We start from the raw sequence: 144,179 nt of genomic DNA, 5'->3' as shown, positions 1-144,179 counted from the left end.
GAGAATACATGTAACTCCATGGCTGATTCATGTCAATGTATGTCAAAACCCACTACAATATTGTAAAGTAATTAGCCTCCAAGTAATAAAAATAAAGGGAAAAAAAAAGATTGTGATGATAACCCTATATGCAAAACAGAAAAAGAGACACAGATGTACAGAACAGACTTTGGGACTCTTTGGGAGAAGGCGAGGGTGGGATGTCATGAGAGAAGAGCATTGAAACAAATATGCTATCAAGGGTGAAACAGATCACCAGCCCAGGTTGGATGCATGAGACAAGTGCTCAGGGCTGGTGCACTGGGAAGACCCAAAGGGATGGGATGGGGAGGGAGGTGGGAGGAGGGTTCGGGATGGGGAACACATGTAAATCCATGGCTGATTCATGTCAATGTATGGCAAAAACCACTACAATATTGTAAAGTAATTAGCCTCCAACTAATAAAAATAAAATAAAAAAAAAAAAAGAAATAACCTCTTGTCTATGTCTTTCAGAAGTTACTGGTAGAGAGAGAAAAACATTAAAATAAGGATAACTAGAGTTGCATTTCCTGATGCCTGTAAAAATCCACAACCCAGAGATAAAGAATTGACATTTTATTGTAAAAAGACAGTTGGCTAAAAGGTAGACACAAGTACTTCAGTTAGAAGCAGGGGTTAGAGAGGGAAAAGGGGAACCAGAACCATCACTGTCTCCTGCTGGCTCTGCAGCTCCTGCGTGCTTCATTAGCCATGGGAGAGAGAGTTCTTTGAATTAAGAAATCATTGAAAGTAATTTGCAGAGAGCAGGGATATGTCAAGTGCGAGAAGTTCTTCATAGAGGAGCACTTCAGGGCTAAAGATGAGGAGGCTGACAGCAGTCTGGGATCTCAGGATCTTATTCTGGCAGCTTGAAAGAGCACCCAATTAGCACCAATGGTTATGTTAAAAATAAAATGAGGGAATCAAGATACTGTATGGTCTTGGACCAGGACATTGTCAGTGGCAAGAAACCTTTATGTACTCAAGGAATTTGGCCAGTCCTGTTTGTTTTCTTTGGGGAGCGGGCTAACAGCATCACAGGTTTTTTCCTCCCAGTTTTACTGAGAATTTTTCTCCTCGTGATGAGAACCCTTAGGATTTCCTCTCAACAATTTTCTTATATAGCAAATGGCTGTGTTAACTATAGTCTTCATGTTGTACCTTACATCCCTGAAAGTGAAAGTGCTAGTTGCTCTGTAGTGTCTGACTCCTTGCAACACAATGGACTGTAGATTGCCAGCCTCCTCTGCCCATGGAATTCTCCAGGCCAGAAAACTGGAGTTTTTTCTTTCTGCCTTTTCCTTCTCCAGGGAATCTTCCCGACCCAGGGATCAAACCTGGGTCTCCTGCATTGCAGTCAGATTCTTTACTGACTGAGCCACCAGGGAAGCCCCCATTACATCCCTAATGCTTGTTTATCTTAAAACTTTGTACTTTTTGACCACCTTCTTCCAATTCCTTCTCCCATAAATCTGATCTCTTTTTCTATGAGGTGTTGTAGGACATGACTTCAAGGTCCATTATGTTGTCATAAATGGTAGAATTTCCTTGTTTTTTTAAATACTATATTGTATTCCATTGTATGTATGTGTGTGTGTGTGTGTGTGTGTGTGTGTGTGTGTCTGTCTGTCTGTAAATGGATTAGTGGATAAAAAAGTTGTGGTATATACAATATATATATTTCAGTAAACATTATTTATATATATATGTATACACATACACACACACACACAAACACAGTGGAATACAATATATGGGGATACCTATATCTTTTTAAGTTAATGTTTTCATTATCTTTGGATACATTCCCTGAAGTGGAATTTCTGGTAAGGTAGCTCTAATTTCAGTTTTTTTTTGAGGAACTTCAATACTGTTTTGCATAGTGGCTGCACCAATTTGCAATTTCTCCACCAGTGGACAAGGGTTCCCTTTTCTTCACATCCATGCCAGCATTTGTTTTCTCTTGTCTCTTATTGATGGCCATTTAAATAGGTGTGAGGTGATATCTCTTTTTAATTTGCATTCCCCTAAAGACTAGTGATGTTGACGTTTGTGTATCTTCTTTGAAGAAATGTCTATTCAGGTCCTCCTATTTTTCAGTTGAGTTATTTGGTTTTTGCTATTGAGTTGTATGAATTCTTTATACATTTTGGATATTAAGCTTTTATTAGATACGTGATTTGAAAACATTCTTCCCTTTCCATAGATGTTCTTTTCACTGTGCTGATGGTTAGAATATACAATTTTTAGGTATATATATATTTTGACCATAATTATGTGAAATAGTGTTTAGCAAAAAATGATAGAAATAATGCAGAGGGGGAGATGTCAGCAGTGGCAAAGTGTTTCAATCTTTCTGAATCCACAGCCTGGTGGTCCAATCATTTAGACTCTGTGTTCCCAATGCAGGGGGCATTCGGTCGATCCCCAGTGGTGGGGGGGCTAAGATCCCATAATGTGGTGTAGCCCAAAAAACTCCACCCCCAAACAAACGAAAAACAGAACTAAAAACAAACAAAAGACCAGACAGAGAACACAAGAGCTTTCTGAGCCTCACTTGGGTTTTGCCAGGTGCTCCTGGGACCTGGGTTCGATCCCTGGGTTGGGAAGATCCTCTGGAGAAGGAAATGGCAAACCACTCCAGTATTCTTGCCTGGAAAATCCCATGGATGGAGGAGCGTGGCAGGCTACAGTCCATGGGGTCGCAAAGAGTCGGACACAACTGAGCGACTTCACTTCACTTCACCTCCTGAGTTTGCAATATATGATTTAAAAATGACATGACATGGAACAAACAAATCAGTGTTTTGATTTGGTAACACTTTACCGTGAGAATCTACACAGATGGTCCAGGGATGTTGCCACTGTTCTAACTGTTCTGGATTCCTCTTCTGAGTCTCTGGCATATCCTTTGGAGATCTTCAGATGATAAAAGACCATCGTTTGTGGACAGGCATAATTTTTAGAGCAAAAGTTACCTTGATCCCAGGATGGTACATGAAGTTGGTTATCAAGTGGGTCACATGCACAACTGAGATAGAAACAATCAAATGAGACATTTTATGGGATGTGCACCAAACTGACCTTAGTCTGGGTAAGAGGAGCCCAGATATTGGGCCCATGATTGAGAGCGCCCTGTACTATGTACTAACAAATGTACTAAAAATGTACTATGTACTAACAAATGTACTAAAAATGTACTACAAATGTAGTAAAAATCCATATTGGACCCATGATTGAGAGCGTCCTGTACTATGTACTAACAAATGTACTAAAAATGTACTATGTACTAACAAATGTACTAAAAATGTACTACAAATGTAGTAAAAATCCATGGGGCCTCTATTCTCAGGGTCTAGTGCTGGTCCAGTAAAACTCATATCCTTAAGACATCTGCCCTCTATGAACACTGTTGAGACCCCAGGAGCTGCTTCTTAACCTCTGCTGAGATTCTTAAAACAAAAGGTAAGTGAATGTTGTGAATTGAGACTTGGAAAGTTATTGAGGCTTTGGAAATTGAGGCTTTGGAAAGCCCAGCAGTTTCAAGCAGTAGACATTAAGATAAATTAATAAACTAGTTAAACACATGTTCTCAGAGAGTTGAAGGCAATGGATTTTTAAAAATATTGAAGTATGTTGATTTACAATGTTGTGTTAGTTTCCAGTATCAGTTCAATTCAGTTCTGCTCAGTCGCTCAGTCGTGTCCAACTCTTTGCGACCCCATGAATCGCAGCAGCACGCCAGGCCTCCCTGTCCATCACAAACTCCCAGAGTTTACTCAAACTCATGCCCATTGAGTCGGTGATGCCATCCAGCCATCTCATCCTCTGTCGTCCCCTTCTCCTCCTGCCCCCAATTCTTCCCAGCATCAGGGTCTTTTCCAATGAGTCAACTCTTCGCATGAGGTGGCCAAAGTATTGGAGTTTCAGCTTCAGCATCAGTCCTTCCAATGAACACCCAGGACTTATACCACCCTGCAAAACCTAGATGAGGCTCAGAACACTCCTGTGTTTCCTGGGTTTTGTTTGTTTTTGGTTCTGTTTTTTTGTTTATTTGTTTTTGGCTGCACAGCACAGCATGTGGACTTTTTCAGATTCTTTTCCATTATAGATTATCATGGGGTATTGAATATAGTTCCCTGTGCTATATAGTGGGTCCTTCTTGGTTATTTATTTTTTGCATAGTACTGTTTGTAGGTTAACCCCAACCTCCTTTTCCGCCTTTCCCTCTTGGTAACCCTTAGTTTGTTTTCTATGTCTGTAGGTCTATTTCTGTTTTGTGTATGTTGGTTTGCATAATTTTTTTTAGACTGCACATATAAGTGATGTCATATATTTGTCTTTGTCTGTCTGACTTACTTCACATAGTATGATAATCTCTAGGTCTACTCATGTTGTTGGAAATGGCATTATTTCATTCTTTTTCATGGCCGAGTAATACTCCATTGCTTATATACCACATCTTCTGTCTTCATTCATCCTTCACTCATCTGTCCATGAATATCTAGGTTGCTTCCATGTTTTGGCTCTTGTAAATAGTGCTGCTATGAACAGAGGGGTGCATGTGTGTTTTCAATTTATGGTTTTTCTCTCTTTAGCAATAGCTCCTATCACTGCCCACATGTTTCAGCATGAACATTACATATATGTGTTCCTAAAAGGTAACATGTAAATTAGATTTCCTAAGTGATTTAAAGGGCTCACTTCTTGAAATATTGCTTATGATTAATTTAGTATTGTAAGCAAAGATTTTTAATAAAGCAAGTTATCATTTTTGCAATTTGCATATTTTTGGAAATCCATACTTGCCTAAAGCAGTGGTTCAACCCTGAATGCACCTTAGAATAATCTGGAGAGAGTTTAAAAAGTATTAATGGTCTGTCTTACCCCAGGAAATTTTCACCTAATTTGTCTGGAATAGGGCCCAAACATCAGCATTTTATTAATGTATTTTTTTGGCTTAAAAGTTTTACTTTGAAATAATTTAAATTCACAGGAAATTGGAAGAAATGTACAGGGAGATTCTTTGTGCTCTTCATCCCGTTCCCCCCAGTGATAAGTATATATTGCATTAAGTATAGTGAAATGTCAACTCCAGGAAAACAACATTGGTACAGTCTTCAAGAGTTTATTCAGATGTCACCAGTGTTAATATGTTTGTGTGAATGAATGTGTTTCTATGCAATTTTAGCACATGTGTAGAATTGTGTAACCACCACCACAACCAACAAAGAGAACTGTGCCATCACTGCAAGGCTCCCTCATGCTGCTCTCCCACCTCTCACCCCTGGCAACTTATCTGATCTCCATCCTGACAATTTAATTTAGTATTTCAAGAATGCTATGTTGATGGGATCATGTGGCATGTGATGTTTTGGGTTGGGCTTTTTTTTCACTCAGCATAATTCCCTTGAGATCCTTCTAAGTTGTTGATGTATCAACAGTTGGTTGCCTTTTATTGTTGTGTAGTATCCACGGAGGGCTTGCCTGGAGGCTTAGATGGTAAAGAATCTGCCTGCAATGCAGGAGACCCAGGTTCAATCCCTGGGTTGGGAAGATCCCCTAGAGAAGGAAGAATACCCACTCCAGTATTCTTGCCTGGAGAATTCCACAGACAGGGCTACAGTCCATGGGCTCGCAAAGAGTTGGACATGAGTGAGTGACTAACACTTCATCCATGGAATGGGTGTTTCAGTCTGTTTTACTATTCACCCACTGAAGGATGTTTGAGTTGTTTTCAGTTTGGGACTGTTATAAATAAAGCTGCTATAAACAATCATGTAGAGGTTTTTGTGTGAACCTAAGTTTTTATTTCTCTGAATAAACGACCAAGTGTGGAACTGCAGGGTCATATGGTCTGCGTATTCAAAGCTATGGTTTTTCTAGTAGTCATGTATGGAGGTGAGAGTTGGACCATAAAGATGGCTGAGTACCAAAGAACTGATGCTTTTGAATTGTGGTGCTGGAGAAGACTCTTGAGTCCCTTGGACTGCAAGGAGATCAAACCAGTCAATCCTAAAGGAAATCAACCCTGAATATTTATTGGAAGGACTGATGCTGAAGCTCCAATACTTTGGTCACCTGATGCGAAAAGCTGATTCATTAGAAAAGACCCTGATGCTGGGAAAGACTGAAGGCAGGAGGAGAAGGGGATGACAGAGGATGAGAAGTTTGGATAGAGTCACTAACTCAATGGACATGAGTTTGAACAAGCTCTGAGAGACAGTGAAGGACAGGGAAGGCTGGCGTGCTGCAGGTCATGGGGTTGCAAAGAGTCAGACATAACTTAGCAACTGAACAACAATGGAACTACAAGCTTAGTTTTATAAGAAACTGTCAAACTATTTTCCAGAGTAGCTGTACCATTTTGCATACCTACCACCAATGTATGAGTGGTCCAGTTTCTCTCCATTCTTAGCAGCATTTGATGGTGATACTTTTTTTTTTTTTAAAGTAGCCATTCTAGTAAGGATATAGTGATATTTCATGATTTTAATTTACTGTTCCCCAATTGTTAATGACGTTGAACATCTTTTCATGTGTTCTGTTCACTGTCTGTATATCCTCTTAGGTGAAATGCCCCTTCATGACTTTTGCCCATTTAAAAATTGGATTGTTGGCTTTTAACCATGAGTCTTGAGTTCTTTATATTTTTCTAGAAACAACTCTTTTGTAGGATATAGGGTTTCTATGTATATTCTCTCACTCTGTAGTGTCTTCTGATTTTCTTAGACGCGTCTTTCACAAAGTAAAGAAATTTAATTTCATTGAGATCCATTTTCTTCAGTTCTTTTAATGGATCATGCTAAGATTTCTTCATCTAACCCTTGGTCCTGAAGATTTTCTCTTATGTCTTTTCTAAAAGGCTTGTAGTTTTATAGCTTACATTTAAGTCTGCGACCCATTTTGAGTTAATTTTTGTGTAAGACATGAAGTTTACTCTGAAATTCATTTTTTTTTGCCTATGTATATATCCAATTGTTTCAGCATGATCTCTCGAAAAGGTTATTCTTCCCCACTAGAATTACTCTTCCATCTTTGTCCAAAAGTAAGCTGGGCATATTTATGTGGATCTATTCATAGGTCTTCTTTTCTGTTCCATTGATCTAGGTATCAATATCTATCTTTCCATTGTACCACACTATGCTGATCACTGTGGTTATATAAGCCTTAATAAATGTAGTGATTCCTTCCATTTTATACCTCTTTTTCAAAATTGCCTTAGTTATTCTAAGTCCTTTGCCTTTCCATATCAATTTTAGAACACGTTTGTCTATGTCTGACTGGGAATCACCTCACCTTAATTGTCCTGGAATAGAGCCCTGGCATCAGTAATTTATACTCCCACCCCCAGGGGATTCTGATGTATAGCCAAGGTTGTGAACTTTGGTTTAAAGCTAAACACACCTAAACAAAAATTGCCCGTAGAGAGTAGATGACTCAAATCTTGGCTTGAAAGTTTAAAGAACAGGTGGGATCTTCTAAGAAGGAGACTATGAAATGAAATTTAAAGAAGTGAAAGAAATAGAAATTTCTTTACAGCCCTCCAGATCACCTCCATTATATGCCCATCTAAATAGGAGGAAGCCTAGGTTTGAAAAAGTAGCTCAACTAATCTTGACAAAGTTCCAAAAATGGAAATGGTTGGCCTCCAGCCACAGTATTCTCACTTGGCTTGAACACAAAAAGACTGGCCAAGACCATACCTGTTATAGGCAAAATACTCGATAGGTGTGGTACAAGTTAGTAATGTGAAAGCATTTTTCCTCTATGTGGATGGTGCTACCAAGAAGTGTTGAAACTTTAAAGGATTCAGAAGACCTTCTGAATCCTGCTCATGCACGTGCTCAGTCGCTAAGTTGTATCTGACTCTGTGACCCCATGTAGCCCACGAGACTCCTCTGTCCATGCAATTTCCCAGGCAAGAATACTGGAGTGGATTGCCATTTCCTTCTCCAGGGGATCTTCCCAACCCAGGGATAGAACCTGTGTCTCCTGCATTGCATTCGGATTCCTGGGCCACATTCAAAAGCTCATCTGGACTGAAATAACAAATGGCAGACATAGTCTTACATTTGTTGTCCTTTTTGTTTTCTTTTAACTGAAAGCCTTTTTAGTTGTATCCAGTGAGCATCGATGTTATTACTTTTCTGACAATGTGCCTGTGATTTATAGTTGCTGTTGGTGAATAAATGACAATATGCTTGAGGGGATCTCTCTCCTTTTAAATACCGTTGACAGATAGTCTTCCCCTAACTGCAATTAATACAGATTTCCCCCATAGTTATAGAAGAGACAGAATGATTGAAGCAAAATACAGTTCTTTTTCTACTTTTACAATTACCAAGTAGTTGGCACCACAGAAATTTGGGTCTGAGAAGAGATACCTAAGGAGGTTGAATGTCTCTTAGTGATGCCATTTATGTTTCTCAAGGCTGCTTTCTGCAGCGACCACAGTACCAGGAAACAGAAAGTTTTTCTCTCCATCTTCTTCCTGTTGGCTCAGTTCATTGACCTTCACCTGGGGGTGAGGTGTTAATCTGCTTTCAATGATCTCACTCACAGGGAAGGAGTTGGGTCACCTGCCTCCCTGGCTTTCAACGCCATCTCCTTGGGGAATTTTGTTCAAAAGGAAGATTCCTGATTCCTGGTCCCCCAGCACTAGCCACTCTGCTCTGCAAGGTCTGCCACGAAGCTCTCAAGTCGGCACTTTTGACAAGTACCTTTGAAGGTGCTGATACTGGCAGGGTCTGAGCCTGCTTCGGGGTTTGGAGTAGCAGAGGGCTGGTTGGGATAAAGATGCTTTTCAAGCACATCTGCCTGGGGATGAAGGTGGTGGCCATGGCTGGAGGAGCCCTCTGGGAGAGGCTCTCCTGAGTGCCCACCTGCCTCTCCAGACCCTTTTCTCTGAAGTTGCTTCTGCCCTGAACTGCTCCGTCTCAGCGGCCACAGGAACAATCCTCTGTTTCAGTTCTCACCACTTCACCAAGAATTTGACTATTTCGGTCCCCATGGCTCTCCCCCGTCTCTAGACTTGCTGTCATCACAATGAATGAAGTGGAGGCATTCTGAGGGGGCACTTCTTGTGCAAAAGCTCATGAGGAAGCATCCAGGCTCTGGCCAGCTCATGAGACTCCTGTCCTTACAGCGGTTTCTCCCTGACCCAACCCTTCTTGCTGACTCCTGCACTCCGTCCACAGGGCCTCTCCTTCAACCTGCCCTCCCTGGGTCTTCACTGCTATTGTGACTTCACCCCAGCACATGCCGCTGCTTCCTTTGCTTTTGGGGACATCATTTTTTCCATGGTGTCCAACACCCCAAACAGTTCCATGCCCACCCCACTTGTGTGCAGGAAATTAGGAAGTTATTCTCATGACTAAACGTTAGCAGTAGGTTTCCACAGCCAGAGACTTCATAAGCTGAAGTATAACCATAGTGTCTATTATGGGCTTTGCTATTTGCCAACCCAAATTGAGTGCAATAGTTGACATTTCTTCTTCCACCCCAACTCCCCTGGAAGCTCCTTAACCACAGGGTACATGTCTTCTTTGTCCCCCACATTTTCCATAAGCTTCATTGAGAACTGGAAAGGATGTTGGAGAGAAAGAGAGAAGGGAGTATGATGTAAGAAAAGAGAATGGGCTTTGGAATCTGTGTGGGTAGAATCACGATCCCCCAATGACACAACCTGTAAAATTGGTAAAAATAATTGTCTTAATTGTATAGCTAAAGCAACTGAAGTTCCAATTGTTTAATACATGCCAAAGATCACATTTACAAAGAACACAAAGCTGACAAAGGTCCATCTAGTCAAAGCTATGGCTTTTCCAGTGGTTGTATACGGATCTGAGACTTGGACCATAAAGAAAGTTGAGTGCTGAAGAATTGATGTTTTTGAACTACGGTGTTGGAGAAGACTCTTGAGATTTCCTTGGACTGCAAGGAGGTCAAACCAGTCCATCCTAAAGGAAATCAGTCCTGAATATTCTTTGAAAGGACTGATGCTGAAGCTGAAGCTCCAATACTTTGGCCACCTGATGTGAAGAACTGACTCATTGGAAAAGACCCTGATGCTGGGAAAGACTGAAGGCAGGAGGAGAAGGGGATGACAGAGGATGAGATGGTTGGATGGCATCGCCGACTTGATGGATGTGAGTTTGAGCAGGCTCTGGGGGTTGGTGATGGACAGGGAAGCCTGGCGTGTTGCAGTCCATGGGGTTGCAAAGAGTCAGACATGACTGAGCAACTGAACTGACTAACTGAAAGATCACATAGCAAGTTAGCGTGAAATCTTTTTGAATCTCGACTTTCATTTAATATAATTCCTGTGTTTCCTGGGTGGCACTAGTGGTAAAGAACCCGCCTGCGGTGCAGGAGATGTATGAGACGTGGGTTGGATTCCTGGCTCAGGAAGATCCCCTGGAAGAGGACACAGCAACCCAGTCCAGTATTCTTGACTGGAGAATCCCATGGACGAAAGATCCTGGTGGGCTACAGTCCACAGGGTCGCAAAGAGTTGGACACGACTGAAGAGCATGTTTTGAATGACTCCTTGGGACTGAAATTTACCTGCATAATCTCATTTTCCTGAGCTCCGTTGCTTCTGTCATGTCCAACTCTTTGCATCCCCACAGTCTGTAGCCCGTCAGGCTCCTCTGTCCATGGGATTTTCCCGGCAAGAATACTGGAATGAGTTGCCATGCCCTCCTCCAGAGGATCTTCCCTACCCAAGGATTCTCTTGAGGAAAAGTCATTATATCCATTTTACAGATAAGGGACTAGATGGGATAGTTAAGTTGCTCAAATTCCCAAAGGCAGTAAATAGTAAGTACGGAAGTGGCCTTTATCCCCAGTTCTGTCTGAGTTCAAGGTCCCTGGTGCCTTTCCTTAAACCAGGCCACATCTCAGAAGGCAAGCCTCAGATGGTTCTGGATTTTGCACTTCCTGTTATTTCTTACAGGTCAATATCATATTTTGCTTGTGCTTGGTCATCTCCCTCTGACCACCCTTCCCAAATATCATTTTAAAAATCTGACTTAAATAGAGCCTGCAACTGTAACTATTTTTAAAGATACCCAACTCCCCTACCCACTTTGGTGAACATTTGCAATTACGAAATCAGAATCCCTCTCTTGAATACTTCCCAAGAGTCTTTTTCCATTTAGAGGAGTACTTGCTGATTAATTGATGGTAGGCACTCAATGAAGGTTTTTAGAATTTAATTTAAGGATTCCCATGGAGCTTGCATACTTGATAAACCTTACAGCCACAGGAATTTTAATTTTATCATTGCTTACATTTGAGAGGATATTTTTTAATTTTTAATTTTAGTTTTTGTCTTTTTTTATTGAGGTATACTTGACTTACAATATTATTATATATTCATTTTAGATGTACAGCATAGTGATTCAGTATTTTTATAGATTATACTATGTTAAAAGTTATTACAAGATAATGGCTATAATTCCTTGTGCTGTAAATGGTAGCCCTGCTGCTTATCTGTTTTATACATAGTTTGTATCTCTTAATCCCATACCCCTAATTTGCCCCACCCCCTTCCCTCTCCCCATTGGTAACCACTAATTTTTCTTTTATATCTGTGAGTCTCTTTCTGTTTTGCTATATGCATTCATTTGTATTATTTTTTAGGTTCTACATATAAGTGATAATGTATAGTATTCGTTTTTCTCTGTCTGACTTTTTTCACTGAGCATTAATATTCTCTAGGCCCATCTACATTGCTGCAGATAGCAGACTTTCACATTTGAGAATACTTTTTAAAGTCCTGTTTCCTGCACTCAACACACATATCATGGAATGAGGGAATTAAAAGCGGAAATAGCTTTAGTGATTATTTCACCACCTTTTCTTTTTCATTTTACAATGAGTACTCCAAGGGATTAACTGATTAAACCAAAACAGTGCAGCTAGTTACTAAAGGCATCCACATCAGAATATAGAAATATAGGTTCAGTTTAATAGGGATAAATATATCTGAGCTTTAGAGCTAAAACGGATGATTGGTTTTTTTGAAAACCTAAAATCCATGTCTCCTTGTTTTGATAACAGAACTCTATTTTTTTTTTCTTAGAAAATTACTCCTCCTCCACTTTCAGTTAAAAGGTTGTATTGTGCAAATTCAGCCTCCATTTCTATAGATGGGCATATGATAATGATCTGGCCAATCAGAGTGGTACATTCTTTATTTGGTTCAGAGATGGGCGCGTGACACATTTAGGGCCAATGAGATTCAGTCCTGGGATTCCTGCCGGGAGGACTGCATCCTCTGGTTACTGAGAGGACAGGAAACTAGCCTGGAGCTGCAGGCGTTCATCTTGCCGTCCTAAGGGGAGTGTAGCAGAGAACGGAACATCATAGAGGAAAACAAAAACCAGAGATAGTAAAAGACCAATCCTGAAAACCTTGAGATCCTGGATCTAGATGTATCTGAAGTGCAAATACTCTGGACTTTTCAATTATTTGACTAATTAATGTTGATAGCCAATAAATCACCACCTTGTTTTATTTTTTAATTGCCTAAGGATGCTTAAAATGACATGTCTGTCATTTGCAACTAAAAACAAAACAAAACAATGAAAATATGATCAAAAAGTTAATTGACAAGGATAGGATTGGGGAGACATGGCCTAACAATTATTTGTGTGAAAGAGGCTCTTTGGAGAATTTTTTTTAGTTGAAGTATAGTTGATTTGCAATGTTGTGTTAGTTTTAGGTATACAGCAAAGTGATTCAGTTTTACATACATATATATTTTTCAGATTCTTTTCCCTTATAGGTTATTACAGACTACTGAGTATAGTTCCTTGTTGGTTATCTAAAGAAATTCTTATTCATATTAGTTTGAAATCTGATTTCTTGAAATGTATGACAATAAGTCTGGGTACTATACTGAAAAATGAAAAGAAAGAATGTACATTTACTTAAGTGTGGCAGAGATTTTTTTTTTTGCTTGGCTTCACTGGGTTTTTGTTTCTATATGTGTCCTTTCTTGAACTGCAGAGTAGGGACCATCCTCTAGTTGTGGTGTGTGGGCTTCTCATTGCAGTGGCTTCTCCTGTTTCAGAGCACAGGCTCTAGAGTGGCTTCAGGGCTTGTGGCTCATGGGCTCCAGAGTGCAGGCTCAGTAATTGTGGCGAACGGGCTTAGTTGCACCATGGCATGTGGGGTCTTCCTGGACTAAGGATCAAACCGGTGTCCCTTGCATTGCAAGGTAGATTCTCAACCACTGAACCACTGGGGAAGCCATGGGCAGGGATATTTTTAACTTCTAGAAACAGCGGATAATAGTCTCCATCTATACTGCATTTGTCATCTCTTGCTTGGAAGCCTGTTTTCAGCTTTCTGTAATGGTTTTTAAGACAGACAGGGACAAACTGCAGAATCTCAGGAACAGGGTAATCAGAATAGTATGAGATCTTAAGATTACACCATTATTGAAGGAATAGTTTAGCTATGGAAATGGAGGCTTATAAGAGGGGGGAAGAGAGACTCTATCAGTCTTTAACTGCTCTCAAGTGCAAGAAAATATTTTTTTATTTTATTTGGCAGAACTAGAAAGAGTGGTTAAGAGTTTCAGGACAGCAGGTTTTAATGCAATATGATCGAAATTTTTAACCAATATGCTGTTTCCACAATGTCTGTCATGGGTTACATATAAACCCCATATGTTTGTTATTTTCTTGGAAGAACCAATTGACACAGAAATGTTTCACTGTTTAAACAGAGTCCCTCCCCTTATCCCAGTTAATAACTAAGAGCAGACTGTGTTTGTCTGTACATCAGTATGCTGTAGGGTCTGGGACAATGTTGAGTAAAAGTGTTATAAATATATATTCAACATATGTATGAACAAAATTATTATTTTTAAAAATATATCTTCTCACGTCAAAAACAATGTTCTACCTGTCTGAAGTCTTTGTGAATGATTATATATTTGATTTCAGTTAGCAAAACATTAATGTATATATTTAAGCTACAGTGATTAGTGTAGGATTGGTCTCTGTCTTCTACAACGGAATTAAATGTAGCTTACTCAATTTCCATATACTCTATACAGCCTATTCCTATGTCCTGTCATGATGTAACATACTGATTACTTCCCTGAATAAAGCACTTCAAGGAGAAGGACTGTGTCCTATCAAATTCCGTATGAAAGTCCTGGAGATTTAAGCCAGCTCAATAGAATAAGAAAAAGAAATAGAAATACAAGGATTAGAGAGGAGGGAATAAACTGTAACTTTGTAAAGAAGATGATATGATTTTCTACTTAGAAAATTTGAATCTATATACAAATAAGTAAAATTCATAAATATTTTAAAGGGTGCTACATACATATAAGATGATAGATCAATTTCAAAAGTAAATTGCAACAAACAGAATATGTAATGTATAAAACAAAAGAGAGAACGTTTACTAGTGCAAAAGAAAATATTAAGTACCTGAAATAAATCTAATCAAAATGATCAAGGCATTTATATAGATAGTAATAAAAACTTAATCAGAAACTTCAAGGTCTGAGTAAGCAGAGAGAAATACTATACTCATGGGACGAAAACTCTACATATCATAAAGATTTCGGTTCTCTGCAGACTGAAATTTTCTCTACAAATTGAGAAAGTGACTCAACACAATTCTAATCAAAACTCAGTGGGGTTTTTCATGAAACTAACAAACTGGTTCTAAAATTTACATGGAAGAAGAAGGTCCCAGATTGTCCAGATGCTCCTGAAGAACAATATGATGGAACATCTCATTCCAGGTTCCAAGACTTTAACACATCGATTGTAATTATGACATTGTGGTATTGGTCCACAGTAGACACATAGAGCAGTGGAATGAAATAGTGAGCTTAAAACAGATCAACACAAAAATGATAACTTGATATATGACAGAGCTTGATCAGCAGGAAAAAGGGGAACAGGTTGATAAAAGGTTCTGAAACATCTACTAATCCATATGGGAAAAAAAATGAAACCTGAATTCTATCTCATATCATACCCAGGAATTAATTCTAGATGAGACAGACTTAAATATAAAGCAAAATTAAAAAAAAAATCAACCAAGATATTCTTTAGTAGTTGAATAAACAATGTGAGGGTGGCTTCCCTGGTCGCTCAGTGGTAAACTCTTTGAGAAATATTTCTATTCTACTCCCTCTACAAGTTTTCGTCCTAACATGATTGAAAGTCTTCTATTAATTATCCTATCATACTTATTCAAAACAAAATATGCATATAAATGTAATCTTAACATTTATCTCATTTTCTGGTCATAAGGCTCTAAGACTAAAATTAATTCTTCTAAAAAAATAATTCTTCTAGATTGAGTTATCTTTGTAATTATTATTGTGCTAGGTTGCTTCAGTCCTGTCCAACTCTCTGTGATCCATGGAACGTAGCCAGTCAGGCTCCTCCGTCCATGGGATTTTCCTGGCAAGAACACTGGAGTGGGTTGCCATTTCCTTCTCCAGGGGATCTTCCCAACCTAGGGACTGAATCCCCCTCTCCTGCATTGCAAGCGGATTCTTTACCACTGAGTCACCGGGGAAGCCCTTCTTAAATATATTTATAAATGTTGATATTGTTAAATATAAAAAGTAAAATTTATTGGAAAGAAATCCTTTTTTGCTTTTTATTTAAATTTGAAGTATAGAAGATTTTAGAAATAAATCATTTTATAAGAAGAATCATGCTCTTTTTCTATGCTTTTAGTAAAGAGAACAGTTTATACTGGTAAGAACTGTTGGGACTAGCAGTTATTTTCTATATTGTTTTTATTGAAAGGAGATAGAAAATAATAAACACTTCAAAGGATAAAATAATAGGAATCACTGTAATTACAAAAAAATGTATAGTATAATTGATAAAATAGGTTTTAATTATCACACTGAGTACTACATACAAAAACGGGGAAAAAAAGTTTTATTTTTGGATCTCACCCAAAGTTATCCTGAAAATTTTGGCAGACCCAGGAAACATTCCAGTAACATTGAAAAGAATCACAGTCATTCTGCTTCTTCAGCCGATCAACATGTTTTTATTTCCAGCAAATGACACACCCTAGGAAAGAGTATCGAAAATAGCTGAAAAGAAATTCTTGTCTTTAAATATATGAAAAAACCCCTCAGGTTTTCACTGTTGAGTCTTTCTTTTTCTCTCTCTCCCTCCTTTCTTTCCTTCTTTATTTGGGCACCCCATGCACCATGTGGGATCTTAGTTCTCCAACAAGGAATCAAATCCATGCGCCACACAGTGGAAGCACAGAGTCTTAACCACTGGGTCTGCAGGGAAGCCCTGGTGTTGAGTATTTCTTACCCATCCTTTCTTTGTTTTTCTCTCCCAGGACTCTTCCTCACTCTTTGAAAATAAGCTGGGGAAGAAAGAGGTGGAAAATTATCATTGCCACCTTCAATTCTCATTACTACCATAGATCTGATGTGAGTACATCTTGACATAGTTAACTCTAAAATTCATGCTCTGCCATTAACAGAAATATGCATAAAATGGGAACAAAGAAAGCCCTGTGGGTTTATGGAGCCTTACTTAATCCTCAGGAGACCTGGCCCATTTGGTGATAAGGGTTCACACCCAGGACCCTGGTACACTGTGAAATTTACAGTGGATGCTTTGATCAAGTGGGAGAAGGACTGTTGTGAACTTGAGACTTCTCAGGCAAATTTGGTTTAGCAAGAGTATATATGAAATTTGGGTATCTAGAAGTAATTTACATTAACTGGTAGATGGTTAGGTACTCACAAAAGTCCTTATGTACCTGAGTAGGGGTGGGAAGGTGAGAGGCATGCAAGCCTTGGTTTGGAGAGCCCTGCTGATGATGTTTCTGATGTTCTATTTCTTTTTTTTGTTGTTTTTTTTTGTTTTTTTTTTGTTCTATTTCTTATAAGAGTTGTGATAACACACATTTATCTTTTATTGGTCTGTTTTTAGTGAAAATATAATTGTATAGATATATATTGGGTTGGCCAAAAAGTTCATTCCGTGCTTCCTATAAGATCTTATGCAAAACCCCAAACTTTTTGGCCAGCTCAATATATCTACATACATACACATAATAATAGCAATATATTATTATACTTACATATATGATGTATCTTTCAATAAATACAATTTAAAAAAATCTATAATGTTTGCAGGGCAGTTTTATTCCTCAAACGCATACATGGAAACTGTAGCCAAGGAAGACTGGGTTTGTAGGTGTGACAGTTGAGGGAAAATCTAAAATTTTTACAACTGGTAGAAGAATCTCTTTCAGGGGGAAAAATGTCTTCATGTAGGAAAATAATAAGCCCTTTTATAGGCTGGATTTTAATGAGGATGGTAAGCAAAGAAATAGTTCCATTGTTTTACATTAAAAATGAGGGAACTCAGATGAACTCTCACAGATATGATCAAATGATCTTTGACATGGGTGTTAAGACCACTCAGTGGGAAAAGGACAATCTAAGACTGTTGACAAGCTGGAAATCCATATGCCAAAAAACTGAAGTTAGACTTTTATCTTATATTATATCCAAAAAGTAACTCAAAATGAGTAAAAACATAAACAGAAGACCTAAAACTATTAGTAGAGAACTAGAGGAAAACATAGGGGAAAAACTTTATGACATTGGATGTGGCAATGATTTTTTAGAAACAACAAAAAAGTGCGAGCAACAAAATTAAAAAGAGAAAAATGGGACTACATCAGGCTTCAAAACTTTCGTGCATCAGAGGACACAATCAACAGAATGAAAAGACAACTGATTGGATAGGAGAAAATATTTGCAAGTCATATATCTGATAAGAGGGTTAATATCCAGAATAAATAAAGAAGTCTTACGTCTCAACAATGAAAAAATCAAATAACCTCACCAAAAAATGGGTAAAGGACTTGAACAGACATCTCTCTAAAGATGATGTAAAATGGTTAACAAGCATATGAAAAGATGCTCAACGTTACTATCAGAGAAATGTGAGTCCAAACCACAATGAGATTATTTCACATCCATTTGGATGACTACTATTGAATAAAAATGAAATAGAATAAAAAGAGTTGGCAAGAATGGAGAAAAATTGGAAGCCTTGTGCAGTATGCATAGGGTTGTAAAGTGGCAGAGCTGCTATGGAAAATAGTATGATGGTTTCTCAAAAAATTAAAAATAGAATTGCCATATGATCCATCAACCCTGGAGAAGGCAATGGCAACCCATTCCAGTATTCTTGCCTAGTGAATCCCATGGACAGAGGAACATGGTAGGCTGCATTGCATGGAATGGCAAAGAGTCAGGCATGACTGAGTGACTAACCCACACACACATACATGATCCAGCAATCCCATTTCTGAGTACATATCTAAAAGACTGAAAGTAGGGTCTCGAATGTTTTTGTTATGTCTTCACCTTTTAGAGTATAAGCTCCAGTCAGTTCAGTTCAGTTGCTCAGTCATGTCCGACTCTTTACAACCCCATGAATCGCAGCACGCCAGGCCTCGCTGTCCATCACAAACTCTCGGAGTTTACTCAAACTCATGTCCATCAAGTCGGTGATGCCATCCAGCCATCTCATCCTCTGTTGTCCCCTTCTCCTTCTGCCCCCGATCCTTCCCAGCATTAGGGTTTTTTCCAATGAGTCAACTCTTCTCATGAGGTGGCCAAAGTATTGGAGTTTCAGCTTCAATATCAGTCCTTCCAATGAACACTCAGGACTGATCTTTAGGATGGACTGGTTGGATCTCCTTGCAGTCCAAGGGAGTCTCAAGAGTCTTCTCCAACACCACAGTTCAAAAGCATCAATTCTTCAGCACTCAGCTTTCTTCACCGTCCAACTCTCACATCCATACATGACCAATGGAAAAACCATAGCCTTGACTAGACGGACCTTTGTTGGCAAAATAATGTTTCTGCTTTTAAATATGCTATCTAGGTTAGGGGAGGGATTTTTGTCCGTTTATAGTTGATGTGTATCCCAAGCACCTAGAATGGTGCTTTATTAAATAATATTTATATTAAATAATAGTAGTTTATTATAAACAATAAACATGTGCTGAATGTCGACTCAGTCTTCGCAAGCAAAAGCGCTGTTTCCCCAAGTGAGTCTGGGGAAAGTTAGGTCTGAAGGATGCACTGGGAACATATAAAATGTCCTATGGTGAGTGGAGCCTGATGTTCCTTTCTTGGAGATCACCGACATGAGCACCTGTTAGTATGTGGTTGAGATAGACTATCTGAAGTAATTGACCAGTAGTGATGGAAATTGTTTTGAAGAGAATGGAAGCTGCAGAAATGGCACAATCGGAGTATAGGGAAGGCTTAGGGAATAGAGACAAATACCTACTTTAGTTCTATAAAGAAGAGATTACACTGCACAGTCAGCATTTAGGGCTGGCCAACACATCAGATGTGCTGACACTGATGGCCACATAGGCTCTGAACAAGCTGGATCATGGGGATTTAAGTGAGAAGTCATGGGTACCATTGGCTGCATGATGGCCGGGAAAGCAGCTATCTCTTCATTCAAAAGCACCGTTGTGCTTGGTATTGTCCCTGGGCCCAGGAATCAGGCAATAGAATGAGGAGAGAAGTGCTCAGTCACTCAGTTGTGCCCAACTCTTTGCGACCCCGTGGATTGCAGCCCACCAGGCTCCTCCATCCATAGGATTCTCCAGGCAAGAGTACTGGAGTGGGTTGCCCTTTCCTTCTCCAGGCCCTAACTCATAGTAGAACCAAAATCGCTGTCAAGGAAGCAACAGCTGAACTATTGAGAGGAAGTTGAAAAACTAGGAAGTAGACACAGTAACTGAAAAAGTTTATCTCTTTGGGTGTAATTTACTGCCTGGACAAACTCTTGACAAGTCAGTGGACTCTAAGATGTCATCACTGTATTGCAGGAGGGGGTTCTTGATTCATCAGTAAAAAATTCAGTTATGATCACTAACTCTATTTAAGTAAGCAGGGACACATGTGATCCATTTTAGAAACCTCTTCTTCCCAAAAGACTAGAGTTAAAACTAAAATGTTAGCTTGTAGAGGGTAAGCTTCCACTGAGCAGTTTTAGCTTTTTTTTTTTTTTAACCTGTTACTTGGTAGCAGTTTAGTTCACATACACTCTTTCCTTCAGTCCTTACACCAGTGAGAAGAGACCGTAGTTCTTATTTCCATGTTGTAGAGCAGGAAGCTGAGATATGATGATAACTAACCTGCTCAGTCACAAAACCAGTAAAAAGTAGTTCTGGTTTTCATGTCCAGTTTCGTTTTGCTCTAAAGGCTGGGTTCTTTAGACTTTCATTACCTATTCCTTTTCTGTGTTTTAGGCTCTAGTCCTGCCTACTCAGGAATTGTACAAAATCATATTTATTGCTCTGTGAACTTTTAGTTAATGGCATTTTGTAGCAGGTTTTATTTCTGCATTTGCTTATCAGTGACTAACTTCTGCTTTGTATTTCTCATAACTGGTTTCTCTCAGAGGCTGGCATATTATTTTGGATTCTTTTGTCTTTACAGCATCTCCCTGATGTAAGTACAGAGATTAGCAGGCTGGGAGGATTTGTGTTGATTTATTTTGAATGACTAAATGATACTACTATTCTCAGGGGAAAATGCTATGTTATGAAACAGTAAGAGAAAATTCTGGCATGTGTTCAGTTATATTAACTTCTTAATTTTCTGAACATGTACAAATATGAAAATAATGTTTAACTGTGATTGCAACTCAGAAAATAAGTTAGACAGGTAGGTAGCAATAGATGCTCCAAGCCAATGCAGAATGGTTGAGCTAAAAACGTGAAGTGAAGCACTGATTTCAAAATCTAAATTCCCTGCAATTTTCTGTGGATGATGCTTAAGGAAGCAGCTTAAAAAGCAAGAGCGGTACCCATCATGGGTCACTCTAGACCATTCTCCCGATCAGATCTCAAATATTAAGGCATGGAGTTTAATGCCCTTGGCAGGCAACAATTTCTGCTGTTTTCCTGAAGGTGGACTCCTAGTATAATAAAAAAGATTTCTGTGTGATAAAAAAGAACAATGGAATAGCTAAGTTTGAATCCTACTTTTGCAGGTTACTAGGTGGATAAGCTAGCTGCAAGTTACCAGAAACTTCATATTTTCAAGAACAAAAATGGAGATGATGATGACATAATAATAAAGGTGGTAACACCTTCCTTTTCAACCTCCTAGAGTTGGTGGGAGGATCAAAGGGGATGATATAAATGAATGTTCTCTGTGAATACAGAATGTCATTACACAAATATGTGGTATTATTAGCATGGTAATTTATTTTTATGTGGGTCATATCTTTTAGATGGCTCAATTAGTTTTTGTGATGATTATTTTTAATTGAATCATGAGAATCTATCTTCTTGAGGGGGTTATACCTTCATAAATTTTGAGAATGATTTTAATTTAATTTTGTTGTTTATAGTTGGCTGGGTCTGAGTTGGCATGAGACCGGTGTTGGATTTTCATCAGTCAATAGCATCAAGCTGCCTCCCTGAAACATGCCAGATTCTTTTTCAGGTCTTTTTTGTCTGGCCTTTAATTTTAGACCAGTCATCAGGATAAGCACTGGGTCTTCTGGATGACTTCACATTCTGAGCATAGCTTCCTAAAGGAGATTAAAAACTTGACCTTGATATCAAGCCTCATTTTACTGCAGAAAGAAAACAGGTGAGACAAAGTGCCTATAGCATCTCCCCAGCAACCTCATTTTTGAACAGTAAATGCAATGTTTTGCCCATAGGAATGACAGGCCTGTGGGTATGTGAGCAGGCCTCCTGATAGAGAAATGCTTTGTTTTAAAAGAGGCAAATGGCATAATGACTGAGAGCCCAGGCTCTGGAATCTGACAGGCATGTTTTATTCAACCTCCCTTAACACTCAAAATCCCCAAACTTCAGTTTTCTCATTTCTAAAATAGAGATTATAATAACTACCACATGTGATATTGTCACTGGTAAATGAGAGTGCTTTTGTAGAGGTATATCTAACGTATAATAATGACTATGATGAATGTATGATTCACAGAGGATGGAAACAAAGGGGAAGGAAAAAAGTGATAAGTCCATGGTGCATCTTAGAATCATAGCCCATCCTCCAGAACCCAATTGAATTAACCTGTAGTATAACTGGGGCTTCCCCGGTGCCTCAGACGGTAAAGAATCTGCCTGCAATGCAGGAGACGCGGGTTCAATCCCTGGGTCAGGAAGATCCCGTGGAGAAGGGCATGGCAACCCACTCCAGTGTTCTGGCCTGGAGAACCCCACGGACAGAGGAGCCTGGCTTGCTACAGTCCACGGGGTCGCAAAGAGCTGGACACAACTGAGCGACCAACAACAACAGTGTAACTGATCCCTTCTCTTGATGCTGCGTCTCATACGAGTTCTTTAAGCATTAATTGTACTACAGTTATCAGTAGGACAGGATTATTAAGATTTAAGTTCTGTGATGTTTTCTTTTCAAGATCTAAGCATAGTTCCTGCCTTTTTAAGGGTAAATTTTAGACTAGATGATGATCTGTGTTTTGTTGAGAAGAAAATCCAGGTAAGGCTAATCTTCTGTTTTTAAACCTATACCAATGTGAGGACTATTTTTTGAAGTCTGAAGAATATAGCTTTGTGGAGAACTATGAGTGGTCTGAGCGTTTTCTTCATAAACACCACCCAAATTGGCCTACTTTTTCTTTCTAGCAGTTCACAGTTAAGTGATTTTTTTTTTTTGGATTGAGGTTTCAAACTCTTTCTGCCCTCAGACACCTCATGTAAGCTGTCATCTTGCTGAAGATAAAAGGAACATTGTTTCAATTCTGGTCAGTTTCTAGAACTGTGTGATATTTAATAAGCCTGTCTAGCCTCATTGAGGCAGTAATGGTAAAGAACCCACCTGCAATGCAGGAGACTCAGGTTCAATCCCTGGGTGGGGAAGATTCCCTGGAGGAGGGCATGGCAACCCACTCCAGTATTCTTGCCTGGAGAATCCCATGGACAGAGGAGCCTGGTGGGCTACAGTCCATAGGGTCAGACACGACTGAAGCGACTTAGCACGCAGACACACTGCCTCATTGCTCCTCAAGCATATGCCTGTGTGTGTGAGTGTGTGAACCGTGTGAGTAAAGCAGAGTGGTGATAGCAGCCTCCTATAACATCTTCATGGGGACCAGGAGTGGTGGTTGGGGCATTTTTTTTGCTCCTCAATAGAGGACAAGAGTTGAGAAACCCTGGCCTGACCATCTAAAATTCTGTGCAGCTTTTGGGTGATGAAACTCTTCCAGAAGCCCAGGGTGAGGCTGAGCCTTGGAGGGAAAGGTGTTAGGAGTGTCTGACAGGCCTTCAGTTGGATTTGAAGCTGAAGGTCACATTGAGGACAGTTAGTTCTGCTCTAGAGGGACTGCCCCCCTGTTTGGTTGGTTTCTCCACCAACTAATCCTTGGCTGGGTGGCTCAGGGCCCGTTCCCAGGTAAACTGCTAATGCAAAGTACTGAGCTTGGGTACCTGGTGAAGCCTGGGGATTGACACCAACTCACTTTTTTTTCCCCTACCCATTTGATTTCAACACTGCTTTCCTGAAAGTCTTCTTCATCAGCAAGCATTACAGCAGTTCCTGGAAAGAGCAAGACTTCTATGATTCTCAAAACCTCTGTATCAACTGAAAAAGTTTCCTAAGGACCAGTGATACACTTTTGGGGACAAAGAAGTGAAGAGGCCAGGTACCCCCTTTTAGAACCGGTGCTGGCAAAAAAAGTGATCAGAAAGCACACACCATCACAGTAGCATCGTTCCTCGTTTCTTACAGGAGTGAAAAGAATTTACAGTTCACGGGGGCGAGGGGGCGGACATCCAAGGTCAGAAGCTAGCAGTCCTAGTGTCTGAGCTTCTGCTACACAAACCCAGGGTGTAGGAAACTATCCGTGCCCACAGGAATGTAAGGAGAGAGGGAGAGAAGTGGTGGGTGATGGGGCGCTGGCTGGGAGCATCGGGGTGTCCGGGGTGTCCTTGGGTTTCCAGCCCCGGGCAGATGAACTCTTGGCCGCAGGGAAAGCGCAGGAAACCTTCACCCGAGCGGGAACCGGGAGGGCGGGGGTGCTGAGACTGCGGCGGAACCAAAACAGGGTGTGGCCAGGGTGCTCCCGAGAGCTCGGCGCCCGCCTGGGTGACCCGGGAGGAGGTCGTTTTTGGGTGGCGGGGAGAGAGGACGAGGAGATCGGGAGAAGGAAGAGCATTGGCTCCTCCCCGCCCCGGGGGCTGCGCAACGCCGGGCGCGGGGCAAGGCGGCGGCGCCCGTGGCGGCGCTCTCCCGCCCCGCGCGGCCCGGGCAGGGCGGGCCGGGTGGCGCTCGGGGGGCCGGGCTCCGGTCCCCACTCAACCCTCCCTCCCTCCGCCTCCGGGGCCGTGGGGCGGCCGGGCCAATGAGCGGCGAGAGGAGGGGAGCGGGAAGCCGAGCGCGCTGGGCCGCGGCCCTCCTACCGCGCCCGAAGCCGCAGCGCCAAACACCAAGTTTTGCGCCCGGAGACTTTGCGCCGCGTCTTGTCCTCCGGCTCGCAGCTCGCTCCCCGGGAGCCCGGCGGCCGCGCGCGGCCCTCGGGACGGCCGCCCGCGCGCACTCGGGCGGGAGGACGCCGAGCCGGGGGCCGGGGTTGGGGGCGGCTCCTCCCGAAGATGCAGGATGGCAGCGGAGCCGCGGTCCAGCCTGTCCTACCGCACGACGGGCTCCACCTGTCTGCACCCGCTCAGTGAGCTCCTGGGCATCCCGCTGGACCAGGTAACTGCGGGCGGGCCGCCGGGCCGCGGCTGGGGCGTAGCGCAGGCACCCTCCCCGAGCCGGAGCGGGAGGGACGCGGGGAGGGGGATGTTGTCTACCTCCGTCCCCACCCCCATGCAGATCTCCCTGCTTCAGACTAGGCAGGTGGAGTTTTGTTTTGTTTGAGGTGATGTTTTTCTCCTGTAAGTATGGGGGCGGGCGGCGGGAAGGGTATACCCTGCGCAGCAGGTTCGAATAAACTTTTTTTTTTGTCTTGTTTGAAGTTTGGGGTTGCCTCCTTTCCTGTAAGTCTTCTGATAAATGAAATCGTGTTCCTTCCGTCGATGCACTCAAGTCTTCATTATTTTTAAGTTAGTTGAGCCTACTTAGAAAGTAAGCCTGAGTGATGTCTAAGCAGCAGCCTACCCTTTGGGGATGAGAGACCCGGGTTTTTCGGGCAGCGAGGCTTGGAAAATCGGCTTGACAGTTATTTTGTACCATGTGCGATCTCCACCCGCAAGGGAGGAGGGACTTTCCGAGGGCCCTGGTTTATTCAGTCCGTCCGTCCTGGAGGGTCCAGGCTCCCTAGTAGGACAGGTTATTGGGAGGAGAGAGAGGCTGCTGCAGGTGTTTGAACTGAGACTGAAAATGGCAACAGTCAGTCATTCCAGGTAAGAAATCTTCCTAAACGTTGAGGTTCTTAACCCATTTTTTTTTTTTTTTTTTTGGTCTCTCTAGATGCTACAGGCTAGATCTGCCCTGTGTTTAGTAGTGAGTCAGTGAATACACAGTTGACCCTTGAATAACACAAGTTTGAATTGCATGGATTCACTTATATGTGGATATTTTTCAATAGTAAGGACTACAGCGCTGTACCAGTACTGAAGCTGCTTAAATCTGCAGAGTCTAGGAACGGCCGATACAAGGGGCTGTCTGTAAATTATAGGCAGATGAACACCTGTGTGGCTGAAGGGTCAGCTATATGTTATTTAAATGGAATTGGGTGAGGCGTCCTGGAAGAGGGCCCACATACTCCTGTTTCACCCTGTTTTCTTCCTCTGCCTGTTCCCTAGTGAACTTTAAAAAAGAAATTCTTTCCTTCACACAAGAGCGTACCTGCTGCACTTTCCACTCCCATTCCTTCAGCAATGAGGAAGTGAGAGCTGGATGTTTGCCTTACTCAGACACTGTTTTCTGAGCCACCCTTACCTGGCCCCCTTTGAGGCTCTGATTCAGAACTCCGCCTGGTCGGACAGTTGCCTTCTCATCAGTTGTGAAATCCCGAAGGTCAAGAGAGGTTTTTTTCAGCTGCCAGTGCCTGTTCTTGTAGTGAGGATGTAGTGACTGCCAGGGGCCTGCAAAGGCAGCAATAATAGCAAATTCTCTAGCCCTGAAATGAAATCTAACTCAGAGCCGAATTTCCTTTCCTGGGAGTTTGTTTGATACTTAACCCCTCTACCCTTCATCACAATTTATTTTAATTGCACTTTCCATTTGCAGTGGTGCAGCACAACTAGAGAGAGGAGGAATCCAAGGAGAGTTTGTTTGGTTTTTTCTTTTTATGGAAAAAGATAGATTGTTAATAGATCCTGGAGATTGATGGCTAAGAGGTACCTAGGATGGATGTTATTAAGTGCCCTATAACTGCCTCCACCCTCATCCCCAGTGTCCTGGATTTCTGGCAAAGGAATCCTGGTTTTATTTTTTATTTTTTTGGAATCCTGGTTTTAATTTATAAGAAAGAACAAAAGACTGACAGGGGAGGGATTTGGGGGTACACTGAAGGAAATATGTGGGCTATAGACAAGGAAGGCGCACCTGTGATCTTTTAGATCTTAGGGAGCCCTACTGCCCTTCAGCTGGGTCCAATCACAGTGACTCTCGGTGGAAGATACACGTAAAGGGCAATACCCCAGCTGGCTTATTTAGGCCGAGGGGGAATCCCAAACCATAAACAATGTGGCTTGAGGCGAAACTGTGGCTTGAGGGTTTGGAAGCTTGATGTGTTTTTCTCCCTTACACTTTCAAGGGCCTTTTAGATATTAGACTGACTTGCGGATAGTTCCTGGTCTGCCAGAAAACTTCCTTTGTGACCGTCAGCTGGTATTCTACCAACCTGGAGCCTCAGGGTCCTCACATGTAACGTGGGAGATGGCAAAGGACCTTTGGGAGTCGAGACATTTTATGTAGATATAAAATGCCGTATGGTCCTTGTATCAGACTGGGGCCTGGCAGGATACAATTCAACTCAATGGCTCGTAAGGAAGAAACTTCCCTGAATTGCTCAAGAGTTGTGGGTGGCACTATAGGAACCAATAAAGAATATTCAGGTACCAAGACCGGGTGCTGAAGGGGAAAGGGGAGAAAGTCCTGTTGCCTGGATGCAGGGGCAAAGGAGAGAGAAAACTTGGCCCCTTTTGCTCCCCATTCCCTGACCTCTGCATCTCTTGCCGTGGCCCCTGGTGGGTGGCTGGCCTAGAGCGCCTGGGTGAAGTGGTCTGAGGGGCTTCTCCTGGGCCACAGAAGGGGGACGAGAAACGTGGAGCCAGCTCTGGAGGACAGTCCTAGGCTCAGAGCCCAGCCCTTGATATACATTTGCTCCTGGCCCATTAAAGAGTGCCTTTTTATTGGCCTGCAATTTGCCAAAAATGATAAAACATATCTCAAGTTGCCCAAGTAGTACCTCACATACCACTTAAAGACAACAGTGAATCCTCTCCTTAATGTTTTAGCATGTCACATGTGTGTTTGTAATTTCTGAATTGATTGTACTTGTGAGAATGTATTTGGCTTCTAGGTCTCCCTGGGCCAAGTCGTTTATTATTTGCGACACCTGAAATATCTGCTGAGCATTCTGCTATGTGAGTGAAGAACTCTGGTTTTCATCCAGTTCTTCCATTTATCTGTTCTGTTAGCCCCTCAGGGGAGCCCTATGCACTGTGACTATACTCAGGAAAAGTCTCTGGTTTTAGTTTCTGGGGACTTTGACTAGCCTGGACTCCTCTGAAGAGGTTAAATGCAAAGTCATCTTATTTAATTAGAGACTTGGAGCCCAGCAGTTCAGATCCAGAGTATAGGAAATGGAGGATGTAGGGGCCTTCACAGGTGCCGCACAGATGAGTTTGTTGAAAACTGTGTTTCTAGAATAAGCTCCTTTCTGTTGAGCAGATGTGGAGCTTGGGCAGGGAGTGGAGGATGACTGATTTGCTTTTCTGTTTAAATCATCTGTTCATGCCCTTTCCACTCTGTTTAGGTTGTGGGCTGTGGCATGATCTGTCTTTAAACTGTCCCAGCCTTCCTATGGACTAGGACTCAACTAGTCCTAAATGGACTCGGCTACCAGAATGCTGACATTCCTAACCTGTGTGTCACTTGATCATATCCGAGGAGCAGTGCAAGAGGAGGAATTCCTGGCTTTAAGAACTTTGCAGTTTGATGGTGGGGAACTCTTGAGTGCCAAGACGGTTTTTACCAACTGAAATCCCCCCAAATTTGTCTGTATTTGCATAAAGTATCAATTCAGTATTAAATTAGGATTCTTTGTCTGGATTTCAGTTTTTCCCCCTCATGTGGCATCAGCAGAAAAAAGGGGCAAAGGAAAAATAAATCAGGAGATAAGAAACTAGGAAGTGATTTCTGAGATTAAAGCAGTCAAGGCTTAGGCCTCTTCCTGTAGGCTTATATTGTTGTTTAAAAGGCTAGAGGAGTGAAGACCAGCTCTCAAGGCCTGGCCTTCTCAACTCATGGTGATACTAGCCCTGGGGTTTGATGATCCCACCCATGCCTCTGGTGGCTCAGATGGAAAAGAATCTGCCTACAGGGCAGGAGACCCAGGTTCGACCCCTGGGTTGGGAAGATCCCCTGGAGAAGGGAATGACTACCCACTCAGTTTTCTTGCCTGGGAAATACCACGGACAGAGGAGCCTGGCGGGTTACAATCCGTGGGGTCTCAAAGAGTCTGACATGACTGAAGCGACGAACACACAGCGGGGCCTCTGATCATCAAGTTTCTCTGCCTGCCTGGAGTTTTCAGTTCCCTGGTTCCCTTGCCTGTTTGTGGAAAGCCCAACCCTCAATTCTCATCTTATCTAAGCCTTGCCCTTGGTTAAAAGCTTAACTCACATTCCACAGTTATTATTAAATCAGTTAAATATTTATTTCACACTTGTAATGCCAGGGACTTGGTCAGGTCATAGAAATATAAGGATTAAAAAAAGAAATCAAGGTTTCTGTCCTAGAAGAGCTTATACACCTATAAAGGAGACAAAAGACCCACATAAATATTGATATACAAGTACTATGTCCTCATGAACCTGTGTTGGTGCCGATAGAGGTTTGCTGTTGTGCAACTGCTCAATCATGTCTGACTCTTTGCGGCCTCGTGAATTGCAGCACATCAGGCTTCTCTGTCCTTCACTATCTCCTGGAGTTTGCTCACATTCATCTCCATTGAGTCGGTATGGTATCTAACCATCTCATCCTCTGTCACCCCCTTCTCCTCCTGCCTTCAATCTTTCCCAGCATCAGGGTCTTTTCCAGAGTCAGCTCTTTGCATTGGGTGGCCAGTTGGAGCTTCAGCTTCAGCATCAGTCCTTCCAATGAATATTCAGGGTTGATTTCCTTTAGGATTGAGGTTTACATGTGGTACCTTAGTGGAATGGAGATGGGAAAGCCACAGGACACCTTGGACTCCTGTAGAATTTACTGTTTACCTTTGACACCATTTGTATTTGACACTTAGTAAATGTTACCTTATTTTGTTAGCTGTCCTACATTTATATGCTGAGTTTCAAGCTAAAGTTTTGTTGAGGCTGGTTTTATCTTCCTTTGTATTCTAAGCAGGTGGTAAGTGTTCAACAAATGTTTTATCGTTAGTAACAGTATTGGTTCAATCAGTTCAGTCACTCAGTTGTGTCCGACTCTTTGCGACCCCATGAATTGCAGCACGCCAGGCCTCCCTGTCCATCATGCCAAGAGTAACAGTATAGGCCCATGCTAATGATGTACATGATCAGATGTTGATATAGAGAATCTTGTTTTTCAAGTGACAGTGGATGGGCCTTTGTGGGGAAGGGGCCCGCCACTGAACATAGCTCCTGTTGGTGCTGCCTCCAGGCTGTACTCTTGGGTTTCTGACTTAAACTATCTGCTCTCCACTCTAGGGCTTTCCAGTTGATCCCAGCTCAGGATGCATTTGGCAGGCCAGAAAATGTTGGTCCTGCAGAGAGCCACTTCCATTTATTTCTTTGGCCTCACTGATTCCTGCAAGGCCAGATCACCTCTCCCCACTTAATTTCCCTTTCATTGTCCAAGAGTGACAGTCATTGACTTCCAGGAGGAAGCTCATTCGGTTAGACCACAGATAGCAAATCCTGAGTTTCTGCCGTATTCCAGGAATTCCTGGAACCAAGTGAGGCTGGGATGAATCAAACATGAATAAAATTGGGCCCTTCCTCAAAAAATTCACTGGCGATTGGGGCAGGGGACACAGAAGTCAACTGGTGTTGCTTCTGTGCGGTGCCTGGGCCAGCAGCATCGGCCTTGACACTTGTTAGAAATGTCCAGTCTCTCTGCCTGGCACCCTGTCCACCGCTCTGGGGGGCGGACCCAGCCAGAGGGTGATCTCATGAGCCCTCCTGGTGGTGGTGGGAGCAAGAAGTTTGAGAATCACTGCCGTATATAGATAATTGGGATACAGATGAGTTTAGTGCAGTGGGGGGTCAGGTGAGGTCTGGTTGTCAGAGGGCATCTCACGGGTGGGGAGGAGCATGAATTGGGTCTTGGAAGGGTGAAGAAGTGTTTGTGTGGCGAGGTGGGTGGAAAGAACAGCACATACAGAAGCGGGGAAGTGTGAAACTGTGTGCTTCACTTAAGGCAGTGACCCACTGAAGTGGCCGCTGGGGCTGCGCTTGTGAAGTCTGTGGGACTGTAGGTTGGGGATGCAGGTGGGGGTTACATCACAGAAGCTAGAAGGCTCTGGTGAGGTGTCGGCACGTCATCCTGCGGACCAGGGGGCGGCAAGCTTTTTCTGCAAAGGACCGGACAGCAAATATTTTCAGCTTTGCAGACTGTCTTTGTTGCATCCACGTCACTGTACCTTTGTGACTTCAGAGCAGCTGTAGACAGTATGTAAATCATTGGGCCTGGCTGTGTTCTCCTGAAGCTTTATTTATGGACACTGGAATTTGAATTTTATGTCATTTACATAGGTTGTGGCATTCCCTTCTTTTTTTTTTTTTTTTTTTTAAATTATTTTTGGCCGTGCTGGGTCTTCGTTCCTTCCTGTAGGCTTTTCTCTAGTTGGGGGGTACTCACTGCCGTGACTTCTCTTGTGGAGCCGGGCCCGAGGGCATTTGGCCTTCAGTAGTTGCAGCCCACAGGCTCAGTGGTCGTGGTTCTGGATTCCTGAGCACAGGTTCAGTAGTTGAATTGCACAGGCGTAGTTGTTCCGCGTGATGTGGAATCTTCCCTGACCAGGGAATCAAACCTGTGTCCCCTGCATTGACAGGAAGATTCTTACCTACTGTGCCACAAGGGAAAGTCCAAAATTCTCTTCTTTTGACTTTTTTTTTCCAACCCTTAAAAAAATATAGAAACACATAGTTAACACGCAGGCCACACAAAAACAGGCAGGGGTTGGATTTGGCCCGAGGGCTGGAGTTTGAGATCCATGTCCTAGACTGATTTTCTCCAATCTGATGGATGGGCACCAGAATCTACTGACATGTATGCTTCTGGGATTCGATTCAGGCCTAGTGAGTCCAAATACCTGTCTGAGTGAAGGGGCTGCCCAGGCGACTCTCCTGACAATAGAAGTTTAGAGGCAGTGCTCACATCAAAGGGAAAATGTTGAAGGGTTTAATGTGAATGGATTTTCATCTCGTGAAGTGGGGTGGGAGGTCATGGCTGAAGGATGAAGGGATGGAAGTGAAGCCGGGGTTTTGAGGATGAGAGGATGTTTCGGGTGGTCTTTATGGGGGAGCAGAGAAGGAGCTGCCTGGGGTCAGTTGAATGGGTTGCTGGGTATAATCAACCCGCTGAAAGTAAAAAATGTCAGGATTTGTGCCAGTCTGTGATTTTTCTCTTTCTTCAGCGCCTTCTCAGAGCAAAAGTGAAATAGACAGTTGGAAGGGAAAGTTGTTGAGACGTTAAGAAGTAAGGGTGTTGAGAGATGCTGACAAGTAGCTAGAGGTGGTGACAGTGAAAAGGGAAGCATTAGGAGATTGGAGAGACTTTGAGGAGCAGGTACTGGGGGATTGAGAGAGCCAGGCGCTGGGTATTGAAGATCCCTAGCAATGCTTCCCTGGGTGAGGATGCGAGTGAGGGCGTGGACCTGGGAGAAGGGATGGAAGTCGATTCAGTTTAGCAAGCCCAGGAACTAGGGGGGTTTGAGGGATTGTCCTCTTAAACACTGAAGCTCCCCAGGTGACTGGGGATGTGAGGTGTGGTGCCTAAGCTCTCCGGGAAGGTGGAGGTTGGTGAATGCTGACAACTAGGAGGGACCAGAGAGGGCATGACCGGCTCTGCTATCAGGCTCTCGGCCAGCTGCTCTGCAGGGTGCAGCCTATCCAGTGTTAGGAGGAGCCAGACCTGGGTCTGCAGGGGAGGTACTTTCTGGCTGGAAGGATGGTGCCTCTCTTGAAGGGTGTTAGGAGGTCTCCTAACCCCTTTATAGAAGGAGGCAGCTGTTGAGCCCGATGAGGGGAGCAGAACATGCCTGCTGTGTTCTTTTGGTGCGTGCCACCCCCGTTCCCTCCAACAGCCCCATCCTAGGGGCCCGGTTCATAATTGGTGCTAATTAATTTAAGAATTGATGCTTTCAAACTGTGGTGCTGGAGAACACTCTTGAGAGTCCCTTGGAAAGCCAGGAGATCAAACCAGTCAATCCTAAGAAAAATCAACCCTGGATACTCATTGCATGGACTGATGCTGTAGCTCTAATACTTTGGCCACCTGATGCGAAGAGTTGACTCATCAGAAAAGACCCTGACGCTGAGAAAGATTGAAGGCAAAAGGAGAAGAGGGTGGCAGAGGATGAGATGCTTGGATGGCATCACTGATTCAATGGAAATGAACTTGGGCAAATCCAGGAGATAGTGAGGGACAGGGACAGGGAAGTCTGGTGTGTTGCAGTCCATGGGGTCATGAAGAGTCAGACACGACTTAGCGACCGAACAACAACAAAATGCTTCATTGAATACAAGACCAAACAAAATGCATTCAAATGCTTTCTAAAAAAAGTCCATTTTAGAGGTCTCTCTATTCAGGCTAATAAATAAAGACAGAGATGCTTCTTTCACATGATTGGCTTATTTTACACAGCACTTAGAGCTTTTAGTCCACAAGTGTATTACTAAATGACAGAGGATGGTGGAAAAAAAATGGTCCAGAGCAGCACTGGGGGAGTCTGGACAAGCTGTGACTTTCTTCTCTCTCTTCGGCCATGTGGTGGTAAAATGGGAAAGCAGATGCTGGGGGCAGACAGCTCTCCCACCAGGCTGAGAGCTGAGGGAGGGAGCTGGGAAGACTCTGAGGTTTCCGGAGCAGAGCAGAGGTCAAAAGTGGGAGGGAGGTCAGTGGTGGGAATGTGAATCTTGGAAGCAGAGGAAGAAGTCCGTGGTTGCAAGCCTGCATGCCCGACAGGAGGCTGGGGATGAGAGGCAGGGGGCTCTGCAAGGCCGGGAGAGGTGCCCCTTGGGGGCCCAGGGGCCTGGTAAGGCCATGGCCAGCAACTGACCCTGAGCCTTGCGGTATTTCCTGGAGCTGCTCACAAAGAGAGTGGAAAGATCCTTTGTGCTTCTGAAGAGACTGCTTTTGGGAGATGGAAGGCAGCTTTTAAAATAGCCAGAGGCTCAGCGGCAAAGAATCTGCCTGCAATGCGGGAACCACAGGAGATGTAGGTTCAATCCCGGGGTGGAGAAGATCCCCTGGAGGAGGGCATGGCAACCCACTCCAGTACTGTTGCCTGGAGAATCCCATGGTCGGAGGAGCCTAGCGGGATACAGTCCGTGGGGTCGCAAAGAGTTGGACATGACTGAGTCGACTTAGCATGGGCATAATGAAACAGTGAGATGTATGAGACTGTTATTATTATATGTTATTATTATATTATAAACCTCAAATTCCATATAATAAAGAGGACAGGGTGGGTGGCGTTGGGCAGTGTCCCTTAGTCTAGCCCTGTGTGGGGGAAGGATGACAACTCCATCCTAAGGGACTCGGGTGGGTCCAGGGGGTGCTGGCTGGAATGGCCAGTGCTGGCTGGTGTCACAGTCCGGTGGCCGGATTTGACCACAGTTGAAGCGGGGTGTGGCTGTATGCTTTCTGGCATTTCAGGCAGAGGCCTGGTGGGTCCTGGAGCTTTTGCCTGCCTGTCATGCAACAAGACGTGTTTCTTCTCGACTTGGCCTCAGTTTACCTGTCTGCCCTAAAGACACCAGCAACTCCATATGCTGGATGCTTAAACAGGCTTACAGGTCTTCAGTGGGACTTCCCAGTGGCTCAGTGGAAAAGAATCCTCCTGCAATGCAGGAGACTCAGGCTCAATCCCGGGATCAGGAAGATCCCCTGGAGAGAGAAATGGCACCCCACTCCAGTATTCTTGCCTGGAGAATCCCATGGACAGAGGAGCCTGGCGGGCTACAGTCCATAGCATCTTAAAGAGACACCACTGACGCGACTATACACACACAAGACTTCAGTAACCTGCCTGCAGCCCTAGGGCTGGGTGAGAGCAGAGGCAGGACTTGAACCTGGGACTCTGCCGTCTTTGCTGTAGTCACTGCCTTGCATCCCAGCACGCTTTCCTGGGTTCTGTGTAGTCAGCGCAGCAGACAGTTCTTTCCTGTGGCTCAGATCCTCTGTGTCTTTTACACCTTCCAGCTTCTGTTCACACTTGCCCCTCTCCCAGGCATCAGCCCTCATCCTGATCCTCATTTCCTGTTTCACCCCCTGCTGTCTGCTTTCTGTGACCCTGGCCTTGCTCTCCCCTCTTCCCTTATAGACTCCCCCTCCCCCAGGGCCAAATGGACCCCCTTTTATTTTCTTTGTTTCCCCACAGCACTCTCTCATATCACATGTACCTCTTTTTTGGGGGGGGAAGGATTATGACAGTAATCCAAAGGGTTATGTTTATTGACTTTGTATATGCATATCTAAAGGAAACCAACCCTGAATGTTCATTTGGAGGACTGATGCTAAACTGAAACTCCAGTACTTTGGCCACCTGATGCTCAGAGCCAATTCATTAGGAAAGACCCTGATGCTGGGAAAGATTGAGGGCAGGAGAAGAAGGAGGCGACAGAGGATGAAATGGTTAGATGGCATCATCAACTCAATGGATGTGAGTTTGAGCAAACTCCGGGAGATAGTGAAGAACAGAGAAGCCTGGAGTGCTGCAGTCCATGGGGTTGCAAAGAGTGGGATGTGACTGAACGACTGAACAACAATATATGTATCTACTTGGTTCTGTGTGTGTGTTTCTGTCTTTTTTAAGTTGAAAATATGTAGTTGATTTACAATATTGTATTAGTTTCAGCTGTACAACAAAGTGACTCAGTTATATATATCTTTCAGATTCTATTCCATTATAGGTTATTACAAGATACTGAATATGTTCCCTGTATTGTATAGTACATCCTTATTTCTTATCTATTTTATGTATAGTTGTTTGTATCTGTTAATCTCATAATTTATCCCTCCCCACCCTTTCCCCTTTGGTAACCATAAATGTTTTCTATGTCTGTGAGTCTGTTCTATTTTTCGTATGTAAATTCATTGGTACTATTTTTTAGATTCCACATATAAATGATATTATGTAATATTTGTCTTTGACTTCATTTAGCAGGATATAGTGTAGGTCCATCCAAGTGGCTGCAAATGGCAATATTTCATTCTTTCTTTACCACATGGTGCCTCTTACCTTGTGTCTTCAGATGTTTATTGGTCTTTCTGCCCTGTCTCTTTCTGAGAGGCTTCTTTCTATAGTTGTTTATTGAACACCGGGTACAACATACTGGGCTGGAAGGGGGATACAGAGATGAACTAGGGTCTGTGCCTTCTAGCAGACAAACCTATAAGCAAGTGTAAACTCTAATAATGCAGTATGCTTAATGCTCCAGAAAATGTGTGCACCCAGGCCTCAGCACCCCTGGGCCTCTTCTGGGGAATTGTGTGTGGGGGGAGTGTTCTTCCTGGGAGTTCCTGCTTTAGAAGGAGGAGAGAAAGCGCAGGGATGGGGCCCCGGGGGGGAAAGGCAGAATATGCCAGGAAGAGGAAACTGTTTGAGCAAAGGTTCTGAGAAAAGATGAACTTTCTCTGTGGGCAGTGACTAAGGCTGAATTTACGTGGCTATCTTGGTATGGTTAGTAGTATGAAGTAAAAACTAAATAAACTCGGTTCCATTGTAGTGGAATTTTATTTACATATTTGCATTGGAATGGGTGACTAAGTGATGAGAAACTTAGGAGCCAGTTCTTTTTACCACTGGGTTAGGCCCACCTATTTCTTATTTGGACCCTGCATTTCCGATTGAATAGGCCTAATTTCTGATCGAAAGTTAATTAACAGCCAGTTGCTGATAGTGAAATGTGAATCTTGGATTGTTTAAGTATAAAATTCTCCAGTCCTGTTTTCATTGTGTGAAGTTGGAAGATCTGTTACTCGACATCATAAATGCAGATATCATCATCATCTTTTGGGGGGGTCAGAATGTCTCATGTTTGTGTGGACAATATGTAGAAATGCCTTTCCCAGTCTGAAATCAAGTCACTTATACGAAAAGTACAGTATACCCCAGTACTCTCAAGTATTTTTGAAGCATGGCCTCTGAATTACATTCATAAAGAAAAATTTCATGAAAAGATTATATCTAAGGAGATATACAATCTGGAAATATCTTTTTGTGGCAGCAACTTATTAAAAAAATTAAGAATTCGGTCTGTGTAATTTAATCGCAGTATTTGGTTGTGTGCTTTTCAGAAGCTTTCAGTTTTAAGTAAGTCAACTCTTTCAGTAAATAAGACAAAGGAAAAACCTGCTGCAGACTTATTAATGACAATTTTTAGTAGTTTTGCCAGAAGCGCAGAAGGAGAGAGAATAATCAGTGGGAAAAGTACCCTCACATAGTTTATACTGGTTAAAAATGGGCTTTATTAAAAGACCACTATCCCTTAGGGTTCAGTTACGTGACCATGTGCCACAAGATGAACTCATTAACCCATTTGTAATGGGTTTTTAGTTGGCCAAAAAATATGTACTTGTGAATCATTTACCAACTTCCTTATAATAGAAGGGCTCTGCTTATAACTGTTGTCAGTGGTTAATCTTCTTTGAAGCGTGTTTTTGAAAGTCCACATGGCATTAAAGCATCTCTAAGTGTTGAACTGGGATTTCTGGGGGGTGGGAAAGGGGGTTGGTGCTGAGGGTTTCCCAACCATCCTATTATTAAAAATATTCCATACCCCAGCTTATTTACCAAAACAACAACACAAAGCTTGGGTTCTTGTCTCATTTGAAAAAAAAAGAGCAGGGTTATACTGGAAAAGTTTTCTTCAGTTCTAAATTTGTATTTCAAACAAGTAATTAAAAAATCCTGTGGTTTGTCCCCCCTCACTTTTGTCTCATTCCTCATTCTGTGCTTCTTATCTGAAACAGAGTCAGCAGAGGTATATACAACATAAAGTTGCTAAGGCCTAGAGGAAGTTGCTAAATTCAAGTCATCTTGTGAAATGTCACGAAGTGGTTTAAGTGTGTGTCATTGGGTTGAGATGTCTTTCCTCCGAAGACCTCCCCCACCCACCCCACCCCTGCATTATTTGTTGCTCTGTCTTTCTAAAAATTTAATTTCACTTATTTTAAATATTTATCTGTTTTAATTAAACATGACTTGTGTTTGATTAGCTCATTTTTTGGGCTTTTACTTTGTGTAAATACAGATTTTAAGAAATGAGTTTTCTGACTAGGTAGCTTGTGTATTTAGTGTCAAAATCACAAGGCAGAAAATGGGGGTAGGATGAAAGGTCAGTCCCAGTGGTGTTCCCCCCCTTATCTCCCATCCCCCTAGTTTGAAACTGCTCAGATTCCCTCCCCACTGGCAGCCAGTGGCATCCTTTGAGAGGTAGGCGAGACATCCATGTACACGGAATCTTTTTTCTTTTCTGATAACAAATGAGAGTGTACGGTTCCTCCACTCTTCTCCTTAAAAAAAAAAAAAAAAAAAACAAAAACAGTGTCTCCCAGGAATTGATTCATATCTGTGTCTACAGAGCTCTTGCAATGCTGACTTCCTTTCTGCCTTTTCTGAGAGTTCTGTTTCTGTGCTTCCAGGAGTGACCTCATCCTTTAGCCAAAACTGAAAAATGCTGCTGGGGGTGGGTGATGGAATTGGGGCAGGGTCCTCCACATGGGCACGATCCCCAGGAATATGGAGAGTGTGGGGACCACCTACAGTGGGACAGGCTGGGGGGTTGAGCACTTAGCTCAAGAGAGGGGGCAGAAGATGGGGTTTGCCTCCAGTTTCCGCTGGGAGGGAGTGAGATCCGCTCTGGACTTAGGCTTGAGGACGTTGAAGATCCTCTGCCCCTCGTGGCCCAGGGATTCAAGTGGCTCTGCCTCTCACAGACCTGGTGTCCATGGCCCGTCTCCAGAATTTCTGATCTCTCTGTCTGCCAGAAACGATACCCTTGAAGTCCAGTGCAGCTCTAAAGTTCTGTGATTCTGAGATCTTCAACAGTCGAGGGAAGGCTTGGTTTCAGGTTGTAAAGAAAGTCTTCTTGAGGGTGAAGACCCCCTTTCCTTTTCCTTTCCAGTGGATGTAACTCAAAGGATTGCACCTGTATATGTTCCTTTCTTATTTCTCTCAATGAAATGTGCGCATTTCCATGCGTGTTGCCTGAAGCGAATAGAACTTCAGGGCTCTGGAAGTGCTTTGCTTCCACCTCCTTGTTAGAGTCTGGTCGGAATGCCTTAGAAATTTGTGTGCTTTGCTCTGGAAATAAGAGTAATTTATTTGAAAAGAGCTTCTATTTCTTGTTCACATGTTTGAGGAGAGAAATGTTTATCTTACTAAACAATTAATTGTTCAAGAAAATCACCTGATGTGGAGCCTGAGGATTCAGGATGAACCAAAGGTCCTTTGTATCTTTACTGAAAGTGACTTAGATGCATGCAATGATTTTAATAAATCTGACTTTAAAGTAAAAGTGAATCTAAAGCACAAACACATACTGGTGTAATTGTGTGTGAAAAAGAGCTTCTATTTCTTGTTTACTAGGGATGTTGAGCTGGTTTTTCTCCCTTCTCTATCCCAAAAGAAAATTGCCCATTCATCTCCAAACACTAAGTGTTAACTTGCCTGCAGATTACTGAGCCAAAAGGAAGCAAATCAAATTGGATTTGAAATTGTATTCAGAGGTCCACTTTCTCTACCCTTTTGGAGGGAAGAAAAAAATTTTTTTTATGTTTTTTTTTCTTAATGACTGGGGTCTGGAGGTGGAGTTTACAAAAAGGGTATAATGAAAGGCTGTTTTGTAATCTCAGCCTTATTGAGTTATCATTTACCTCAGTTTCATAGTGATCTTGACCTAGTTGCAAATCTTGAGTTACGTGTTTTATCTTTCCATAGAGGTATTTAGAGTGTCTTTATAGATACCTTTTCCAATACTTTGGCCACCTCATGCGAAGAGTTGACTCATTGGAAAAGACCCTGATGCTGGGAAGGATTGGGGGCAGGAGAAGGGGACGACAGAGGATGAGATGGCTAGATGGCATGCATCACCGCCTCGATGGGCATGAGTTTGAGTAAACTCCGGAGTTGGTGATGGACAGGGAGGCCTGGCGTGCTGCGATTCATGGGGTCGCAAAGAGTTGGACACAACTGAGTGACTGAACTGAACTGAATTGATAGATACCTTTATCTGATGGCTAGTTTGTTATCTTAATTTAAAAGAAGGCTGAAAGGAGGCTATAACCTAAAAGTAATCTTTTCATCAGAGTACAAGGTGGGGCCCAATTTCACTGTCTTGAGCAATGATGGATTATGACTGTGCACCTTAGCTATCTGAAACTTTGAGAGACTCTGAAGGACGATAGTAAGCTGTCAACGTGATTTAGAAATTGACCACTTTTTTTTTTTTTAATGAGAACCGGAACACCGTCTGTGTATGCTTGGCAACCCCCAAGTATTTATTAGAGTTATATGTATCAAGATTGGTCCTCTATTGCAAAGTTTCTAGAGGATATGGTGCAGTTAGAAAGGAGCAGGAAAAACTGTTATAAGGACAACTGAATTGAAGGTTCCTAAACGAAAGAAAGTGAACTTGAGTAGAGTTGACTAAAGGCCAAAGCCGCAGACTGTGGAATGGTGATCAAGGAGGACGTAAAATGCTGGTTTGGTAATCTTAGGCGGGGTGTGCCACTGATGCACATTATTTCCTGAAGAAGACCTTGAACTTGATGGCCTCAGAGAACTCCTTTGTCGTGTCATTTTATAGGTATCCTCTCTTTAGCTTGAGTGAAAATACTAAGGGTCTCACCAGTATTTCAAGAAGCAACTGGCATACCATCTAAGATTTGCTCTTTGCTTCATAATAATAGATCACGTTCTATGGTAATTTTTAAAAAAATCCCAAGTTTATTTTGGAATAATTTTAAATGTACAGAAAATTTGTAATGATAGTACAAAGAGTTTTTGTATATGCCTTCCCCAATTTTCCTCGTTAGGTACCCTTGTCAGAAGTAAAACATCAACACTGATAACTGTTAAATGCATTCCAGACTTTTTGAATTCCACCAGGTTTTCAACTAATGTCCTCTTTCTAATCTGAGATTCTGTACCTTACAATTCACCCATTTCAGGTGTTCGGTTCAATGTTTTTTAGTATCTTCACAAGGCTGTGTGACCATTTTAATAACCAGGATGAGTCTCAGGAGACAGAACAACTAATGTATGTTGTGTCCTGGGGCAGACAAAGAACATTAGGCAAGTCTAAGAAAATCTGAATAAAGAACAGGCTTCAGTTAATACTAATGTATGGATATTGGTTCATTACCTGTGACCTATGAAACCTTTGTATGTGAGATGCTAATAATAAAGGAAATAGGGTTAGGCCATATGAGAAATCTCTGTACTATCTTTGCGATTTTTCTTTAAATCTAAAGCTGTTCTGAAAAATAATTTTTACTTAAAACATAATGCTATTTAATTAAAAATTTTTTTAATTAAAAAGTATTTATTTTCAGCTATGCCAGGTCTTGGTGGGATCTTTAGTTGCAGCGTGTAGACTTCTTAGTTGGGGCATGCACGTGGGATCTAGTTCTGTGACCAGGGGTAGAACTCACACCTCTTGCATGAGGATAGTGGCGTCTTACCCACTCGACCACCAGGGAAGTCCCTGCCTTTTTGTTTTTAATCAAGGATCATTACTTGTGCCGTGTCTGTGGACACTGGGACCAGTGTGGTTTTAGAGTATTTTCTAGCCAGAAGAATGAAGAGGAAACACACGGTTACCCTGGTATGTGTGTGTTCTTTACATTCACTTTTGCTTTAAAGTCAGATTTATTAAAATCATCTCATGCATCTAAGTCACTTTCAGTAAAGACACAAAGAAATGTGGTTCATCCTGATCCTCCAGCTCCTCATCAGGTGATTTTCATGAACAAATAATTGTTTAGTAAGATAAGTATTTCTCTTCTTGTAACATAAAACAGCAGGACCCCCTTCCCCCCACCCCCCACCTCCACCTCCGAACGAAACTCTCCGGGCCTTAGCCTTTGCTCACTGGGGCTATTTCCTCATTAAGTTTTGACCTTGGACGTGCTATTCTGCATATCAGTTGTCCTTTCAGCAGGATCATTCTAAGTGTCTATTGCTTAAGCCAAAAGAATTCATGCAAAAAACTCTTCTCAAGTAATTATGGAGGGCAAGCTGTAAAAAGCCGACCACATTTTAGCCCCAGGCTGTGTAATTGATATTTGTGTTTCCTTCTGACTTCTGTCCGGGGAACTCACCTTGCTCAATTGTAGTAGGAACAATGGTGCAGTAGACTTCTGGGTTTTAGGCTTAGAGCGTCTTTTGTAGGTGTGTAACCTTTTGGGGCTTCCCAGGGGGCGCTAGTAGTAAAGAATCCACCTGCCAACGCGGCTTTGATCCCCTGGAGAAGAGACTGGCAAACCACTTAAGTACTCTTGCCTGGAAAATTCCGTGGAGAGAGGAGCCTGGCAGTTGCAAAGAGTCGGACTTGATGGAGCACAGGACCTTGGCCAACCTTTTTAAGCTTTCTGAGCTTGATCCCTTATTTGTAAAATGAGCTGTTATCGGTACATTAAGAGTGGTTTGAATTTCAAATGAGGCAGGTGATCCATGGGGAAGATTTTAGTAAACTGTTCATCAATTATGCCCATGTTGTTTGCTGTCACTTCCCCATCACCACTTCCATCACATTTTTGAAGCTCAGAGGGAACAATACACGCTCAGTGCTCACGTCACAGCACTGAGCTTAAGTGAGGTGGGTGTAGGTGGTGTTTGGAGGGGAAATTGAGTTTTCAGTTAGTATCTGGTGATGAGTAAGAAAAGACTCGATTTTGAGGATTCTAGGGGATGAAGAAATTTAGTACTTCAAGACAGAAAAATGGGGCAGAAGAAGGCAGCGAGTAAAGATAAGGATGACAGCTGGTTGTGGGGGGAAAGCAAACTTTTTTTTTTTGGACTGTAGTGAAATGGGAAAGGTTGGATCCAAGCTGAAATATAAGTAAATTTAGTGTACCCAGGAAGTGAGAAAGAGCCTCTCATAGGAACCATTCTTTATCAGATAAACATTACCTCTTATCAATGAAAAGGCAGGGTTAGTTAGTTAGTGTGGCTGTACCTGTGGGATATTAGGAAAAATCAACTGTCTTTGAAACTGACACCGAAGCTCAGGTATTTACTTATTTATTAGCCACTTGGATATACGAGACAAGACTTCTGTCTCTTCCAAAGAAGAGGAAAATACAGCTTAATTCCTCAGGAGGTATGGGCCACATGTATATTTATTCTGTCATATGGCAGTAATTCTACTTTCAACTTCTGGTCTCTGTGCTAGTCTAGCTATGAATGCATGCTAAGTTGCTTCAGTCTTTTCCGACTCTCTGTGACCCTATGGACTGCAGCCCGCCAGGCTCCTCTGTCCATGGAATTCTTAAGCTTTTTGCAATGATTGCTTCCTACTTACTGTGCTAAACATTCCGTATGAATTCTCTAAGTCACACAACCACCCTATGTGGACTTGTTTTAGGTCCCATGGCTGGCCTACAGTAGAGCCAGGATTGGGACTCAGCAACTTTGGATTCCAACCCTGGGTTCTTATCCACTCTTGTGTTTTATGCCTAAGGACATCAAATGCAGCCTCAAAGCAGGGCTGATTAGAGAATATTCAAAAGAGAGTATTTGGTAAATCTGGGAATGAGTTAGAATACACAGCAAGTTTTTCAGCTGTCCTTTTTGACTTTGGCCACCTGATGTGAAGAACTGACTCATTGGAAAAGACCCTGATGGCTGGGAAGGATTGAAGGTGGGAGGAGAAGGGGCAATAGAGAATAAGATGGTTGGGTGGCATCACCGACACGACAGACATGAGTTTGAGTAAGCTCCAGGAGTTGGTGATGGACAGGGAAGCTGGAGTGCTGTGGTCCATGGGGTTGCAGAGTCGGACACGACTGAGCGACTGAACTGAACTGAACTCTTTGGCTTGTGGCCTGTGGTAAAATGACCCAGAGGATGTGTTACACTCTCCTGTCCATAGCAGGTGATGCTGGGGAGGGATGGATGGTCACAGCAGTTCACTCTGTGCTGGTTGAGTCACAAGCCCCTCAGGTGTTTAGTGCCGTGTTAGCTTTTGAGAGCAACATTGGAGGGACTTCCCTGGTGGTCCAGTGGTTAAGACTTTGCCTTCCAGTGCAGGGGATGAAGATTTGATCCTTGGTTGGGGAGCAAAGATCCCACATGCCTTGTGATCAAAAAAGCAAAACATAAAACAGAAGCAACATTGTACCAAATGCAACAGAGACTCATAAAAGAGAGATGTTGCAAAACAGGAAGAGCTGAAGGAAGGTGAGAGGCCAGGTGAGAGCCCTGGAACCTAGTTCCTGGGAAGAGGATTATTGAAGGAAGAGGAGGTGTTTAATTTAGAGAAGAAAAGCCTTAGATAGGATCCCATAGTCATGTTCAGATATTTGATGAATGTAATTATGCTGTGTCCTCAGCAGAATTGAACTCAAGGGATGGAAACTTCAGGGAAGTAGACTTCGATTTGTCACAAAGTTTCCTATTGATGAGATTTGTGTCAATAAAAGAATTGGTCATCATTGAAGTTCATGAGTCCCCCATCCCTGGCAGTTTTTAAGTATTCAAGCAGAGGCTGTGTGGTGATGATACGCCTACCATCAGGATCTACTCCCTCCCTTCCTGAAAGCCCTCCCTGCTTGCCCTGAGTTCTTTGTTTATCCAGCTGTCAGTCCTCAGTGGTTCTAGTTTTAGTATCAGCTAAAAAATAAGCCAGTGGTTTAAGGAGCGTCTTTTCTCAGTGGATATTTAAAGATAGAAAGATCCCTAAATGATAAGTAATAGCGGAATAGTTAGATTGAATTATATAGTATACTTAAGCTATGAAATTAGATACACGTATTAGAGAAAATGAGGTCAGGTTGAAAGATAGTCGTCTATTGAGTGAAAAGAGCAAATTGCAGAAGGGTATGTGTATTATGATCTCATGTCCTGATTAAAAAATAAAAATGCCATCTCTTCCATCTATTCATCTGTCTGGTTTGGGAATGAGAGTCACCAACATGTGGCTAAGCCATCGCAGTGACCTCTGAAGATGTTCATGTCCCTGTGTGGGTGCCAAAGAAGAGGAGCAGGCGATCTGCATAGTCATTGTCCCAAAGAAGACATACAGATGGCCAACAGATACACGACAAGATGTTCAACATCACTAATCACCAGGGAAATGCAAATCAAAACCACAATGAGATGCCACCTCACACCTGCCAGAATGGCTATTTCAAAAGGATAACAAATACTGACAAGGATGTAGAGAAAAGGGAACCCTTACGTGTTGTTGACGGGAGTATAAACGGGTACAGCCACTGTGGGAAACAGTATGGAGATTCCTCAAACAATTGAAAAAATACAACTGTCATGTAATTCAGCAACTCCTCTCCTGGATATTTACTCAGGAAAACAAAAACACTGATTAGAAAAAAAGATACATGTACCTTGATGTTCTCTGAAGCATTGTTTACAGTAGCCAACATAGAGAAGCAGTCTAAGGTGCCCATCAATAGATGAATGGATAAAGAAGATATGGTATATAAATCCAGTAGAATACTTTTCAGCCATAAAAAGAATGAAATCTTGCTATTTCTGATGACATGGGTGGACCCAGAGGGTATTATGCTAAGTGAAATGAATCAGAGAAAGACAAATACTATTTGATGTCACTTATATGTGCAATCTAAAACAGAAGACAGAACAAGAGTTATAGATACAGAGAACAAACAGGTGGTTGCCAGTGGGGAGAGGGGAAAGTAATAGGTGAGGGAAATTAAGAAATACAAACTTCCAGTTCTAAAATGAGTGAGTACAGGTATAAAATGTACAGAGTGGGGAATATAGTCAATAGCTATGTCATATTGATGTATGGTGATGTATTGTAACTAGACTCATTGTGATCTTTTTGAAATGTATAGAAATATGGAATTATTATGGTGTAAATGAAACTTACATAGTGTTGTAGGTCAATTATGCTTCAAAAGCAAGCCAACAGTCTCATAGAAAAAGAGATCGAAATTGTTACCAGAGGTGGGGAGTGGGTGAAGCTAGTCAAAGGGTACACACTTGCAGTTGTAAGATAAATAAATACTAGGGATGAAATGTACACCATGCTAAATATAATCAACACTGCTGTATGTTATATATGAAAGTTGTTTGCTGAGTAAATCCTAAGGGTTTAGGATTCATCACAAGGAAAAAAAAATTTTTTTTTCTGCTTATTTCATTATGTATCTCTAAGAGGTGATGGATAGTCACCAAACGTACTGTGATAACTGTTTCTTGATGTATGTCCATCATATCATTATGCCGTACACCTGAAACTTACACAGTGCTATATATGTGTATATTGACATATATATATGTCAATAACATCTCAATAGAACTGGAAGGAGAAAAAATAAGGACTTAACATACCCCTCAGGAGCTGCCTGGGGTGCTGGGAGTCCTAAAGAGGAAGAATGCCTTTCTGGAGGAGAAAAATACTCTGTATTGTCTATAGGTTTGTCTGAGCATTTACTCCTTTGGGGACTTGTTCTAAATTTTGCTCACTTGGGGATGTCAGGTCTCCCATGGTGATCAGACACCTTGCTATTTCTAAGGCTGAGCATTTGTAGATGTGGATATCTGTGGTGGTGTTTCCTGTTCTTAGTCTGCCATGTCTGTTTTCACAGAGACTCAGGCCTCTCTGAGCACCCTGGCATCATTTTCTCTAGGTGCTCTTCCAGTTCACAGGGTTGCCTCTTAACGCCCCACACGGGCAGACCTTGGAGATATTGGGGCTCCAATTCCAGACCACTGCAATAAAGCAAGTATTGCATTTTGATTTCCCAGTGCATACAAAAGTTATGTTTACACTATATTCTAGTCTGTTAAATGTGCAATCGCATTGTGTCTAAAAAACCAATATGCACACCTTAATTAAAGAATGCCTTATTGCTAAAAATTGCCAACCATCATCTGACTACACAGGGTTGTCACAAACCTTCAGTTCATAAAAAACATTACCTGTGAAGCACAGAGACGTGAGTTGTAACCAAGAGGTATGCCTGTATAGTGCTCCCATTTCACTCTTAAACTTAGGTAGAAATCCAGTGTGCCAAGTTTCTTCGTTTCTTCACCTGACTTATGGAAATTCTTTTTTTTTTCTCTTTTATTCTTTCATATTAATTAATCCAGGAGCCTAACTCTTAGTGTCATGACTCTTTTTTATTCCTTCTCTCCTTTGCTGAAGATAGAGGTTGTTGACCCCTTCTGGCTTTGTAAATTGTTTTGAATTTGTAGAATAAGAAGTTGGAACTGTTCTTGTAGGGGAAGTAGGAAGAAGAAAGTGAGGCTCTATAGAACCACAGTAAAAATTTGCCCTGGAGAACACTCCCCATAAGTTGTGGGAGAGCCCTTTAGATGCTTGTACTAGATGTATCCATATATTTTGTTTTGGAAATTTCAGAATTACCCTAACAGTTATCTTTCCCGCTTCCTCATTTTACAGACAGGAAGGGCTAGGTTCCTCAAGATTACAGCAGTGTCCAAGGACACCCTAGGTAACTCATGGCAGAACTGGCTGTCAGACGCCAAAGTCCATGCTCTTTCCTATATGACATGTTTACTGTTTTGCTCGTATCTTCAGAATTAGTAAAACATGACCATGGTGGAAAGACTAGATCCCTGGATTACATGGTTATTGCACATGGAGTTGCCATTGTGGCTCTTAGTCACTATATGTGTCTGACTCTTTACGACCCCATGGACTGTAGCCCGCCAGGCTCCTCTGTCCATGGGATTCTCCAGGCACGAATACTGGAGTGGGTTGCCACTCCCTTCTCCACGGGATCTTCCTGATCCAGGGATGGAAGCCAGGTCTCCTACATTGCAGACGGATTCTCTACCACCTGAGCTACCAGGGAAGCCCAGAGTTGCCGTTGGTCGGTGTTTAAATATTCCAGGAATCTTGAGAATCCTCTCTTATGTTCTGGGAAGGACTTTATATTCACATCTGAGTGAGCAAGTTGTGATGTTCAAAGATGACTTAGCGGAATAAACATAGGAAGTTATTTTTATCCTGAAGATGTTTAAGTTTGAAATAAATGTTTCCTACCAACTTGGTAAATAGTTTTATAACCATATTTACAGGCTGCAGGTTTTGCTTAAAACTGAATGGCTTATGCTCTGCTTTCCATTTGTTAGAGTGTGGAACTTGTTTAATTACCTGGAAAGTAGTTAATTGGGAATTACTCAAGGCACTATGGTTTTTCTCCTGACTTTCTGGTTAGTTTATTTACTTTTGGAAATAGATGCTTGCTTTCTCTTGTGGCTTTCTTAAGTCCCCTACTCAGAGTTTAAACTCCTTTACATTGTTCAAAGTGTACTTTGATAGAATATTCTAATTTGTGCTACTTCTTCAAAGATTTCTCCAGGGCTCTACTTCAAAGTGATGATGTTTCAGGCTGACCTCATTGACCCTCCAGATTCAGATCCAGCAAACAACCAGGGAAGAACTTGCCCCGTAAACTTGCTTCCAAGAAGCAGGTGCTTACTTATCCATTCCCCACAGGGTCACAGTGTTGCTTCTCCTATTTCTCATTCTCTTACTCTGGGCTGCAGAAAGGGTGGTGACACTCAGGACACATGGATTTGTAGTTGCTTGGACCTGGAGAATGCAGGCAGCAGGAAGAGGTATGTTGGAAGCATCATTGGAGATGGAAGACTTACTGGTACAGCCACTATGGAAAACAGTGTGGCGATTCCTCAGAAAACTAAAAATAGAATTACTGTATAATTGACCAATCCCACTTCTCAGTATATTTACAAAGGAAATGAGATCACTGTTAAAGAAATATCTGCATCCACATCCCCCTGTTCAGCCCCTCCCCCCAACCCCCTCCACTAAGAAAAAGGAAGTCTTGCCATTTGTCAGGAGTGGATGAACCTTGAGGTCATTATGCGAAGTGGAATGAGTCAGTCAAACAACTGTATGATTAGACAGACAAACACTGTATGATCTCACTTACGTGTGGAATCTAGAAGAGCTGGCTTCATGTTGAAATACCCCTGATCATATTGAAAAGTCTTGTTCTTATTGAAGACTGTTGTTCCCTGGGGCAGTGAGCCTGGTGGGAGGGAGGAGCTAGATTACCTACAGATGAAGACAGAGCTGAAGCTTTCAGCAAACTCCAGGCCTCACACCTTCCCACCCCACCGTCTTCCTTCCCCTCAATCATTTATGGATGTGAAACAGTACAAAGACAGGGAGTCAGAACTGGTATTAACTCTCTGTGAGGACAAGTAGCCAACCCTCCCTGTTTTTTTCAGTTTTTATTTTTATTTTATTTATTTATTTATTTATTTTTATATATCACAAATTCTGTTATCACTTTTTTAAAAAAATATTTATTTGATTGTGTCAAGTCTTAGTTGCTGCATGTGGGATCTAGTTCCCTGACCAGGGCTCGAACTCAGGGCCTCTGCATTGGGAGTGTGGAGTCCTAGCCACTGGACCACCACGGACGTCCCTTTTTCAGTTTTTATAAGTGAAAGTGAAAAACTGAAAATTGCCCAGTCATGTCTGACTCTTTGCGACCCCGCGGACTATACAGTCCAAGGAATTCTCCAGGCCAGAATCCTGGAGTGGGTAGCCTTTCCCTCCTCCAGTGGATCTTCCCAGCCCAGGAATCGAACCGGGGTCTCCTGCATTGCAGGCGGATTCTTTACTTACTGAGCCCAGTTTTTATATTGGGGCATAGTTGATTAACAGTGTTGTGTTAGTTTCAGGTGTACAACAAACTGACTCAGTTATCCGTGTATCTATTATTTTTCAAATTCCTTTCCCATTTAGGTTATTACAGAATGCTGAGTAGAGTTCCTTGTGCTATACAGTAGGTCCTTGTCCTTGTTGGTTATCTGTTTTAAATATAGCAGTGCGCACATGTTAATCCCAAACTCCCAGCCTATCCTCCACCCTCTCCGTCCCACCTCCTGGTAACCGTAAATTCATTCTCTAAGTCTGGAGTCTATTTCTGTTTTGTAAAAAAGTTCATTTGTATCATTTTTTTTTTAAGATTCTGCATATAAGTGATACCATATGATATTTGCCTTTTTTGCTGACTTCATTTAGTTTGATAATCCTTAGGTCCATCCAGGTTGCAGCAAATGGCATTATTTCATTCTTTTTAATGACTGAGTAATAGTCCATTGTATATATATATACCACATCTTTATCCATTCGTCGATGTACATTTAGGTTGCTTCCCTATCTTGGCTATTGTAAATAGCACTGCGATGAAATTGGGGTGCATGTATCCTTTTGAACCGTGTTTTTCTCTGGATATATGCCCAGGAGTGGGATTGTGGGCTTATTTGGTAGCTCCACTTTTAGTTTTTAAAGGAACCTCCGTATTCTTCTCTACTATGTTTGTGCCAATTCATATTCCCATCAACAGTATAGAGGTGTTCCCTTTTCTCCACACCCTCTCCCGCATTTATTGTTTGTAGATTTTTTGATGATGGCCATTCTGACTGGTGCAAGGTGATATCTTATTGTAGTTTTGTATTCTAGTATTTCTCTAATAATTAGCCATGTTGAGCATCTTTTCATGTGCCTCTTGGCCATCTGTCTTCCCTGCCTTTTAAGACTTTTCATCTGTTGAATGGAAATAATAATGGACCTGCCTCATAGTTTTGTTAAGGGAATGAAATGAAAAAATAGGGAAAATGCTAAGACTCTGGAGAGTATAATTTTGATTATCATGTGTTGGGCTCTGACTTAGGTGCTGGGCTTACAGAGATGAGTAAAACTTGTCCCTTGCCTACAGAGAACTCAAACATAGCTAGAATATAGATTCACACACAAATTGCCATTATGTTAAAATATTAGATACCTAGAGTAGTACAGGGGCTTTCCTGGTGGCTCAGACAGTAAAGAATCTGCCTGCAATATGGGAAACACAGGTTCGACCCCTGGGTTGAGAAGATCCCCTGGAAAAGGGAATGGCTACCCGCTCCAGTATTCTTGCCTGGAGAATTCCTTGGACAGAGGAGCCTGGCGGGCTATAGTCCATGGGGTCACAGAGTCAGACACGACTGAGCATACACACACAATATAACTGGTACGCAGAACAGAAATACTGATATTGGGTAGTCATTCTCTTTATCTCCTACATAGGAGACTTTCTCTGCAAATTCAGAATCGAATCAGAAATAAATGGATAAAAAAAAAAAAAAAAAGAAATGAGTCCGTTGATGGACATCATGGTCATGGTGATTGAGCCAGGCTGACCAGATAGGCCCAGTTGCATCATTTGTCTGTATCTGGATGGGCTTGTTGTAGTACCTCTTTACCTATTTGGTGCTCATGTAGTCAACTCTTTTGTCTTTTATCCTTTGTTTAATAAAATCCTGGCAGACTTCTCCTTTCTGTAAACACATTGTCTAGATCACAGTACCGCGGACTACAGTGTAAGCTACTCAGTCGTGTCCAACTCTTGGTGACCACATGGACTATACAGTCCATGGAATTCTCCAGGTCAGGATACTTGAGTGGGTAGCCTTTTTCCTTCTCTAGGGACTCTTCCCAACCCAGGGATCGAACCCAGGTCTCCCGCATTGCAGGCAGATTTTTTACCAGCTGAACCACAAGGGAAGCCAAGCTGTGGACTAGATTACGGTTTATTTTAGTTACATTCCATCCTGGAGGACAGGACCGCCTGGCAGGCCCCTTGAGTGAGAGAGTGACAGAGGGGTCCAGAGGAAGGGATTTCTCTCTGGCTCAGTCATACCCTCGGCTCTTTGCAGAGGGGTGGGAGGTAAGGTCAGGGGGGTTTTCAGTGTCTGGAGAGCGCTGTGTGTCAACTTGATCTTTTTTGTAAATATAATACCAACTGTTTCCATTGTGTTATCTGAGTTTTTCTCCAGCAGTGAAAAATTCTCCATCATTTCCCATAATAAATATTGGGGTGTGAGCGTTCCATTTTAACCCCCTCCAGTGCATTGTGAATCAGTTGAGACATGTGCATAGGTATCAGCTAGGGTGCTTGATAGTGTCTTTGATAGTGAGAGAGCTCAAACAGAGCTGGGGACCGTAAATGTGAGAGCTCTTGCAGCCTGAATTGAGCTGATTTATCCTGATGGTAGATGTGTGTGTTGTTAATCCCGTCCTTACATTTGTGTAGGTGTGACATAGTCTCTCATGGTCTGAGGCACTGTAAACTGTGCCCTTGAGTCGTGCACTGTGTTGGAAGCACGGTCTTCACTTTGGATGGCCCCTCCTTCATCGCCTGGTCCCCATGGAGACGTGAGCTCTCTCCTCTGGATGCCCGTGGGCTTCCTGTCTCCTGTGTGTGAGGACCGGTGATGCCTTATGCTTTAGGGGCTTCCTGGGTAGTGCTGGTGGTAAAGAATCCACCTGCCAATGCAGGAGACATAAGAGACATGGATTAGATCCCTGGGTCTTGAAGATTCCTCTGGAGAAGGAAATGGCAACCCACTCCAGTATTCTTGCCTGGGAAATCCCATGGACTGAGGAGCCTGGTGGGTTACAGTCCAGGGGGTCTCAGAGAGTCAGACTTAGCATGCATGCACGCATATGTGCTTTTTGGTCTGATGTATTGATACTTGCTTTACCCCTTTCTCTAGAAGATGGGAACCAGAGCGCCTGTCCTTTTTCTACCATGGCATCATGTGGCACAATGCCTGAACTCTGGGACTAGTTATTTAATTGAATACATTTAAGTGACGACTTTTCATCCACTTTAGAGTTCAAGAGAGAAGAAAGTAAGATGGAGAGAAAAGGCCAGCAGCTGAAAATAGAATAAAATGGGAGCAGGGATTTCCCTGGTGGTCCAGTGGGTTAAGACTCCATGTGCTTCCAGTGCAGGGGTTATGGGTTCCATCCCTGGTCAGGGAACTAGGGTCCCACGTGCCTTGCAGTGTGGCCCTCTGCTAAAGAATAAAGTCGGAGCAGGAAGAAGGAAGACAGAGGGAACCTGATAATAAAGAGGTGAAAGGAAAGAAATGTTTAACAAAGAAGGAGGTGGCACAGGGCTGGGACCGTGTGCTTCCTCCTGCACTGAGCTGGTCCTGCCCCCTTTCAGTGGCTCTGATCACTCCTGTGTGGGGGCAGCGGGGTGCTTACCGCGGAGGGTCACCACAGCACTGACCAGAGTGTTACCCCCAATTCAAACCTCTCTGCTACAGCCACCAAATGGGAAACAGCCACAATGGGCTGGTCTTTGGCAGCTGTGAAGCAGACAAGATTAAATTATCTGGTTTCTATTTTCAGCCTGCCGTTAACACTGCCTAAAACTGATCACTTCAAGGCAATCATTTGCTACTATTTCTGTTTTCATTATAAGTCTCCTTAGGCTCACTGCTTCTCAGCTGGTGCTAGTGGTATGCAGGAGACATAAGAGACGAGGGTTCGATCCCTGGATTGGGAAGATTCCCTGAAGGAGGGCACAGCAACTCACTCCAGTATTCTTACCTGGAGAATCCCATGCATGGCCAGAGGAGCCTGGTGGGCTACAGTCTGTGGGGTTGCCAAGAGTCGGACATGACTGAATCAACTTAGCAGGCACAAGCACAGGCTCAGTTTGGGTGACATCAGACTGGTTTCTGATCATTTCAGTTTCTTTCATTCTTAAATTTTAAGTTCTGTTGATGAAGTCTTCCTAAGCCTCCAGTTGGAAAACACAAGTTTACATAAGCAATGCCATTTGTTAAATAGAAGTTTTCATTAAATTCACTTGTCTGTGGATACACTGTATGTTTTTAAGTTAGAAGATGAACAGTAACAAATAATTCGTATTTGTTGGATGGTAGAAAGAAGAGTCGGAGAAGGCAATGGCACCCCACTCCAGTACTCCTGCCTGGAAAATCCCATGGACGGAGGAGCCTGGTGGGCTGAAGTCCATGGGGTCGCTAAGAGTCGGACACGACTGAGCGACTTCACGTTCACTTTTCACTTTCATGCATTGGAGAAGGAAATGGCAACCCACTCCAGTGTTCTTGCCTGGAGAATCCCAGGGACGGGGGAGCCTGGTGGGCTGCCGTCTATGGGGTCGCACAGAGTTGGACACGACTGAAGCGACGCAGCAGCAGCAGCAGAAAGAAGAGTTGGTGTCCTATTTAAAGGCTAGAAATTTAAATAAAGTTTAGCATAGCTCAGAGTGGAACTTTGTGGGCAGATTCATCAAGTGCAGATGATTTTTGAGTTTAGTTAGCAAAATATCAGAGCAGCTGATTTTGTGTTGGGGGGAGCAGAATGTGGGGTGTAGGAGATCCAGGGCCACTGGTGGTTATTGGAACAAGCAAGGGGTTCGTTAGCTGCCCATGAGGCCTGAGAGTCCACACTGGGAGGCCCTGGAGAGATGACCAGAAGGGGGAAAAGGTGGAAAATGGCAGGACATTTTCATGGGGAAAGACAGGAGAGTCAGGGAACGTATGAAGATGGCCAGTAGTGAGAGCATGGAGGGATTGGAAGTGATTGGAAAAAGGAGTGAGGGGGAAATTAAAGCAGGTTCAGTGACTTTAAACTACATCAGAGTTTTATTGAAAGGAGTCTGAGAAGTGTCTTCTTTTTGAGCAGTGCCACGACTATCCAGATAAGGATCCACTCTTCAAGGAAGAAACAGTCTAGTAGTGGAGGTGGCATGAACACAGACTCTTAGGGGACCAGACAGGATGTGATGGGTGCAATGTGCTGGCGTGAGGCAACTGCAGAGGCTGCCAAAGGGAGGGAGAGAGATACAGCGCTTGGCTTCTCTGATTTGTTGAAGGAAGTTGTTGGTTTTTTCTTTTCTTTTTTTTTTTTTTTTAAATCCAACTCTTGGGGCTTTTCTGGCAGTCCAGTGGTTAGGAAGCTGTGCCCCAGGGGCCATGGGTTCAGCCCCTGGTTGGGGAGCTAGGATCCCACATGCTGTGCAGTGTGGCCAAGAAAAAAAAAAAAAGTAAAATCTAACTCTTAGCAAAATCCCTGGTAGAAACCAGGCACCCACTGTAGGTGGTGAGCTACACTTTTAAGAAGACTGGCCGTTCAATGGGATGACCTTGCTTCACTCATTGTCTTGCTGTCAGTACAATGAATTTATTTCCTGTGCTGTGGGTGTAGTCTGTACATGAAGTGGATCGGTTTACGTGAAGTGGATCAGTTCATCATCACCTGTCAGATGTCAGTCAGCCTTAGGCTGAGTCAGTCCCCTTATCCAACCAAAGCACAGAAAGCATTTATAAGTATTTTCAAGTTAGAAAGGATACTATGGATCATAAATATGATCTCCTGATTTTTCCAGTTGGAAAGCTTAGGACCTCAGGGGCTAATGATTAATGTTCTGTACATAGTCGTCAGCAGCCCACGATGAGCCTGTCTCAGACCTAGTCTGTGTCTGGTCCAAGATTAGGCAATGGGGATCTGCACTCTGACACCAGGTGTATTTGGCAGGGACATCACGTTTAGAACAGCAGCTGCTACTTTTTAAACATTTCGCAGAATCCTGTGGTCCTTTTCTAACATGTCCTTTTCCTGGCATGTTTTTGTGGCCGAGTATTGCAACCGTGGAATCTTCATGGTGTTAACAGTAGGTAGCCATGGCCGGCTCAGCTTTTGCTCTAAAGAAAAATGGTGTCCTGTGGGGGTGGCCTTAGAAGTCCATTCATTGTATACCCAGTAATGACTGGGTGTACATTACCTACATGCTGGAGGGACTTTCCTGGTCATTCTGTGCTGGTGCCTCTTGCCTGCCTCCTCCTCTTCCCCTTAGAATTTACATCCCTGGAAAACTGGTAACAGGAGGCAGGAACTTCTCCCTTGTACCCTGGAATGGTCCGACTTCAATGTAAAACAAATAGAAAAACCACAATAGGAGACAGGAAGTTGCATCTTGGCTTAATAGGCTTTTGAGGTGAGTAACTTCTTTATGTTTACACCACTGAAAAATTATAGACTCTAGAGCAGCGGTCCCCAACTTTTTGGCACCAGGGACCAGCTTCATGGAAGACGATTTTTCCACAGACCGAAAGTAAGGGGTGGGTGGGAATGGTTTCAAGATGGTTCAAGCACTTTACAATTATTGTGCATAGAAAAAGCAAGAGAGTTCCAGAAAAGCATCTACTTCTTCTTCGTTGACTATGCTAAAGCCTTTGACTTTGTGGATCACAATAAATTGTGGAAAATTCTTAAAGAGATGGGAATACCAGACTACCTTACTTGCCTCCTAAGAAATCTGTATGCAGGTCAAAAAGCAACAATTAGAACCATACATGGAACAACAGACTGGTTCCAAATTGAGAAAGGAGTATGTCAAGGCTGTATATTGTCACCCTGTGTATTAACTTGTATGCAGAGTACATCATGTGAAATGCCGGGCTGTATGAAACACAAGCTGGAATCAAGATTGCCAGGAGAAATATCAATAACCTGAAGTGACGGCATACAGAAACTTCAGAAAAGGAACTAAAGAGTCTCTTGATGAAGGTGAAAGAGGAGAGTGAAAAAGTTGGCTTAAAACTCAGCATTCAAAAAACTAAGATCATGGCATCTGATCCTGTCACTTCGCTTCATGGCAAATAAATGGGGAAACAATGGAAACAGTGAGGGCTTTTATTTTCTTGGACTCCAAAATCACTGCAGATGGTAACTGCAGCCACGAAATTAAAAGATGCTCCTTGGAAGAAAAACTATGACCAACTTAGACAGCATATTAAAATGCAGAGACATCACTTTGCTGACAAAGGTCTGTCTAGTCAAAGCTTTGGTTTTTCCAATAGTCATGTATGGGAAATGAGAGACCATAAAAAAAGCTGAGCACTGAAGAATTGATGCTATTGAACTGTGGTGCTGGAGAGGACTCTTGAGAGTCCCTTGGACTGCAAGGAGATCAAACCAGTCCATCCTAAAGGAGATCAGTCCTGGGTGTTCATTGGAAGGGCTGATGCTAAAGCTGAAACTCTAGTACTTTGGCCACCAATGTGAAGAACTGACTCATTGCAAAAGACCCTGATGCTGGGAAAGATTGAAGGCAGGAGAAGGGGACGACAGAGGATGAGATGCTTGGATGGCATCACTGACTGGATGGACATGAGTTTGAGCAAGTTCCAGGAGTTAGTGAAGCCTGGCGTGCTGCCGTCCATGGGGTCGAAGAGTCGGACAGGATTGAATTGAACTGACTGATACTTACTGTGCACTTTGTTTCTATTACATCAGCTCCACCTCAGATCATCCAGCATTGGATCCAGGAGATTGGGAACCCCTCCTCTAGAGGATGAATGGATTACATGTGAAATCCAAATGACTTTCCCCTCCACGCTGAGAGAAAGTAGCTTTAATGCTCAGCAGCACCTTTAGAATCTTTTAGACAACTGCATGACGTGAGTCTTGTGAGTGACACCTGATGCCCGCTAATCTGCTCTGTTGCCATTGAACCTGCTGCCAGGGACTTAAGAAGCTGGCATCAGAGTGACGGGAAGGAGGGAAGCAAGGTGGTAGAGGTGGCGACAGGTAGGCTGGAGCTTTGGGCAGAGGGGAACAAAGTGAGAAGATAAGCAGAAAGTTTTAGAGAAAGCTGACATTTTAGGATGATGTCTCAGAAACATTTGCCAAGTTTCATGAGAAATTCCAGTGTTGTGCTTTGCTGTATAGTCCATATCAACATATCTTGGGTTTTTTTTATAGGCATTTTTGTTATTATAATGTCCCCAAGGCAGGTCTGAACCCTTCTGTTTGCTGCTTAATAAGCTCATGAAGCAAGAGAGAAGGTGACTGCCTGAAGATCACAGGCCAACTCACGGGCAAAAGGTGGCTGAGCACCAGCCTATTGTCAACTGTCGAAATACCAACAGCTGGGTCTTTATTAGTATCTTCACCCAGGTAGTGACTAAGGACAGGTCATTCTTGATGACAGGCTAGACTGTCAAAATTTTCAGTGTTTCTAATATGTGTGAAAACTGAAAGTTTGTCGCACGGGCCTGTCCGACTCTGTGTAATCCCATGGGCTGTATACCCTGCCAGGCTCCTCTGTCCATGGAAGTCTCCAGGCAGGAGTACTGGAGTGGGTTGCCATTTCCTTCTCCAGGGGGTTTTCCCGACCCTGGGCTCAAACCCGGATCTCCTGCGTTGCAGGCAGATTCTTTACCAACTGAGCTACTAGCAGATAGCTTTATGAACTATCCGATTCTATGCATTTTTTATAGTTAACAATTACGAGGTTATAGGACTTCAGTGTCCAGTGGTAAAGGCTTTGCCTTCCAGGGCAGAGGGTGTAGGTTCCATCACTGGTTGGGGTGCTAAGACCCCACATGCTTGGGGCTCAAAACCAAAATGTAAAACAGAGACAATATTATAACAAATTCCATAAAGACTTTAAAAACGGTCCACATCCCCCCAAAAAAATCTTAAAAAAATTTATAACACTAGACTTTATCATATTTGAAATGGAAAAAATATTGATGGTAAATGCCAGTATCTCTTCTGCATCTTACTATGGGACTGCTTAAAGCTTCAACTTAAAAAAAAAAAGTTAGCTTTTAACCACACCACTGCATTGTATTAATCCTAAAACAAACAAAATATAAAATGCAAACACCCCCATAGTCAAGTTTCAAATAGCTCTTTGCCAACAGCGCTTATGAGGCTGTTGTCTACTCAGCATGTGTTGCAAATGCATGGATCATTTTCAACAGGTAACATTTTTTTTTTTTCTTGAATTTCAAGAAAAGATGAATTTCTCTTAAGAACCCTAAACTTAAAATTCTCCATTTGAGAGAAAGCAGTATCTCTGCTACAGATAATTTCTCTCCTATGGCCTTTCTGGCTGTGTTATTTTTGTTAATTAAAAGCCTGTTTTTGTGGGCTTTTAAAGGGGATCAACTTTTAGGGGAGGGACGGGTTTTTGGATATGTCTCTGTTTCCACTCCTGGCCCACAGACATCTTTACTCTGCATCCTGAACTTACCAAGGTGTGGCTTTGCTGGGAACTCTCTTTCTTGACTGTCTTATTAAATGATACATCCAGGATGAATTAAGTTGCTGCTTGTGATGTCACTGCCCTTCTTCTGGCATATCCCCATCATGTCAGACATGAAATAGAAATCAAAGGAATTTAAAAGGAGTAACTAACTTTTTGCTTTGAAGATTCCTCTTCATCATTGGCTTGTTGTTGTTGTCCAGTTGCTAAGTTGTGTCCAGCTCTTTTGTGACCCCGTGGACTGTAGTCCACCAGGCTCCTCTGCCTATGAGATTCTCCAGGCAAGAATACTGGAGTGGGTTGCCATTTCCTCCTCCAGGGGACCTTCCCAGATTAGGGCTGGAACCCACTTCTCCTGCACTGGCAGGCAAGTTCTTTGCCACTGAACCACCTGGAAAGCCCTCCATCACTGGCTGCTTGGTATTCTTTTTATTTAGCATGGATCCCATGACTGGAACTGTTTTCAAGTACTCTTGATTTCCTCAAGATACTCGGAAGAAGCATCTCTTTCTTCTTGAGCCCCGAGTCCCCCCCCGTGTTGCATACAGCAGGGCACTGGTGCTGTGAGTGGCGTCAGGAAGGCCACCTGGAGGTGATGGGTGAGGCCGTGCAGCCCACCCTTTATAGATGGGTGGCTTGGGTTCCTGGACTCCTGATGCTTTTTTCCCCATTTCTCTCTCAGATGTCTTAATTTTCCTCTCTCAAGCATACAAAACAGCACGAACCATATTCTGAGGCTCAGCCTTTAATCTTAAGAACAAGTGTGTCCTTACCGCCTGGAAGAGGTGGTCCACTGACATCTGTGTACAGTGTGTGTGCACACGTGCTCTGCTGCTGGTGCTCACTCGTGTCCGCTCTTTGTGACCCCACGGACTGTAGCCCACCGGGCTCCTCTGTCCATGGGATTTCCCACGTGAGAATACTGGAGTGGGTTGCCATTTCCTGCTCCAGAGGATCGTCCCCACCCAGGCATCAAACCCAGGTCTGTTAAGTCTGCTGCATTGGCAGGTGGATTCTTCACCACTGTGCCACCTGGAAGTGTGTGTGTATGTGTATATACATCTATAGAAATGACGTATATAAGAAATACATATGTGTGTATATATATGTGTATGTATATGTGTGTGTATATATATGTATTTAAATATATGTAGATGTGTGTGCATGTATGTCTGTATCTTTCTTGGACCATGATGGATCTGGAGGGCACCATACGTATTTCAGCTTGTATCATCACAGATTTGTTTAGTTAGCGTGCTATCATTTCTAAGATTCCTTCAATTGCTTCTCGGCCTTTTGGCTAAGATCAAGTGTAAGATTCTTTCAAACCCTTTTGCTTTTTGTAAAACATGCAAATCTCTGCAGAAGTCCTGACAGATATTTTTAATCCCATTTTTCATTTGAGTAAGAGAGTGGCCCCAGGTTATTGGGACCAACCAGGTAGCCTGTGGAGCTTGGCCCACAGGATGGAGAGAGAGCTACTCCCCACTCCCCCCAACTCAGTTCAGTTCAGTTGCTCAGTCGTGTCTGACTCTTTGCATCCCCATGGACTGCAGCATGCCAGGCCTCCCTGTCCATCACCAACTCCTGGAGCTTGCTCAAACTCACGTCCACTGAGTCTGTGATGCCATCCAACCATCTCATCCTCTGTCATCCCCTTCTCCTCCTGCCTTCAGTCTTGCCCAGCATCAGGGTCTTTTCCAGTGAGTCAGTTCTTTACATCAGGTGGCCAAAGTATTGGAGTTTCAGCTTTAGCATGCCCACTTTCTCCCCACTTGGTCTGGTGTATATCGATGTGTAGGACAGGTTCCTTGGGCATTGAGAAGAGGTGGGTGGAATGTGAGAACATCAGGGTAGATTGGCCTTTGATTTTCAACTCAAGAGAAAAAACAAATCAAGCAGTCTTCTAATTAACAAAGCCTGGATTTAATTTTCGTTTTACTCACATAGCTGTGATCTACTATAAAACCAAGAAGAGACACTAGAGTCGTTGTTTGGAACCACCAGTTGTGGGCACCACTGACTGATACCCTTTGCGGCCATCTTAGTGTTCCTCCTTTCTCTCCTAGATTTTCTTTAGCTTTCTTTTATGGGCCTTTTCTCATTTATTCATTTGTTCTACAGAGATTAAATACTTACCACGTGCCAGGGACTGTGCTAGGTGCCAGGGATCCAAAGAGTAATAAGTCATTAAGTTTCTGCCCATGAGACCCTCACATTCTACTGGGAAAGTAGACTTTATCTAGCATTTGAATTGTTTATTCTGCCAATTCTAGGACCTCATCTGAGTTTTAGAACTGTCTTGTAAGACAGCGGTCCCCAACATTTTTGGCACCAGGAACCCGTTTCATGGAAGACAAGTTTTCCATGGATGGGGATGGTGGTTTCGGGATGATTAAAGTTCATTACATTTATTATGCACTTTATTTCTGTTGTATTTCTTACTACATCAGCTACACCTCAGGTCATCAAGCATTAGATCCCAGAGGCTGGGGACCCGTGTTGTAAGAAGCAGCAGTTAAACCATGTTCTCTTTGTCGTTTATTTATTTCCCTACCTCAACATTTTTGTCTTTCTCCTTTCTCTGTGTTTTAAACCCTCTGTCCCTAAATATTTACTGGCATTGCCTAGTTCTTCATGTAATACTCAGATTTAAAGATTTGCCCAGTTTCTGGTCTATCTCTTCCTAAGTCAAACACAATTTTTAATCTCCTTTGTGTCCTCCTGTATATGAACAGCCAAATGTATTTTGACTCTATTTCAGGTATTTTCCAAAATAAATCATTAATCATTTTTGATTAAATGTTTCCACTCAATTGTGGTGTCTTTTAAAAACCAGTTTGACTCTCTACGATTATTTTATGGAATTTAAAGATTCAGATCCTGGATTAACTTTCAGAAGACATTTTTCTTGTACAGGAATGGAGATCTAGAAAAGACCAGCTTCTACTACTCAGAGACCACAAAATTCCAATTTTGTGTGACATGGAGAACTTACCTTTTCTTCATAGAGTCCATTTTGGAAACCAAAGCATATTTATACGTTGCTACACTTTTAGCCTTTTTTCCCATATGTTTTTGTGCATCCTATCATATTGAAGTGTTTATTAAGTATATGATTATAGATGTGCATCAAGATTTTATACATATGCACACACGTATCTTTCATTTATGTGTTTGCAGGACTTTGCAATTTAGTTCTCCTGGGAACTTACTTTTCTTGGAACAAGGAATCGAGGCATTTGCTAACTACAGATTTGGAAAGGCAAAAGAGCCAAATTCACCTCCTTTTTGGTTTTAAGAGCAAGAGTTGAAAAAGCAAGGCAGCAGATCCTCCTTTGATTCTACAGGTATAGTGTCAGAAAATTGAGGCATCCCTAGGAATCAATTTTTCGTAGCAGTTTATACCACAGCATCTTTATTACCTTCTGTTTTGTTTTCCTTCTGTAAGAATGTAGAATTCCCTGCTGCCAGCAGTGCCCCTGGGGATTGTGTTGATGGAGTTAGTTGTTGTTCAGTCACTGAGTCATGTCCAACTCTTAACAACTCCATGGACTGCAGCATGCCAGGCTTCCCAGTCCTTTACTATCTCCCGGAGTGTGCTCAAACTTATGTCCGTTGAATTGGTGATGCCATCCAACCATCTCATCCTCTGTCGTCCCCTTCTCCTCCCGCCTGTCCCCTTCTCCTCCCGCCTTCAATCTTTCCCAGCATCAGGGCTTTTCCGGTGAGTCAGCTCTTCCCATCAGGTGGCCAAAGTATTGGAGTTTCAGCTTCAACATCAGTCCTTCCAATGAATATTCAGAATTGATTTCCTTTAGGATTGACTGGTTTAATCTCCTTGCTCTCCAAGGGTCTCTCAAGAGTCTTCTCCAACACCACAGTTTTAAAGTATCAGTTCTTTAATGCTCAGCCTTCTTTATGGTCCAGCTCTCACATCTGTACATGACTATTGGAGAAACCATCGCTTTGAATAGATGGACCTTTGTCAGCAAAGTAATGTTTCTGCTTTTTAATATGCTGTTTAGGTTGATCATAGCTTTTCTTCCAAGGAGCAAGCGTCTTTTAATTTCATGGCTGCAGCCACCATCTACAGTGATTTTGGAGCCCAAGAAAATAAAGTCTGTTACTGTTTCCATTGTTTCCCCATCCATTTGTCATGAAGTGATGGGACCGGATGCCATGAACTTTGTGGATTTTTTTTTTTTTTTTGAGTTTTAAGCCAACTTTTTCACTGTCCTCTTTCACTTTCATCAAGAGGCCCTTTAGTTCCTCTTCACTTTCTGCCATAAGGGTGGTGTCATCTGCATATCTGAGGGTTTTGATATTTCTCCCAGCAATCTTGATTCCAGCTTGAGCTTTGTCCAGCCCAGCATTTAGCATGATGCACTCTGCATGTAAGTTGAACAAGCAAGGTGACAACATACAGCCTTGACGTACTCCTTTCCCAATTTGGAACCATTCCATTGTTCCATGTCTGGTCCTAACTGTTGCTTCTTGACCTGCATACAGGTTTCTCAAGAGGCAGGTAAGATGGTCTGATATTCCCATCTCTTTAAGAATTTTCCACAGTTTGTTATTGATGGGGTTAACTGTAATGTTTTCTGTTGAAGTTGAGAGGAAGGATTAGATTGGAAAGAGATTATCAGGTTTGTTTTGTGTTAACTACATATAAATAGCTGAATAAGAAATAACATTGGTCATTTAAAAAAGTGACACCTGTAACTCAAAAGATACTTCTGGCAAAGTCACCCATGGCCCCAAAACAGTTCATTCTTGTATATCAGCCTTTTAGCAAACTGTTTATGAATACCTGGTAGAAGCCTGGAACTGTATTCTTTACAGAATAAAGAGGGAGCATGATCTCCAGATTCTTTTATTACTTGTTTTCTGCTTTCCTTTTCCTTTATCTGTCTTTTCTTATCCCCTTAACATGCTGGCTAACCTCCCTTGCTCCTGAGCCTACCATTCATTCATTCCAATATTGAGAACCCAATATAGACCAGGCACCATGGATGCATTGAATATTCATTGGAAGGACTGATGCTGAAGCTAAAGCTGCAATACTTTGGTCACCTGATGCGAAGAGCTGACTCATTGGAAAAGATCCTGATGCTGGGAAAGATTGAAGGCAGGAGGAGAAGGGGACGACAGAGGTTTAGATGGTTGGATTGCATCAGTGACTCAATGGACATAAGTTTGAGCACACTCCGGGAGACAGTGAAGGTCAGGGAACCTGGCATGTTGCTGTCTGTGGGGTCACAAAGAGTTGGACATGACTGAACGACTGAATAACAACAAAATGGATACTTTGATCAAAAGTAAAGACACGACCTTTGCCTTCTTGAAGCTGTTTGCCCAGGTAATGAGGTCAACACAGTTCAAGAAGTGCTGTGACTACAGAAGCTTAGAATACTACGGGAATGTCAAAAGAGAAGCCTTCCTGGAGGAAGTGACTTCTAAGCCGTGATTAAAAGGTTGGAGGAAGAGGGGAGAAGGAAGTGGGCATGGTCTGAGGCAATAGATGAGTTCAATGGCTGTTGAAATTGTCCAGGTGAAATGAAGTGTGACCTGAATTAAGGTAGAAGTAGTGAGGGAAGCAGATGGCTTTAAGAGACTGAGGTAGAATGAACAGAGTCAGGAGGTTGATTCAATTTATGGGATTTAAGGGTGAAGGACACGTTCTCTGGTTTCTGGCCTAACCAGCTGGGTGGTTGAAGTGCCCACCCTAAGAGAGGAGGCTGAGGTGAAGGGGAAAGTGATAAGCTCTTATGGACCTCATGAAATTGAGGTGTCTGTGGTTTATCCAAGTGAGGATTCCAGTAGGCACCAGGGTGTATGCCTGGGGATTCAGGAGGGACAATTGGGCTGAAGAAAGGAGATCTGGAAATCGTCTGCTGGTCATCAGAGGCATGGGAGTAGAAGAGATCCTGCGATGTATATCTCGGCCTGGGAAGTGAAGCTGGCTTGGGATGGCCCCCCAGAGGGCACCGTCTCAGGCGGAGCGGCAGGAGAACAGCTCTCCAAGGTGAAGACCACCACGGAATGTCAGGGAGTCAAGCAGAAAGAGAAGAGAATAGTGCTCTGCGTCAAATGTTCCTGAAAGCTCATGGCAGCTCCTGGGTCCCATTTGCCGGCTTTGGCCGACGGGATGGTTGGTGACTTGGTCACAGTAGTTATTTTAGAGAAGGTGATTTACCTAATAGGAATTGTAAATAGCTTAGGACTTAGTGACCAGGCAGAATCACAGGTATTCCCATTTTGATGTTCCCTGGTTGCATAGTGACCACTAGGGCTTGGGTCTCTCCACTCTTGGAATTGTGACATTTATGTTACATCCCACCTGTCCCCACAAGAGCTCTATTTTATGAAAGCTAAATGGTGCTATGTTTTATTTTCAACTGGAAGTGAAAATTAATTCTGTTTTGAGACATTTGAGAATTTCGTAACTGTGTGAGATAATTGGTCACACCCTAGGGAAGTTGCGTAAGAAAATATAGCTCCGAGTTCTGCATTTTCGTTTTCTCTAAAGATCTTACTCACAGTAATGTCTTAAATAGTAAATAGTATTATGGGTGATGGGAAAGTGGATCTACCTGTAGAGGGCACTTTCTTTGGCATGGTGAAGGGTTTACAGCCCACCACAAAAGAAATTGTTTCAGTCAGGCTTTTTGTTCAGGAGGCAGCAATAGGTTATTGGGGATAGAGGTGACTTGGGAGTCTGTTTTCCTCTCTCTCGTTAAATACACCTTATTTAACCTCTCCATTTTACCCACTGGGAAACCACTGACAATATTTGTACTTACTGCCTCCCTAGTGACATGAAGCAGCCAAACACAGTGTGTGGATGTGTGTGTGTGTGTGTGTTTGGGTAGTTACTTTTTTTTTAAATAAAATGACAAAGTAGGGTCACAGTATAATTGATTCATGCTCAATGCTGATTGGATTCATATTTCTTGATTGATTGTACTATTTCAAATGTGTAATGTCTCAGAATTTTAAATAATGAGATGTTTTAAAAATGTTAGGATAATGAATGTGGCCTCTTTAAAGCACCATCGTCAACTCAATTGAATCTCATTTGGGTGAAGATGGGCTAATTTCATTTTACATCTAGGACAGGTGCCAAATATGCCTACGGGCTTCCCTGGTAGCTCCGTGGGTAAAGAATCTGCCTGCAGTGCCGGAGACCTATGTTTGATTACTGGATCCAGAAGATCTTCTGAAGAAGGAAATGGCAACCCACTCCAGTATTCTTGCCTGGAAAATCCCATGGATGGAGGAGCCTGGCATTTTGCAGTCCATGGGGTCGCAAAGAGTCGGGTACAACTGAATGACTAACACACTTGCCAACTATGTAGGAACTTATTATGCATTTGGTAGACCATCAGCGTGCTAAGTCACTTCAATCGTGTCTGCCTCTGTGATCCTATCGACCATAGCCCGCCAGGCTCCTCTGTCCATGGGATTCTCCAGGCAAGAATATGGGAGTGGGTTACCATGCCCTTCTTCAGGGGATCTTCCCAACCCAGGGATCCAACCTGTCTCTTACATCTCCTGCACTGGCAGGAGGATTCTTTACCAAGAGCGCCACCTGGAAAGTCCTCAGAGATGGAGTGGGGAGTGGTCATCATTTATATGTTTTTTTTACTGAAGGATGTACAGAGGAATTGATCAACTCTAACGAATATATTTGTGCTTTTCTCCTTGTTGCTGTATTGCGTAGACAGCCTGATGGAAAATAAAAGAGGTGCCATTTAGCACACACTCAGTATTTCATGCCGGACAGGCACCATGCTAATCACTTTACAAGTATTAGGTCATTAAATCTATGGCTCAGTTAATATTAAGTATTAATTCTCTGAGGGTAGCTATATTATTATCCCCATTTTACAGAAGAATTGGGGGTAGAGGTTAGATAACTAGCCAAAGTTGTACAGCTATGGGGTGAGTTAGGGTGGGATTCAAGTCTCAGCAGTCTGGCTCCAGAGCCTGTGGTCTTAACTCTTTACACCACTAGCTTTCATTACAGTCTGCTGCATTGTCTACAGATCTGCAGTTTGTTGAATCCACGGACAGAAACTGAGAATAAGGAGGACTGGCAGTACTTGGCTATTTTCTATAAGAGACTTGAGCATCCACAGATTTTGGTATCTGTTGGGGTCCTAGAACCAGTCCCCACAGATTCCAAGGGACACTGTCTTATTGATCAAATCTGAATGCTTTAACTCATCTGCATGACAGTCTTTTTACAGTAATGAAAATGAGTCTTGTGGCTAATAAATTCATTGGCCAAAGGCCAATAATAAATGAAAAGATGCTCAACCAGTAGTCAGGAAAATGCAATTGAAATGAATATACCACTAGTTCTTTACCTGATTGGAAAAATTGAACAGATTCATAGCATCCAAGTGTGAGGGATAAGGACATATACTCATATGTAACTGGTGGGGAGGGTGGAAGTAAAAAATTGCTTCGAATTTTTATTTAAAATTTTAAATAAACATTTCTTTTGACTGAACTCCTAGGGATTTATCTTGTAGACATAAAATCACCAGTACATAAGGATGCATGAACAAGGATTTTTTTTTTTTTTATCATGCTATCTGTAATGACCCTAAACTGGAAACCACTTAGCAGCTGGAAAATGCTGGCATAAATTATGCTGCATACCAAATATTGGAGTTTGGGGAAACTAAGCAACAATTCCTCCCCTAGCTAGCATGCATGCATGCACACGCTCAGTTGTTCAGTTGTATCTGATTCTTTGCGACTCTGTGCCTCCAGGCTCCTCTGTCCACGGGGTTCTTCAGGCATGAATACTGGAGTGGATTGTGTTTCCTCCTCCAGAGGATCTTCCCAACCCAGAAATCCAACCTGAATCTCTTGCATTGCCTGCATTGCAGGCAGGTTTTTTTTTTTTAAACCACTGAGCCACCTGGGAAGCCCTCTCCTTCTAGTTATGTAACCAGTTAGGAAATAAGACCCAAGGGACAGAGGGAGATCAAAATATTGTCTTTATTAGTGATAAAGCTGACTGTGTTTCTCATTTGAATTCTTATCTTGAATGAGATGGACTTATGCCCTCAACTACTGGTAGTGAAGGACTGATGCTGAAGTTGAAACTCCAATACTTTGGCCACCTAATACAAAGAGTTGACTCATTGGAAAAGACTGATGCTGGGAGGGATTAGGGGCAGGAGGAGAAGGGGACGATAGAGGATGAGATGGCTGGATGGCATCACCGACTCGATGGACATGAGTTTAAGTAAACTCCGGGAGTTGGTGATGGACAGGGAAGCCTGGCGTGCTGCGATTCATGGAGTGGCAAAGAGTCGGACACAACTGAGTGACTGAACTGCACTGGTAGTGATACAGGAAGGACAGCAGGGGAGGGAGCACAGATCAGAGAATGTCCTTGTCTAAGTGCAGACTGGCCATCAAAGACCGCAGTCCCTGAGTGAGTCCAGCATGCCCAGTGTCTCCTCTCAGATTCACCAGTTGGGCTAGTCATTTCCTCCCTCCCTGGAGAGGAGGAAGTGCAGAGTCATAGTGGAGAGAAGGTGGAAATTCTCCTTTTATATTTTCCCTCCTAGGGAAGGGAGTGGAGATTATTCTTCCTTATGGAAATCTACGAAGTGTGGAGTGTTCCCCTCTCCTCCAACACAATGTTTTGGAATATCATGCAGTGTCAAACAGTATAACTTAGCTCAGTGTGAGCAGACTTGGGAAGATGTCTGTCATATTTTAAGTGAAAAATTGAGCTATAGGTGATTTTTATACCATGATTATATTAAAAGGAGAAACCACGTATATGGGTATATTTTTGTAAATATAGAAAAAAGTATTTAAACATGTATTGTAGTTGCTGAGAAGAATGGTGTATGGAAGGTTTTGGCGATGGGGAAACTGAGCTTTTTCCTTGCATTTCTCTGTATTGTTCAGTTGTTCAAATGAATGTTTATTAATTTTATAAGAAAATGTCTAGTTGAGAATAGTTATGAGATACATATGGGCTTCCCTGGTGGCTCAGATGGTAAAGAATCTGCCTGCAGTGCAGGAGACCCTGGTTAGATCCTGGGTCCGGGAGGTCCTCTGGAGAAGGGAATGACAACTCACTCCAGTATTCTTGCCTGGAAAATTCCATGGACAGAGGAGCCTGACAGGCATCAGTCCATGAGGTCACAAAGGAGTCAGACATGACTGAGCAACTAACACTTCATACTTCACTTCATGATACACACACACACACACACACACACACACACACGTATGTATATATACATATTTTCAGATTATTTTTCCATTATAGGTTATTACAGGATATTGAATATTGTTCCCTGTCTTATACAGTAACTACAGGATAGATCTTGAAATTTTTCATTACAAGAAAAAAAAAGTTGTAACTGTATGGTGATGGATATCAACTAGACTTACTCTGTTGATCATTTTACAATATATGCAAATACTGAATCATTATGTTGTACACCTATAAGGGAGCCTTAGTGGCTTAGCTGATAAAGAGCCTGCCTGCCAATGCAGGAGACGCAAGAGATGCAGGTTCGATCCCTGGGTCAGGAAGATCCCCTGCAGAAGGAAAGGGCAGTCTACTTCAGTATTCTTGCCTAGAGAAGCCCATGGACAGAGGAACCTGGTGGGCTGAAGCCCATGGGGTCACAAAGAGTTGGACACGACTGAGCTACTGACATACATTGTACACTGAAACTAATATAATGTTATATGTTAATTGTATCTCAATTAAAAATATAAAGTTGTCTGCAAATATTGCATTGTATGTTCAGTGGTGTTGCCTTCAGCAGCTGGTGTCCCCTCTTCCCTTTGGCAGTTCAGTGGTCTTCAGTGAGAACTTATTTCTAGATGGGCCTAACGCGTCCCCTGCACCTTGCTTTATTTCTCCCCCACGCCCAAGTGTGCATGTACGTGATCAGTCTCTTCATTCGTGTCCAACTCTTTGTGATCCTGTGGACTGTAGCCCGCCAGGCTCCTCTGTCCATGGGATTCTCCAGGCAGGAATACTGGAGTGGGTTGCCATGCCCTCCAGGGCATATTCCTGACCCAGAGATCAAACCTGCGTCTCCTGCATCTTTTGTGATGCAAGCAGATTCTGTACCACCAAGCCACCAGGGAAGCCCCTACACCCAAGGCTGGTGGGGAATTTTGGGAGGGTGCGCTGGACTGGAGTCAGGGTGGTCTATTGCTTGGTGACGGTGAACCTGGCTGAGTGAGTGATTGGCCATCTCTGGGCTCCGCTTTTCTTATCTGAAAAATGAGATGTTGGAATTACATGAGAATATTGAACTAAATGAATCATTCTTGGGGGCTGAGCAGATGGACTCTGAACCCTGTATCCCCAAGTTTAAATTCCCATATTGCCACTTACTAGGTGTGTGATACTTAGGAAACTTTTGTAACCTCTCTGACTTACAGGCAGAAGGATTAGAGCAGTGCTAGAATATATGGGGTTGGTCAAAAGTTCATCTGGGTTTTTCTGTAAGATGTGATGGAAAAAACCGAATGAAGCTTTTGGCCATCCCAATAGTTAGCACTCTAAATACTGATAGTGTTAGTCACTCAGTCAGGTCCAACTCTTTGTGATCCCATGGATTGTAGCCCAACAGGCTTCTCTGTGGAATTCTCCAGGCCAGAATACCAGAGTGGGTTGCCTTTCCCTTCTCTAGGGGATCTTCCCGACCCTGGGATTGAACCCAGGTCTCCCGCACTGCAGGTGGACTCTCTACCGTCTGACCCACCAGCGAAGACTACTGTAAATACTAGCTATTATTAACTAACAATGAAATTAATTGTAATGGGGAAATGGTATCTCCAGAGAGGTAGGTGCCAGCATGCTTATGGACAAGGTTTTCCAGGATTCCTCAAATATTCCTCCTGAATTCTATCCAGTCTTCCCTGTCTACTTGGCCAGTGATTATAAGGATATGGTTTATGGGGTGGGAGGCAAGCTAGAGGGATATCCTTAAAAGATACTACCCACCTATATTAAGGTTTTTCTTTGCCATGGCTAAACAGACGGCTTAAGTATTTTCCCCCTTTTGTATACACTGGAGTCAGTTTCTAAAGGGTTTTCATTGTAAATTATAATAAATACATGGTATGATATTTACAGAATAAGGTCAGCCATGAGTCTTCCTGTACCATTTAAACTCTAAACAAGTATATAGGATTCTGTTCTGAAAAGGTGTTTAGCTGCTAAGTTGTGTCCGACTCTTCTGCGACCCTATGGACTGTATCCTGTCCAGCTCATCTGTCGATGGGATTTCCCGGGCAACTATACTGGAGTGGGTGGCCATTTCTTTCTCCAGAGGATCTTCCTGGATCAGGGATCCAACCTGCGTCTCCTGCATTGCAGGTGGATTCTTTACTGCTGAACCATCAGGGAGGATTATCTCATTCCAGAAGGACTGGATGACTTACTCTGAACTAGTGGAGAGAGGATTGTTAAGTGAGTATAAAAAGTCAGAGAAGGGGACTTCCCTGATGGTCCAGTGGTTAAGACTTTGCCTTCCGATGCAGAGGGTGTGGGTTTAATCCCTGGTTGGAGAGCTGAGATCCCACATGTTTAGGGCCAAAAAAACCAAAACATAAAACAGAAGCAATATTGTAACAAATTCAATAAAAAACGTTAAAAATAGTCCATATTAAATGAAATTTTTTTTTAAAAAGCTCAGAAAGTTTGCACAATTTGAAGAGTTGGAAATGACTTCGAGCAGCTTAATTAAAGCCTCCCCCTGGACAAGCCTGAGGCCTTGGGAGACAACCACAGGCAATGACTAAGCATCTCGATTTAATTCCTGGAGCTGCCCTGCAGCTGAGTGTTTGGGGGCCATTTACTTTACATCTTAGTTTGCTCAATAGTCCTTGAGGGTTGTTGGGAAGATTGAGTGAGGAGATAGATGTGAAGTGGTAAAGAATCTCCTTGCCGATGCAGGAGATGAGGGTTCAAACCCAAATCAGGAAGATCCCCTGGAGGAGGAAATGGTAACCTGCTCCAGTGTTCTTGCCTGGGAAATTCCATGGACAGAGGAGCCTGACAGGCTTCGGTCCTTGGGGTTGCAAAAGAGTCAGAGGCAACTGAGGGACTGAGCACATACATTTAGAAAAACAGCCAGTATTTGTGTTGCTCAGTACACATACACGCTCAATCAGTGCTGACGGTTATTACTTACACGTGTGTGTTTGAAACAAAAGGCTGAGGGATCATGAACTTTCTCGACAAGTGTAAACCCTTTGTAGGCTAATGAGCTTGTGACCTAAGTAGGAGCAGGGAGGCCAGGGCACTGCTGGGAAGCCTCTCAGTAGCTGTTTGCAGTGGGCTGAGAGGCACCTCCAGGCAAGGAAGGGGCCCCAGCTTATGCTGAGCCTCACGGCATCCCTCACAGATTGGGTTGGGTGTTGCCAACTTCCCACCTGCAGGCTCCAGGAAAATGAGGTCTGTTTCATTCCTTGTCTTTGAGTCGAGGGTTCTTTATTGGGAAGTGTTACAGGCCAAATTATGTTCCTGCAAAACCCAGTTCTGAAGTCCTAACTCCCAGATGGTTGGATGGCATCACTGACTCAATGGAGGTGAGTTTGAGCAAACTCCGGGAGGTGGTGAAGGACAGGGAAGTCTGGCGTGTTGCAGTCTGTGGGGTTGCAAATATTCAGACACGACTGAATGACTGAACAACAAAAAACCTCCTCCAGTATCTTAGAACGTGACTGTATTTGAAGATAGTTCCTTTCAAGAGATTACTGAGTGAAATGAGGTCTTTCTTTTGGGTCCTAATCCGATGACGATGTCCTTATAAAAAGGAGGAAATTTGGGAAGACCCTCTGGGAGGGAGATGTTGGCCGCCTACAAGCCAAGGAGAGAGGCCTCAGGAGAAACCAACCCTGCTGCCATCTTGAACTCGGGGCCTCCAGAATTGTGAAGCAACGAAGTTCTGTTGTTGAAGCCCTCCTGTCTGTGATACTTCGACATGGCAGCCCGACCAAACTAATACAGGCAGCTACTAAATTCTCCCCCGATTGATAGTGTTTCTGGGCAGACTATTTGAAGGTGAAGGAAGTGATACAATATCTTCAGTAGGGACTCAGGCTAGGTTTTAAACTCTGGTTCTGTTGCTCACTGGCTTTGTGAATTCAGCCTTTGTTTTTTCTTTTCCTCCTGTGTAAAGTGGGAGTAAGCTACTTCATAAAGTTGTGAAGCTGAAAGGACTTCATCTATATAAAGTTTATCACTGTGCCTGACACTTGGTAAGCAGTCAAAAAAATAAGTGTTGATTGTTACAATGAGATGGAATATCAGTTAGGAGTTTGGTTATAAATTTGCACGTTGATTATCACTTTTAAGTACTGTTTGCTTACCTACAAGCTTGGAAAATGGCTTATCACAGATTTGAAGGCTTTTCTTGCTGACCTCCCAAGGAGCTTGGAATTAAAGTATGACAAGGATGTCTTTGAAAGTGCAAAGTAGCTAAACAGTATGGTACAGCCACTTTTTGTTTTGTGGTACAGAAAGGAATTGCATTTTTTGTTCTCGTCCCCAGCCACATTCATTTGTAGGAGGCAATGCAAAAGAGCACTGTTTGTAAAACAGGGACGCCTTGCCTTTAAATAAGGAATTGTTTAATTAGGTTGGTTTCGTCTTGGGGCATATAAGGCAGCGCTGCTGAGAAAAACATTCCAGGCCTGAACAGCTGCCTTTGTCTCATTGGTGAGCCGCCGGTAAATCACTGTGGTAGGGAAATAATTTTGGATTGTTAATATTTGCTGTTTGTTAAAAATAGCCAGCTTGCATCTCTTCATTAGGAGGCAGGCAATGTTTTGTGCTCCTGGCAAAGTTTGGGTTTTTTTTTTTTTTTTGGAACGTAAATCCCCAAGAAATGCCTTTGCAACACATGAGAGCAGAAAGATCGAAAACTTCCATTGGAAGATTGCAGCTCACTGTGACTGGGCTTCCCTGTGGCTCAGATAGTAAAGAATCCGCCTGCAATGCAGGAGACCCTGGTTCCATCCCTGGGGTGGGAAGATCCCCTGGAGGAAGACATGCAACCCACTCCAGTATTCTTGCCTGGAGAATCCCCATGGACAGAGGAGCCTGGTGGGCTACAGTCCATGGAGTTGCAAAGAGTCAGACACGACTGAGCGACTAAGCACTGAGTGATGGCCCTTTGGTGAATTAAGTCAGACCCTTGGGCACATATTTTTTGGTTTTTTGTTTTTTTTTTTTTTTAATGGGAGGATAATTGCTTTACAATATTGTGTTAGTTTCTGCCATACATGAATCAGCCATAGATGTACATATGTCCCCTCCTTGTTGGAACTCCCTCCCACCTCCCTGGGCACATGTTTTATCTCCTTGCCGTGACTTTGAAATCTTGCGAGAGTGGTGGAAATTGAGCTCTTGCTGAATCCGAGTTGTGTTTGATCAAAACAGCTGTGCTATACCATTTCCTTCTGCAGAAGGGGCTGGGCAATCCTTTCATTGTGAAGGGCGTGTTGTTGGACACCATGAATGGAAATGCAGCTTGCTTTCCTGCTCTAGAGGGAGGGCATCAGTAGAAAAATAAAAACTTGGCACATCTTCCTTTTAAATATGAAAGTGTGAAAGTCTTAGTTGCTTGGTCGTGTCTGACTGTTTGCTACCCCACGGACTGTAGCCCGCCAGGCTCCTCTGTCCACGGGATTTCCCAGGCAAGAATACTGGAGTGGGCTGCCATCCCCTTCTCCAGGGGATCTTCCCAATCCAGGGATCAAACCTGTGTCTCCTGCATTGCAGGCAGATTCTTTTGTGTCTGAAACCACCAGGGAAGGGTTTATTAAAAGTAAAACTACCTATTTTCATCTTCTTTGCCCATCTACATGGTTAACTCCTGACATTTTGCTGCCTGTAAAAAGCACATTTTTCTTTAAGATGAAGCTTTTTTCAAGTTAACGTCTGTTTATGCCTAATTCCTCCCTCAACTTGATTTATATAGTAAGTGCTAATAAATGTAGCCCTGAGGATAGAGTGAGTAGAATTAAATAAGAATTGTTAGGAGTTTCTTAAATGCCCTGATTGTGTGTGGTGCGTGTGTATGAGAAATTCCATATGGAAATTGCAATTATAAATTGGAAAAAAATTTACAAAGAACTTGCCAAGATTCCTGCCATCCTGATAAAAGAGCCATATTCAATTTTACATGTCTTTGCCTTTTCACATGCTACTATGTTTTAAAATATAGTTGTACATATCTATATAGTTTTATCTTCTGCTTTTTATTAGTTATAGCAAATGTTTTTCATTTTATTATAGGTGCTTTGTAAGGCCCATTTTTAATACTGTTATACTGAACAGGTTTACCATTAATTACTGTCCCTCTATTATCCTATATGTAGGTAGATTTTGCTTCATTTTGTCTTGTAAATAATATCTTGACTTTTGTTTGGCATTAAGCTTTTTATCATTCCAATGAATAAATTTCCAGGAATTGGTCAAAAGTGTTACTCGTAGTAAATACTATCTACCATATTCCTTTTGAAAGGATTATAGTGCCAGGTGCGTCCTTTTTTTCACGTGTTAACCAATGTCTTTACTAATTGTTGAACTTTTAGTTTGCTTCTTTTTGCCATTAGAAATAATATTGAGGTGTCTTTTTGTGTGTATGTGTATTAAAAATTTGGTGCACATTTCTAATAGGAAATTGTGGTTTTAAAATTTACAGTCACAGACTGGCTAGGAGGGGAGTTTAGGGGAGAATGGATGCATGTTTATGATGTATAGTTGAGTCCCTTTGCTATTTACCTGAAATTATCAAAACATTGTTAATCATCTATATTCCAATATAAAGCAAAATATATAAAAAAAAGATTTACAGCCACAGACAGATAATGCAAAAAATAGAACTTTAAGCATTTTTCCCTATTAAACTTAGTTTTCAAGCTGAATTGCCAGTTTTAGGCAGCTCACCTCCTGTTTAAGGCTGTGAAGGTTTGCCTCCCTCTGCACCTGGGAATCGGAGAAGGCAATGGCACCCCACTCCAGTACTCTTGCCTGGAAAATCCCATGGATGGAGGAGCCTGGTCGGCTCCAGTCCATGGGGTCGCTAGAAGTCAGACACGACTGAGTGACTTCACTTTCACTTTTCACTTTCATGCATTGGAGAAGGAAATGGCAACCCACTCCAGTGTTCTTGCCTGGAGAATCCCAGGGATGGCGGAGTCTGGTGGGCTGCTGTCTATGGGGTCACACAGAGTCAGACACGACTGAAGCGACTTAGCAGCAGCAGCAGCACCTGGGAATGAGTTGCAGACTTTTGTGCTCTTGGTGGGCATCGGGTCCCGGTGCCATTGGGACTTTGCTGGCCTCTCCATCTTTGTGTTCCTCTAGAGTGCTTCTTTATACAGTTGGCCATCTCCCCCGGCTGCATTCTGAGAAGCCAGGCAACCATCTTGTCTACTGTGATATCTGCATCCTTCCTCTAGACTTTTCTAGGCATCCCATCCACTTAATGGTCTGAGCATCTTTCCTTTTACCCTTTTGTCCCGGTGTCTTAAGTGCTGGTCTTGTGTGGTTCTGTGCTAAGTCACTTCAGTCGTGTCCAACTCTGTGGACTGTAGCCCACCAGGCTCCTCTGCCCATGGGATTCTTCAGGCGAGAATACTGGAGCGCGTTGACATGCCCTCCTCCATGGGATCTTCTTGACCCGGGGATTGAACCTGAAGCTCCTGCATTACAGGCAGATTCTTTACTGCTGAGCCACTGGGGAAGCCCCAAGTGCTAGTTCTACCCCATGGAATCTCTCCTTCAGTCTGCTGGCCAAACATTTTTATCAACTTTTGTGCCGAAAAATAGCTCTCATATCATTAAAGAGCTTTTCTCTCCTCTGGGATTAGGGTGAAACTCCATGCTTTAAATTCTTCACTTTTGCTCTTGAGCTATGAAGATAAGCTTTCAGAATTAAAAAGGAAAAAGAAAAACTTTCCTATGTTTCTGGAGACTGCTTTGACTTTCAGATTTATCTCTGCTTTAGGTTTAGAAAACTCTACTCAGGAACTGGAAAACCCAGGGATTGCCTCTCTCACCCTAGGCTGCATGGCCTGTCCCTGGGGAAGAAAGGAATGTGGAGGACTTGGGCAGCTGCTTGAATGATGGGTGGGAAAGGGAATCAGTCCAAGGGCAACAGTGAGGAGACTGGGGAAGCCAGTTCTTAACAACACAGCAGTTAAGTGCTGTGACTTAACTGGTGACTGCGTATTAAGTTTATCGAACACACAGTTTGTGTGTTGTCATTGTTGTTCACTCGCTAAGGTGTGTCTAGCTCTTTGTGATGCCATGGACTGCAGGGCACCAGGCTTCCCTGTCCTTCACTGTCTCCTGGAGTTTGCTCAAACTCATGTCTATTGAGTCAGTAATGCCATCCAACCATCTCATTCTCTGTTGCCTCCTTCTCCTCCTGTGTTAATTTAGTGGATATAGAATAATATTAAGAGCAAGTACTTGTCAGTGCCAGGACTGTTTTGAGTGATCTTCTAAATTAACTTATTTAGTCCATAAAACAACTTGAGAAGGACTACCACTATTCTTTTTTTTTTTTTTTGTCCATACCACATGGCATGAGGGATCTTAGTTCCCTGACCAGGGATTGAACCCTGCATTGGGAGCTTGGAGTTTTAACCACTGGACCAATGGAGAAGTCCCTAGTACTGCTGTTATTACCTCTACCACACGCACTAGGAGCCAAGACGAAATGAGCTTTGTAACTCTTCAACCTGTGAGTGGTGAAGCCAGGTCTTGCAGCCCAGTAGACTGTTGTTGAGTCTCTAAGTCGTGTTTGACTCTTGTGACCCCATGGACTGTAGCCCACAAACCCACCAGGCTCCTTTGTCCGTGGAATTCTCCAGGCAAGAATACTGGAGTGGGTTGCCATTTCCTAGTCCAGGAGATCTTCCCAACCCAAGGATCAAACTCGTGTCTCCATTGGCAGGCGGATTCTTTACCACTGAGCCATCAGGGAAGGAAGCCCTGGTTCTATTTCTGGTCAGGGACTGGGAGGTGATAAGTACTTAATTTGATTATAATTGAAGGGGAATCCTTTTCTCTTGTATTTGTGACAATTTTGGCTTTCTTCTTTCAGGAGTTTGATCATTTCATAAAAGGTGGTTCTTTTCCTATTTAGGAAGGCATCATCCCTTTACTGTTTTGGTTTGTTCCTATATTAATATGTATTTCCTCACTAACTTAGCTGTTCCTCTGATGAGGATAAAGAAACCTTCATTTCAACTACTTGGAATCACTAGGGTTTAAAATTTGTATTATCTCAGGTCAGTGACTTGTCTTCCAGAGTTGTGTTATTTTTTAAAATATTTTTTTAATTTATTTGGCTGTGACGGATCTTGGTTGCAACACAGGGTCTTCATTGTGGGATGTGGGGTCTAGCTCCCTGACCAGGGGTTGAACCCAGACCCCCTGCGCTGGGAGCACAGCGTTTTAGCCACTGGATCACCAGGGAAGTCCCGGAGCTGTGTCATTTTAAAAACATATTTATTATGAAAAAGGTTAAACATAAAGGTGAATGTGGAGATAACAGGAGAGCAAACTTTTCATGTGCCTAACACGCTGCCTCAGTGGTTTTAAACTCATGGCCAGCCTTGTTTCATCAATACCAGGGGTTCTTCACCTTGGCGGTGTTGACATTTTAGACTGGAAGAGTCTTTGGATGGGAGGCTGTCCTGTGACTTGTAGGATATTTAGCAGGATCCCTGGCCTCCACCTACTATGCCAGTAGCACTACACCCCTCCCCACTTTCTGGTTATGACAACAGGAAGTGTCCCCTGGGGACACACCATCCCGAGTTGGGGGCCACTGACTTATACTCACTCCATTCTCCCTCCCTTTAAGATTATTTGGAAGTAGATCCCATAGATTAAGTCAAACCCCTTTGTGGATTTATTTCTGAAATGTAACATATATATATGTAAAATATAATGTCCAGTTTTGTTAGCCCTTCAGAGAGGAAAGGAGCAGAGATCTAATAATGTTTGTATATCAGTTGCTGTCAGATAGCTACTCTTGGCTGCAGAAATACCAACTACCAAATACCTACCAACTACCAGTATTAATATAAACTAGGAAACACAAAGAAATGGATATCGTGCTCCAGCCTGTGTATATTTTTAAAACTGTAGTAAAGTATACAAGATACAAGGTTTCCCGTTTTAAAGCATGTAGTACAATTTAGCGGCAGTAAGTACACTCACTCTTGTCATGCAACTATTACCAAATCATCCGTCTCCAGAACTCTCTTCATCTTGTAAAACTGAAACTCCATACCCATTGAGTAATAATCCTATTCTCTCCACCCCTCAGTCCCTGGCAAGCACCACTCTGCTTTCAGTCTTGATAAATTTTATTTTTCTAGGTACCTCATATGAAGTGAAGTGAAAGTCGCTCAGTCATGTCCAACTCTTTACGACCCCATGGACTACACAGTCCATGGCATTCTCCAGGCTAGAATACTGGAGTGGGTAGCCTTTCCCTTCTCCAGGGCATCTTCCCAACCTAGGGATCAAAGCCAGGTCTCACGCATTGCAGGTGGATTCTTTCTCAGCTGATCTATGAGGGAAGCCTGGTACCTTATATAAGTGGAATCAGATATTTGTCCTTCTGTGTCTGGATTATTTCACCTAGGATAATATCTTCAGGGTTCATCTGTGTTGTAGCATGTGTCAGAATTTCCCCCATTTCAAGGTTGAACAATATTCCATTGTGTGTATTTATACCACATTTTGCTTATCCATTCATCTGTTGATAAACATTTGGGTTGTTTCTGTCTTTTGACTGTTGTGAATAATGCTGCTCTAAACCTAGTGGGCAGATATCTCTTCAGGACCCTGCTTTCAGTTCTTTTGGGTATACACCCAAAAGTGGAATTGCTGTATTATAATTTTTTGAAGAACCACCATACTGTTTTCCATAGCAACGGTACCATTTTCGATTCCCACCAGCAGTGTACAAGGGTTCTAATTTCTCTAAATCCTTGCCAATGCTCATTATTTTGTTTTTAAAATAATCACCATCCTAATGGGTGTGAAGTGGTATCTAATTGTGGTTCAGCATGTACCTTTTAGGATGTACCTCTAGTAATTGAAAAGCAATTCTGCTAGAACCTTCCTGCTAGAACTAAGTGCTGCCATTGTGTGTTTTCAGTTTCGCCTTAGAATAGTTCGCCCTGGAACCCTCAGCTAGCCATCTGAGGGTTGGCTAGAGACTCACTGCTGGGAAGAAGGTGGAGGGGTGGGTTGTGTTTGTGTCCAGGGGGGAAACTTTTAATCCATAGTGAAGTGTTGCATTTGGGCACCAACAGTTCAGGGAAAAGATTCTGGTTAGATGTGGAATCAGAATCCATTAGGCATGGAAGACCACTTCAAAAGGAATTGAAACCCAGAGCATGAAAGTTTCCTCTTCTTGAGTTGAGGGTAATGACAATGTCTTGCTCACTGTCCCCAGTATCCTATGTATGGAGTCAATCAGTAAATGTTTGTGAAATTAACCCATGAATTACCTAAGTCCACCCAGTTGACCTTTTAGTGGCAGAACGAGGGCATTCTGTTGGTTACACATGATATTATGGTGACTATTATAAAAAAATAGCAGATTGCTCCCATGGCCAAGTGAGTCGTCTTTTTCTCATTTTCAGTCCCTAGGGTAACAAAGTCAGATGTGATTTTCCTAAAGTGAGGCCTGCTGTTCCTTGACGATAGGTTTAGAGGGGTCTTGAAGACAACCAGCCCAGCTCAGGAGACTTGGGGTTGGCTGAGTGATGGATGCAGGCTTTGATCACTATTAAATCTATTTCACTTCATCCTTGCCCATAACTTGCACAGTCCAACCTCCCTATCCTGTGTTTTTCATTCTGGAAAAGTCGAGCTCATAATGGGTGCCTCTGTAGGACTCTATTCTTCTAAACCAAGTTGTATCCATCCTGCCTGCATAGAAGAATCACCTGAATGCTTTGAAAAGTCCTGTTGCCAGGCCAGTTACATCAGAATGCTTGAGGAGAGGGCCTAGGCAACAGTATTTTTAAATGTTCCTAACATTCCTCAATTTTCATTTATTTCCTGATTGTCCATCTGAGTCGCATCCCTCCTTAACCGTGAACTTCTCATTTACTTTGGGTGTAAAGGGCACACAGCGTTAATGTCATTTTACAATTACTTGTGGGTTATCTGTGTTCTGTTGCCAGGCAGACTATAAGCTCCTGCAGGCAGAGATCATGCCTCCTTTCTCCTCTAGCCCAGTGGCTCTTAAGCTTGAGTGTGCAGTCTCTCGGGGGGTGTGATAAATGCAGATTGCTGGGCCCACCCTGGACATAGCTAATAGGCCAGGGGTGGGGCCCGAGAGTGTGTGCTTCTAACACAGGTGAGGCTGCTGGGCTGAAGCCATACTTGTGAGAACTGCTTGTTCTAGCCCCTGAGTGTGAGTGAAAGTCACTCAGTCGTGTCCGACTCTCTGCGACCCCATGGACTATACGGTCCGTGGAATTCTCTGGGCCAGAATACTGGAGTGGGTAGCCTTTCTGAATCACTCCTCATGGCCAGGGATGCTCAGTGATTACTGGCCAGCCAGAAAGAATGGAGCAGATTTCTCCTTGTTTGCACTTCTGAGTCACTACATTCCACTGTGGGCTGGACTGAGAGAAGGAAGGAACGTGTGATTGACCACCTACAGATGATCGTAACTTTGACTTTCTAGCTGCTAGTTCCTTTACATTCAGAACCTTGCTGAGACAGTTATTTTTCTATTTGTGTGTGCATGAGGTTTTTTTCTTTAAAGATTTTTTTTTTTGATGTGGACCATTTTTTAAAGTCTTTATTGAATTTGTTATAATATTGCTTCTGTTTTATGTTTTGGGTTTTTGGCCCTGAGGCATGTGGGATCTTAGCTCTCTGACCAGGGAGCAAACCCGCACCCCCTGCACTGGAAGGTGAAATCTTAACACTGGTCTGCCTGGAAGTCCCTATGTGTGAGATGCTAGCTGTACATTTAGTCTATAAAGAGATACGACCAAATCACACAAGAGAGGATCAAACTTCACCTCATCTCTGTCTTTCAAGGTAGAGAGTAAGGGTGGGACGGTAGTGGGAACATGTTTTTGGAAAGACTTGTGGAGAGCGATCTCCAAATAGAGGGGAAAATCAGCACAGTCAATTCTTCAAAATAAAATTCTTAAGAGTATTTCCTATGAATTATAAGGAGCATTCTTGTTTTCTTTTATTACCAAAATAGTTAAGCTGGAGTAGAGCTGATGTCGCCTACCTCCAGCCCTACCATGGAGCATAATAACCCTGATGAATTTCACTAACAGCCACAGTTTTTTTGTACCATGAAAAACTGTCAAGGCTGAAGTTGAGGATCTATTCAGATACTATATCCTTGATCCCTTCTAAAAGCAAACTTCTAAACAGAAAACTGAAAACTTCAGTTTTCATTCTGAATACTCTGAAAAGGCTAAATTACTTTTCTAGGGTTAATTTAATGGTTAAACCTTTCAATATATTTTGTGTTAAGTCCCTTGCTCTTTCCTAAGGGTATCATCAGTTCAGTTTAGTTTAGTTGCTCAGTTGTGTCCGACTCTTTGTGACCCCATGGACCGCAGCACGCCAGGCCTCCCTGTCCATCACCAACTCCCGGAGTTTACTCAAACCATTGAGTTGGTGACGCCATTCAACCATCTCATCCTCTGTCGTCCCCTTCTCCTCCTGCCTTCAGTCTTTCCCAGCATCAGGGTCTTTTCCAATGAGTCAGTTCTTCACATAGGTGGCCAAAGTATTGGAGTTTCAGCATCAGTCCTTCCGGTGAATATTCAGGGCTGATTTCCTTTACAATGGACTGGTTGGATCTCCTTGCAGTCCAAGGGATTCTCAAGGGTCTTCTTCAGTACCACAGTTCAAAAGCATCAATTCTTCAGCACTCAGCTTTCTTCATAGTCCAACTCTCACATCCATACATGACTACTGGAAAAACCATAGCTTTGACTGGACGGACCCTTGTTGGCAAAGTAATGTCTCTGCTTTTTAATATGCTGTCTAGGTTGGTCATAACTTTCCTTCCAAGGAGTAAGCGTCTTTTAATTTCATGGCTGCAGTCATCATCTGCAGTGATTTTGGAGCCCCCCCAAAATAAAGTCTCTCACTGTTTCCACTGTTTCCCCATCTATTTGCCATGAGGTGATTGGACTAGATGCCACGATCTTAGTTTTCTTAATGTTGAGTTTTAAGCTGACTTTTTCACTCTCCTCTTTCACTTTCATCAAGAGGCTCTTTAGTTCTTCTTCACTTTCTGCCATAAGGGTGGTGTCATCTGCATATCTGAGGTTATTGATATTTTTCCTGGCAATCTTGATTGCAGCTTGTGCTTCATCCAGCCCAGTGTTTCTCATGATGTACTCTGCATACCTAAGGATATCAGGAAATTATAAATATTTTATAGTTTCTTTCAGGTAAAATATTTTTGAGAGAGAGGTCATTGAGATTTTTCTGAGGAAATATGGTACCTATTTTGCATAACTAGAGAGTTTTGATATTAAAAGTTTAATGCAAAAAAAAAAAAAAGTTTAATGCAGGGCTGTCTCTTTTTCTGAGGGTCTTTGGGGTACCCCCCTTGGATTTGGGCAATGCTCTTATTTGTTGTTAATTTAAAATGAGAAAAATTAGAGTCAAAAAACAGCTGATGAGGGACTTCTCTGGTTAAGACTTCACTCCCTGCAGCGGGTTGCAGGTTCGATCCCTGGTTGGGGAGCTAAGATCCCACATACCTCAGGGCCAAAAAACCAAAACATAAAGCAGAAGCAATATTATCATAAGTTCAATAAATACTTAAAAAAAAAATGGTCCATATTAAAAAAAACTTAAAAAAAGCCCCCCCAGACCAGCTGATGATTGTTTTGGAGAAGCATTTGATTTCTTAGGTATCAGTGAGGGAAAGGGCTTCCCTTGATAGTTCAATTGGTAAAGAATCTGCCTGCAATGCAGGAGACCGTGGTTCAATTCCTGGGTCAGGAAGATCCGCTGAAGAAAGGATAGGCTACCCACTCCAGTATTCTTGGGCTTCCCTTATGGCTCAACTGGTAAAGAATCCGCCTGCAATGCGGGAGACCTGGGTTCGATCCCTGGGTTGGGAAGATCCCCTGGGGAAGGGAAAGGCTACCCACTCCAGTATTCTGGCCTGGAGAATTCCATGGCCTGTGTAGTCCACGGGGTCGCAAAGAGTTGGACACAACTGAGCGACTTTCACTTCACAGTGAGGGAAGCCTCAAGGATTTGATTCATCTGCCTCTCAAAAAGAATATGTTCTTTATCTTAGGATAATGCTAAGGGCTGGGGGTAAGGGAAGACGCTCAGCAAAGTGACCTCACAGTCAACTAAGGCTCTTTCCGGTAAAAAAAAATCTCCAGTTTGTCGGTGGGAAAGCAACTTTGCGTCATCTCAAAGGATTGGAGAAGAAACTTTTGGGTTTATCACTTCTTCTACCAGATGAGGGTATGGTTATCTTTTAACCTTCTCCAAACGAATGCTCTACTGAGCAAAACATCCGTGTCTGAGAGGCATCTTGATGTAGAATCTGAAAGAAGGAGGGAAAGAAAATTCACACACAGGCCAAACAGTAAAGGTTCTGATTCTCATTTCCCCTTATAGGTGAATTTTGTGGCCTGCCAGCTCTTTGCGTTGTTTGCTGCTTTCTGGTTCCGCCTCTACTTGAGTCCTGGTAAAACCAGTCCTGATGTCCGGCATGCGTTTGCCACCATTTTTGGCATCTATTTTGTCATCTTTTGTTTTGGCTGGTGAGTATGAACCTCCTACATTCTAAATGTTTATCATTTGAGTGTTTTTGTGGAGATACTCTTGGCATTTCCCAGACACTAAGGAAGAAAAAATATGACATTTACTATTATTGTAAAATAATGGGTATATTGCAGGAATTTCCAGAAACTGAAACCAATAAATTGACTCTAATAGAAGTTAATTCAGTGAGTTTTTCTTAAAATTAGACTTCTGCTGATCTCACCCAGGGTCATGTAAATGGAATGCTCTAAGGTTAAATTTTCCCAGCAAGGAACTTGTCCTAAGTGTTATAGCTATTGGTGTTTTTCTTGTATCACTGCTAGAGATGCTGGCATTAATTCTGCACTTAGAGTAGAAGAATAGTTTTAGGGCCCGTCTATGGGAATGTGTCTTTCTTTAGCAGGGAAAGCCTTTTCTCTACTAGGTAAGCTGGGCAGGTTCCCTGGAAGGGACACTTCTTAGGAAAGAAGTTCCAGGAATGAACATTTCTAGAAGTCCAACTTGAGGGAATTTGTTCAGAGTAGTAGCTTATGGCTCCTCTTCCTCCAATGAAAATTTGAGAAAGGATGATGAGTATTTTGAATCACCCCCTGGTCAAAGTGATGGTGTCTGGGGCAGCTCAGTTTTGGTCTTGATACTTTGAAGTTAGAAAGAACTCTCTTCTCTGCAGTTGGAGGTCTATGTCATGACTTCCTAGTGTCTTATCAAGGTATCTTACTTGCATAGAATGAAAATACTTGATTTATTTTCTCTTAAATAAACATGAGTTGACTGATCACTTGCTTTTTGGTGGGAGTGGAGGTGGAGACCGCCAAGAGGTATGATAATAGGAAATACATTCGGTGTCCTCCCTTTCTCCCCACGATATCCTGCAGGTATTCTGTGCATCTTTTTGTGCTGGTGTTAATGTGCTATGGAATCATGGTCACTGCAAGCATATCCAATATTCACAGGTAAGACCCTGAGGATGAACAACCCAAGGTGAGGTTTTTCATGATCTTTAAAATCTGTTTCCAGGATGAAGGGATGCCTTCTCCATTAGCCACATGTGGTATATCCTAAGTTCTCTGGGGTATCTGAAGGGAGGGATGGAAAACCTTAAATGCTGGGGGTCTTTGGAGATGATGCAAACTGTGATGCAAACTGGGACTCAGGGGAAAGAGAGTTTATCAGAATTAGGCAGCCTCATTTGTCATGGCACCAACCTGGAAAGTGGTCACATTATGGAATACTACTCAGCCATGAAAAGGAATGAATGATTGCTACACACAATGTCATGGATGAATCTCAACATCAATGTGCTGGATGAAGGAGATCTCATGAATTCTGTTCTCAAAAAAGCAAACTAATCTGTAGTGACAGAAATCAGATTGGGGTAACTGGCAGTGAGATGGCTCGGGGAGATGTGAAAGGGATCACAAAAGGTGTGAAGCAGCCTGGGGAGGGGTGATGAATATGTCTGTTATCTTGAACTTGGCTCTGATTTTCTGAGTGTGACATGTGTCAAAACTTTGGATACTTTAAATATGCCCAAAGAAGTGTTAAAAAAGGAAGAAATATTCTTTACTATATTTTGACTTCAAAGTGAAGAAGTAATTTAATTTTACCTTGAAGCTTGCATGCTTGGACAATCCAGGAAAATACCTGGAGTGGCTGTCTTGCACTGTCTCTGATTCCTGTGGTTTTTCTGAAACCTCAGAATTAATTCACCCTCTCAGTAACACTGGAATGTGAGCTCTGTGAAAACAAAGACTTTTCTCTCCACTTTTGTAGCCTCAGAGCCTAGAACAATACCTGGCACAAGTAAAGACTCAGTAAATATTTATGGAATGAATGACTGAATATACTTGAAAAGACATTCACCCTTCGTTGGCTTCCTTTTTGGTGACTTCTCTGGGAAAGCAGACGCCTTATTTCAACCTCGGAAAACTCTTTGATTAAGACTATTAGCACAATAGTTTTCTTTCTTAAAAGCATTGGAATTTAATTTTTTAGTGTATCGTCTTGTAATTACTTCCAGTAAATTTCTGGTTTGCAAGGGAAAATATTTTTGCCTGCTTTTAACTTGGATAGTCATTGAACTTCGTATTCAAATGAACTTGGGAAATTTGAATTCTAGTCATCTCTCTGCTAAGTGTCTTCCTTAAAGGAGATAGTCATTCCTTCAGAAGGGAAATAGGAAATCTGTATTTCTATAATTTGTTGAGAATGGATTTGGGAAATGCTTCATATTATGACAAAATGCCTTTTTTTCAGTGGGAGGTAAAAATGTGTGGCTTTTCCTCCACTTGACACTGGAAGCTATTAAATGATGAATAAAAGTGTCGCATCTCTAAAGCAGGTTTCCAGCTACCTCACAAACTGTAATTTGTCAGCTCTCCCTGCATCTGTGTGACGCTGGTGAGGTGGGGTCCACCTTTCAGAGGGTCCAGCTGTATTTCCAGGCTTGCTGTGTTAGTCTCCAGCCAGAAGTGGGATCCTCCAGCCTTGGTAGGGAGATCCCTTCACAGGCAGGCTCCGACTGTTTCTTCACGATAACGTTGTGGTGGCAGAGGGCCGTGTCATAAGACTGGAGAGAAAAAAAAGCCAGAACAAGTTCGTCTCCTCCTCCTGTGCGTGTGTGGTTGCCAGTCCTGCCGAAGGCAGGAGTGGTTCACATTTCCCCGTGGAGGGGAGTTGTTTCCTCTTGCTGCTGGGAAAGAACAGTAGGCAGGAGTCAGTCAGGAAACCTGGCTGTTTCCAGCAGCATGAGGTTGGAAAAGCCAGGCGGCTTCTTTGCATGTCGGGCTTCCCACCTATGCGATGTGGGGTTTGTTGTGGTATTTGTTGTTTAGTTGCTGAGTCTTGTCTGATTCTTTGCGACCTCATGGACCGTAGCCTGCCAAGCTCCTCTGTCCATGGAACTTCCCAGCAAGAACACTGGAGTGGGTTGCCATTTCCTACTCCAGGGGATTTTCCCGATCCAGGGATTGAACCCACATCTCCTGCATTGGCAGGAGGATTCCTTACCACTGAGCCACCAGGGGATGGTTTGAGCATAAGTTCGCTTCAAGATTGCTGGGTTCTTTGTGAATTGTTTTCCTCTGCCTTCCCCTGAGTTATGAGTTGTGTTCTACGCACAGCTGGGAATAGGAGGGGAAAGACTGGTACTTGCTGACGTGTGGACCTAACCCACTGCAGAGCTGCCTGTTATTCAGGATTTATCTCGAGAGTTCGTGGAGTACCGATTCTGTTTCCTTCCCAGGCCACTCTGTTGGGCAAAAATCACGGGTGTTCACTTACCTTATATGAACCCACTGGAACAGAATACAGTACCTCCTGGGATGGAAGGCCTCGTGTGGGAACTTGGCGATGCAGTTAACCAACTTTTGAGGCCAAGCTCTCTTAAATATGTTTCATTATTTTGATACATTAACTCTTATTGAGTACATCAATATACAGTTACATTTAGTATTTCCTATCATTATGGCAAATATATTCTTTCTAGGACAACTCTATAGGATATAGATTTTTTTTTTCCCCTGAGATGAAATCTGATGAAAGTTCAGAGAGGTGAATGGGTATACGTGCTCTGTCATTCAGTCCTGTCTGGCTCCTTAGTTAGCCCTCCAGGCTCCTCTGTCCATGAAATTTCCCAGGCAAGAATACTGGAGTTGGTTGCCATTTCTTACTCCAGGGTATCTTTCCAACCCAGGGATCAAACCCGCATGGCTTGTGTCTCCTGCAGGTGGATTCTTTCCACCTGGAAAGCCTCAGGTGTACAAATATCTCTGCAGTTCAGTGAGTTTTCACAAAGTGAATACGCCCCTGCAACTGCCACGAAGGTCAGTGAGGATTGTGTTACCGTCACTCAAGTTCCAATCTCTACCACACCCTTCCTTCCTAAAATAACGACTAGCTTGACTTCTCACACCTGCAGATGAGTTTGGCCAGTGCTCGGATTTGAACTCATGTTGGTCTGTGCCCAGAATACATGCTCTGTCTGCTGCTCCTGGATTCAGACTTCTCAGGGGAAATGAATGTATTACTCTATTGTTTGGGGACTCAGTACTTGGCCCCACCCTTGGTAGGTGGGTTGTATTATAATAATTGAATTGAACTTGGTTTTCTCTCTGGGTGAGGGGTCCTGGGAAGGCGTGGGTGTAGCTCCTTTTGATTTGAAAGGATTCTGGAAAAGTCTCTCGAATCTTCTTTCTGTTACTGCCTTGACCCTTGTGAACTGGCTTGGGAAGGGGAACAGATACTGGAGGGAAAAGGTCTAACTCCATTCTAGTGCTTCAGCTCATAAGGGAGTTTTTTCTTAAACATTTGCTTTGTGCACCATCTTCTTGGTCTGGAAAGGGTTACGGTTGAACCCAAGGGAGGGAAAAATCATTTCTGTGTGGTAACATCTTTGCTTGCAAATAATGAGGAGAGCTAAAGTCGTGGAATGCTTTACTGTATCTGGCTCAGCATCCTGCTTTCCCTTGCTACCAAATGAATGTTTATTATCCCTTCTTTACTATTCCTGAGGTTGATCCAGGCTTCATGAGTTATTTTAATGTGAATTTGTGAATTTCAACATCATTCGGTATTAGAATATACATCTCCCCAGTTTTATTACATTTGCTTGAAAATCATCCTTGTGAATTTATGTCTGTTTTTGATGGGCTCCTGAACCATTCAGTTCAGTTCTGTTCAGTCGCTCAGTCGTGCCTGACTCTTCGTGACCCCATGGACTGCAGCACGCCGGGCTTCCCTGTCCATCACCAACTTCCAGAGCTTGCTCAGACTTATGTCCAGCGAGTCGATGATGCCATCCAACCATCTCATCCTCTGTCATCCCCTTCTCCTCCTGCCTTCAATCTTTCCCAGCATGAGGGTCTTTTTCAGTGAGTCAGTTCTTCGCATCAAGTGGCCAAAGTATTGGAGTTTCAGCTTCAACATCAGTCCTTCCAATGATTTCCTTTAGGATTGACTGGTTGGATCTCTTTGCAGTCCAAGGGACTCTCAAGAGTCGTCTTCAACACCACAGTTCAGAAGCATCAATTCTTTGGCACTCAGCTTTCTTTATGGTCCAGCTCTCACATCCATGCATGACTACGGCAAAAACCATAGGTTTGACTGTATGGATCTTTATCAGCAAAGTAATGTCTCTGCTTTTTAATATGCTGTCTAGATTGGCCATAACTTTTCTTCCAAGATGTTTAATGTTCTCAGTTTAGTTCATTTCAACTAATAGTTAAGTGAACCACTCGGTGGCCAAGAGTTTGGGTGCTCAAGGTCACAATGAATTGGGGAAACAGATACAGACGTGTAATTTTAATGTTATGATGATATATGTTAGCATGTGGCACTGGGGAAACACAGGCAGTTGAGTAGTGAATTGTGTTAGGAGTTGGGGTGGGGTGGATGGAGCAAGACTATGCTAGGTAACATTAGAGCTCAGCCATATCAGATAATTTGTGTCCAGACAGACCACAGGAGGGAGCAAAGAGTTGCAGGCAGAGGAAGGAGAAAGAAATCTGGCCTGAAAATTCAGGATTTAATTGTGGGAAGGGAGCAGTCTGGTGTGGTTTAGCACATGATGGACATGGAACATGATCCAGAAAGTTCGGAACTGCTAAGGTAGAGCTTAGCATGTGAAGCACCTTGAATGCTGTATTCAGGAGTTTTGATGTGATTAGACAGTAGGGAGTAGGGATGGGGTGGGTGAGCGAGAATTTTTTTTTTTAAACGGCTCTATTTATTTATCTATGGCTGTGCTGGGTCTTTGTTGCTGTGCCCAGGCTTTCTCTCGTTGCAGACAGTGAGGGCTGCTCTCTAGTTGTGGTACATTTGGCTTCTCTTGCTATGGAGCATGTGCTCTAGGGCACGTGGGCTTCAGTAGTTGTGGTGCTTGGGCTTAGTTGTCCAGTGGCATGTGGGATCTTCCTGAATCAGGGATTGACCCCTGCGACTTTTAAGTCAAAAAACATTCATTTATTGTGTGTTCATTCAACACTGGCAACAGTAGCAGCTAGTGGTGAATGAAACACACATGACCATCCTTACTTTCATGGGACTTTCAGGCTTGTAAGGGAGACGGTGGTTAATCAGATTATCACATATCTTTATATGTTCAAGTTGATGAATGTTTTTAATGGCATGCGTGTGTGTGTGTGTGTGTGTGTGTGTACCTTGCTGGTTTATGCTATAGGATGATCCTCTGAAGGAGGCCGGGGAGTGAACAGGAGAAAGTGGAAATTGGAGCCTCGGGCATCAGCAGGGAGGGTCCTGGGCGGAGCACTGGGACTGCTGAGACCTAAGGAGTAGGGGGGAGGAAGATTCGCTGAGCAAGAGCCTGGGAAGGAAACAAGGAGCATGGAAGCCAAGGGAACAAAGTGTTTCAGGAAGGGAGTGGTTGGCAATAGGACGATTTGTATTTTAGGAAGATCGTTGTGTAAACAGGATGGTTTGGGAAGAGGAGGATCTGAGTGCAGGACCTTACAGGTCCGCGGTTCGCAGCGCTGGCTGCATGTTGGAGCTGACACCTGCCAGATGCACCCTTATCAATGAAATCAGAATATCCGGGGGTGGGGCCAGTTACTCCCCAGGTGATTCCGTCTTGCTGCCCGAGTTGAGAACGGCTGCAGTGGCCCAGATGAGAAAAGATGAAGGGCCGAGAGCCGTGGGTGTGCAAGTGAGGAGCAGGGATGTGCTGGGGAGGGAGGTGGGCCGGATAGGACTTTGTGGCCAATCGCATGTGGGGGGTGAGGGAGAGAAAGAAGAGAAAGTCGACTGAGTGCATGCACAATGATCTGATCCTCGGTGTTTTTGGTTGCAGATACTCCTTTTTTGTAGCGATGGGCTACCTTACAATCTGCCACATCAGTCGAATCTACATCTTCCACTACGGAATTCTCACTACAGATTTTTCTGGGTGAGTATCTTCATTTGCGTTGCGGTGCTTGGATGGCTGACTTTGACTCAGTCCCTTGGAGGTCTGTAAAGATCAAGAGCACGGGTACGAATCATCAGTGACTTGATTACATCATTTGGTAAGACTGTGCTCATGAGGTTGAGGTTGGAGATTTGATTGCTCCATAGGATGGTGAGCTCTGCCATTGTTGTAAGGCAGGGGTCGCCAACCACATACCGTAAGCTCTGTCCGGGCTGCCACTTGTTTCTGCAGTCATACTGGAACATGCCCAGACACTTACTCATGTATTTGTTATCTGCGGCTGATTTTCACACTACGGTGGTAGCGCTGAGTAGTTATGACAGAAACCATATGACCTTACAGAAGCCAAAATACTTCCTATCTTGCTCTGTACAGAAAAGTCTGCCAACCCCTATTCTAAGGTCCCAAACACAGGGTTGGTGTTTTATCTCTTACTAGTTAATAACACAAAATTCTTCCATAGTAGCTGATAAACATTGGGTTGGCCCAAAAGTTCGCTCGGATTTTTCCATGTGATGTTGCGGAAAAGCCAGATGAACTTTTTGGGCCAGTCCAACAGCTGCTACATGAGCCCCACTGAGTGCCCCCAGCTGCTCTGGCCTTCTCCCCAGGCCCCCTCCCCAGCTCCCCCAGACTTCTGGCAACCAGAAGGGTAACGTCTGGCATAGCAGGGGTCTCCATACTTCTTGTAAAGTTTTGTCTGTCACTGTGGCCTTCACCCGGGGGCCACCCCTGTCCTAGTGGGTCACCTAGTGAAGCTGACGGTGAATCAGTGAAAAATTTGTGCTCTGTTGATGTTCTTTCAGGAACAGCTTTTTGTGAATCTGGAGGAACAGGCACTATAGCAGAGACACTCCTCCTCACACGTCTTGTATTATCCACGTCACTTCCTTAGGAGTTCGGTTCTCTTCTGTGCAGGCAGTCTGAGGTCAGGGAGAGCCTGGGTTCTCCCCTCAGGTTGACCTGCCTTTCATGGGCTGAGTTGGTAGAGAGTAATCAATGAAATAAGGGCTACAGCTTACCACTCATTTGTAGGAACTTCCCAAGTTGTGCAGCTAAACTGTTGCACTGTGATGAGGCTTCAGGAGGCGAAGTGTTGCTTGGAACACAAAAACTGTTGTGTTGAAATATCCACAACCCTGGTTTGGTCTCAGACTGGCTTTCTGGGCAAGGTTCCTCTTACCCTCAGGCCTCTGGGTTTTGCCTGTTTCTCTTTGAGTTGCATCCTTTCTTTATTTCTTTCCTTCCAGATTGTGGACCACTATTTTTCAGTTTTCCTGAAACAAGTTCACAAACTGCTATTCGTTGTTTTTTTTTTTAAATGATGTGTATGGCTAACAAAATATGGAAAATATGCGAGCAACAAAGATTAGCAAAGTTGTAGCATTAAAAGTAATTTCAAAATTGTGGTCATAACTCTCCTTAGAGAGTTTAATCAACAAACTTCAGTTTTTTTTGGTTTAACCCCAGAACTGTGTCTCCCTGTTCCCCACACTTAGAAGAACTCCGGGCACATCATAGTGAAAGTAAAGTCGCTCAGTCGTGTCCAACTGTTTACAACCCCATGGACTGCAGCCTACCAGGTTCCTCCGTCCGTGGGATTTTCCAGGCAAGAATACTGGAGTGGGTTGCCATTTCCTTCCCCAGGAGAGCTTCCTGACTCAGAGATTGAACCCGGGTCTTCCCGCATTGTAGGCAGACGCTTTACTGTCTGAGCCACCATGGAAGAACAGCCGGCACGTCATAGGTGCTCACTAAATGGATGAGTTAAATACTCTCGTATTTGAGAACGCCAAAAGGGTGTGGGGCAGGATTATAAAAATGAAAATCCTGCATTACGATTGCTTTGCAAGCATCTTTGCTTCCCCTTACCGTCTCAATCTGTGTTGGAGAAAACCACTCCGGAGATAGTGGGTGGGGATTGTGTAACAACATAGCCATCCCTGATCAGATCCACACTCCAGGGAAGCGGTTGGGTCCTGCCTTGGAAGATACCTTCATTCATCATTCAGCAGACCTGACTGAGAGCCTGTAGATGGCAGGCACAGTTATAGGAGACAGAGGTGAGGAAAGACTGAGGAAGAATGAATGGGCAGTGACCCATTTCAGGTTTGCATATAGGAAGGTTGCATGTGAGCGCGCCATCACGTACTGGTTTGACGAGTGTTCCCCTAATTCGTGTCCACTTGGAGCCTTGGAATATGTCCTTTATTTAGAAACAGGACCTTTGCAGGTGTAACTAGTTAATGTGAGGGCATGCTAGATTAGGATAAGCCCTAAATTCACATGGTGGGTGTCCTATAAGAGATCCACGAGAGAGAGGCAGAGGCGCACAGAGGGAGGGGTGGCCACGTGAAGACGGAGGCAGAGAGAAGAATGATGCGGCCACAAGCCAAGGGACTCCAAGGGTTGCCGTCCACCCCGAGGAGCTAGGAAGAAGCATGGAACATTCTCCCTCAGAGCTTTCAGAAAAACCCAACTCTGCCACCACCTTGCTTTTGGCCTTTCTGACCTCCAGAACTGTGAGACAGTAAGGTTTTTTGGTTTTAGGCACCCATTGTGTTATGGTGGCTCTAGGAGATGAATATCCATTGTTCTGATTTCATATATATCTGCTGACCGCGGTCCCCGGCTCCTGGTCACACAGGTCACAGTGCCTGCCCCTCCACATTCCTCCCTGCCCTCGTGACATGTCCTCCAGTGGTTTTGTCCATAAAACTCTCGAACGATTGTTACGTCATTTTTAGTATAATTGCAATTGTGGAAAGTTACCAAAAGGGAAGGATAGAGGGCAAATTATGGGAAGACAGTCATGGGTTTTTGAAACAGGGTGGATCTGGGGTTTGACAGCGGGGGAGGATGGGAGTTCCTGTCCACTCCACCATCAGCAGCGTAGGCGACATCGTGCTACATTTCCTTATGTGGTGTTTGTCCTCTGGCATTTTTTGGGTCTGCTTGTGTTAAGAAATCTCTGACTTTACATATAAAAGTGCAGACTGTTTGAACGAGAAAGGACGCTTCTGTTAGGGAAAGGAGACAACGAAAATGTGTCTGCTCCTGTACATTGAAAGTGATTTAGATCCCTAATTGGCAAGTGACCATACTATGTTCAGTTCTTGGAAGGTATGTGTCTTTTTTTTTTTTTTTTTTTTAAATTATAGGGCATTCTTAGGCAGCAGCATTATTTTTCCCCTGTCACCATAAATGCACAGTGCCTCACTGATATAAATCCATCTTCTTGGTTAATGTCTGAAATATAAATGGAGAGGTAGAAACTAACCAGAAATTGACAAGATGTTTTACATCACAAATGGTCAATAACAGAGATTCTTTCCCAGTGTCTGTTCTCATTGTGTTGGTTGCTCAGTCATGTCCAACTCTTTGTGACCTCATGGACAGTAGCCCACCAGGCTCCTCTGTCCATGAAATTTTCCAGGCAAGAATATAGGAATGGGTTGCCATTCGCTTCTCCAGGGGATCTTCCCAACCCAGAGATCAAACCCGCATCAGATTCTTTACCATCTGAGCCATCAGGGAAGCCCCAGTAGGAAACAGTCCTCATTATGAACATACAAGCAACCAGCAGTTCTCTTTCAGAATGGAATTTGTTTATGTTGGTCTAAGAATCTTATTTAGGATTTTGTTGAGGAATTAAGCAGTGATTTGAAGTTACACTTGGTGTCTTTAAGGCAGCAGCCTGATGTGATAGCTTTTCTCTTCTGAGCATGCCTGCCAACCTATATGCTTAACACTGGTGTGTAGAGCAAGAGCACAGACTGGAGTTGACCAGAAATGGATTATGTTAGGGTTGTTACAGTGATGTATGTGTGTGAGTTACTCAGTTGTGTCCGACTCTTTGCAACCCCACGGACTGTAGCCTGCCAGGCTCCTCTGTCCATGGAATTCTCCAGGCAAGAATACTGGAGTAGATTGCCATTCCCTTCTCCAACAATGATGTATATATGTTTCTAATTTGGGGGAGCACATAAACTTGTACTTCAGATTATTCTGGGGCTTGAAATGTTGTCATTCTGAAAATAATCAAAACTGGTGTGAACGGTGAGGGTAACACACAAGATTCACTTTTATTAGTGGTGCTGATTTCACTTGTATCAGTACACACAGAGGTCAGTGTGCTCGATGTTTTCTCTGTGAATGCAGGTTATTAAAAATATGGGAAGACTTAACTGTTCTCCCCGGGGAAGCTCAACAATTGCTTGTAATAAAGCTGATACTTGATTCCTTTTAAGTCTGTGATAGTGAACTGGTTGTTTTTTGCTCACAGAAGGGTGCAAATCGAGTTTTCTTCTGAGGGAAACAACAAGAAGGAACCTTAATCCTTTTGCAGAGAGGGCCAGATTCAGGCAGATGATTGCTCTGTCATCAGGATGGCAATTTGAGTTGCTCATGCTTTTTTGAAAACATCATGAAATGAGAACTTTTATACGCCGCTAGTGGGACTATAAATTGGTACAACTGTTCTGGAAGGCAACTTAGCCACAGATTTTAAGCAAGAATGTTTTTAAAAGTTTATATCCTATTGTACATTCCTAGGAACTGAATTACCTGAAGGAAATCAAATTTATTCATAGGTGTGTTCAACTATTGTCAATAATAGTTCAAAATTGGAAACATCCTAACTGGTCCAAAAGAGGTGAATGGTTAAATTATGATACTAAATGGGAATTCCTTAGTTGTCCAGTGGTTCAGACTCCACGCTGTCACTGCTAAGGTCATAGGTTCAATCCCTGGTTGGGAAACTAAGACCCCACAAGCCACATGGTGTAGCCAAGAAAGTTAAATAAATTCTGGTAGTAATATGCATCCATTAAAATGATGTCTTCAAAGAATATCTAATAACACTGGAAATGCTTACAATATAATGGAAAATCAGTTCAGTTCAGTCGCTCAGCCGTGTCCGACTCTTTGAGACCCTATGAATCACAGCACGGCAGGCCTCCCTGTCCATCACCAACTCCCGGAGCTTACTCAAACTCATGTCCATCGAGTCAGTGATGCCACCCAGCCATCTCATCCTCTGTCGTCCCCTTCTCCTCCTGCCCCCAATCCCTCCCAGCATCAGGGTCTTTTCCAATGAGTCAACTCTTCGCATGAAGTGGTCAAAGTATTGGATCAAAACCACACACACAAAAATACATGTATTGAGATTCCATTTTCATGAATGTGGACTTGGCGGGGGGAAAGAGTGGAGGGAAATAAATGCTAAGACAGTGATTCTGTCTAGGGTTGGGGAGTGGTCTTTACTGGTGATTTCAATAATAGTTTTTAAAACTTTTATATAATAAGTTCTAAATGTCATTTAAATATAATACAATTGAATGCATACTGTGCATGCTTATCATGGTGAACTGCAGCCTACACCGTGGAACAATAGCCATTTGTGTTCCCGGTTATCCTGTTGGGCATTCTAGAAATACCACTCACTCACACCCCTTGGGGTAGTAGAGCTCATTTGCCCTGTTGTTCTATGGGAGATGTTTTCCTCTGATGGTTTATTATAATCCCGATCACTGCACTGACCAGCCCAGTATGTGCAAATAGGTGGGGGTCTGTGACTTGGATTATATTACTTTTTGATTGAAATGCAACATGGATGGTATTATGGTATTTGAATTTTATCCTGAGTCAGTAACTCTGAAGTCTCAGTAAGCTGTGCTGTCTGAGTTTGGCATCTGATCTACCCATTGGTTTAAATAAACTGATGAATGAAAAAGTGTTCAGAATGGACACCCTCTGAGCAGAAGCGTATGGCACTGTTCCTTACACCCACAGGAAAGTAAGAATGTAGGAAGAGTCTAACTCCATTTCCTTTCCTATAGGTTGGCAGTGTGTGTTTTATAAGCCCATGATTCCATGTGTGAGTTGTTTCTTAAGTTGCTAGAACTTCAGATATTTCAAACAGAAACACTGTATTATTGAAAGTATAGTCTGGGTGATGAGTAACACTATTTGACCCATGGCTTCTTTCTTTTGCCCCCCAGAAGGGAGATTTTTTTCATCAAGAATGATAACAATATGATTCTTACATAGACCTAAAGGTACAGATTTCATATGGAATAATTGTTACTCATTTACATTGATCCAGATATTTACTATTATACATTTTGTTAGTCTGGGTTCTGTGAGAAGTGGATGCCAAGGTGGGAACAGAAGTATGAGATGTGCTGGGTGAAATACCTGTGAGGGAAAACGCGGAGGCAGCTAAACAGAGAGGCTCTTCCATCTGGGAGAGCCGTCAGATGGAAATGCCCGTCTGGCCCCTGAGACGGAGAGGAAAGGATGGGGCTGAGGTCTTGGACTGCAGTGCAGTTCTAGTAATATTTCAGCGAGTTCAGTGATAAGTCCTAGAGCTCGAATCCCCAGCAGAGGAGCACCATACCGGGCCTGGAGGGTCCTGCTGGGTACCCAGCTGTGCTCAGCCATTGCCTGGACACAGCCTCAGGAGGTGTGGGCTCAGCACCAGCAAGGCGGTGGAACCAGAGGATGTGGCTGGAGCCGGTCAGTCACGCATCCCCAGCAGCCAATCAGAGAGCTGCCTTCTCACGCCCATTGTTTCTGTGAATAGATACTAAACGCTTTGCTGAATGTGTGTCTCATTGTGGAATACATCGAATCTAACCCCAGGTAAAGGAAAACAAATGTTACATTTCTTTAAAAAATTTTTTTTTAATTTTATATTAGAGAATGGTTGATGGGCAATGTTGTTAGTTTCAGGCGTACAGCAAAGTGATTCAATGATAAATATGTATCCTTTTTTCAAATTCTTTTCCCATTTAGGTTATTACAAAATAGTGTTCCCTGTGCGATACAGTAGGTCCTTGTTGGTTTCTATTTTAATTACAGCATTGTGTACCTGTCCATCCCAAACTCCCAATCTATCCTCCCCACCCCATACCTCATTTTTCCCCACTGGTAACCATATGCATTTTCTAAGCCTGTGAATCTGTTTCTGTTTTGTAAATAAGTTCATTTGTATCAATTTTTTAAGATTCTACATATAAGTGATATGATATTTGTTTCTCTGACTTAATTCATTTAGTTTGATCATGTCCATGTTCTTCCATGTTGTTGCAAATGGCATAATTTCATTCTTTTTAATGGCTGAGTAATATTCCATTGTATATATGTACCATATGTTCTTTATCCATCCATCTGTCTTAGGTAGAGAGAGAAGGGCAAGCTAATTCTGTGACACATTTTCTTTATGGATATATCAATATTATAAGCCCTTTAAAAATGAAGTTATAAACTAAATGTAGAAACTCGGTTTGCAAATTGCATGGTCATCAGAATGTGTGTCTCAGAATACAAAAAAAATTGTGCTGGGCCCTGGTGGCTCAGAGGTTAAGGCGTCTGCCTCCAATGCGGGAGACCCAGGGTCGGGAAGACCCCCTGGAGAAGGAAATGGTAACCCACTCCAGTATTCTTGCCTGGAGAATCCCATGGACGGAGGAGCCTGGTAGGCTACAGTCCACAGGGTCGCAAAGAGTCGGACACGACTGAGCGACTTCACTCCACTTCACCTGTGTAAAGAAGGCTGGGAGCTTAGGTCCTATTCCCGATTCCTCAGACTTACAGTCTCACAGGACAAAAAGGCTTTGGGGAAAAAAAGGACATGTTTGGCAACTACTTGGAATGTGATGCTTAGGGTGAGTCCCTTTCAAGATAAATGGCCCTTGGCATCTGTTATACATTCTGGGTTAGAAGTCTGGTAGAATATCAAGAAGACGAGCTGTGAGGTTATATTGGTCTATAAGGCCAAATTGCTCTTATAGAAAGTTTTGATATAGTCCTTACTTTTAGGACCCAAACCTCCATGTTCTGGAAGCAGTTATTTTTTTTTTTCACTATATAACAGTGTGATCAAAATCAGTGTCAGCTGTGAGCTGTCTTGCTACCCTAGAGTGACCACTCCGGGGGCCCCCTGTCCACCACTCCCATTTCGCCCCAGTCCCCGGAGAGCAAGCCGCCCCTCCCTCCCACAGGCAGACCACTCACTTCCCCTGCTCCTCACCTTTGAGGACCCTTGTTTCAAATGTTGGCGGTGGGGCTTTTGCAAATAAGATATAAAGTTGGGTGTAGGTGTTAAGATTTCAAAGGGCCTTTGTTGACACACTCTTTAAAATAGTGTATTTTCTTAGTTTATACAGGTAGTTTAAAATATTACATGCTTACTCTTTTAAAGAGATGGAAAATGGAAATGGGAACCAGAGGAGTTAAAGAAGAAAATGACCTCACAGAGAGGTGGCTGAGTACAGCGGACACATCAACTTTGGCCTAAGGATGCTTTGTGTCCAGTCACATCCTCCCACACCTGGGCCTGGCCTGAGCTCGGGGCCCAGAGGCTGTGCTGCATCTCACGGATGCAGTCATAGAACATTGACCAAACCTCAGCTTTGAATGTAAATGAGCCCTCAGAACATATCGGTTAGAGATGGCAAGTTCAGTAAGAAGCCATGAGGATGGAGATCAGAAAACCAGGCTAAACTTACAAGGTTTAGCGGAAGGTATGGTAGTTGGGCGGTAAGATTTTATCTTGTCTTATGGGGCAAGAATAGAGCTATTAAAGGTACTGAGCTAGGCCAGATGATTAGAAAAACCAAACTGCAGCTTTATTGAGATACAATTCACGTACCATACAATTCACCCATTTAAAGGACACAGTTCAGCAGGGTTTAGCATATACACAGAGTGAATTTAGAGTGTAATCATTTACAGTAGTTAATTTTACATTTTCATCACCCTCCTACCCAAAGAAACTTGTGTGCATTAACTATCACTGCTCATTTCCTCCCTTTCCCCAGTCTTAGACAACCAGAAGCCTATTTCATTTCTCTATGGATTTGCCTGTTCTAGGCATTTTATATAAATGGAATCATATAATATGTGGCCATTGAGGTCTGGCTTCTTTCACTTAGCATAATGGTTTCAAGGTCTATCCATGCTGTAGCATGTAGCAGTGCTTCATTGTTTTTATTGAATTATTGAATGTTCTGTTGGATGGACACGTGTGTGTGTGTGTGTGTGACTGTGTGCTGTGCACAGCCATGTCCGACTCTTTGTGACCCCATGGACTGTAGCCCGCCAGGCTCCTCTGTCTAGCGAATTTTACAGGCAAGAATACTGGAGTGGGTTGCTATTTCCTCCTCCAGGGGATTTTCCCGGCCCAGGGATCAAACCCACATCTCCTGCATTGTAGGCAGATTCTTTACTGCTGAGCCTACCGGGGAAGCCCTGGATGGACATATCCCATTTTATTTGTCCATCAGTTGATGAGAAAGAAAAATATGTCTACACATAGACTTGTACATACATGTTCAGAACAACACTATTCAAAACAGCCTGAAAGGAATAATCCAAACACCCATCAACTAATGAATGGATAAATAAAATGTATTTATATAACATTTGGGTTATTTGGGTTGTTCCTTTTGGGCTCTTTTGAATAATGTTGCTCTGAACGTGTATGTACAAGTTTATGTGTAGACACATCATGGGTATATACCTAGGAGTGGAATTGCTTGGTCATATGGTAATTCTATGTCTAACCTTTTGAGAAACTGGCAGACTGCTTTTCAAGCAGCTACTCCATTAAATATTCCCACCAGTAACGTATGGGGGTTCCAGTTCCCCACCTTGTGGCCAGAACAACCTGTCTTTTTGATTCTGGTCATCCTAGTGCTTGCCAAGTGGTGTCTCGTGGTTTTGATTTGCGTTTCTCTGATGGTTGATGACAGTGGAACATCTTTTCGTGTGCTTATTCACCACTTGTATATCTTTTCTTCAAGATCAATGTCCATTCAGAGCCTTTGGCCATTTTAAACTGGTTATTTTTGTCTTTTTATTTTTAATTTGGAAGAGTTCTTTGTGTAGTCTAGTACAGGTTCTTTAGCAGATATATGATTTTCACATACGTTTGTATATTCTGTGAAATGTCTTTTCACTGTTTTTGATGGTGTGTGTCCTTTGAAGCACAAAAAATTCAGGTTTTAATGACATCCGTTTGATCTGTTTTCTTTCTCTTTTGTGACTTGTGCTTTTGGTGTTATATCTAAAAGGCTGTTGCCACATTGAAGGTCATGAAGATTTATGCCCGTGTTTTCTTGTAAGAGTTTTGTAGTTTTAGCTCTTACCATTTAGACCTTTGAACCATTTTTAGTTACTTTCAGTATGCTTTTTATGTGGCTGTCTAGTTGCCCCATCACTATTTGTTGAAAGCCTATTCTTGCCTCCATTGAACTATCTTGGCACCCTTGTTGATATGGTTGTCACTTCTTAAGATTTTTTTTTCCCTCAAATTAAGATTGTTGCTATTTTAGGTCACTAAATGCTTTATTTACAGGAAGCTCCATTTTACAAATGTATTTTTTTTTTCTTTACTATGTGTGCATGGAAGCATTGCCTTTAAATAGAACAAACCATGTTAGACCATATTAGGATGAAGCAGCCAAAAAATATACCTATCCAGGTGGAACCAGGGCACTGGATCGGGTGTTTCCCAGACTAGTGCTGCTTACACTTAAACGTGTATTTGAATTCCATGGAGATCTTGTTAAAATTCAGGTTCTCATTTTCTGGTCGGGGTTGGAGCATGAGCTTCAGCGTTTCAGACAAGCTCCAGGAGATGCTGGCAGTGTTGGTCCTGGAGCTTAGCTTTGAGTAAAAAGGCAAGAGAGACTTTTCAGGGTGATCTTGCTGTTCACTTGTTCTCTGTGCTTATTTAAGGTGATTTGAAAGGGGAAAAAATGTTTTGAATTCCATGGTTTTTGTATTTTACTTAATAACCTTCAAGATGAGAAACTACCAGGACCAGAGATGGAATAAACATTTTCTCCCGCGGCGATGTGGCCAGTCTTCATTATTTTCTATCTTCCTTTTAGGCCTCTGATGATTGTTACTCAGAAGATCACAACCTTGGCATTCCAAGTTCATGATGGTAAGAACAGCAGCCCTCCTTTTGGGTCTAAGAGTGAGCTTGACCTTCAGAGTTCTTCTTTTCCACTGTATACACAGCCTAAAGTTTAGACAAGGGCTGGCAGATCTTGTTATATGTTGTGAAAAAAAAATTTTTTTTTGCAACTCAGATTAATCATAGCTTTTTAGTTTCCCAGCGTGACCTACCACTCCATTGCTGAATCTGTAGCCTTTGCTGAAACATTTGCATCGAGAACAGTGGGTTTTCAGTTTAGCTTTATGATGTTTTAAATTTCAGTTAATTTTGTGGTACTCTCTGCCCTTGATTTCCAAATCTGTCAAGAAGAAATGGCATCCTTTTTCCTTTGGGTTCATCTCTGAGAAGCTCAGAAGGTTATAAAAGATGAAACAGCATTGGCTAGTTAAGTTACCTTTTTTTTTTGGCTTGGAGAATTATCTAATGAGATGGGCCCAAACCTGTAAAAAGCTGGCAAGAGGAAGAATCTTCTGTTTGTCTAAAAACTGAACATTTTCTTCACTTGGACCTTTCTTGATAATGGCCAGAAAGTATGATTATTTCCAGTGTTAATACTGGGTTCCAGGAAAGGAGGGTGGTGCTTCCAGCCAGGAGGGTTTCAATATGGGCTTAAGAGATGCAGGTGCAATTAGTAAGGATGTCTTCTTTGGGTTTGTAGGGCTCTAACAAATGCTTTCCGATTGTTGAAACTTCTTTATGTGTTGACAGATTGGGAAAATTTAGTCCCCACTAGTGAGTCTTCTTGTTTTTCCTTAAAGCTTGAGAACTGATTTAATTTCATTTTGACCCTGTTTATTCCCAGTTCATACTTGGTGATTAGTCATTCATAGTCATTCACTAGAGAACCGAATAATTTTATTCTGAGGATGGAGTCTTTCTACACTGACCAGCTATCCGGGTTTGCTCAGAACCCAGGGGTTTCCCAGGACAGGAGATATTTAGTGCCCCAATTGGCAAAGTCCTGGGCAAAATGGAGTGAGTTGGTCAGTATTTTTGTATCTGAAAACCATTTGATCGTGGTTATAGGCTCATACTAGCACCATAAGTCAATAAGCTAAAATCAATTTAATTCCTGAGATTGCTGGAGTGGGTAGCCTATCCCTTCTCCAGCAGATCTTCCCAACCCAGGAATTGAACCTGGGTCTCCTGCATTACACGCAGATTCTTTACCAACTGAACTATCAGGGAAGCCCTCCTTAGATTGCCAGAGCTGGACTATTTGATGAGATCTTAGAAAAAAGTGAGTGTGATTTTTGTTTAATCAACATTCCTTCTTGTTTTTGTTTTTAATACATAAGCTTTTTGCCTGAATTTACTTTTTAAAGTGTTCTCAGTTTACCCTGTTTTTTGTTTTTAGAATATCCCTTACATGCAGCAAAATGTTTATTTGCCTTTTTTTCTTTCTTGTGTGTGGGAGGAACAAGTAAATTCCAGAAACACTCTGCCTTCTCTTAGGCATGTTTTTGAGTTGTGTTGGTGGTTGTTGACCATAATCTGTCTTAGCTAAATATACAGTTTTAAAGTTGAATTCTTTTGCTTTTAAGATGACAGTTTGGTTTCCTTGACTGTAAGTTAACATACGCATTTTCTAGGAGGCGCAAGAGTGATTTCGTTGGGAGCTCTGGCATGGGTGCGTTTTAAAAGAAGAAAAACCTCCTGATAATTCTTTGGTGTTTTCCCTGCATTCAGGGCTACATTTCCTGTTTTTTTTCCTTTGGAAGAGGAAAGTCCCCTATTTGTTTCCTACTCCATTCCATTCTCAGTGTCTACCAGGTGTCCGTACCCAGCATAATCTGGTTGGCGTTTAGCAAACTCAGGCAGCAAAGGGAGGCTGTGTCTCATGTAGCAATGAAAACCTTAGCGTGGTAAGGAGCATATGCAGTGTAGATCCCTGTTGATACTGGCGAATTAAATAAGGGTAACCTCCGATCCTCCCCTCTTCCTAAGAACCTATAAAAACTTTCCTCCTCACTCATGTACTTATAGGCAGCCCAATGCATATATATGGAATTTAGAAAGATGGTAACGATAGCCCTATATGCAAGACAGCAAAAGAGACACAGATGTATAGAACAGTCTTTTGGACTCTGTGGGAGAAGGCGAGGGTGGGATGATTTGAGAGAATAGCATTGAAACATGTGTATTATCCTATGTGAAACAGATCGCCAGTCCAGGTTCGATGCATGAGACAGGGTACTCGGGGCTGGTGCACTGGGATGACCCTGAGGGATGGGATGGGGAGGGAGGTGGGAGGGGGGTTCAGGATGGGGAACACATGTACACCCATGGCTGATTCATGTCAATATATGGCAAAACCAATACAATATTGTGAAGTACTTAGCCTTTAATTAAATAAATTTTAAAAAAAAAGGAAAACAAAGACTCTTTATGACTGATGAAATAAAAATGAATCATTTCTTTCAAATGAGTTTTTATCAGCCTCTTTTAGGATGTAGTGATCTACTTCACTCAAAACTTCTTATTTCTAAATGTTTCTTTTCATAGGATTAGGTCGAAGGGCTGCAGATCTTTCCAGCGAGCAACATCGACTTGCTGTAAAGTAAGTTTGACGATATAGTCTTGAGCCCTTTGGGCATCAGTATTCAGAGCTCTTCCTTGTTTAAATGGATATAATAGTGTTTATGGAATGAAGCTACTGTTGATGGACAATCAATAGACTGGGTTGTCTACCAGTCTTTGGCTTTTATAAATGGTAAACCATGATAACCTTGTTCATAGGTCATTTTAAAATGGATTTGGGTGTAGTTGTGGGATAGGTTTCCTCGATTAAAGGGTCAGTGGCTCTGTAATTTTCTTAGTTTCCCAGTATTCTCCTTCACTGCAGTTGTTCTGTTTATTCCAGGATTATTTTTATTGGGCATGTATCTAGAGTTGGGGGGCGTCCTCAAGAAACAGTCACTTATCTGTGCCCATCAGTATGATTATGCTGGCATGAAAAAAGATAGGATATAGGGTTGGAGAGAGAAATGTGGGCTGGGCAAGTGGAGGAAGGAGGAAGCTAAAGTTTGAAGGTGGATTTTGGCCAGTGTTGATGGTGAAGTAGAGAGGGGGTGGGTGTCAGAGAGGAAGGGAGGCCGTGAAAAGAGGAGAATAGCACTGATAAGGCAGTTGAAATGGCACGTGGGGGAGGGTGGTGCAGCCACGGCGGAGAGTTCCTACCAGAGAGTTCAGTTCAGTCGCTCAGTCGTGTCCGACTCTTTGCGACCCCATCGACTGCAGCACACCAGGCTTCCGTGTCCATCACCAGCTCCTGGGGCTTGCTCAAACTCATGTCCATCGAGTCGGTGATGCCATCCAACCATCTCATCCTCTGTCATCCCCTTCTCCTCCTGCCTTCAATCTTTCCCACCATCAGGGTCTTTTCCAGTGAGTCAGGTCTTCACATCAGGTGGCCAAAGTTTTGGGAGTTTCAGCTTCAGCATCAGTCCTTCCAATGAACACCAGAATACCAGACCATAGCAGGAGATAACTGGGATGTATGAGAGAGCATCCCAGCTACATTTCTTTGTTAAGGAATCGGGACTTGGAAGTGATGGAAAAAGAACCACCGCAAGAGTCTCATGAACTAACTTCTTTGCTAAGCATCATAGAGGTGTAAACGCTAGAGGGCATAATTCCCATGACTGGTGAGCCATGCCCCATGAGGAACCCTTTCCCCACAACTCTGTCGTTAGAAGAACATGCCCTTTGGTTCTTATTTTTGCTTTCCAACATTACGATTTTTAATGAAACTCTACTCAGACAATATCACAGCATTTCATTTATTTTTGGTTGCGAGACATATGGGATGTTAGTTCCCAGACCAGGGATCAGACATGCATCCCCTGCATTGGAAGTGCAGTGTCTTAACCACTGGACCACCAAGGGGATCTGAGCCTGCCCTTTAAAATGCCATTAACACACGAGACACAACTGGTCTCTGCACAGTGTTTTCCTGCCACAACCCTTGTCTGTTGGCCAGGACGTCATGCCTGGAGGCCAAAGCAGACAGGAGACTGCTGCCGCAGTAGTTTTGTGTGGCCTCTTCAAGTGGAAACCAGTTCCACCCATCATTTGTTTTGTATTTATTTTGGCAGTTGGGAGGGAGTTTTCCCATCTCACACCATCTCGACCAAGTCACATTAGGCCGGGCTCCCACCCTGCCTGATGTTTATTACCTTCATTTTCTCGGGTGGACATGGACAGGCAGCTGAGTTTGCCCAGAAAGAATGTTTGTTCCCCAGCCTCAAGGCTGCCTTTGTCCTGGCCTGGCCCTCCGCGTGTAGAGCTGCAGTTGGCCAGCAGAGGGCGCCATGCAGTGCTGTGCCGTCTCTGAGCCACTCACCTCCTTAACTTCCTTTCAACTTCATTTCTCTCTTAGGTGGGTTTTTAAAGAAACAGAACAAAGAAGGAGCGTGTAGCATTTCACTAGCTACAGAGACAACACCTGTCTTTACAACGGGCACATTTGCAGATATGAAAGAAAAATCTAAGACTGAAGACTCTTCAACTTCTCACTTTATTTTCGCAGAGCAAAACCCTCCTTTTTGGAATACGTGAGCTACCTTCTCAACTTCATGAGTATCATAGCGGGCCCTTGTAACAATTTCAAGGATTATATAGCCTTCATTGAGGGGAGACACACACACATGAAGTTGCTGGAAGTCAACTGGAAGGAAAAAGGCTTCCACAGTCTGCCAGAACCTTCTCCCACTGTAAGTTTTTTTTTAGTGCCAAGTATTTATCCAGAGGTCTAGAAAATAGAGCTTTGCTGCCAGGGCTGACGGTCACTTTTAATTGTTCTAATTAAAAAGCCAAACAGTTTACCAGAAAGCTTGGCCCATAACTTTTCCCCCCTGTTTAAAATATCAACATTGGTATTTATTTGCAGGAGTTCTCCCTGTTGGAGCAACAGGAGTTTATTTCCAGAGAAGCTCATTGGCTGGAAATATTACAGCAAGTAATCTACTTGCCAACCAGCCAGTATTTACTGCCTATGATGTACCTACAATGGTGCTAGTTAACACCTTCAAATGTGTTTTTATGAATAGAAATTCATAGACAGCCAGAGGATACTATATCATAAACGGTGAAGGGGGAAAGAGTGGGAACCAAAATAAATGTACTTTTTATTGCAGAGTCTTACTATGGCAAGGGAAACCAGCTTTATACCAGCATGCCTTATAGCCAGTAAGTTTCATCTTATTGATTTGTAGACAGTTGAAGGTGTTTCTTAGAAATAATGTTTTAATTTGAAGTGTATTAATCTCAAATTAGTCAACATGAGGATAACTCATTGAACTTTGCAAATCTGCTGAACGTATCCAGACCAGATATCCTATATTTAAGGAAAATTTGTAATTAATGGAAAGAATGAGAAACATTGGAAAGGGGGAGATTGAGGATAATTTAAATATTTATAAACTGCCAGTCAGGCACCATTAAGTATTTGAAAATTTAAATGACTCATGAAACATATGTTTTCTGAGAGTTTTGACACAGTCAGGTCCTCTGCAGTTTATGGTGAATCAGAGACCTTTATGGACAGAATCTAGGAGGGAGGTCCCTGGCTGGGCATCATCTGAGTAACCACAGGTGCTTATATGCAGGGTCTGTCGGAGGAGTTCTGTGTCACATTATTTGGAAAATAATATTATCAGAGAGTCTTCAGGTCACCCTCCAAGGAGACTCTTGCATTTTTGGGCACAGAGAACATGAAGCTCTGAACTTGCATTTTGGCCAAAGACACATGGATGTGAGGGGCTGGCGCGCCCTGGTGGTGAACAGTTAGTTAAGTGAGTGAGTTAGTAACTAACAGTTAGTTAGTTACTGCGAGATGCCGGGAATCCGGCACTGTTCTCAGGCCCTAGTAAACATTCCTGCGCTGAAACCCCAAGCCGCCCTGTGAGGCAGGCGCTGTTACAAATAAAGGTAGTCTCTTTTATAAAGTTGGGGACTATAATTCTTTGGGTGTTAGCTGACGTCTCCTGGATGTCAGGGCATCTGGGCAAAATGACTCCATCCAAGGGAATTGAAAACCTCAGTACATCTCAACCCCAGAGCAGACTGCATGGAGACCATCCAGAAAGGGTTTGTAAGGCGACCTGCCCACGTCCTGGCTCAGACATGTACCCACGTGCCCAGAATCCTTCCTAACTAAGCCTCTGTGCTCCTTGCTGGTGACTTAGACCCATTTCCTTGGCTCTGCCGGCTACAGGACCAGCAGGCCAGTGGTTCTTTCTTTCTGATGGAAGAGTGCCACCCTGTAATGTTACTGATTTTGCATATGTTTGGGGGCTTCCCTAATGGCTCAGACGGTAAAGAATCTGCCTGCAACACAGGAGACCCAGGGTCGATCCCTGGGTCAGAAAGATCCCCTGGAGAAGGAAATTGCAACCCACTCCAGTATTCTTGCCTGGAGAACCCCATGGACAGAGGAGCCTGGTGGGCTTGCAAAGAGTCAGACCCAACTGAGCAAGTGGTCACTCACTTGGGTAACAGAACCACCTGACCTTTGATGGTAGAATGTGCTGGTAAGAGTTTTCTTTTTTTTTAGATCCATCCCTTCCTGGGGTGTCAGAGGCATATCCTGCATCTAAATATAGCATGTATGCCCATCATCTGAAACTGTGCCCTGAGGAAGAATGCCCTTCATCTAGAGACTATTACCGCAGAGGCCATGGAGCAGCTTTATTCTTAGCATGCCTTTGCTGAAATTGTTTTCCACGCACCAGTGTCTCCTGAATAGTTACTTCATTCTTCTCCCCCATTTCCAGGGAGCCGTGATGCACAAGCTGTGCGTGACCTTGGTATCTCTCCTTTTGTTTCTGACGCTGACGAAGACCTTCCCTGTCACCTCCCTGGCTGACGACTGGTTTGTTCATGAAGCAAACTTTCTGACCCGACTCTGCTATTTATACGTTGTCATGCAAGCCTCCAAGCCCAAGTATTACTTTGCCTGGACATTAGGTGAGTTTGCTGGAGGGCGCTGAATACTTGAGGAAAAAGTGCTACTCCTTGGAGGGCTTCGCCAGAGTAACATTTGGATCACTTAATCCAAAAAAGAAAAAGTCTGGTGTGTAATGGAAGGCAGTTGAGCCAGGAATCCTGACTCTGTACTTTCCAGGGTAACCCTCCTCTCAATTATCTGTGATAAGGAGAAAAGAAGTCCTGGCTATTGTTTAAACCCAGTGCTATTAACAGATGTCAAACCTTGGAAGTTGCTGTGCCTACCCATCAAACTTGGCTATTTAGGGCAATGGAAAGTTAGGGGAAAATTCCAGAATGATCTGGCTTTCTTGTAATTTTTCTGGGTTGTCTGTAATACAGGATACATGCCGAATTTTACCCATAAGTGTGGTCATTTGGGTTGAACTTTTTAAGAAATGGTTGGTTAAGCTTTATGCCTTAGAAAGAAGCTGATTTCAAGTGATTTTTTTTTTAAGGTAGAAAGTTCCACTTAATTGGGTATTATCACACTCTTCTTTTTCCCCTGTGAGGTAACTTTAGTCAATATTAAGCGTTTATATCTTTCCTTTTAAAGAGTTTTACACCAGAAAAGTTTAAACCTTTGCTAAGGTGAGCAATAAACCTTCTATTTACATACCAAGAATGGTAAAGTATTTTGATAAAGCATGGTAACCATAGGGAATATCTATTTCACATTCGAAAGACTATCAGGAAGGGAAGTTTAACACCTTAGCTGCCAGTGACATGGGGCCTGATGTCAGGAGCAGTGACTTGGTTTATGAAGTCAAGTAGATTATCAAACTCCATCCGTAGTAGTTAGACCATATTGCATAAGGGTGCAGCCCTTCACTGAATTCTCTCATTTCATACTGTTAAGTTTTTAGCACCTGAATCAAGTTTGTAACTATTGATTTATTCATTTATCATTTTTTATTGTGGTAAAATATACGTAATGTAAAATTTGCCATTTTAACCACCTATAGTGTGTAACTTAATGGCATTAAGTTTGCTCACAATAATGCAATCATCACCACCATCCGTCTCCAGAACTTTCTCCATCACCTGAAACAGAAGCTCTGTCCTTTCAACAAAGCAGTAATCCCCCATTCCTCTTTCCTCCCTGCTCCTGGTCCAGATGATTTTTTAAAGGTCACAGTGTTCAGAGACAAGTGCAGTCCAGTGCAGGATATATGTCACACTTGACCAGAGAGAGACGTAAGAGCTTTTCCAAAATTTGCTGTGTGGGGAAGTTTGTTTCCGGTCCCATTCAGTTGAATGCAAGGAGTTTTTGTTGAGTACCGGACTCTGTGCTATGAGGAACTCAAAGGAAGGACATCTCAGCCCTCAAGGTCATTGCACTCGGTGGGGCCACAGACACGTATACCCACCAGGCAATACACCCCCAGAGCTGTGACAGGATGACAGAGGAGACGATGTGTATGGACTGGTCCTTGGGCAAGGCCCCCAGAGTCTCCTTGTATCTGATTGCCTTTCCTGCAGATGCTTTATTACTGAAGAGTCATTTCCGTAGTAGGTAGGCATTATGCCTCCTATGGATGGAGCTCTCCTGGGAACACTGGGCGTGTTTTTCTATGTGAAGTAGACTTTTCGCTTTGCTCCAACTTGGAGAGGGTGTGTGATAGAATCTCTCACTTCTGTCCTAACTTCTGCTTCTTCGCTTTTCTTCCCTTTCTTTCCCGCTTCTTCCTCCCATTCCTGCTCCCATATTCTGTACCCCAGGGCTTATGGGCTGGCTTCTGGACTAAATCAGCTCCTGATTTAAGGAGGAAAGAAAGGCCATTCCATGGCCTCGTAGGGCAAGTCTAACACGAGGTGGGTTGTGCTGGCGGGAATCTGGGTGGGGAGGCGGTTACAGGGCACAGGGGTGTCCAGCCTCACTCTGTCCTTTGTGGAGTGACCCCAGATATTTAGAGAAGAGAAATAACCCTTCCCACGGCTTGCTTTCGCTGTGGACTTACCTCTTTGTCTTTTCTTCCCCACCACCCTTTCTTCATTGTTTTTGGTAGCTTCAGTAGAAACGCTTCCTTAATTTGCATGGCCTCAATTTGAAGTTTGTAATAGTTTAGATTGCATGGGCTGGTCTGAAATTAACCTTTGTATTATTTATGAGTAAAGATGCAATGAATAGTGTAACAGGGAATATTTAAACTGCTTAACCGAATAATTGTTTTATCCAGCTCCTTCAAACACCATTTCCATATAATTGATGTACTAATTATACACAATTATAAATTTTATCCTTAAAGCTGGCCTCTTGATGAATCTCAGCCGACTTGCACTGTGTACGTCTAGATGTAGTTACCATTTCTATCGAAAGAATAGAGCTATTTTCTTTGGACTTAGGATTTGAGGCTAGTGTTTTTTCTCTTACTAATGAGTACTAATTAGTGAGGCTCAATTATAGCCCAGGCTGTGTTCTAAAGATCAAAGATGCCCAAATAGGGGTGTCCAGCGAATTTATCTTCCGTTACATGTTAGGGCCGTGTAGAATGCAAGTGAAGCCAGTTTTGGGTTGGTGAACTTAGACATTCTAACTGCTCTAAGGCAAGAACAGTCTTGGATAAAAGGTGGCAGGATGCACTAAGGGGAGCAGGGAATTCCAACCACATCTAAATGCGGCAGTTCTGAGAGTCACCTCTTCTGGTTCTTACATTTATCTTTCAGATGGCTCCTAGCCAATATCAGCCTGGTGGAATCAGAATTTTGCCACCTGAGTGATCTTTTCTTTTTCTTTTTTTTTTTTGATGTGGACCGTTTTTATAGTTTTTATTGCATTTGTTACAGTATTGCATCGGATTTATGTTTTGGTTTTTTGACCCGAAGGCATGTGGGATCTTGGCTCCCCACCTAGGGAATCGAACCTGCATTGGAAGGCGAAGTCTTAACCACTGGCCCACCAGGGAAGTCCTGCACGCCTGGCGGGACTGAATGATCTTAATGTTAACGTCACTCAGCTTTAGCCGCCTTACTAACAAGATGGGGGTGGCAGTAATAATAATGATGATGATGGTGGCAGCTAACCATTCTTAAATGTTGACTTGGGCCAGGCCCTGTATTATGCACTCTACATATATTCAATTTGGTTTAACCCTTTCAACATCCCTTTAAAATAGGTACAGCGTGGTACAATGGTAAAATAGGTACAATGTGGTACAATGTTATGACATCCACTCAAGAGAACAGTTTCCTAGAAGTTAGACAGCTCTCCCAAGGCTGTGAATTGACCCCGCTCCCAAGTGGAGAAAGGAACCCAAGAGATCACCATTCCCACGACGATGGTAGTGTGAGTCACCATCTTCACACCATTGTGAGCATTAAATGAGAAATGTCTGTGGAATGCTTTTCAGAATCCTGGGGAAATATTTAAGGACCAAAAAAAAAAAAGTTGTTATTCTTCTGTGTGTGTTAGATCTGAGGCTGGAGCCTGGACAGGGCATGCCTGGATTGCTGTGCTGGTCCCAGCACCGTCAGCCCAGCCCTCGGGAGTGCGTCCTCCCCTGGTTTTGTTTAATTCTGTGCTTCGCTGTCCGTGCCCACACAGTGTAAATTCATGGTCTCTTAGCTGCTGCACCCTGGCTGTGTCCTCCTTTTCCACCGAATTTCCCTCCAGTCGGCATGGGAGGAAGAGATTTCAGGACTCCTTTCTTTCCTCCCTTCTCTGAAAGAAACCAGATATTTTACAGTAAAGCTAAGCGTAAGATAAGCAGTTTTAAGTCATCAACGATGCCAAAGGGAAAGCAGGCCAACTTCGAGGGGGTTGTTTTTCTTCCCACTGGCCCTTCAGAAGTCCAACGTGAGTTGGACTTGAACTCCCCTAGAAACGGAATGACCAAAACTATGGGAAGGGTTTCTCTGACATCTCCCCCAGATCTCAGGCTCTACAACTTCATTAGTTTGATTTTTTATGTTTATAGCAGCTTTATTCATAACTGTCAAAAGTTGGAAGCAGGCATCAAGTAAGTACATTTGCTGCTTTTTTACTTGTTCTCTGTAGATTGCTTTATTAAGTTAAACAAGCTCTCTTCTCTGCAAAGGTTTAGGGGTTTTGATGAGGGGATGTTGTTTTTCATTAGGAAAAGATGAATTCTATGGAATGTCATCTCTGTATCTGTTAATATGACCATATTTTTCCTTTTAATCTGTTAAAAAGCTCATTTGATTATTTTTAAGGAAATATTCTAACAGAGTAAACTTGAAAGAAGATATCTTGGCCATCATAATACAAGTGTGTTGATTTCATCAGGTCTCTCTTTGAGTGTGAAAAATATCATTAAGGAACTGATTAGAAATGAAATACAGCAGGGGGAGGGTTTCACAGAGTTCAGTGAAGTGAAGTAAAGGTGGACACAGGAGCTTTTAGACTGACTTTGTGGGTAAGGTGGCTTTGGTCATTGCATCCACGTGTGGCCTCTTTGACGGGCTTCCCAGGTGGAGCTCGTGGTAAAGAACCCACCTACCCATGCAGAAGACATGAGAGATGTGGGTTTGATCCATGGGTCAGGAAGATCCCCTGGAGAAGGGCATGGCAACCCACTCCAGTATTCTTGCCTGGAGAATCCCACGGACAGAGGAGCCTGGCGGGCTACAGTCCATGGGGTAGCAAAGAGTCGTACGCTGACTGAAGTGACTTAGCATGTATGCATGTGGCCTTTATGGCAGCTGCCTCCAAATTCACAGCTCTGGTACTATTCTTTGTCGTAAGTTCTAAATTGTTCTAACTGTATCTTGGCCATCCCAACTGATATCCCTACTGACGTGTCATGCTTAACATGTCCAGAATGAGCTTCAGTTTCTCTTTCAGAGCTGATTCTCTTCCAGATGTGATGCTATCGATAGCCTGTCTCCTGCCATCTTTAATGACAGCCCTTGGATGGAGTTCCCTCTCTTCTGAGCTTATATGTAAATAATTCCACCTTTTTCCCTTTCCCCCCTTATATCTAGTTGGCCTCTAAATCTTGCTATTTCTTTGTTTTGTTTCTTCATCTCTCTTTTTCTCATTCTGCACATTCTGTGAGCATCTTCCTTCTTACTTAGCAGGTGCTCACGAAATGCTAGAGAATGAATAGAAATGAATGAATAAAAGTTGACGTCACCCAAGAGCCAAAACTCTTTTAGTAGTACCAGGAGATCCTGTAAATTTATTTTGGTTTCTTACTCAAGGAAACTGCAGCCATCTCTCTTCCTCTTAAAGCTAGACAGACATTTAGTTATCTTTGAAAGCAGCAATGTGACTTTTGTCCCACATCCTAATGTGTTGTTTTAAAAACCATAGCTGATGCAGTGAATAATGCAGCTGGCTTTGGGTTCAGCGGAGTGGATAAGAATGGAAATTTCTCTTGGGATCTGCTTTCTAACCTAAACATCTGGAAAATTGAGGTGAGTGTACCATGCTTTTGAATGACGCTGCCATTGTGAATACAGCAAACGGTGTGCTGTGAGTGTGATATACATGGGAGGTCCTCGTTAGTGTCCAGGAAAAAGCCACAATCAGGGAATGCTGGCTCCAGCAGTCTCTGAAACATTCTGTATCTCAGAACTCTTTTCCTTATGTATATATATATATATTTTTTTTTTAAGGTACCTACTTTCTTGGCATTATTAATGGTTCTAGTAATAATGACACATGGAAAGCCTGCCAAAGAGCCAGGAAAATCTTTTTGTTGTATCAACTAGAAAGTACATTTTCATGTCATTTTCTCTTGGTGACATTTTCCTTTCCTCAAAGATACAGACTAGCATTGTATTGACAGTGTTCTCTGTGGCTCCTTTGGAAACATTTATAATGCATCTGCTTTTAAGAATTGCAACAGTGCACAGCTTTTAGGCCTCTAGAATTAGAGTGGTGTTTTCTCTTTCGCTGGCTTTGTTCTTGGACCACAGTTCTCGGTATTATCATTTCCATCTCTAGAGGTGATCTCTGTGGGGCCCCATCCTTCTTGATATGCTCAGCGTTGTCATTCCTCAGCGCTGAAGGGAATGCCAAGCCTCTGGCTGTTTTCCTCCTTGCAGCCGGAGGGCATGATTCTCAACACACAGAAGTGCTGGTTCTCCAGCCAAGAGACCCCTGGTTGCTGTTGGCTATGCCACTGGAGAGTCTAGGCAGACAGAGGACGTCCGTGTGGGGCAGGAAACCCCGGAGGTGGAGACTGACCCCTTGCCAGCCACATTCGGTGGGAACAAGGCCACAGGGAGGCCTGGGGGACAGCCTCCACCTTCTTGATACCTGGGGCTTCTCTTCATTTGAATGGACACGATCCAGCCTCCAGAACAACCTCTCTCTTTTGTTTTTCTATATAGATGATGTCAGAGAGCAACGTGTTATGACTTTCCTCCCCTTTCCCACTAAAATTCTCGTCACCCTCAAAACTCTCGGACCCCGGCTGGCTGCTTTGGCGTGCTGAGGGTAAATGGGCCTTCAGGGTGGGTCCCCTGGACCTCCGGCTGCCCACCAACCCCTCCACTGCGGCCCTGAGGACAGAGCCCTCTCACTGTGCGTGTGTGTTCTGGGGGATACTGAGTCATGTATTTATTATGATAGAACACCAGGAGGAGAAAGTTTGTATTTCCGGTGAAGCTGATATACAGCCAGGAGCTAAGTAGGACCACCAAGGAAGTCTGATTGAATTTAGGCACTTTTAGATCTGTGTGGATAGCATTTTATTAGCCATGGAAGATGGCTAAATGGATAAATAAAACTCCTTAGGGCAGCAGACCTCACCAGGGACCAGTTTCGTGGAAGACACTTTTTTCCTGGACCAGGGGCAGGGAATGGTTTTAGGGTGATTCAAGCTCATTACGTCTATTGTGTGCCTCATATCTATTGTTATTACATCAGCTCCACCTCAGATCATCCGGCATTAGATCCTGGAGGTTGGAGACCCCTGCCTTAGGGTTTTGAAACTAAAAGCTCGTAGTAGACAAATCTGTCTGTCCATCCTTGATGCATTCTCCCTCTTCCTCCATTCCTTCTAAACATATTACGTTAGGCCAATGTGTGGCCTAAAATTTTCTTATGGTTGAAACAGAAAACAGTGACATCTACATTTTCCAACTTCATTAGGAATTCTAGTTCTTAAATGTTTGCTACCTGCTTTCTACACCCAGCCTTTATTATTATTATTTTTTTTTTTTTGAATTAGGAAACCCAATTTATGACTTATTTCGGAATCTTTCTGCATGGTTGACCTACCTGCGTCATGCCGGCGGGGTGATATTTTCTTGTTTCCTTTTCTGTATTGTGACTCCTTCATGCGTGAAATCTCCTTACTATTCTAGATACAATTGGAAGCATTTGAACCTGTGTAGCTCCTTGCAGAATAACTGCACCAGACTGACCTAGTTTACAGCTGGCCCCAGAGTGAAACGATGACAATTGAATTCAAGGTGTCTCCGGAAGGGCCCTAAATTCACAGGATGAAGCTTTTCCTGTGGCAAATCCCATTTTAGAGAGTTTAGTTTTAAAATTCAGATGACTTGGGTTTTGTGTTTAACCGGAATGGAAGGAAAACCCACAAAACATTCTTTCGGTCATCCTAAAATTTGAAAATAGATTTTGAGAGAAATTGAGACTCTGAGAGCCAAGTTTTAGTTGCAAAGGAAATCTTGTGAAGCCCATAAAGTCTGACTGTGTACACTGAGTCAATCACCGTGGAAATAGCACCTCTAGCCTGCCGCCAGGGAAATTCTGGGGAGGACTTTCCGTTTCTGGGGATATTTAAAGCTAATGATAGGTGTTATTTTCTCCTTTCTAGACTGCCACAAGTTTCAAAATGTACGTAGAGAACTGGAATATTCAGACAGCTACTTGGCTAAAGCGGTAAGGAAAACAAAAATGACCTTGTTACTCATGGCACTGGGATATGTTTAGATGGGCAGCATTAGATGAACAGCCGTAGTCTGCCGGGTCATGTCAGCTGGCACTTTTGTTTGGTATTAACATCTATGCTGTGTCAACGAAAAAGTAGGAATAATTTGAGAAGGTCACAATGTAGTATATTTATTTCACTGTACCAAATACTTGCTAATGCCATTCCTGTGTACCAGGTACTCATTTAATCCTCATAGCAATCCCATGAAGTGTTGGTACTTACTATCTCCGTTTTACTGATGAGGAAAGTGAGGCACAGAGAGCTTGTGTAACTTGCCCAAAGTCACACAGCTAAGGAGTAATAAGCATGAGTCCAGCACATCTCCAGAGCCAGGCTCTTAACCTCTGTGATGTGCGGCTGCTTACCTAGAGGAGAGGCCATTGCTCAGATGTCAAGGAGGGGCAGTGTCAGCATCGCGTCACAGAGGACTGCTGTTTATTTTATCTGTAGCATTGAAAACTTTATGGTACCCCCCACATGTTGATGCTTTTTAACTTTGTATTTTTGGTATTTCTCTGTCCTTTTGTTTTTCCACCCATTCCAAAATTAGAAATATTACTGCTTATGGAACTAATGACATGCTATCCTCGAAGCAACAGACGCTAGCTCATGAATATTCCTAATACATGAATGCAGAGAGAGTATAAAAATATTAAACTGTCAGTTCTACTGTTTTTGATAAGTAGCATTTTTCATCTTGTTAAAACATTGGGGTCAAAGAAGAGACAGTGTATAACAGTTCTACCAGAGTAAACTCATGCAATTAATCTGAACATGCACGTTTTGAAAATTTGCCCTTAAGGTACTGCTATTAATTTTGTGAATCATTTTAGCATAAACCTCTATTTCTGTGTATTGAATGACCCCAATGTATTGAGAATCCTATAGTCTCCGCTAGGAGCTTGTTCTCCATAAACATTTTTTATGTGAACATATATAAAAAAATATTTTTAAAAAATCATTTTAGAAAATGGAATATTTCATTCATACATGAAGATACAGAGAAGTAAGAAATAAACATCCATGAAAAGTACCGCTCGTTTAAGAAGAAATATCACACGTGGAATTCCATCCTTGTTTCTTTCCTCAAATGCATTCCCTCTCTTCCCATAAAGAGAAAGCCGTGATCCTTTGGTTTTAACTCAGTTACTTTTGACTGTTGGGATTTATTTTTCATCTGGGCTGTCTCATTTAGGAAGCCATGAAGTTGCTCCCCAGGGTACCACTGTCAATCTCTAGACTGGATTTGGGAGGAAGTCCCCTGTCACTTTGTTTTAATAAACTACCAAGAAGCCGGAGCTCCCCAGGGTATTTCCTGGCAGTTCCTGGACTCTCATAATGCTCTCACTCTTGAAGGCAAATTCATGGATTGGAATCCGATGGACACTGAGAACTGAAGAGGTCCTGTAACGGACGTGTTGATTTTGTGCTGGAGTCATGGCCAAGAGAGATGAGAAGGCTGCAGTATTGTTTGTTGTTGTTGTTGTTGTTTAAGGTGGCATTGGGGCCAGTGTGGAAAGTAAATTATTTCCACTAAATGAGGACCCTTATCTGGTTCTAAATGTTTTTAAAGCCAATGGCACTTTTCCAGTCTGGAAGATCCCCTAGAGAAGGAAATGGCAACCCACTCCAGTATTCTTTCCTGGGAAATCCCATGGATAGAGGAGCTTGGCGGGCTATAGTCCTTGGGGTTACAAGAGAGTCAGACATGACTTTAGTGTTTAAGAAAACTAGAGTTCAAGGCTGCTTGGGCTACACTGAAAGTCCCTGACGAGGGTTAGGCAGGCATGCCGTCAATGGATCATCAAGTGATTTCTGCATGATTGGATCCAACAAGATGCAGGTGGCGGTGAAAATTCCTGACATGTTTGACCTGAGGCTCATTGTACTTTCCTGTCTCCAGTGTGTGCTACGAGCGGGTTCCCTGGTACCCCACAGTGCTGACCTTCATCCTGTCTGCATTATGGCACGGTGTCTACCCTGGGTACTACTTCACTTTCTTAACTGGAATCCTTGTCACTCTAGCAGCCAGAACGGTAAGCTTCCTTCGGATATGGGGTGTTCTCCTTAGTAATCAGATGCCTGTGTGTGTGTTGTCTTTTAGGTCCCAGCAGGTTGGGGACCATGGTGGGAGTGATGTTTTGAGAATTCAACAGAAGTCTTCCTATTAGAGAAATATTTCAGTATATAGGAACTTATGGTCATAAAATGGTTAACTTTTATTTTCATATTACTTACAGGGAGTGTTTGCAAAACAAAAGGACTCTTAGGAACAATGTTTAGTACCTTAAGAGATGAAAATATTTTTAATCATTAAAGGCTACTAATTACAGGTGACTAACATTATTCATAGAAGAGAAGGAAATGGCAACCCACTCCAGTATTCTTGCCTAGAGAATCCCGGTGGGCTGCTGCCCATAGGGTCACACAGAGTCGGACACCACTGAAGCGACTTAGCATGCATAGCATCATTATTCATTCATGGAGATTCCATAAAACTTCGTTTTGCTTATACTATACATAATGTCTCTCTCCCTAATCCTACACCTAAAAATAATTTGATCTCTGAGCAACTGTAAAAATTGCAGCCACAGGAACTGTTCTCTTAAAGATTTCTCTAACCTCTCGTGTTTAAGTTTGTGTAAAGTCCTTTGTGAATTTTATAAATTTAGTTCTCTAGGTTTTAGGAGTAGCCTTCAGTTTGTCCTAGACTGTTCATATGATTTGCTGGCTGCAGAGCAAAAATAATGACAGAATTAAAAAAAACAAACATGACTCCTCAAAAATGACGTGAACATGTACAAAAGTAATGACAAGTCTGTGTATTCTGTCAGATACAGAGCTTTGAATTTTATTTCACTTCAGTACCTGATACTGATTCAGGTGCCAAGAGCTTTCAATGAGATTTGTTGAGCTGGTATTTTAGATGTGGGTTTAGGAGCCCTAATAAAGCTATTCACTGATTCTTTTATTTTTTAAAAATATGTTTATTGAGTGCCTCCTACATGCCAAGTGCTGTGATGGTTACTGGAGGAAAAAATGGAGAACAGAAGGGATATGGTCCCTATTCCTGGTCTGCCGCTGAGTATAGAGACATAACATCTATTATAAACGGGAAACAGCTCATATAAACGCATCACATCTTCCTGTTTGTTCAGTGGAGAAAGTGGTTAGAGTAGGATTTCTTTCCCATTTCTTTTAGCTACTGACTCATTGTTGAATTCATCTGTTCGATTAATATTTCAGGAGCCCTTTTATATGTTAGTAGGTGCTGGGCTACTGCAGTGAACAAGAGTTCTTCACCCATGGAATTTTTATTAGATTGGCCAAAAAGTTCACTCGTGTTTCTCCTTAAGCACTTGTAGAAAAATTTGTATGAAACTTTTTGGTGACCCAATATTTTATTTATATAAATGTTTGTTGTGTGAACATAGGTAATTGATTATTCTGATTAGCACAGTTTAAAGTTTCATAGCAACCCAGTTCAGTATTGTTGCCTGGGAAATCCCATGGACAGAGGAGCCTGGCTGGGCTACAGTCCATGGGGGTCACAAGAGAGTCAGACATGACTTAGTGACTACACAAGAACAATAAAAGTGTATATTGTACATATTTGTGCAGTGAAAGCAAGCATTTTCTTTTTTCCCATTCATATACCAACTTAGGTCATATAACTAAAAACAGATGGAAGGACAAAGGCTAGAATTTTGTTAATACATTCAGAGTATTATTTCTTAAAATTGTCTTTCGTTCAGTTGATCTTAATTGCTATAAAAGCATTGATTTATTGGGTTGGGCCAAAAATTTGTTCAAGTTTTTCTGTAACATCTTTTGCAAAAGCCCAAATGAACTTTTGGGCCAACCCAGTATGTAAAGCCTCTCAAGTGACCTTGGAACGTCTTCCACAAACTGAGCCAGATAAGTGATGGAGAGAGGGTTGACAGAACAGTGTTTCCATTTTTCTCCCCTGAAGGGAGAATGAACTCAAACAGTCATGAAGTGTCTCAGGCCTAGGAAGTTACTTAATGAAATCTCTTACATGGTTCTCAGTACTGCCCATGGATGGACCTCCAGCCTCTGTCTAGAGGACCTTAGAGCCAAGGAAGAGTCCTTACCCTCCTAGGCAGCCCTGGGATGCCTTTCGTGCTTTGGGGCTGACCTGCCTTTAAACCAGCCATTGTTTCAAATCTGTCTTTGGTTCTGGCATCTGGAAATTGGGTGTCTTTCTGGAAACAACTCTGTGTCCAAAGACCTACAAATCCTTTGACACCCAGCATTTTTCATCTCAAAGAGTTTTGTTTCCTTGTCTGTAAAATGGGCATAATGATGTTTACCTGATAGATTTGTTGGGAGAATCAGAGATGATACCCATAAAGAATTTGCACAGGCTTGGCATGCTGTAAGCACTCAATAAATGGTATTGTGTCATTTATTAAAAAAAGTGTCATTATGACACTATTATATTATCACCATTATTCAAAGGAAGTAAGACACAGTGCAGAGACTTTTCTACAAGGATATACATCACAAAATTGTTTACAAAGTTTCCCATAATTAAAATTGTGTCAGATTAGTATTTACTGACATGGAAAAAAGTTCATGCTATGTTGCTAAGTGAAAAAAACAGGCTAACCATCTAGTGATGCCATTGGAAATGTAAGTATGAATATGTATGAATAGAAAAGAGACTTGAAAGGGTTTTTCAACAATGCTTTTCTCTGGGAGATGTTTAAAAAAAAATATGACTCTGCTTAGTTGTTCTTTAAACACTTTTCCACAGTGAATGGATGTGTACTTTTTAATGGTATTTTTGGTTGAAAATAGAACTCAGATGGTTTGGTAGTTTTTATCTCCTGTGATCCTGAGGTGAACTACCTGCATGCATGGAATAAAAGTTTTTATTTTTTGCACCCCGCCCCCCACGGCTTCCTTGGCGAGCAGGTGAGGAAAAAGTACAGACATTACTTCCTTTCTTCAAAAGCCCTCAAGGTTGCTTATGACATAGTCACCTGGGCTGCCACTCAGCTGGCTGTCTCTTACACGGTGGCCCCCTTCGTTATGCTGGCTGTGGAACCCACCATCAGCTTGTACAAGTAAGTTTCCCTCGTTCCCAACTGCTCTGTAGAAAACTCGTCTGGTAACCTCTGTGTTTGACTTAGGAGCTGGTAAACTGAATCAGCCAGTACTGACAGTTTCTGTGTACGTTCTCGATGGGAAAATGTCTTAGAGAAGGCTTTAGGAGGAAGGATGCCAACAAATAGTAATGCAGATGGAGCAGAGTGGCCCTTGAGCCATTCCTAATATAAGTAAGGGATGCTTATGGTAGTGAATCCCTATGGGATGGGTCTGGATTACAAGCTCAGAGAGTGAGTTCACTGCCCTTACCTCTTTTTTTCCAGGGGCTAGGCTCTTTTGGAGGCCTTGGGGCACCCCAGGAGGGACAGAACGCAGGCAGGAGCTGGATTCACCCCACAGACGAGGCCTTTAGGGAACGGGTGTCAGCCCCGTGTATTCAAACACCAGCCCTCCAGCTGAACCGCAAACCTCTTCTTGATTACTTTTATTGTTTCACTCCTCTGTTGAATTAGTCATATTTCTCTACTCTCAGAGAAATGGTTATGTGACCTCTGGCAAGTTATTAACCTCTTTTACCTGTGTTTTCTCAACTGTAAAATGAAGGTAAGAATAGAATTCATCTCAAAACACCTTTGTCAGGATTGAATGAGGCAGACGTACAAAGAACCCAGCCCAGTGTCGGACGCTGTAGGCTGTGCTCGGTAAATACTGACTTGTATTGTTTACTGATTTGCAGGGACTTCTGTAGATTAAGTTTGGGCCATAGCTACAGTCAGAAAAGTGGCTTGGAAATAGACATGCAAACATGCCTTACTGTACATCAGAGACTGGATACACTGGTTAGGAATGATCAAAGATACTCACTGCTCAGTAGAGGTATCAGAGTCTAGAGGTGGGATTTTTTTTTTTTCCTTTTCAGGTTGAAGTCTGTTTCTATAATTCCAGTTAGGTCATAGGAGTTATGTCCAGATAACATGGAAGTTGAACTGGTTTATATACAGCTTTTTCTAGACAAGGGATGCCAGATTAGTGGAAAAAGAATTATAATCTTCAGCCAAAAAAACCCCTCAGTTCAGCTGCCACAGAGGTAGAAGCCATGAGCTGTCCCGCCTGCACGAGGCTCCCTCTTCCCAGAGGTACCTGCCCCCCCGAGCCTGCACCATCTTGGTTTTACCGCCTATGTCCCCTCCCTCCGAGCAGCCCTACATGCTCACAGCTCCATTTTCCTTTCCCTTTCCTAGTGCCCTCCAACCAGCATTTGCCCTTTATTATCTTGTACATTTTAACACTCTCTGAAGCAGCCTTTAAGTCCAGCTGAGCTATCCTCCTGGAGTTTGGGGCTTAGGTGCTAATTGTCTTTGTTAGTGATCTGGTTACAAAAAGTCTCATAGGTTTTGAGGTGTCTGCTTGTAACTTGTAACCCTCGGTCCTTTTGCCCCTTTTCTTTGGAGAGAGGAAAGAGGAGAGAGCTGCTCGAGAGGAGATGACCTTTTATAAAGAAGTGGAACCGTGAAATAAACAAGGAGTTATGTTAAACAGTTTTTTTTTTTTTCTTTAACAGGCGTTGAGACAGATTGATTTGCATTCCTAAATCAGATGGCTGAGGGTTCCCCCAGTGTCTGGAAAATCTAAGTCACTATGCAGATAAAGAAACAGGAACTGGAGAGGCGAAACATACACACCCCAGTCCTGGTATTTTAAGCACGTGATGTTGCTAGATGCAATATTTTTTTTCCAGGAATATGTGTGTCATATTATAGCAGAAGTGCCTGTATTTAACTCAATATCATTTAATCGATCCCTGGGTCGGAAAGATGCTCTGGAGAAGGGCAACTCACTTCAGTGTTCTTGCCTGGAGGACCCCATGGACAGAAGAGCCTGGCAGGCTGTAGGCCATAGGGTTGCACAGCATGGCATGCTAGGCACCGCTCTAGAAGCTGGGACTGGGATCGTGAGCAAAAGATAGAGCTCATTCCTTCTTCCATGGAGGAGATAGCTTGATCACTTCTAAGTGATAGGAAATAATTGACAGATTTATAAATACACACTAAGATCAGACCCTTGAATGAATGGTACAAAGATTTTGTACCATGTACATGGTGCACGTAACAGGAATCCGACTCTTGAGAGAAAGCAGCATTGAGCTTTCTTTCCTGGAGGCTGCACCATGGGAGTGTGAAGCAGGTATAGAGTGTGTGGGGGTGCTGAGGGGGCGGCTGGAGCACTGCGGGTTGGGCTGCAAACCCTGGGAGCAGCACAGATAGGCTCCACTGTAAGAGGAAGAAGCCATGAGCGTGGGGCGACTCTAGAACCAATCCAAGGTCGAGCAGTGAGCTGAGGAGAGAGAATGGTAGGTGTCACTGTCCCTGTTTATTATTTATGGCCATGGAGGCTCAGAGAGGGTGAGTGATTTAACAGATGTCACACTTGCAAAGTTTTTGGAAGAATGTTATCACTTGGGAGTCACACACCAGTGGTGATTTGTTTGTGATCACATGCATTTAACCAACTAAGTATGCTAAAGTCTGCATTTAGGCAGGAGCTTTAGGGAAAGAAATGATTATCAGTCCAGATCACTCTCAGGAGGTTTCCATTTCTTTTTAAAAACAACCTAATTTACTTAAAAGGCACACAGACCTCTGTTTAGAGTGAAATTGACATTTGTGTCACTTTCGTCAGTTTCAAGTAATTCAGCCTAAGTGGTGTGTTGCTTTCCTCTCTGCTTATGTATACCATTTAAATCCCTACCTAGGTCAGCTCTCTCCAGGAGAAGCTTCTACAGTGACGGAAATGCCATCCAGTAGGTTGGCCGTCAGCACATGTGGCCACTGAGCTTTTGAAATGTGTCTAGTGTGACTGAGAAACAGTTTTCAACTTAATCTAATTTTAATTAATTTGAATTTTAACAGCTGCATGGCTGTTGCCAATGGCTATTATAGATTGCCTCTCAAAAGTGTTTTTAAAACAATTCTTTTTCAGAAACTCTTAGGGGACTCTCTGAATCTGGCAGAAGAAATTAATGGAGATGGGTCTGGCCAGATCTGTTCCTCTCTAGTGGGTAATTTCAGTAACTGGAGATGATTGGCAGTCGTATGCAAATCCACTTCTCACGGTACCCTTCCTTGATTGACATTTAAGTGTCAGACGGGCTTTGTTTTTCTGTCTTGTCACTTTTCAATCTGTAGTGACTAAAAATCCTGCTTTAAATTTCGTAGTCTACTTTTTTCCCTTGTAGTTGTGAGACCCAGTGAACATCTGAATGTATCATGAAAGAACTTGTGTTTCCAAAAACGTGGCAGAGTAGAAGGATTTGAGCTCACTTCCTCTCAGGAAATCACAAAACTCACACCTAAGTGCGGAACAGCCATCGACCAAGAAGACTGGAGCCTACCCCAAATGATATTTTATATTCAAAGAGAAAGAAGAAGCCACACGAGACGGCAGGAGGGGTGCTTTCACAGCACAGTCAAATCCTATGTCCACCAGGTGGGCAGCCCATAGACTGGAAAAGAATGATATCACAGCGGTTCTCTCACAAGATCTCCCACATCATGCTCCCCAGCATGAAGGTCCAGCCCTGAGAGGAGGGACCCCAGAGCATCTGGCCTTGGAGGTCAGTGGGGCTTGAGTACAGGACTGGGGGAGACAGAGTCCACTCTTGGAGGGCACAGACAAGGTTTTGTACACACTGGGAGCCAGCCCAGAGTAGTCAACTCCCTAGGAGCTGGGGTTGGACCTATGGGTCCTGGAGGATCTCCTGTGGGTTGGCTGTGGCCCATTGGGGGAGGGGTAAGGACAGTGGTGGCAGCCATTTTTGCATCCAGACCCGGCTCTAACCAACAGCCTACAGCTCCAGTGCTGGAACACCTCAGACAGAACAATCCGCAGGAACGCAGCCACACTGAGGTCACCTGGTCCTTGTGTTAGTTTCTCAGTAGCCCGCCAAGGTTAGAGTTGCTCTGTCCATGGGATTCTCCAGGCAACAATACTGGAGTGGGTGGCCATTCCCTTGTCCAGGGGATCTTCATGACCCAGGGATGTAACCCCATTCTCCTGAACTGCAGGCAGATTCTTTGCCGTCTGAGCCACCAGGGAAGTCTCAGCCACCTCTAAAGACACCCCTTGACACAATCCTGACCAATGCCAGAGCACCTTACCTGCCTCCTGAGAAACCTGTATGCAAATCAAGAAGCAACAGTTAGAACCAGACATGGAACAACAGACTGGTTCCCAACTGGGAAAGGAGCATGTCAAGACTTTATATTGTCACCCTGCTTATTTAACTTATATCAGGGGGACATCATGTGAAATACCAGGCTGGATGAACCACAAGCTGGAATCTAGATTTCCAGGAGAAATATCAATAACCTCAGATATGCAGATGATACCACACTTATGGCAGAAGGCGAGGAGGAACTAAAGAGCCTGTTGATGAAAGTGAAAGAGGAGACTGAAAAAGTTGGCTTAAAACTCAACATTCAAAAAACGAAGATCACGGTATCTGGTTCCATCACTTCATGGCAAATAGATGGGGAAACAATGGAAACAGTGACAGACTTTATTGTCTTTGGCTCCAAAATGACTGCAGATGGTGACTGCAGCCATGAAATTAAGACACACGCTCCTTGGAAGAAGAGCTATGACCAACTTAGACATCATATTAAAAACCAGAGACATCCACATAGTCAAAGCTATGGTTTTTCCAGCAGTCATGTATGGATGTGAGAGTTGGACTATAAAGAAAGCTGAGCACTAAAGAACTGATACTTTTAAACTGTGGTGCAAGAGAAGACTCTTGAGAGTCCCTTAGATTGCAAGGATATCCAACCAGTCCATGCTAAAGGAAATCAGTCCTGAATCTTCATTGGAAGGACTCATGTTGAAGCTGAAGCTCCAGTACTTTGGCCACCTGATGTGAAGAATTGACTCATTGGGAAAGACCCTGATGCTGGGAAAGATTGAAGGCAGGAGGAGAAGGGGATGCCAGAGGATGCCATCCAGTGATGAGTTGGATGGCATCCCTGACCTGACCTGATGGACATGAGTTTGAGCAAGCCCTGGGAGTTGGTGATGGACATGGAAGCCTGGCGTGCTGCCGTCCACGGGGTCACAAAGAGTCACACACAACTGAACTGAACTGACAAGATCCTGACCACCTGAATGACAAGACCCAGCTCCTGGTGGGCGGGCACCAGTTCCAACCACAAGGAAACCTGCACAAACCTCAGGACCAATGTCAGCCACTAGAGGGCAGACATGTGAAGCAAGAGAAGCTATGATCCTCAGGCCTAAAGCAAAGGAAAGAAAGACGACAAACGAAATCCAAAGTTAGTAGAAGGAAAGAAATAGATCAGAGCAGAAATAGAGATGAATAATGGAAAAAAAATCAAACTAAAAGCTTTTTAAGAATGTAAACAAGATTGATAAATTTAACCAGACTCATCAAGGATAAAAGGGAGAGAACTCAAATCAATAAAATGAGGAATGAAAAAGAAGTTAAACTGACACCACAGAAATATAAAGAGTTTTAAAAGACTACTACAAACAACTATATGCCAATAAAATGGACAACCTAGAAGAAATGGCTAAATTCTTAGAAAGGTACAACCCTCCAAGACTGAACCAGGAAGAAATAGAACAGACCTGTTCAATTTCAGGTGCTGAAGTTGAAACTGATTAAAAATCTTCCAACAAATATAAGTTCAGGACCAGATGACCTCCCAGGCAAACTCTATCAAACATTTAGAGAGGCGTTAACACCAATCCTTCTGAAACTCTTCCAAAAAATTGCAGAGGAAGGAACCCTAATGTGTATTGCAGCACTGTTTACAATAGCCAAGACACGGAAGCAACCTAAACGTCCATCAACAGATGAATGGATAAAGAAGATGTGGTATATATATATATATATATATATATATATATACAGTGGGTCCCTTGGAGGAGGGCATGGCAGCCCACTCTAGTGTTCTTGCCTGGAGAATCCCCATGGACAGAGGAGCCTGGTGGACTATAGTCCACGGGGTGGCAGAGAGTCAGACATGACAAGTGACTAAGCACATTACTCAACCATAAAAAGGATGGAATAATGCCATTTGCAGCGACATGGATAGACCTAGAGATTGTCATACTAAGTGAAATAAGCCAGACGAAGGCAAATACCATATCACCCACATGTGGAATTTGATTTTTAAAAAATGATACAAATGAACTCATGGACTTATTATGAAGTCGAAACAGACTTACAGATACTGAAAACACACTTTTGGTTACCAGAGGGGAAATGTGGGGGTATGGAGGATAAATCAGGGGCTTGAGGTTAACGTACACACACTACTATATATAAGATAGGTAACCAACAAGGACCTGCTGTGTGGCACAAGGAACTCTATGCAATATTCTCTGACAAGCTATATAAGGACAGAATAAAAATGAATATATGTATAACTGAATCACTTCTTCACACATTTGAAACTAACACATTGTAAATCAACTATAATCCAATAAAAGAAGAAAAAGAATGAAATTGTCTTAGTTCAGGCTTCTGTGATTAAATACTATAGGCTGGGTGACTTAAACAGCAGACTTTGTTTTTTTTCCTTTGCAGTGGTAGAAGTTGGGAAGGTCAAGATCAAGGTGCCAGCAGATTTGGTTTCCAATGAGAGCTCTTTCAGGCTTGCAGAAGTTTGCCTTCTTGCTGTGTCCTCACATAGCAGAGAGAGACTGATGGAGACAGGGATAGCAAAAAAGATGGGTTGAGGGACAGTGAGAAGGACAGAGAGACAGCTCACACTCTGATTTCCTGTTATTTTCTAATAAATGCACTAATACTGTCATGGGGACCCCACCCTCATGGCCTCTTCTAAACCAAATCACTCCCTAAGGCTACTTCTTCCAATACCATCACATTGGAAGTCAGGGTTTCAGCGTATGTATTCGAGGAGGACAGAAATATTTAGTCTAGAGCAGAACACTTCTCTGAAACCATTTTCAAAAGGAAAATCTCCTAAGTTGTCTTTAACTAGATAACACTTACTAAATTCAGTGTATAAGAATGTTAGAATTTGTGTAGGAGTTTTTGTAGATAGCAAACTCCTTGAGAGTAGAACTATGTCCTATTCATCTGTATATCTGGACACCTACTTTAGTGCTAGAACACTATATAAATGTTAACTGAGTTCTTCCATAATAAAAAAAGATGAAGGGTTCTTTAACACTGGAGAGAAGTATGGAGTGTCAGAATAGGTTACTAAACCTTCCTGGGAGGTTGAAAAGAAAATTTTAACCCCTTGACTTCCAGAATATTTGATTGTAATCTAACATAACTGCTCCAGGGTAGATTTGACCACATGTAAATGATTCAGGCAAAAGGCAAAAACAGTCTGTTTTAGGAGAGCAGCTTTGGAAGCTGGAATTCCCTACGCCTTGGATGTGCCTATGAGAATCCCAGTCTATACTTGCAGAGCCAATGTGCTTCCCTGTTGAACTGTTTTTCACGCTCAATAATGTCCTGGTTTAAATACTAAATCAGATGACCACTCACCTGTGGCTGTTCACCCCTCTGCTGGCTAAATTGCTACTGCTTTGTCTGTACTGGTCTTTTCCATTCCCAAAAGAAGGGGTGTAGTCTTTATCTTTTTGTAGATCCCAGTTTAATCCTTCCTACATTCTAGGTGGGCTTCCTAGGTGGCTCAGTGGTAAAGAATCCCCTGTGATGTAGGAGATGTGGGTTCGATTCCTGGGTCGGGAAGATCCCTGGAGGAGGAAATGGCAACCCACTCCAGTATTCTTGCCTGAAAAACTCCACGGACAGAGGAGCCTGGTGGGCTACAGTCCATGGGGTCACAAGGATGACTGAGCAGCAGCGCGCACACACACACACGTACATACTTACTGAAAGAAGAAAAGGTATGCTTGCTTCTGCTGGAGCTCTTGACTCTTCTGTAGACCTGACCTTATGATCACAGAAGCTGGGGGATGAGATGTAAATGCCCCTTAACATTATTTTCTTCTGCTTTTCAAAAAGCATTGGAGAAACTCTAAGTTCAGTTTTTCCAAAGGAATATATAGCAATCATATAAAAGCTGTTCCTAATTACTTCATTCATTGATGTGTACAGATTTACTGAACATCTATACTGTGCCCAGTACCACACTTAGGCTGTAAGTCCACAAACCTCAAAAGCAAAATGTGTTCTAGTTTGGATGAAAATTATTGAGTCATGGGGTAGGCTTTTGAAATCTGGACTCTTGGGGCTCATAATGTCTACAAGAACCCTTGACACTTAGTGGAGCACATTGGCTAAAGTGTCAGTTGCTTTTGTGTTTGGGGAACATAGGGTAGGGCTTGAATTTGAATTCCATGCATCCTTATACTTTTAATATGGTGAGTTTCTAGCTGTGGGGTTAATGCTCTTGATCTGCTTATAACATCAGTGGGATAGTACCATGTGTCTGTCTGCAGATGGGCTGGTTGGTTTGCTCTGCCCAGCTCTGAGGTTTTGGTCCATCCCTGGCCCACTCACCCACTGTATGGAGTAGATCAAGGCAAGCACGAGGGCGGTCAGGTCCGCCCGTGCCAAAGGATGATGTACTTGCTTCATGTGACATTTCCCTTGTATATCCTCATTTGAAATACAGTGTGTATGTTTCTTCCTAGGTCTATGTACTTTTACTTACACATCATCAGTCTCCTGATCATTCTGTTCCTGCCAATCAAACCACAAGCTCATAATCAAAGGCGGCCTCAGACTCTGAACTCTGTTAATAAGAAAAAAATGGATTGATACCTCCACCAAAAAAAAAAAAAAAAATGCGGAACACTTAAGACTGCAAATCATTGGACAAAGACTCCAGAGTTCTCCAGTGACTCAGAGGCGATGTTTACATGCATTTTTTTTCTTGTTTGTTTTTTACGTGCAGGGAGTATTTTTGTAAGCCTTTTTGTACCATTAAATCAGCCATGCCCAGTTGATTTAATATTTCATAGGACATTTGAGTGGCATGGAGGTATGTGGAGAAAGTGCCAGAACTTGCAGAGACAGTGCATTCTGGGCATCTGGGTTTTTGTTTCTCTGGCATGATCTCCAGCCCCTGAAATCTGAATATTGGGAACCTGAGTGTCTGCTCCTGAAGTGAGAAGGGGAAGCTGAGATGAGTTGTCTTCCAGAATACACCCAAGATGGCTGTGCCTTGGGAAGCCCCCAGTCCTTTGACTGGTGACATTACTGTTCTCAAACACATTAACTACACTCAGAAGACTTCCGGGGAGGGACCGTGTGAAGGGAGGTCTGCAGAATACTGAAAACTCGATGAGCCAAGATCACCAACCGTGAACGGACACCTGTATGGACTTGAAGTCAGGCATGTGCCCTGAAGGCGGCTGTGTCCCCCCCACACCCCCCTCCCCCCAAGGGGTGTAACCCTTCTTTCTTCTGCAATGAGCCAAGATTGAAAATCAGAAAGTCTCCTGTCCAGGTACAAAGAGGTCTCAGAGGGGTTACTGTTCCCCATTGCACAAGTACATGCCTTCCACTTGCCCACACGTGGTCCTGAGAAAACACCCAAATTTCACACTATGAAGGCAGGAGGATACCTTTTTATAATTTTTTAAAAAATAAAATTACATTGAAGTTTGGGAAGAAGAGGCAGACATTTCTCTTCTCTTCCCTCACATCTTGGGAGTGTTCATGATCATGGCCATGGTGTTCACTTGGGCTGGTTTCCATTTTTCAGTTTCATAGTTGATTAAATTTGACATTATTTGAGTTGAATCATCCTGCCTGAAAGCAGAAATTGAAAAACGGTTTTCTTTTCTGTCTTTGTCATGAATGTGCTGTGTCTCCTTTGGGAAACTTCTACGGGGTGATATTCTATGTGGGAAAAGGAAATGTGGTATTAAATGCTACGGAAAATAACAATAATGACAATAAAACATGCTATCATGTTGTATTTTCAATCAAAAACCTTGGGAGGAGAGGATTTGTTCAAATAAGAGGGTAAAAAGTTAGTTTCTTACTAAATGAATACTGTGTTTCTATATAAAGGAAATATTTCTGAAAAGCATTGTTTATTGTGTCAGTAGCATCTTGCCATTCTGAAGCACGTGTGTGCATTTTGTGTGTCTGTGTTAACAAATGTGTACAAACTTAAAGGTCTTACTTGCTTAAAATTTGAGCATGGTGTCCTCACTCTATACTTTATGTCAGGCGCTTGGATGGTTTTGGTTTTTGGTTGGATTTCTGATCTTCATCCCCCTAAGTGCAGATAGGATTAACTTCCTTTTACAGATGAGGAAAGAGAGTCAAGAAGATGGTTGCTAACTGCCCCACAGTCACAGACTTCGTGGTTGAGCTAAGATTGGAATTCACGGTGGTCCCAGGAAGGCTGCTGGCCATGGGATCTTCCCATGCTGGTGCTTCTCTTTGGACAATGAAATGTGAAATGATGTTCTTGTCCCTTAAAGAGTCAGGGTGGCCCTGTGCTGCTCAAAACCTAAGCTCTAGTCCTGACGTGAGACAGTGGAAGTTAAGAAGTAGCACATTTGGGCCAGGGTAGGAGGCTCACCCCAATTTAATCAGGTAACCTTCTGGGACTTCCCCAATCCGCCTGCAATGCAGGAGACCCGGGTTTGGTCCCTGGATCAGGAAGATCCCCTGGCAAAGGGAATGGCTACCCACCCCAGTGTTCTTGCCTGGAGAATCCCATGCACAGAGGAGCCTGGTGGGCTACACTGGGGTTGCAAAGAGTCAGACACGACTGAGTGACTAACACTTCTTTCAATCTCCTAGCAACCCTTCTTAGTGTCCTGAAAGGAATCTTAGTGGATGCAGGGGGAAAAGGTAGGTGCCTAACATCCGTCAGAGTCTGCCTCCAGCAGGAATATTTTGAGGTACAAGACCAAAATACATAATCTTGTACACTAGCAAAAAATGGTGTATATCACCATTGGCATGGAGTGTGTGGAATAATCCATTTAACAATGAAATCCTTGAACTTGCAACATGATTTATGTCTGGGTTTCACTGTATTTTAAGTGTCTTCATTTCTGAGAGAGAAACTTTGGTGGCGAGAGGAGAGTTTATCATCGCTTTGCTTTGCAGGGACTCTGCCAACCCCTGAGTCCTGGGCAAGTGGGGACCACTGGTCCCCTAAGTGACCACCAGAATCAACTATTCATTATGGAATAAAGTCAAGCCTATGGCATCTGGGCTTACAGATTGCCTGTGTCAGACAGTGCTAGGTCCTGGGACACATTTTTGATACTACGAGGCTTTACCCAGTAATAAACGGATAACACATTGAAGAGCGATTCGTACCTTTCTCCCCCTGAGAACATTTACCCGTAGAAAAAAATTTCAATTTAGGACCCATATTTAGATAGAAGATGGGGACTATTTCTATCACCGTAGATTTCGTAGTTTTTAGGTATGACCTAAATCAAATCCTTTGTGATTATACAAATGGAAATGACAAATAGATTCAAGGGATTAGATCTGATCCAGTGCCTGAAAAACTATGGATAGAGGTTCGTAACATTGTACAGGAGGCAGTGACCATAACCATCTTCAAGAAAAAGAAATGCAACAAGGCAAAATGTTTGTCTGAGGAGGCCTTACAAATAGCTGTGAAAAGAAGAGAAGTGAAAGGCAAAGGAGAGATAAGAAAGCCTTCTTAAATGAACAATGCAAAGAAACAGAAGAAAACAACAGAACTGGAAAGACTAGAAAGCTCTTCAAGAAAATTAGAGATACCAAGGAAACATTTCATGCAAAGATGGGCACAATAAAGAACAGAAATGGTATGGACCTAACACAAGCAGAAGATGTTAAGAAGAGGTGGGAAGAATACACAGAAGAACTACACAAAAAGATCTTCATGACCCAGATAACTACAATGGTGTGACCACTCACCTAGAGCCAGGACATTCTGGAGTGTGAAGTCAAGTGGACCTTAGGAAGCATCACTATGAACAAAGTTAGTGGAGGTGATGGAATTCCAGCTGAGTTATTTCAAATCCTAAAACACGATTCTGTTAAAGTGCTGCACTCAATATGCCTCAAGAAGTAAGTTAGAAGCAGACATGGAACAACAGACTGGTTCCAAATTGGGAAAGGAGAATGTCAAGGCTGTATATTGTCACCCTGCTTATTTAACTTATATGCAGAGTACATCATGTGAAATGCCAGGCTGGATGAACTCAATCTGGAGTCAAGATTGCCAAAGAAATATCAATAACCTCAGGTATGCAGATGACACCACCTTTATGCCAAAAATGGAAGAGGAACTAAAGAGCCTCTTGATGAAAGTGAAAGAGGAGAGTGAAAACTGGCTTAAAACTCAACATTGTTCTCCTTAAGGGCCAGTCACCCTCTCGTTTACCCTCTAACAAATTTCTTTTTCTTGCCCGAAAGAAAAAATTCAGCATTCATAAAATGAAGATCATGACATCTGGTCCCATCACTTCATGGCAAATGGATGGGGAAGCAATGGAAACAGTGAGAGACTTTCTTTTTTTGGGCTCCAAAATCACTGCAGATGGTAACTGCAGCCATGAAATTAAAAGACGCTTGCTTCTTGGATGAAAAGGTATGACAAACCTAAGCAGTGTATTAAAAAGCAAAGACACCACTTTTGCCAAAAAAGTTTCATATAGTCAAAGCTATGCTTTTTCCAGTAGTCATGTATGGATGTGAGAGTTGGACCATAAAGAAAACTAAGCACCGAAGAATTGATGCCTTTAAACTGTAGTGCTGGAGAAGACTCTTGAGAGTCCCTTGGACTGCAAGGATATCCAACCAGTCAATCCTAGAGGAAATCAACTCTGAACATTCATTGGAAGGACCGATGGTGAAGCTCCAACACTTTGGCCACCTGATGCAAAGAACCGACTCATTAGAAAAAACCCTGATGCTGGGGAAGATTGAGGGCAGGAGGAGAAGGGGGTTACAGAGGAAGAGATAGTTGGATGACATCACTGACTCAATGGACATGAGTCTGAGCAAAATCCAGGAGATGGTGAAAGATAAGGAAGCCTGGTGCGCTGCAGTCCTTGGGATCACAGGAAGTCAGGCATGATGGAGTAACTTAACAAACAGTTTTGAGTTACCCTAAATGTATTATACATTTAATAAATATGTGTTGAGTTGATGAGCTTTAGGTTTAAAAGAAATACATTTTAGGGTTTTGTTTTGTTTTTTTAAAGGCCAGGTCTAGTCATCAGTGAAATGAAAATGAAAACCACAGTGAGATAATCAACCTCATGCTAGTCAGAATGGCTGTCATCAAAAAGAATAACAAATGTTGGTAAGAATGTGAAGATAAGGGAGCCCTCATATACCGTTGGTAGGAATGTAAATTGGAGAAGCTTCTGTGGAAAACAGTATGAAGATTCCTCTAAAGACTAAAAATAAAACTACCATATGATCTAATAATTCCACTCCTGGATATATATTAAAAAAAAAAAACCCAAAATGCTAATTCATAAAGAAACATGCAATCCTTTGTTCCTAGCAACCTTACTTATAATTGCTAAGGTATGGTAGCAAACTGAGTGTCCATTATCAGATGACTGGAGAGAGAAGATACAGTGTACACACACCTACATATAGAATATGCATACACACAATGGAATACTACTCAGCCATAGAAAGAACGAAAAATTTTGCCATTTGTAGTACCGTGGAGGGACTTGGCATTATGTGAAGGGAAATAAGTCAGAGAAAGATAAATACTGAATGATATCCCTTATACATGGAACCTAAAAAATACAACAAGCTACTGAATAAAACAGAAAAGCAGCAGACTCACAGAGAACAGACTAGTGATTACCAGTGAGGAGAGGGAAGGGAGAGTCAACACAAGAACAGGGTGGAAAAGGGGTTATTATGGGATTATATGAAGTCATGTGTGTGAAACTTTTTTAAATTATAAAACTTTAGAGAATCTTTCAGTTAAAAATTTTTTAAGGTTACCGTACAGAAAAGAAACATTAGTAGTTGCAAAGACTCAATATTTCAGCCTGAGATTTTGACAGGCTAAGAGAAAGAGGCAGAAATTGGGAGAAGAAAAGAGGAATTGAGGAATTGGTGGGTGGTCGCAGAACAGGTGTGGATGTGCCCCCCGGACTGTGCAGGCTGAGGCAGAGAGCCCTTCTCCACGCTGGCCACACATTACAACCACAATAGGAAGTTTATAAAAAGTGATCGATGCCCAGCTTTATGAGAGACTGTATCTTATTTCTCTTCTTGTCTCCAGACCTTGGCATAGTGCCTGGCATGTAATGAAGATTCAGTAAATGTTTGTTGAATGAAGGAAGGATTGAATGCATTAGTTTAATGCATCATTGGGTTTGACAGTTTTGATGGAGTCACTTTTGTGCTGGGAAACATCTTTTATACTTTTCAGAATTAGTTTTTGAAATAAGGGCATGTGTTTTCAGGGAATTCTGAAAGCACATTATGTGAAATAATCACTCAGGTAGGCAGTATACATAGTCTGAACCCACCATCACCACCCCCCACCATCCATTAACTAATGCGTTTGCTTATTTATCAAATGTCAGGTCTGGCCACATAAAGGATGCAGGTAAAAGACGCCGAAGACCCATTCTCTGCCCTCGAAGAGCTCACAGTGGGACCAGACAGACAAGATCCAGAGCATGTGCTGCAGGTTGGAGGCATCCCAGCATTCTGAAAGGCACAGTGACGTGCTGTGTCCTTGTTTTCCTGTAAGTTCGGAGCCACCTCATCTCTTGGAGCCTGAAGGTTACCCAGGAGAGCAACATCACCACTCAGCAGCCTCTTGTCTGGGTGAAGTGAAGCCTGCCCTTGTTCTGAAACTGGATGCTGCCTTTGCAACAAACCAGTACCAGTTATTGCAGAGACGGCCCAAAGGAGCAGACTGTGCGTTCCCAGTTGCCCATAGAGGTAGTGGAGTGGCTAATCCAGCCCCCAACACCGAAAGATCTTTAGTGAAAGTTCCAGGCTCAGCGAGTGAGGTGATGAGGCCCGGGAGGAAGGGTGTTTGCCGAGAGAAGGCTCAGCCCACCTGAGCTTTGCCTAATCCCTAAACTTACGTTAGGCTAGGAGCTCCAGGAATGATTGCAAGCTGCTACCCCTGCCACCCCCTCAGGCTCCCGGAGAGGAGCTACTGCTGACCCCATCACATGCTCTGCGGGCATGCATGGGCTACCCCTGCCTCTGAGAACCCCAGGACAGGGGACGAGTTGCCTCATCTGCATACCCCCTATTCAAGGGGAGGATGACCAGCATATGCCAAGAAAAGAGGAGGCAAGCATCCCCACTAAAAACAGCCCTTGCACCAAATATATGAAACCGTCACAAGCTACATAGGCACGTTCCCACATATAAATAGCTTCCTAAGACCACAGTAGATAGTTGTTTCTCCTAAACTCACAGAGTAAGAGAAATGTAAGCAAAATGAAGAAACAGAAGAGCCACTCCCAGCTGAAAGACCAAGAGAATTCCCCTGAAAGAACAATGAAACAGACCTCTTCAGACTAATAGACACCAATTTTGAAAAGGAGATAATGAAGATACTGACGGAGTTAAGAAAGACGACTGACAGAAATGCAGAGGAACGGTAAAGTGAAACTGGACACTCTAAAGAGGAACCAAGGAAAATTAGAAAATTCATTTGCCAAGATGAAAGCTGAACTAAAGGCCATGAATAGCAGGATGATGAATGCAGAAGAATAAATAAGTGACCTGGAAGATAGAATATTGGAAGTCACCCATTCAGGACGGTAGATAGAAAGCCAAATGAAAAAAGAAAAAAAAAAAGAAAGCAAAATTATGTAAATCAACTTATTTACAAAACGGACTTAAAGAACAAATTATGGTTACCAGACGGGAAGGTGAAGGAAAGAGAGATACTGGGAGTTTGAGATTGACACGTATACACTGCTACATTTAAAATGGATAAATATGGACCTACTGTATAGCACAGGGAACTCTGCTCAATATTCTGTAATACCCTAAATGGGAGAAGAATCTGAAAAATAATAAGACACTTGTCTGTATAATTGAATCACTTTGCTGCCTTAAACTAACACAACATTGTTAAGCAATGATGCTCCAATATAAAATAAAAATTTTTTTTAAATGCACGCAATATAAGACACCTATGGGATAAAGTGTGCCCAACTATACATAAGAGGCATTCCAGTACGTGAAGAAAGAGAAAAGGGTATTGAGAATATATCTGAAAAAATTATGGCTGAAAACTTCCCAAACCTAAAGGAAAAAAACATATCCAGATACAAGAAGCACAGAGGGTCCCAAACAAGATAAGCCCAAACAGACCTACACCAAGACATATTATAATAAAAATGGCAAATGTTAAAGAGAGGATGCTAAAGGCAGAAGAGAAAAACAAAGAGTTAATTACAAGGTAACCCCCCCACATAAGGCTGTCAGCCGGTTTCTCTACAGAAACAGTTGCAGGCCAGAAAGGGAGTGGCAAGATATATTCAAAGCCCCAAAAGGGAAAAATATACAGCCTAGGATACTCGACTTAGCAAGATTATAATTTAGAATAGAAGGAGAGAGAGAATTTCTCGGATATGCAAGAACTAAAAGAATATAGCAATAGTTCAGTTCAGTCACTCAGTCGTGTCTGACTCTTTGTGACCCCATGGACTGCAGCACGCCAGGCCTCCCTGTCCATCACCAACTCCCAGAGCTTACTCAAACTCATGTCCATTGAGTCAGTGATGCCATCCAGCCATCTCATCCTCTCCTCATCCCCTTCTCCTCTCACCTTTAATATTTCCCAGCATCATGGTCTTTTCCAATGAATCAGTTTTTTGCATCACGTGGCCAAAGTATTGGAGTTTCAGCTTCAGCATCAGTCCTTCCAATGAATATTCAGGATATCATTTAGGATGGACTGGTGGAATCTCCTTGCAGTCCAAGGGACTCTTAAGAGTCTTCTCCAACATCACAGTTCAAAAGCATCAGTTCTTCGGCGCTCAGCTTTCTTCATAGTCCAACTCTCACATCCATACATGACTACTGGAAAAACCATAGCTTTGACTAGACAGACCCTTGTTGGCAAAGTAATGTCTCTGTTTTTTAATATGCTGGTTAGGTTGGTAATAGTTTTTCTTCCAAGGAGCAAGCGTCTTTTCATTTCATGGCTGCAGTCACTATTTGCAGTGATTTTGGAGCCCCCCCTAAATAAAGTCTCTGTTTCCATTGTTTCTCCATCTATTTGCCATGAAGTGATGGGACAGCAATACTAAAACTATCCTAAAAGAAATATTGAAAGTGTTTCTCTAAATAGAAAAGAAGCAAGCATCTACTAGGAAGAGAGCATCACAATTGGAAAGCAAGTCCCCTGAATGACCCAGAGTGTGCTACGTTGCTGCAGTAGTGCCTGACTCTTTACAGCCCTGTGGACTGTAGCCCACCAGGCTCCCCTGTCCATGCAGTTCTCCAGGCAAGAATACTGAAGTGGGTTGCCTTGCCCTCCCCTCCAGGGGATCTTCCCACCCAGGGATCAAACCCGCATCTCTTACGTCTCTTGCATTGGCAGGTGGGTTCTTTACCACTAGTGTCATCTGGGAAGCCCAAATAAGCCAGTAACCAGATTAAAAAAGATTATGTGAAAGTGATGATAACCACAATGAACCACAAAAAGATGACTGTGAAGATGTGAAATAGGACATCAAAATCATGAAGTGTGGGAGAGGAGAGTAAGAAAACGTAGACTTTTTTTTTCATTTCCTAGAACTGTTTGAGCCTGTGTGACTACCAAGTAGATACAGGAAGGGGTTCACATGCCTGAAAAACAAAGTAACCGCAAATCAAAAACATAGATTCAGAAAATAACCAAAAAGAAGAGAACGTAAGACAAAAGAAAATCATCAAGCCACAAAAGGAAAAATAAAGGGACAAAAAATAAATATAAAAATCAAGGGGAAAACAAGGTTTAAAACTGCAATAAATACATATCTATCAATAGTTACCTTATATGTCAATGGACTAAATGGTCCAATCAAAAGACATGAGTGGCAGATTGGATAAAAAAGAAACAGCCAACAAGAAACTCATTTTAGGGCAAAGGGTGCGCATAGATTGAAAGCGAGGGGATGGAAAAAGATATTTCATGCAAACGGAAATGACGAGAAAGCAGGGGTTGCGATACTTAAACAAAATAGACTTTAAAACAAAGATCCTAAAGATAAAGGACACTATAGAGTGATGAAAGGATCAATACGAGAAGAGAATTTTACACTTATCAACACATATGTACCCAATATAGGAGCACTCAATTACATAAAACAAATACTAACAGACATAAATGGAGAAATTGACAGGACTACTATAATAGTAGGAGATTTTTACACCCCACTCACATCAATGGGCAGATCTTCTAGACTGAAAATCAGTAGTGTAACAGAGATCCCAAACAGTACAATAGAACAGTTAGACTTAAATGATATATTCATGACATTACATCCAAAAACAATCCCCAGAATACATATTCAAGTGCACATGGAACATTCTCTAGGATTGACCACATATTAGGGCAGAAAACAAGCCTCAACAAATTTAAAATTATAGAAATTATCTCAAGCATCTTTGCTAACAATGACATGAAACTAAAAATTAACCACAGGAAAAGAAATAAGAAAATAGTGATTACTTGGAGACTAATAATATATGTCACTAAAATATCAGTTGTCAGTGATGAAATCAAAGAGGAAATTTAAAAATACCTTGAGATAAGTGACAAAGAAAACACAACTGTACAAAATTTACAAGTTGCAGTAAAAGCAATTCTTAGAGGGAAGTTCACAGTGATATAGGCCTTCCTCAAAAAACAAGAAAAATCTCAAGCAACCTAACCTACCACCTAATAGAATTAGCGAACAAACAAACAAAACCTAAAGTCAGCAGAAGGAAGGAAATAGATCAGAGAGGAAATAAATAGAGATTTAAAAAGCAATAGAAAAAAAAAATTAAAAAATCAATAAATCCAAGAGCTAGTTCTTTGAAAGGGTAAATAAGATTGACAAACCTCTCACTACATTTGCTGAGAAGAAATGAGAACCCAAATAAACAAAATAAGAAATGAAAAGAGGACATAAACCACCAATATCACAGATACACAAAGAGCCGTAAGGGAATGCTATGAACAAATATTTAAAATACTATGCCAACAAATTTGACAGCCTAGAAGAAATGGATAAGTTTCTAGAAACCTACAACCCACCAAAACTGAATCAAGAAGAAATAGATAATTTGAACAGACCAATCACGAAGTGAAATAGAATCTGTAATTTTAAAACTCCATACAAACAAAAGTCTGGGACCAGATGGCTTCACATATGAAGTCTATCAAACACACAAACTGACCCTTCTCAAATCCTTCCAAAAAACTGAAGGTAAACTCCCAAAGACACCCTATGAAGCCGCCATCACCCTGATACAAATACCAGACAAAGAGAACCAAAAGAGAAAATTTCCGGCTGATATCTTTGATGAATATAGATTGAAAAATTCTCAAAATATTATCAAACTGAATCCAGTAACACATAAAAAAGATCATACACCACGATCAAGTGGAATTCAGCCCAAGTTCACAAGGTTGCTTCAACATACACAGATCAGTCAATGTGCTACACCATAGACAAAAGAAAAGATAAAACCTACATGATCATCTCAATAGATGCATAAAAAGCACTTGACAAAATTCAGCATCCATTAATGATAAAACTCTTACCAAATTGGGAACAGATGGAACATATCTCAACATAATAAAAGCTACTTATGACAAATGCACAGCCAATACAATATTCAACAGTGAAAAGCTGAAAGCCTTCCCACTAGTCCTAGACACAGCTATCAGGAAAAAGAAACTAAAGATCCAAATTGGAAGAGAAGTGGTAAAATTGTCATTATTTGCAGATGATATACAATATAGAGAAAACCTTAAAGACACCACATAAAAACTACTAGAACTGAAATGAATTCAGCAAGGTAGCAGGATACAAGATTAACATATGGAAATCAGTTGTATTTCTTTAACAATGAAATATCAGAGAATGTTTAAAAAAAAAAAAAAAAAAACCTTTTTAAAATCACACCCCCCAAAAGTAAAATAATTAGGAATAAACCTGACAGAGGAGGTGAAAGACGTACAGGCTGAAAACTATAAAACATTAATAAAGGAAACTGAAGATGATTCAAAAAAATGAAAAGCTGTCTCATGCTCTCGGATGAGAAGAATTAGTATTGTTAAAATGACCATACTACCCAAGCAATCTGCAGAATTAATGTGAGCCCTATCAAGTTAACCATGCCATTTTTTACAGATCTAGAACAAATAATCCTAAAATTTATATGAAGCCATAAAAGACACAGACTTGCTACAGCAATCCTGAAGAAAAAGAATAAGGTAGGAAGCATAACCTCCCAGACTTCAGAAACTACAAAGCCACAGTGACCAAAACAGCATAGTATTGATGCAAAACAGAGACACTGAATAGAAACAGTATTTTCTATTTTCTCTATAAGAGAACAGAATAGAAAGCCCAGAACTAAACCCACATGCCCACAGTCAATCTTCAACAAAGAAGGCAAGACTATATGATGGGAAAAGACAATCTCTTCATCTAGTAGTGTTAGGAAAGTTGAACAGCCACATATAAATCAGTGACATTCAAACACTCTCACCTACAAAAATAAACTCAAAATGGCTGAAAGACTTAAACATAAGACATGACACCATAAAATTTCTGGAAGATATCATAGGCAAGACATTTTCTCACACAAATCATACAATGTTTTCTTAGGTTGGTCTCCAAAGGCAATAGACAAAAATAAACAAATGAGATCTAACCAAACTTATAAGCTTTTGCACAGCAAAGGAAACCATGAGGAAAACAAAAGACAACCTACAGAATGGGACAAAATATTTGCAAATGATGTGACTGACAAAGGTTTAATTTCCCAATATACACACAGTTCATACAATTCAACAACAGCAACAAAATAACCATTAAGAAAAGGGTTCAGAAGACCTAGACAGATATTTATCCAAAGAAGAAATACATATGGCCAATAGGCATGTGAAAAGATGCTCAACATCTCTAATTATTAGAGAAATGCAAGCAAAACTGCTATGAGGTGCCACTTCATACCAGTCAAAGTGGCCATCATTAAAAACCCTACAGGGACCGCCCTGGTGGTCCAGTGGTTAAGACTCCATGCTCCCAATGCAGAGGGCACTGGTTTGATCCCTGGTTAGGGAACTAAGATCCCACCTACCATGTGGTGCAGTCAAAAATAAATGTAACTCCCACCCCTAAACCAAAAAACTACAAATAGCAAATACGGGAGAGGATGCGGAGAAAAGGGAACCTCCTACCCTGTTGGTGGGAATTTTAGTTGGTACAGCCACTATGGAAAACAGTATGGAGGCCCATCAGAAAACTAAAAACAGAGCTACCATGTGATCCAGCAATCCCACTTCTGAGCATATATCCAGACAAACCTCTAATTCAAAAACAACGTCCATCCTATATGCACAGCAGCATGATTCACAATAACCAAGACATGGAAACAACTTAAACGTCCATTGACAGAGGGATGGGTAAAGAAGATGTGGTGTGGATATACAACGGAATACCTCTCACCCATAAAAAAGGAAATAATGGCATCTGCAGCAACACGCATGCAACCAGAGGTTATCATACGAACTGAAGTAAGTCAGAAAGAGAGAGACAAATACCGTATCGTATCACTTACATGTGGAATCTACAATATGACAAATGAAGCTATCTACACAACAGAAACAGACTCATAAACAGAGAGGACAGATTTGTGGTTGCTAGAGGAGAGGGGGTTGCACAGGGGTGGAGTGGGAGGCTAGGATTAGCAGCTGTAACATACAGAATGGATAAACAAGGTCCTACTGAATAGCACAGAGAACTATATTCAATATCCTTTGATA

The 144,179-nt window shown here is 42.6% G+C and overlaps 1 protein-coding gene across 6 annotated transcripts; it reads left to right on the top strand.

Annotated features, from left to right (window-relative positions):
* The first annotated feature begins 24,191 nt into the window (after positions 1–24,191).
* On the top strand, positions 24,192–132,371 carry MBOAT1 (membrane bound O-acyltransferase domain containing 1). Of its 6 annotated transcripts, XM_043449947.1 has the most exons (13): positions 24,490–24,787; positions 84,222–84,367; positions 85,244–85,321; positions 91,174–91,269; positions 102,192–102,247; positions 104,768–104,822; positions 106,794–106,977; positions 109,039–109,231; positions 114,525–114,628; positions 117,004–117,068; positions 119,024–119,156; positions 122,062–122,213; positions 130,855–132,371. In XM_043449947.1, the coding sequence occupies exons 1-13, from the start codon at positions 24,692–24,694 to the stop codon at positions 130,979–130,981; spliced, it is 1,485 nt and encodes a 494-aa protein (XP_043305882.1). In that variant the 5' UTR covers positions 24,490–24,691; the 3' UTR covers positions 130,982–132,371. The 6 variants fall into 6 exon arrangements, 4 of the variants coding, with proteins under 4 accessions (XP_043305881.1, XP_043305884.1, XP_043305885.1 ...); XR_006266056.1 differs by lacking the exons at positions 84,222–84,367; positions 85,244–85,321 and having other exon boundaries at positions 24,192–24,787; positions 122,102–122,213; positions 130,855–130,989; XM_043449946.1 differs by lacking the exons at positions 84,222–84,367; positions 85,244–85,321 and having other exon boundaries at positions 24,192–24,787.
* The last annotated feature ends 11,808 nt before the right edge of the window (positions 132,372–144,179 follow it).

Source organism: Cervus canadensis, chromosome 28 (assembly GCF_019320065.1).
Source record: "Cervus canadensis isolate Bull #8, Minnesota chromosome 28, ASM1932006v1, whole genome shotgun sequence".
NCBI lineage: Eukaryota > Metazoa > Chordata > Mammalia > Artiodactyla > Cervidae > Cervus > Cervus canadensis.
Note: the sequence above shows the minus strand (reverse complement) of the source record. Positions and strands in the feature narration are given on the sequence as shown.

Excerpts from the sequence above, each read along its gene's own strand:
- MBOAT1 (XM_043449946.1), top strand. The coding sequence starts at position 24,435 with ATGAGCGGCGAGAGGAGGGGAGCGGGAAGCCGAGCGCGCTGGGCCGCG. Across the intron at positions 24,788-91,173 it reads TGGGCATCCCGCTGGACCAG|ATACTCCTTTTTTGTAGCGA; the intron begins GTAACTGCGGGC and ends TTTTGGTTGCAG. Across the intron at positions 114,629-117,003 it reads TAAACATCTGGAAAATTGAG|ACTGCCACAAGTTTCAAAAT; the intron begins GTGAGTGTACCA and ends TCTCCTTTCTAG.